Here is a 104,407-nt window from a genome sequence, read left to right on the forward strand (position 1 = left end):
TCTTTTTAAATCCTAAACTGCCTCTATGGATAAGGAAAAAAATTTGCTTTACCAACTCATCATCATCATCATCATCATCATCATCGCTAGGCTTCACGAACGAAGATTTGAAAGGGCTCTACCCACGCTTGCTACAACTATTTGTATATATTTAGATATATTTTGAACTTCTGATGAATGTGGATACATTCTGTAAGTTAAGACTATGGTTCTGAATGGTTGTTCCTCAGCACACTGGGACCAACAATCTTCTTCGTGTGTGTGGAAATGTATTGATTAAGTATAAAAGACTAAGCTTCTTCAAGCTGGGTCTAGTGGGGAGGGGAAAAAAAAAAGGATAAAAAAGAGAAGAAGGCCCTAACCTTATTGGATTGTTTGTGTGTCAGCATTCAGAAGGTGCCTGATGCAGTAGGAGTTCCTGAGAGATTTGTTTAAGTATGTGCATTTAGAAACACATCTAAACATCCAAGATGTTCCTGTGGGCAAGGGTTTCTACTGCAGAATGTTTCTGAGCACTGAATGTGTAAAAATCTACTTCATAATTCAAGCTACAAGTGTATTGTCCACTGTTTTTGCCTTGTTCTTTGTGACTTAAGTAACTTGTGTAATATACACATCAACAATAAATCAGGGCTAAATTGTTGCAGTTTGTGTGGTTTCTTGAGGGTCTCTGCAGGCCACTCTGCGAAGGTTTCCAGAGCTGAGATCACCCCCACCCCCCGCTGCCCATCCCTCGTGGCAGGGACAGGCAGCGGAGGCATCTATGCCAGGAGACAGAGACCACGCAGCACGCAGGGAGTCCAGCAGCGAAGAGAGTTTATTCAAATCTCCCCCCAGCTTATAAGGGCTGGTGGGGAAAAGAGGGGATTGGCCATTTAGCTAGCCAATATAAGGAGACAGTATAATAACTGTGGCAACACAGGAACCAATGATAGACAAGTGAGTTATCAACTTCAAACCCCTGCACTAAATAAGACAGACTAGGAAATGATATTCCTGTTTCTTTTGGAAATATGTTTGTCAGGTTGTTAATAAAAATATTGTTCCTTCATCCTTCACTATTAATGTCAGTAGCAACTTCTGCCTTGAAATAGTGTCAAAATCTCGTTCTAGTCTTTTCTAAGTAATGAGGTATGAATTCAAAGTGAAGAGCTGTTGTGATGGTTTTAGTCTAGGCCTTTTTGTTCCCTTTTGTCCCTTTTTCCCCCCTTTCCCTATCCCTTCGGGGGGTGGATTCTCTTTTACTGTGTATATAGCATCTTAACTGTATATCACTGTGATTTACATAAATATATATATTTTTATATAAGCAGCTTGACTTTGGGTTCTTTAATTTTTATAGGTTTTTTTCTTTCTTTACCCTAAGGGCAGAAGGAAGGGGGGGCTGCTGCTGGAGGTTTGGGCATTTTGGCAAAGAGCCAAGGTCCAAACTATCACAGCTCTTCTTAAGGATTGGGCTTTTTCCGTGGTATGTAGAGTATCTCAGAAGAACAGGCTAGTAGACAACACAGAGTCTTCTTAACGGTTTCTTACTCAACAAGACGGTGAGGGGGGCTAATCTAAAGCTACCTGGCGCTAGATGTGGCAACTGCCTAAAAATATTTTCTTAATTTCAAAGTACAAATGAAGAAAGAATGTCTGTTTCAGCTTGCAGAGTTAAATAAGCATTGTTAGCAGATTTTTTTAAGACTTGAAATTTACATAAGAAGTAAAAAGAGAGTGTAATTAATATCCAAGGAGAAAGTTATATCCTATTACCCTGCTCTTCTTTCCTCAGCCTCACAGTTTACACAGAAAAGAACAATTTGGTTAGAAATTGTTGAATAGCTGTTGAGACATTGTAAGGAAAACACAAGAAATTGCCAAAATCCTTACTTGCCTGACTGAAACACAGAGTAAAAACTTAACCATGCTTATGTTCATGGCATTGTCTTCACTGACCCATCTTTCAAAGAAAAAGCTGCTATGAAAGAACTTGACTGAGACTTCTGTTTTCATACCTTTTCAGATTTCAGTAGTCTCTCATTGATTTCCTCTGCCTTATGTCTTCTCCAGACAACAACATTAATAATTAATAAACTGAGTTGTTATTGCCCAGTCATAGGCATATAAATATAAAAAGGTACATTGTTCACATTCACGTAATGAAATGATTTGCTTTATGGATTTTTATCTTCTGTTCCAAAATCTGTGTTTTGGAGAACTGCTTTTGTGCCTGTAGTACAGAAGAATGAAGTGACTCAGTTGTATCCCACAGGGAGCTGAACTAGAAAATATCAAGACTCAAAGATTCTCAGGTCTGTGCAAACATCTGCCTTACAGTATGATGTACAGAAGTATGTTGTGGCTCTACAGCTTCAAATATTCCTGTCTTGTTTTCACTCTTTTATTTTTTATGTTGGGTAATTGTTTGTTTGTTTGTTTGTTGGTTGGGGGGGGGTTGTTAGTTGGTTGGTTTTTGTTTGGCTTTTTTGTTTGTTTGTTTGTGTTTTTATTTGTTCCTGTTCATAGGATTTGTTCAGTTTTTTTGGTCTACCTGTAAAGACTAAACCCTCCCATTTTTGCTTGGAAAAGCTTTCCATTGTAGTACGTTCCTTTTTCTGCTGATCTCTTCTCAGTCCTCCTGTTAGCTCTGTGGCCTTTCCTCTGCCATACAAGCTGGAAGAACAGCCTCCACCATGCTGTAGTGGGGTTCTGAGCTGCTGCATCATTTCGCTTCTCTGTTCCCAGTTACATACACAGATTAGTCTGTAGATTGTCCCCCTGCATACTCACCTAGACAGCTTCCCTCTCTTTTGTCCAGTGGTCACTGATCTGCCTCACTGCAGGGACTACGATCCAGGGTTTCTAAAATGTAAAAGTGAATAGATAGATTGTAGTTCTTCTAACTGAATGTTCCGTACTAGTCCCTGCTGTAGAAACAAAGCATTGCCCTCACCTCTTCCATCTCAGAGGTCTCCTTGAAGGCTTACCATCTTGCAAAGTAATGGTCTTCTGGCTGAATCCTCTGGCTTTTAAACTGGAGCAAGAAAACAAACTAAGTCTAACCCTCAAAATCAAAGTTTCCTGCTGATTGGCATTGAAATGTATGGGTTGCTTTAAAACTGATGGAATATTATGCTCTAAAGAGACAATGGGCATGTTCCTATAAAGTCCTTAGTCTGTGAGTTGCACAAGACAAAAACTTGATATACAGATCCACTCTTATGAAGCTGAAAGACTTTATTCTTTTAGGACCCTCTCTTAAGGAAGCTGACCTAGTATTGTGTGTTTGCTTATCAATATTGTGGGCTTTTCTCTCATTAACCTTCCAGTGGTGAAAACCCTAACCCTAATGTATTTCATTATAAAAGGTGTCTACCACTGCTACTGCAAAGACTGTTTTGAACACAAAGACAAAGTTAGCTTAGGATAAAGAGTTCTGAGGACTAGATATTAGTTTTTAGCTTCTTGCTTTTCAGTGAAGTACAGTGGAGAATAAAAGTCACAGAGCTATAAAAGCACACAGTGGAAGAAACTAATATAACTGTGCTAGTGTTTCAGTTATCTCCTTCTGTTTAAAGTATTTAAAACTATTTCAAAATACTGTTCTTTAGCCCACTCTAGCATTTTATAGGGAATAAAAAAGAATCACAACTTTTGCCAGCATGTTTTTGAGGCACTAGCTCATATAACAAACCAAGAAACCAAGATGCTAAGGGCCTCAGTAGCTGTATCTCACCCACCATTGTCATGACAATCCACTCCTGCTGGTGTTACTGCAGCTGCTAGTCGAATATTAACAAGTTGTGCATGTGACATGTTAGTTTCACTTTTGTGGGGGAAGCAGAAAAGTGGCAGTTCTAAGTAAAAGCAGCTCCCTTTGCAATCCTTTCAGCTTGCTTCCTCTGCCATTTACTGGATGGTACCCTCTCCACTGATCTGTAAACTATTTATTTCTGTTGCCTGCTTCAGCACAAACTGGTTCCCATTTTCACAATTTCCAGTAAGCCAAAATGTCCCTGGCTGGGTTTGCTGGTAGCTCTAGCTTTCCACGTGTGACTGACTCAGTTGTGTAGAAACAGGGGACACAGAACAGAAGACATTCTAATCCAGGAGGGCTGGACTCCCGTGACTCATCTCCGAGGACTGTGTTTACTCTCTGGTTCTCGCTGTGTTGATGCACAAGGTACTCCTGAGGCTTCTCTAGCCCCGGGAATGCCAGATTCAACAGTGGCCTGCACTGCATAGGGCACTGGGGGAAAACCACAAAATAGCTTTCCTTCATTTCTGTGGGTGAGAACTAACTGTACTCTTTCAAGCAATTAGATAAACACATCTAATTGCTTTGGTCCTTCACATAGAATGTATCTTGGGAATGACGCTCTTGAAAGCTACTCCCTGGGAGGCTCAAACTGAGTTAAGTACCGTTTCTGCCTCATACAACTACCTCAGCAATATCTTTTATAACCCTACAGAAGCTTGATTGCTAGTGATATATATTCTTTGCCCAAGGGAGAGCTTTTGTGCTTTATTTTGCACATGTACGTCAGTGATAGGGAATATTTGCAGGAACTGCTTATCTAAAAGTCTTCCTCCTCCAAGCAAAGGAGTTTGTGGAAGCTATTCCCAGATCCTGAAATGCTCTTCCTGAGACCTCCAAGTGTGGTTTATTTCCTCTACACCACAAAAAGTGAAATGAGAATCAATATTTTTAAAAGTAATAGTTGCTGGGTGAAAAACTTGCCTTTTTTTTTAATAAAGGAAAAGAAAACAGCTGAATTTGATCTACTGTTTTAATGAGAAGTAAAAGATTGGAACTGATCTGACTGGAGCTCAAAAACAAAGGAAAAAAGGGAGTGATTAACATGGGTTTGATGTTGTTTGTACCAATGTAATTACAAAGCAATAGTGAAAATTACTAGTTAATTAAAATTGGGTAGAGTCTGACTCCACAAATAATTCATGAAAGCAGTGTTACTCAAAAGGTAGCCTGTGGGCCAGGCCTCTCCCTTACAAGTGCCTCTTAGCTGGTTTGCCCAGGTCCATAGCAGGGCATCTTTTTGACACACTTCTTTGTGAAACCCCTGTGCTCCTGCTAGTTTTAACTGAAATTGGCAAAAATATTCATCAAAGGCAAAACATCTATGCCAAAGATACTTAATTTTTTTTAACATAAAATGTTTTGATGTTCTAGTTTTTTCAGTGTGCACACTTGATGCCAACACTAAAGTCTAGGTGCTTCCTGAGGTAACTGACCTTTTCAGAAATACTGATAAAGTGAAGCATTTCACATCTACTTTCATTTGTGCAATAATTACTTAGCACATTTGAAAAACGAGCAGAATGCATATTTTTATAATTGTATTTCAAACTGAGAAAGGCTTCTGATTTTAAATTGAACTCCTTTTCTGTGACTGTGATTCAAAACACTGTGTATTATCAACCAGAAGTAAAACTGAGTAGAAAAAAAAAGTGAAACTCAGTGTCCTTGCTTCACTGTCAAATACTAAAATGAGGATACCAAATGGAAAATTAACAACAAATTAAATTTTTCACTCTGAATTTACTGTTTGAGTTTCAGAAACAGTTCATAAAAGTTTCTGGTTCATATAATTGTGTGTATGTATATTAAAGGTTCTTGCTCTTATCATAGAATCATAGAATTATAGAATTAACTGGGTTGGAAGAGACCTCCGAGATCATCAAGTCCAACTGCTGATCCAACCCCACTGTGATTACTTGATCATGGCACTCAGTGCCACATCCAGCCTCATCTTAAAAACCTCCAGGGACGGTGAATCCACCACCTCTCTGGGCAGCCCATTTCAATGTCTGATCACTCTCTCTGTAAAGAACTTCTTTCTAATATCCAACCTAAAACTCCCCTGGCAGAGCTTAAGCCCCTGCCCTCTTGTCCTATTGCTGATTGCCTGGAGAAGAGACCAATCCCCACTTGGCTACAACCCCCTCTCAGGTAGTTGTAGAGAGTGAGCCCTGAGCCTCCTCTTCTCCAGACTAAACAACCCCAGATCCCTCAGCCTCTCCCCCCAGGACTTGTGCTCAAGTCCCTTCACCAGCCTGGATGCTCTTCTCTGGACCTGCTCCAGAGGGCCCAGAACTGGACACAGCACTCCAGGGGTGGCCTCACCAGCACTGAGTACAGGGGAAGGATCACTTCCCTGCTCCTGCTGGCCACACTGTTCCTGATCCAGGCCAGGATGCCATTGGCCTTCTTGGCCACCTGGGCACACTGCTGGCCCATGTTCAGCTTCCTGTCAATCAGCAGCCCCAGATCTCTTTCCACCTGGCTGCTCTCCAGCCACTCTGTGCCCAGCCTGTAGCGCTGCAGGGGGTTGTTGTGGTCAAAGTGCAGGACCCGGCACTTGGCCTTGTTGAACTTCATCCCATTGGAATCAGCCCAACTCTCCAGCCTATCTAGGTCTTACAGAATCACAGAATGTTTTGGGTTGGAAAAGACCTTAAAGATCATCTCGTTCCAATGCCCCCGTCATGGGCAGGGACATCTTTCACTAGACCAGTTTACTCAGGGCCCCCCACCAGGCTGGCCTTGAACACTTCCAGGGATGGGGTGCCCACAATTGCTTTGGACAACCTGTTCCAGCACCTCAGTACTCTCACAGTAAAGAATTTCTTCTTAATATCTAACCTAAAACCACTTCTTCCGATTTAAAGCCATTATGTCCTGTTACTACATGCCCATTTAAAAAGTGCCTCTCCGGTCTTGCTGTAAGCCCCCTTTACAGGAAGGCTGCTAAAACTGAAAGGGTGCTATGTAGTCTCCCTGAAGCCTTCTCTTCTCTTTGAAACCTTCTCTTCTCCAGACTGAACTCAAGAGCCTTCTTCAAGCTCTCTGATGATTGATGTGAGTACGGGTACAGTAGGCAGTTAGGAAAATGTACAAGATACACTTGGCTCAATTTTATGACACTGACTTCCATATTGCATCCAATTATCCTAGTAATTGTATCCTACTCATACAACAAAATGAAAAAAAGATTTAAAAATATCATTAATGTTGAGTCTTCATGTGAGGAAATTCCAAAACTTCAACAGTTAACCTTAATGGGATTTTTGTTACCCTATTCTGGTGTCCCTTGTCATTTTATTTTAGCTATATTACCCTCACATCCTGTCACACTACAGCAGATTAAATTACTCAAACAGATTAGATAATAAGAAACCCCAAGAAACAACAGGATGAAAAATTACTGAGGGAAATGAATTTACATAAACATTAACTTTTGAAGCTTCCTAACTTTCACAGATAGATAAGTGCTGACAAACAAGTTCAGGAAGGTTAACTTTCCATAATAAAACAAAATAAAGGAGGTTGGACAGAGCTGTAATTCATTGCATTTAAAATCAGCTATCAGTAATCAATACATATTTAATTTCTAGAAATTTTAATCTGAAAAATCCATAACAGATGTTCTCTTCTAAATGTCCATATACATCTTGAAACATAAGAAAAAAAATATACGGACATGTGAAAATACCTGTTCAAAGACTTTCCACAAACTGATGCCAGGTCATTAGATAGTCCTGAACAATGTACAGGATGAAGTCACAGAGGAGGTATTTACACAAAGCTGGGCTGGAAACTTTTGAACTAGAGTACTTCTGGTCAACTTCTATGTCCCTTTCAATGTCTGGAAACTCCAAGACTGAATGCAGAAATATTAGTTTGTGTATATGAGTGAAGTGGGCTGTTTCCCATATTTGACTAATGTAAGAAAGGCTGAATGGATTTTGCTTAGGCTTTTCAATAGCAAAAAAACAAATCCTGGTCCTTCCATAATCTGTTACAAGAGGTTTTCAAGCTAATAAGACTTCTCTACTCCCACGAGATTTTCAAGGCAATTTTTTTCTCATAAGCTATTTTCCCAATGATAGGTAGATCTGGGAAGGCACTTTAGTTTGTCTTTATTATGAACATAAATACAATATGAATAACAGCATAACCAAAAACCTTCTGAGTTCTGTGGTGGGTTGACCTGGGCAGGATGCCAGGTACCCACCAAGCCACTCTATCACTCCCCTCCACAACTGGACCAGGGAGAGAAAATTTAATGAAAGGTTCATGAGTTAAGCACAGGGAGATCTCACTCACTGAATACTGTCACAGAAAAAACAGCCTCAACTTCTGGAAATTAATCTAATTTATTACCAAGAAAATTGGAGCAAGATAATGAGAAGTAAAATAAATCTTAAAATCACATTTCCCACCTCTCCGTCCTCCCTGGGCTCTGCCTCCTCCCCCACATCAGCAAAGGGAGACAGGGAATGGTCTGCTGCTCAGGGAGAGCATGCTCCAGCATGGAGTCCCTCCTGTGGGCAACAGTCCTCCATGAACTTCTTTAATGTCAATCCATCCCACAGGCAACAGTCTGTATGAACTGCTCCAGTGAGAGTCACTTTTCCAAGCAGTGCAGTCTTTCAGGCACATCCTGCTCCAATGTGAGACCCGCAGGGTCACAGATCCTACCGGGAAACCTCTTCCAGCATGGGCTCCTCTCTCCATGGGTCTGCATGTCCCTGCCAGGAGCCTGCTCAGCACAGGCTTTCCATGGGCTCACAGTCCTCTCTGGGGCATCAGTCTGCTCTGGGAGGGTCTCCTTCATAGACTGCAGGTGGATGTCTGCCCTCCCACTGACCTCCATGGGCTGCAAGGGCACAGCCGCCTCACCACGGTCTGCAGGGGAACGTCAGCTCCAGCACTTGGAGCACCTCCTCCCCCTCCTACTCCACTGTCCTTGGTGTCTGTAAGCTGTTCCTCTCACATGTTCTCACTCCACTTTTCTCTGGCTGCAATTCCATCTGCCCAATAACTTTTTTCCTTCTTAAATGTTGTCATAGAGGCATTACCACAATTTCTGATTGGCCTAGCCTCGGCCAGTAGCACATCCATCTTGCAGCCAGCTGGCATTGGCTCTGCCAGACGTGGGGGAAGCTTCTGGCAGCTTCTCACAGAAGTGACTCATGTAGCCTCGCCACTACCAAAACCTGGCCACACAACCTCAATATAAATTCACATATCATTGTGTTTATGCACCAATTAAGCACAGAAGATAACCTGCTCTAAAGATGAAATAGTCTTACGGGAAAACAAAACAAAAGAAAACCTATGCAAGCAAAAGTTGATCAGAAAATAAAGTATAACTCAATGGAGACCTAGCATACTGATGGACTCCAGAAGCATTCCTATTGCAATCACTAGTTTTGGCTGCAGAGCCACTGACAAACACTGCAAGCTGAGATCTGCAGTGTCTGTGCCTCAAGGTTCTCCTTCAACTTCAGTTTCCAGTTTTATAAATTTTGTTTTGTTTCATTCTGTTAGGAATTTTTGAGAACCTCAGACTTACTTTTTTCCTTAGTACATAGTATTAGTATACTTAACTGTTTACTGAGACATTAAGCAAAAAGTCATGAAGTGACAGTAAATTTGTGATTCCCTATACTGTCATTTATACCAAGCCATTTCCCACCAGAGGACTGCATTTTAAAGATTTTTTTTTCTGAAGTTCTACAGTTAACCAATTGCTTGCACTTAGTTGCCTGCCTGTTTTTTCCAGCTACATAACTGTTGGCTGCATGCTAGGTTTTATCCTTTAACAGGAGAAAGGCACATGTTCCTTAAAAGGAAATCCCACGCTGCTGCTCAGCTGTGACTCAACTAACTTGGCAAGATCAGATCCACACCAACCTTGCTGAGCCACGTGGGTGAGAGTGTTCAAAGTGTTAATAGAGCCACAAGTAGTATGGAGAACAGTGCAGAACTTGCTGTTCACATGAGGCAATCAGCTTCATTAAAGAGTAAATTAAAAAATCACTTAATCTTTTATTGCAGAAAACCTCCCAGAAACTACTGAAACCCACAAAACTAGGACATTTCAATTTGTAAGGTAGAGGTGAAAATGTTACACACTACATGTGGTTCATCTGTGCATATGCTACCAACACAGAAAGTAGTGCTGTAAGAAATACAGCACTACTACTATGTAATCTTTTTAATCCAAGTTTTATTGCCACTGAACATCTGGCACACACATCCCTCGTACAAACCAAGAACCTGTCAGGCAGAGCGCTATCCCTGATTACTGCAGGCTACAAAGCAGGCTTCTTCTCTGCCTTCTTGTATCACTTGGAGAGAATTCCAGAGGTGCTGGAAAACGGTAGCTTACCCTGCCCCTTGGAAAATGCTATGGAAAGGAAGTAGGGCAGTTATGGACACAGAGGAGATGGGAGCCTTACCTGATTCCATTCCTTTCTAGTTTATAGAAGCCACTGTCCTGCTTTAGTCACTGTACTCTCTGATTGCTTTTCAGTTGCTGAGCAATTGAACTGACGCTTGTTCTTGCAGGGTTTTTTTTCGTGTTTATTTGGGGATTTTTTTCTTTAATTTTTTGTCCCTATGGGATACTTGTATGATGCAGCATTTTGGACCTGATCAAGAACACAGCGGGATGTTAGAGAAAAAACTGAGAAAAAAGTGTGTCTTCCACCAGGAGCAGCAATCAGAGTAGAATTTATTGTCTGGAGAAGTACTTTTTGTGTTCTTAGGTAAATGCTCCAAAAGCAGTCTGTGGAGAAATGCATTGTATTTTTAGGTGCTTTCTACTACCTCTCAGAGGAACAGTAATTAAGTGGGTGTCTAGAAGGTGACAAACTTTTGCTTACTGTTGGGGCCCTCAAAGCCAAGGGATGACTTTTTTTTCCTAGTTTGTTTTCCCGAAGTGGATGAATTAGAAGTGTGTTCTTTCTGGAGATGAATCATACGCAAACCTGTATTTACAGATGCTTGTTCTTCTGTTCTGCTTCAGGAAAGAGGTAATCACTCACACGATTTCAGGAAATAGGTTTCAGAGAATGACTGTAAAAAATGAAAAAGTTTCCTTCGGGAGTGTTCTTTCTGCCATATATTTAAAGGAAAAGCATGGTTGTTAAACCAAAATATGTTTTTCTCCAAGGCTAAGCCTGTACAAAAAAAGGGAGAAAAAACATCACAACACATGTACTTAGCACTAAACAATAAGAATTTTACATCCTTCTCCAAAAGCAGAAGGAAAAGTGAAATACATGCAGCCTGATGTCATAGATTTGACTTAAAGAAGTAATTCCTTAGTGTTTTAGTTCGTCAAGGCTTCACAAATAATCTCCCCTCCTGAACACAGAATATGCTTTCATTTTAGTTTCATCTGAAAATGCAAATCTAAATCACATTATGAGAATTTTTGAAGGGGCTACTACAGAACTATTTCTGTCATTTTTAGCTTTTTGAATATGAAAATGAAACAAAATCTATTTCCTGGTATGCATGCTAATCTCAGAATTTGGAACACAGACGTAAGCAAGAATGTAAAACTAAGCCTTTTTTTTTTTTTTTTTTTTTTGCAGAGATAGCCACTTCTGTAACTTTCTTTGAAAAGCAAACAAAATTTCCTTTAGTTGTTACAAGACCTGTAGAAATCACGTATATAACTGGTGATTTTTTTATTGGTGATTATTTTTGTCTGTTACTTTGGGATGTGTTTACTAAGTTTAGTCTTTAACATCCTTCTTTAATTTTTGATTCTGTGGTTATGCCTGTGTTATTATACCCTACACCTAGTGAAAAAGGATATTTCATACAACAATACTTTCTTGCAATGCTACACTAAAAAGTGTTTAACTATAATAGAAGATAAACAAAAGCAAAAATGTCAGGTATCATTAGATAATCCGTAATGTTTGGAGTCCTAACACAGATTGGACTTTCACAGTCCCATCAAGTGATAGCGTGCTTTATCAGTCCAGAGGCTGGGAAGTTTTGCAGATCCAGCTACACCTGACCCTGACAAACTGCTGAAACTTAACAATATAAGGATTTGCCATCTATTTCAGTAGAATTCTTTGCATTTGCAGGGTTCTGTCCACAGGTATCTTGATGTGCAGAGTCTTAAGATATGCAGGAGCACAACCAATGTAGCACACTACTCTCCTACTCTTTTTGGTTTGGATTCCACTGGCATATTAGGTAATTATATTTGGGAGGCATCAGAGTATTTTTATTTTGCAGTTTATTTCCTTTCTCTGCTTGGAAGAAGTCTGTAGTGTCCCTGAAGCATGTTTGTGTGAACTGCAATCTGGGAAGATACATTAAAAATGAAAAGCAAAGTAGTAGAGGATGCAATACCACAGAAACTTTCTGTGAGATTAACGACTAGATATTACAGAAGAAAACATGCTGTAAATGACTTTATTTCAAAATCACCAGGTATCCTTTGAACTCCATATTCAAGAAAAACAAATATGCAAAGCAATGTACCCACTGAGATAATTTCTAGTTCTGAAATGGCCTATATTTTGATTCCTGTGAGATAATGCTATAGGACATGGGTATACTTCTGCACAGAGTAAAAACCCACACATTAACATTAGAGAAATGAAAGTGACAAGATTGTCCTTAAATAATTATATTTTGAGAGTTACCAAATTGCCGACAGGTAAAAGCTAGCTTTGAAATCACTGTTTGTCATGAACATGAGGCTGTTGGTAGTTTGACTCACCATCTACTGAACTTTTACATGGCTTTTTAGTTCTTGCCTGTTCCAACTTGTATTCTTCTTTTAATAGACAACCCGATTCCTGAGCTTTCAGGTGAGGTATGTTTACTTGCAATGGACAAGAAAACAAGGAACAAACTCAACATATAAGAAGTTACAGAAAAGCGTATATTTCCAAAGTCAGAACTGTGCAATAAATCCCGGCAGGTGGGACAGAACTAGCACACTCACGCACTGCTTAAAGAACCACCCGCGCATTTTTCCTTTGGCCCAATTAACACACGCACTACTGTGCAGCCAGACCGCACTGCTTCTGTTTACCACGGTCGGACAAGGCTAGGTCTGTCCCTCGCGCTCGCTAGTCTGATGCCCTGTGCCTCACTTCAATCCAGCTTTCACCTCACCGCAGCTCCTACAGACGGAGACTTGTCAGACACGAGAAGCCCTTGTCGCCCACACTGACTTTCGGGTGAGAGCGGGGGCAGGAAGAAGCATCCGCCCGCACGGCAGCGGTTCCGCTTCCCGACTGGGAAGGGGTTTGTCAAACCCCTGGTGCCCTCTCTAGTGCCGGCGAAGCTGGACAGAAATGCTTTCGGACAACGCTGTCCGGCACATGGCGTGATTCCCGGGAATATGCTGTGCAGGGCCAGGAGTTGGACTCGATGATCTCTGCGGGTCCCTCTCAACTCAGAATATTCTGTGGTTCCGTGACGAGGGTGCTGCCGCCCCCACGGCAGAGCCGTGCTGCGCTGTGCCTGCCCTCTGGCCGCTGGCACGGCGTCCCTGCGGCTAGTGCCACCGGGCTGTGCGCGGCGCCGCCTCCCCGCCCGGAGCCGAGGGCCCGGCGGGGCCGCGGCGCGGTGACGCGGGCGCGGGAGCACCGCCCAGTCGGGGGAGGGCGGGGGCTGCGGGCAGAGCGCGGGTCGGCGCGGAGCTGCTGCCGCGTCCCCGGCCTGCGCCGCCGTGTATGGCGAGGGAGCGGGCGGACGCTGCCTGCGTGCCGGGCTGCACCGCCAGCGCCGTCGGGTGAGTGGGGCCGGCGCCGCCCGGGGCGAGTGGGGGGTGGTGGCTGCACCCGCCGTGTCCCGCGTCCCGTCCCGCGGGCGGGGGCTCCCCCGGGGAGGGCGGGCACTGGAGGGGCGCGGGTGGCCCTGCGGCCGGGAGGGTGTGCGGAGCACCGCCGCTGCTCCCTCCCCCTCCGTAAACAGCGCTCCCGGGCTCCGGGCCGGGCCGACCCGGCCGGCGGAGCAGCTGGAAGTCCGACTGCCGCGCCTCGTCAGCGTGGAGGTGGTGCGTGTTTGTGTGTTGTGGGAGAACTTCCTCGAGAATTCTTACATGGGCTTAAAAAAAAATTAAAAAATAAAACCTCGTTGCAGGAGGAGGGCAGGCAGGCACAGAAGCACATCTGTGATTTTTTTCTCTGTTATGTCTCTACTGAATTTGCTTCTGCGTGGGGAAATGTTTCCCTAGATGTGGGTTACGAGTTAAATCCATTTTCACAAGATGATGTTTTTTAAGAAAAGTGTTGCAGATAAAACGTCTTCAGAATTTTTTTTTTTTTGGTTGACTGAAGTCTAATTAGAACCTGATTGTGTCCTTGTCACCTCTGCAGTCAGTGACAGGTGAGAAGATGACACCTTCCTTTGGTTATTTGTAAATTGTTTTGTGCTGAGAGACATCGACTGTATTCTTTTTGGTTGTTGGGCAGAAGGAAGCATAGTTGGGAAGATTGTGATGGCTATTTACAGTTTCAAATGTGATTCTACACTTGAGGTTAGTTGCTTAATGGTGAATGTTTCTGACATCTTAGCCCTGTAAAGCTTTCCGATTTTTTATCTACTTCTTAATTTGTTCTATTGCTAATAAAATTCGATGTATATGTACTTTAGGTGAGAGAGAAGTATTTCTTAAGTTTGTATTCTAAGGAAAATCAAAATTAACAGGAGATTTTAGAGAGATTCTGCTCACAGTTAAGGTAGCTTGGAACAGTTTGATTAACTTTTTTTCCTCCCCCCCTTCTCAGTCTTCCTAGTATGTGGTATGGGAGTAATATTGTAGTGCTGTTCCTTGGGCCTGCCCATTTATCTTCCCTTTTTGGGGTCGGTGGCAGTAATTTGAGGATGCAGTAGGAATACAGTAGCCATCACTGTCTTCTGCTTGATGAGAGCACCTCCCATGTGATTTCAGGGGTGTAAATAGAGAATTTTTTATTAAAAAACTACAGTATTGTTGTGTGAAATGATAGAGATTTTAAGCAGTGGTGCACATTCCAGAGGAGCCTTAAATTTGAGCTATTTACAGAGTTTTTAATTTTTGTAAATGCCAGCAACAGCAATATGAGGAAGTAGTACTTACTCATCACAGCTTCCCCTCCCAGCAGCAAAAAGTTCACAGAATGCAGAAAATGGTTCAATGTCGTTATTGACCAAATCAGACTGACTGGAACTGCACAATGGAAAATGAAAGGAGGCTGCTACTGCTTTTCACTTGTAGATGTTCAGAGTGATGATTAGGCTAATAAAAAGGTTGAAATCTCTGTAGGATAACTAATTCTAGTCTATGTGGAGGTAATGTTATGCATGACCACAGACTACTACTACCACCTTGTACTAGCAATGGAATCTTCTTGCTGAATTTTTAAGTAAAGCAGTTGTTGAACAGGGTTGTTGCTTTGCCTTTGGTCTCTTATCTCAGCTCTGGAGCATTTTTACAGTATGACCTTATGTAAACAAATGGCTAAGTGATAAAGTTTGCAGTTACAAGAAACAACCTATCTTCTCACCTGAAAGAACTTTAAAAGGGAAATAAAACTCAGAAATGTAGTAATATTAAACAAAGACATTAATTAAATGGTGGTTGGTTATGAATAAAAGAGAACTACCATCAAATGTTACAAAATTTTCATTAAAAAAATTTTATATAGTTGACCATGCAATAATAAAACAAATACTTGTTTTAGTGGTCTTCAAAAAAAACCCCAATTGATTTGGAAGAGGGCAACCAAAATCTTGTGTCTTTTTTAATAAAAATAACTGGAGCTTAAAGGAGGAGGTTGAACTAGATGACTTCCTGAGCTGCCTTTCAACCCAGATTATCCTGTACCAGTGCTCCTGTTCTATTAGAGGCTAGCATATTTGTTGTAATACATCCCTCCAACTTTTTACTTAAGCTTGCTTGCAAATATAATCACTGTTATTAGGCAGTACACAGTTATATTTTTTCATTTAACTTAATAGAGCTGATGTTTCAAAACCTCTGACCCTAGCTGTGCACTGATTTTGGTGGGTTTCTGATGTATTCATATGTCCACCCACAGGGTTCTCAGCATGAGCCCAGTTAGATGACTAATATGAGTAATACTAATAATATCTGAGTCAACATTTGAGCTCATGCTTACGTTTGTATTTCTCTAACTTTTTTCAGATGTGATTTCTTGATCAGAAGGTAAATGAGGAGCTTTCTTGAATTTCTGGATATGAGATTTTGCAGATTATTGCATTAGGCAGATTTGTCTTTATGGAAACCCTCTAAAACAGTTTTATGTATAACAAAATATGTATATACAATGAGGCTTCTTTACAGTAGTCCTGTTGGAGGAACTGTAATCAGTTTTATTTGCCACATACAAATGGGTGCTGCATGCTGTGTTCATCTAGAGAGTACATTGTATCTGTCACTTAAGTGGGTTATATGCCTCCCAATACAGTGAAGGGCTACAAGGTACCAGTGTAAGGTATGTTGTCGTTGTCAGTTGCAGCCTGTGAGATGCTGGAAGAAAAAGAGTGATGCCTCACTCAAATGTTAAACTCTGTGAGCTACGCAGTACTGCAGAGAGTTCTGGTTTACATGGACAATGATAATCCCCATGTGTTATGTAGAATGACTTACCTGGAAGGCAATTATCTATCTAATTTTATGCAGTCATTGTATCACACAGTCAAATATGAATCTTTAAACTCGATTTGTAGAAAAAAAGTCCAATCTAATGCAGGTAACTATTGATTCAAAATCAATAGAAGCATTGTCTTTTTATGAGGTGAGTTGTCTCTGCATCTGTCTTTGACAATGACTTCCATAGTAGTATTACAGAGTTCCTATTGTTGTTAGTAGATTGCTTTTTAATAACGGTTGCACATTTCCTTTTATTAGGAAAAGAGGCAATAGCTCAGAGTGTTTTGATTTTCTGTCTTCTTGGCTGTCTTCTGGTTTTATGTGGTGTTTATTTGCAGGGGAGGGAGGAGGGAATATGTGTATGTGTGCGTATTTTCCTGGAATCTTTAGTATTTTTTTCATAGCTCATATAAATATGTGATTCTAGTTTTCTGTGTTTCTTGTGATGTCACAAAAGACAGTATTCCAGATGAACTGAGAATGCTTTCAACCTCTTTCCTTTTTTCATTGGAACACTTTGTTTCTTGTCCTGTGTACATCTATTAAGCAGAGATTCTGTTGAGCTGCACATCCTGTGCATGATTGTTTTGTTTATCTGCTTACACTTGGCTTAAAATTCAGTGCCATGTGGGAATAACTGCAAGTTATTCTTTCAGGAGTTTATTATTTTGTGTTTGTTGGCATCTAATGTCTTTTGTGGTTTTTTTTGCTTGGCTAGCTCTCAGTTTTGATCCTGCTCAAGTCTTATGTAAACTGGTTATCACCAAAGTTGTTTCTAGGCTAGGACTTTGAAATGCCTATATGCTTGCACAAATATATATGATGTGATATTTCTTGCTCTGTGTGCATCCCCATGCACCCACTTTTTCTGATATTTACTCCTGTTCTTGATCTACATGTTGTTTGTGACGTAAAGTTTTTTATTGACACTCCAGTGGAGCTATCATCTTAACTGCTATTCCCTTTATCATTCTGCTTATGTACTTAAGCCTTTGCAGTAGATTTCAGACCTTAAGAAAATCTTTTACAAGTGTTGTAAATAAATTAATATATTATACATGTTCAAAGTGTTGTGATTGAAGTTATTTGCATGTATAATTAAAAATCAAAAATGCTTATTTATGTGACTTTATGGGTCTCAAGGATGTCTTTTTTATAGCATTTAATGAGAGTAATTTTCAAATCAATTTAAATCAGTTAGTGAGATTTTTTTTTTTTTTGCTCAGTCTAAATCATAATGTTTACCAGAAACAGTGTATGGGGATGAGAACTGTTTTGGGAGATTTTTGGGAGGAGTGCGTTATATTTTAGAATAGTGTTAACATTTTTAGTCTAAAATTGACACTTTGCATAAATAAGAGATCTTAAAGAACAACTCTAGTGTCCTTGAAATTAATATTTTCTGTCTTTGCTATCCATTAGTCTTGCTTGACTACTAGGATTTCATAGTTACGACCAAAATGTCTTCAGTGTGTCACAACACAGGCTACAGACTGAGTTTCTAGTGCTGTCAGATATTTTTAAAGTAAGAATAACTTTGCCTTCTGAATATCCAATCTTGGTACATAAATGTACAGTTAATTTGGTACCTGTATTTATACAAATATTTAGAGGCCTCAGGTATTCAGGTGCGTTTATATTGGGAGCCCTTTTAACTCCAACGTGAAATAATGGGATTGCTTGCATGGATTCAGTTGTGGGGATAGGGCCATGGGTGGTGTCTGAGTTATACTGAATGTGTTAGGTAGAAAGTGACTATGAGACTAATGCAAGGGCATTTGAGGACAAAGACTATGGGAGAACAAAGATTAATTCCCAGTAAATAGGGTTTTTTTGTGAGTTGAAAAGGTACTTTGGAAACCTATTTGAGCTAATCAAATAGCATAGGAGGCTCTGAGATTATAAAGGCAAAAGCCTCTTAGAAATACAGCTTTTGAATGAAGGTTCACATTGGAGGATCATGTTCAGAAAAAAATACAAGGTCTGTTATATGTGATATAGTTAGTATACTGCATATTATAAGCTGGCAAAAATTTTCCCTTTTGCTGCATTTCCCAGTTGTGGGGAATTCTGACATTGTTTAATGTTTGCTGCTGATTCTGCAAAATGTAGCAATGCTGTATTACATTTGTTCAGAAGTTAACTTTAATACAGTTGCAAGGGACAGCAATCCCTAGCTAGCGTTATAGTCTTTCTGAAACAAAGGAGCAGTGGAGGGGCGAAATAAAGCCACTTACCTATTTGTTGCATCCCATCTAAATGAACAAGTACTCCCAAGGGCTTGGAAATCAGGAGTAGGGGCCAAACAGCAACGGGTTGTATGAGGGGGCACCCCCTCAGAGATAAGCAGAATCAAAAACTTTCTTATTCCAGCCGTATAGTCTACAAAGGTAAAGAAGGCAAGTGTAATCTTCAGAAAATGGAGGGAATAAAAGGAATTGAAGTACGTGAAACCTTTAAAACCACTTTCTTATAGCTGAAGGAATCAAAACTGGACCCAAAACCAAACTATTCTCATTTTATAAGTTGTGCCGAGAGGATTGGTGAACTTGAAAACTTGAATGTTTTTTGCAAGTTTTCAACTTTATCATGAAACTACTGAAGACATTTTCCCTCACTATGAAATGTAACTCATAAAGAAAACTGCTTCTTGTACAAATAATGTTGGAAATTATAACTGGCATTTCAAATCTTATTCCTCACACTATTTTGCCATAATTTGCAGCACTGGCACTGCAGATTCTCTCTTAGGATTAGTTTTTTGAATCCCTGGAAGTTTTATTTTAATATGGGATGTGTAATAATAATATGTTCATAGAAATGTCTTCAATTTTTCTTGTCCTCTAAATCCTCTTTAGATTTCAGATTAGCTGGATGAGATTTGAATGCCCACTTCAGCATATTAAGATCAGTATTAATATGCAGTTTTTAAGCAATGAGTTTTTTGTTATGTTGACAAGTTGTCTGCTGTACATAGTTTTCAGATTTCTGCACTGAGTAAAACAGTGGCACTCTTGTTTTTTGTCTTTGTTTTTGTTTTTTTCGTATTTCGTTATTTTGAGGTTTTGCTCTTTGGAGCAGTTGAAAGCACACTTAGCAATTGATGGCCAAGGGACAGTAGAAGTCCTTATGCTGGGGAAAACAAGTGGGAATCCAATCAGAGAAAGAATTTTGGCCTTTCTGGCAGAAATTGAAAACCATGAAGTCACAGAAATGTAAGAGTAAGGTAGAGGTTGTAGTTTCATGATGTGCATTAACTATTTCTTAAACTACCTCTGGTTTTCAAAACTTTTATCACCCTCTCACAAACACTGTAATATGCTGGTCCATCAGTTGTGTAAACACGACAGCTTTTTGTAGGGCTGTGCTGTAAACTGTAAACAAGTGACCTAAGTTAAAATTAATTTCTTTTTTCTCTTTTGGAATAAGTGGCATGAGGGAAGGAGAATGGACAGGATAACTTCTTAAGCTGGTTTGCAATGTCAGAGAAAATATTGTGTAATTGCATCCTGGATAACCCCAAAGATGGAATCAGCTACAAAAGAAATTTTGGGTTCCCAGTAGAATCTGAGGGCATTGGATTGCACAAGACCAAATCCTCAGCTGTGGGCAGTAAAGCATGTGTCAGTCCAACAGCTGGCTCCCAAAACATTGAGACTTTGGAACTAATCTAACAACTGTGTAAATAGGTTCATGGTTATCTTTTAATTGCTATATACCTGGGTCTTCATAAACCTTTGTAGCTGGGGGCTTTTCTCTTCATCTGGCTTCTTTGGTTAGAGGTCATTTCAAGTTAGCTGGCTAACTTGAGGGCATTCTATTCCAATGGGTCTTTTGGTCCCTAAAATTGGAGCTTAGCACACTAAAATGGTGTTTTGGCTGTTGAAAGAATGATTTACTTGCCCTGAATTCCAATGAGCATTTCCGAAGCATGCTTGCAGAAGCTGAAGAGCAGCACACTAGACTTAAGTTTGTGATAATAAGAATGCAAAACTGTTAGTTAAACATACAGGCCCTGCGCAAGGTGGATGTAAAAATGAACTGAAATCTTCACTTTTCATTGTTGTGCATTGGCAGACCCAAAAGCAGTGTGATGAAATAGACTTGGGTCAAAGTGGAGAATAAGTAAACCAGGAGGTTTTTTTGGTTGAGGTTAACAAGATTACACCAGTATCAGTCCGAACCAAATGAATTTGAAGCTGTGTCTGTAATATAGTTGCATGTGTGATTTTATCAAACACGTATGTACCTGAACAAGCTCATATTTCAGTAGTTGGAAGCCACAGCAGTGCAAACTACACAGGACACTGAAAGTTTCACGCTGCTATTGCTACCCAGGCTGGTTCAGGTGTATTAGCAGTGTTTAGAAGGATATCTTTAGACTGCAGAAGGCTTAAGCTGTGCCATAAGTTTCTTGGGCTTGTATTTTTCCAGGTCTGTTTTCTCAGAGCTGTGCCACTTGCTCAGACTGATAGCTTATCAATATTTTTGCCTGTGAACTAACAAAACAGTTTTAAACTCACTTTGGGATGTTAAAATGTTTTGACTTTGTTTTCTAAAAAAGATTGTAGTATTTGTCAATTTTGTGGTGGTTTGGTGAGTTTTGATACATGGCTTTTTTGAACTCTTGAACCTGAGGTAAAAATTTTTGGATAAGTTGATACTACACAATATCTCTTTTTGTAGTTTAAGTTGTTATGCTGTGGTTATGCGGTTTTTATAACTGTGCAAGGTGATGAAATACTATTTCTTACGGTCAGACTTTTTACAAGGATTTCTGAAGTTTGTCATTACTTGCCATAATGTGCTAGAAGGCATTGTCTGTCTAGTTTCTTATCCCTGCAGTAGCCTTGTGGACTCTTCTACCAACTTGTGTGAAAGGAACAGCTTTACATTTAGATTACTTGAAGACATTTCTGGAAATATGGAAAATCTTTACTTTTAAACAGCATGCAGAGCACTTAGTGCTTTATGGTAATGTGTCAAACTACTTTTCTCCATCTTCCACATCTGTAGTATGTCTTGATTAAGAAACTCACTATTATTTTGACTTGCCACAATGTAGCTGAAGTGTTTTTGACTGAGGACGAAGGAGAAGTGACCTTGAGTGCTCTTTTATCATACATTTAATAGGTTAAAAATGTGTGAAGCCAGGAAAAGTGATGAACCCGTTCATGCTGAGGGGACACACCAAAGGAAAACTAGAGCATATAATTCCTGATCTTCAGTGGACAGACAGGTAATAGAGATGGAGAGAATTTCTTTAAATTACTCTTTGTTTTAAACAGAATAATTTGGAGGTTATTATTACAGTTCTGCTAAAGCCTAGATTTAGTCAAACAATGTAACTTTTGGTTAAACAGAGATGTGGTATTTATAGAATCACAGAATAATTTGGTGAGGAGGGGACCTCAGTTGTTTTCTGCTCCAAAGTTCTGCATGAAGCAGAGTCAGTAATGATGTCATAATGCTGTACCCAGTCAGGTCACAAAACTCTTCAAGGATGGAGACAACAGGTTGACTGCTGGATTTCCTCCGGATGTCATACTTTCCTTATATCCTCTCTGAACATCTTGTGGTTCAGCTTGTGCAAGTGGTCTCTTGTTCTGTAAAGATCTTGGCTCTGTCTTCTGAATAACCTCCTTGTTGGTGGCCAGGGCTGCTGTGCGGTTCCTCCATCTTCTCCAGGTGGAATAGGCCCTATTCCCCAGTCTGTACTTACAGGGTCTGTGCTACAGTCCTCAGCTATGTTAGTTCCTCTACTGTGAGCTTGTTCTTGTTTGTCAGTGTTTTTTCTGTGCTGGAACAATGGGATAGGGCCTGGACATAGGATTTTAAATTCAAGTAGGATCTGAATATTGGCAGACTTCTAAATAAAAGCCAGGACAGTAGGTAGTCAGAGACTTTTCAACAACCAAACTGGGAGCAATTTCTTCCTCCAGGTTATGTGTAAAAATAACCATAAGATGATGAGCTGTGCTTGGTTTAAATCCTTGAAGTATATTGTGACCAGAAGCAGGCTGTTCAGTTCATATAATTGCGGTGCTTCCCCTCTAATTAACTATGCAGTTTGAAAAAATGAATGTGTTTTAATAAATTTAGTTGGTCATGTAGCATTTCTTTATAAGTATTGTATTTGATAATGTCAACTGTAATTTTTTAGTAAGTTTTATATGTTTTTGTTGCATTTCAATTTTTGAAATGCAATATACTAGAAATAAATTAAAAATTACTATATTGAAAACTATAGTTGATGTACTTTTTAGCATAATGTAATGAATTAAAACTCCAAGTCTAGATGGAACTCATTAAGTTCCATCTTTTCTTACATAAAAATACAAAATATCATAATGTGCCTTGTTTAATTAAAAACATGCAAAGAACTATTTCTTCAGTGCTTCAGTGATTAAACATGTGAAACATTTTAAAGAGTAAACGTGCAACATGAGTGGATTATATTAAATGTTCTCTTCAATTTCAAACATAACTTAAAATATTGCAAATAGATTTGGATAAATCAAATTGTCTTGCCATTAGATTGCTGAGTACTTAATTATACTTAATTATAATATTATATGCATGTAATACACATATTTATATTTGGGGGGGTTGTGTTTGTTTGGTGGTGTTTTTTTTGTTGTTGTTGTTTTTTTTTTTTAATTTGCTTTGATTCTGTGAGATTTATGGACTGTTAAACGAACTGGAAATTTTGGAGTGTTATGGCCCTTTGTTTTTGTCAAGTCATTAAACTTCAACCACTTGAGACCAGTGGATTCTGTTTTGCTGGAGTGAATGTTTTCTAGAGCTAGTTATAAGGGCATGCCAATGCAATTTGGTTCTTTCATCAAGCTGAATTCCTGAGTAGAGTTCACAAGTTGAGTTAATTTTAATATTTGCCTTTCTTCATAGTTGCTCTGTAACGTCATTGGTTACTAATAAAGTTAATTCTAGAACATTAGTTTCTTCCCTTGAGGAGCATAAATGTATGATGAATTAGTGTGCCCTTTTTTTGCATCATTTAATGTAAAAATCATTTAATTTATTAAATTAATCATTTAATCTAAATTTGTTTAGTAAGAGCTTGTATAGTGATTTTATTTATGTCTAAAATTCTTCTATTTCATACTAAGATTTGCTCTTGTACTTGAGCTAATTATATAGGTAATGTTAGAACACTTGCCTTCTGTTTCCACTTCTTTTTGTTTATATTGCTTTGTAAATTTTGTATTGCTGCCTCTTCTCAAATTAAGATGACCTAAATTATTATGATTTCTTGATTATTCTTGATAAATTCAAAAGGCAAAATAAGACATTATAAGAAATCCTAGATTCTTAAGCAAAAGCAAAATTGCTTTCCCCTATTAGAGAGAAGTATCTGTTTAGAGGTAGTAAGCATACATGAATTACCACTACGGTGTTATTAGTCAAAACAATCTTTGCTTATTTCTGATTCAAAAGAAAATATAATTTCTCATCTAATAGTTAATTTGTTATAATACATTATGATGATTCTGGAATATTTATCTATTGTTTGGTCCAGTATCTTTCTCATCTAGACATAATTTCCAGTTACTTACTGAGCTGTTAGAGGAAGAAACTAAGGAAACAAGATTGATGGACATCCCCTTGCTGTCAGGGAAATAAGGTGGGAAATCATCCTCGCCAATGACATGTAAAGAAGGAGAATCTGAGGGAAGAAAAAAAACCATTAAAGCCTCCCTGGCAAAAACATACAAGATGCAGCAACAAAGTTAAATGGTATTCCAGCCTCATTTGGTAAGCTTGCAAAGCAGGTGGTAGAAAAAAAAAGTTGAATTGTAAAAATGGACTTTCTAATGTGAATAATGTTACACCACACACAAGATAACTATTTTGAACCTACAAATAAAAAGAAGACAGTCTCAGACAAAGGCAGTGTTGGGAGAGCAGAATATGTCCTTACTGTTTCTAAATGTTTTTGTGTCTAGTATTGTAAGAAAAGGAATTTTCTTCCTTTATCACAACAGTAAAAATACTGCTGCTTTCCCTTCTTGCAGTAGTGAAGCATGAGATGAGTTTAAAGGAACTCAATAGGATTCTGGAAATAAAATGGCTTAAAATAAGGAGAGACCGAGAATGTAAATGGCTTTGTCTCTTAACCCCTCCAGATGCCTGTCTGTTTGTTACCTTCTTACTGTCTCTTTACTCTTCGTTTTCAGAACTTTTCTGTCACGTTTAGCCACATCTTTCCTGTTATGGCTTTGTTGCTTTCTTACATTCCTTCCTTTTGTCTCTTTAATAGAAGAACCATTAGTTGTTCTGTTCTCAGTCAAGTAAGATTTAAGATTGCTTTCTGATCTTGACGGTAGTCAAGGTCTGACCTACTTGGAACCAAACTTCAGGGCCCAAATCCAGCCAAGTACTGTGTCTTTCATTTTACATTGCTGAAACACTCTTTTGTCTTTCTGAATCCATTGTTCTTGGATTTGATCGAGCAAAATCCCCAGTCAAGTTTTGAGTGCCTCTGGATGCTAAAATGGGAAAGAAATAAATAACCAAAAAGCACATTACATAAATATTAAGATCAGAAACTATATGCCAGATATCTTTGTATTTTCAGGGTGGGCTAAGCTATATTAAAATTATATGGGAGGTTGGAAAATTGATTTTCAGTTGGACTGAAACGATTTTGAAGAGGAAATTAGTTTTGATTTGTTAGTGGAAGAAACAAATTGCTTCTGAAAAACAGGATGTACACAGGCTCAGTTCTGGTAGCATTAGTGGGCAAGAGTGTGGTATTGTGATTAGAATTTCTTTTGAAGTGTGAGGAATGAGAGGTATTGATATTTATCTGGAAGGAAAAGAGAGATTGGAGGTCGCTTGGCAGTGGACTGGATGAGAACTGATGTTTGTTTAGTCTGAGTACAATAGTAATGGAAGAAAGTCCAAATATTTTATGAATGAGGGGAGGAAAATGCACGACAGATAAGTAAAAAGGTGGAAGAAACCCTGAAATTGATTCAGTTGGTTAGAGCATGGTGCTAATATAACACCAAGGTTGTGGGTTCAATCCCCATGTAGGCCATTCACCTAAGAGCTGGACTCGATTTTCCTTGTAGGTCCCCTTTCAACTCAGAGTATTCTGTGATTCTTGAGGTTATAAGTGCCCTCATGTCTTTCACTGTGAAGTGTCACAGAAGTGACACTGAGTATTCTGTGAAGGTAATGGTGGATGAATGGTTCTGTACTGGAAATGCAGATAGGTGTGAGGCCTTGTGTGTGCCTTTTTAACCTTAACTGTTACTGTATGTTTAATTACTTTAGCAGTTGAAACTGTTGGAAAGTACTGTGTAATTTCAAATTTCAGTGAGGCTGATGTATTGAGAATGGAGAGCTAGACACTCTGGCTGTATGTGAGCATTAAATATTTCATAATTTAAACTAAAATCATCTCTACAATAAACTAGAATTTATTTCTCCAGCAAATGCTGTATCTAACACACATGCATGCACACATTCCTTACTTATTTTTCACCAATACCTTTTTAGTTTGTTAATGGAGGAAAGAGAAATGCATGTTTCAGATTGTAGTCCTTTCATTATTTAGGCTGTGTGGTGGAATAAAGTAGTAGCCTAATAAACCTTTTTGTTTTATGGTATCTCTGACAGACTCTGGACAGGATTAGTTTTGCAACTATAATTTCTGATCTCTCTTTTCCTGTTTGTTCCTACGTACTTTTTTTAAATTTTATCTGTGTAATGGGCATTATGCCTTTTGAAGGCATAATGAAAATAATGGATCACAGTGCTAATTCACTGAGTAGTGAATTGCTACATAGTATTATAACTTTGTTACTGGAACAATTATATACTCATAAGCACACAGTTGTATATGCAGTATTTACTCTAAAATGGTATACAGTTCTGTTGTTTTTATGACAGGGAATCTCTGGTAGAGTATGATTGCATACATAACTATACATTAATAATTCTGTATTTTAAATTGAGTTTTATGGAACATTGGATTTAATCTAGGAGTTTTATATGCTTTCACAATATGACTAGAACATTTCAAATGTATTATTACTAATGCTACTGTATCTGCTAGTTTCAAAGCATTTGAAAAGTAATCTCAGTGTTCAGCAAGTAGATCATCAAAATGCTGCTGTTGGACACGTTGACACAAAGTCTGGCTTTAGCAAATCTCATTAAATGATTACAACCATACTTAAAGTGTTAAATTGTGTGTACAAGTAATGCAAGAAATGGCAGGTCAGCTGTGGATTACACAGCCTGTATATGGGAACCTCAATTTGTTTGTCTGTCTTTTCATTTTTGCCCTTGTAACCTACAAACCATAGTTGACTTAAGAGCATCATATGTTTGCTGTCAAGACTACTATAATAATTAGACCATTTATTTGAAACAAATGCGTGATATCTAGACTCAGAAGCATATCATTTGACATCTGCAATGCTGTGTTTCTTCCACAAAAAGTAGAGGGTGAGAAAAAAAGCTTTATATGATTTTTAGCTCACTAATCCTCCTGGAACTAATGAAAGTAACACTGTAATGTAAACTTTATCACAGGTAGAAGGGAAGTAACTTGCAATGCAGAAACAAGAAAAAAATGGCATTTTTTTCTTTTTGGCAACACTCTCCTTAGTGATAGCATAAAAATGAGTTTTCTAGAACCTTTATATTTTATATAATATATATTATATATTATATGTATAATTTAATTATATTATTATATAGATATTATTTATTTAATTGTATTATTATTTATATTATATTTTATTTAGATTTATAATATATCTATATATTAATTATTTAATTATTTAGTTTTATTATTATATAAATAATATATTATATTATATAAGATATATTTTCTTATATATTCTAGGGTTTCTAGGTTAACTTGTTTCCCCATTAAAAGCGAGTCTCTCAATGTAGCCTGTTTGCAGATAGTCCTGTCTTGTAAAGTTGAGTAATTGTGTCAATAACTTGATCAATAATTCATACTTTCAATGGATTATTTAAAATTACTAACTTGACAGCCGTTACAAAAGAAGACACTGAAGATTATCAACTCCAAAAGCAACTTGCATGCTCATGAGTGATAAGAAAATGAAATACTAGGGAGAGCTGGCTTTTTTGTCTTGTGCCAAAAGGAAAAAAAGCCTAGACCTCTCGAAGGGCTGGAATGAGTTCCTTTGAGGATTCCAGTGCTAGGAAAGGAAGGAGGAACTGGGAAATGGATAAACAAAGGAAAAGGATTTTCAAGTGGGGAAGTTTTACAACATACAGTATAGAGCAGGGATATAAAGTGAAAAAAAGTGGGTTTCTTTTTCTACCTTCTTTTCCCTCTTCTTTTTTTTCCTTTTGTCTTTTTGAGGGTAGGGAGAGGGTTATGGTATTCAAAAAAGAAGGGAAGACCAAAACCAGAGGAAAGAGCGGCAGGGGATTTAGCTGCCATCATAATTATAGTACTACTGGACTGAAGGCTCAGCTTGAGAAGTATTTTGGGGCTTTGCAGGACAAATAGGCAATATATTTGGTTTTGTGTGGTAAAGAGAAATATTTAACCACTTGTCCAAAGCTGCTGCATCGGAAAAGCTCATGAAATAAAGGCCCAGGAAAGGGGTTCCTCAGTAGCTGAACAAAGGCAGTACAGAATGGACTGATTAGAGATCAATTGCAGCTCTATGAATAGACAGTTAAACTACGTATAAGACTGCTTTGGATTTGTAAAAGGAATAAGATGTAATGACACTCATCTGGTTTTGACCATAGTGGAAAATACACTCGTTTCACTGAACATATTGTCCAGTAACAAGGATGTGGGCTCTAGTGTGTCAAGTCTTTGACTGTCTAGCTGTACCTCCTGTATTAGTGAAGTGACACAAATTTCCCATCCAATATGTCAGTCATAAACACATGAAAGCAGCATAAAAAGCTGTGAACAACAAAGTGTTCACTGTTTTTGTTTGCTAATAGAGTAGAATTGCTAATAAGGTCAGGTAGATGGCATTAGTACAAAATGATTTGGCAAGGCTGGGATGGGAAGGTATGTGGAAGCTTACTGTCACTCCTATAAACACCTTCTACAAACAAGCCTGATAAATGAGATTAATGATATCCTCTAGTAAAAAACTCTGAGAAGAGAGAGGGATAAAAAAAAAAAAGGTTAAAAGTTTCAGTTCTGTCACTTTCTTCCGTGTCAGTAGGGGCCTAGCAGAGATGTTCCTGAAGGGCTCCACAGGATGGGGTTTTCAGTGCTGAGGTCATCCTCTTGGATCAGGACAACTGAGTTAACTGGAGTTGAGTAACATAGGTGAAGAAAGTTAGTAGGCTTTTATTTGTCATTGCTTCATTTCTTGCACTTCTGTAGTGACAAGGGGTGGGCATTAATCTAACAAAATTCATTGCACCTAGTTACGCAGTATTGTTACAGTAGTTGAAGGAATTCAAAGAAATACTGTTTCAGAGACACAACTTATAGGTGACTTTCATCAAAACATCAAGTTTGTTATTTGCATTCAATATAAAATAAGGTCCATAAAATTTTAAGAACTAAAGAACAATCATAACTACCTATATGATTACAGCTCTTGAAGCGGACAAATTTCAAGTGCTTTTAAGGAGGATCTGCAGCTGGATCATGGGTTTTTTTTTTTTTTTTTGTTCCTATATATTTAAAAATAACCAGACACCTGTATGCAAAAGATTCAGTATTATCACTAGAAACCTGGCTTCTGATATATGCCTAAAAGACCTTCTCCTTTGGGATTCATACTGAAATATGCATTAGATTAGTATGCAAAGAGCAAGTCAACAATCAAACATGCTGGACTCCCTAATCTGACTCAGCTGCAGCTTGTATAGTTCGATTTCCAATTTTTTTTTTTTTTTCTTCTATCGGGATTCAAATACTGTTTCACTGCTTGGGCTCTCAGCCAAGCCTTATACAGTCAACAAAATTATTTCAAATTCATTTGAATTAAAACATTTTCATCTTGAGCTATGTGGACATAATAAATATTTGAGTGGTATGTGACTCAGCTAGAAGCTTAATAAATGCAAGCAGGTTTTATGTAGCAAGTGTTTATTTCTTTAATTAGATTGATTTCTGAGTTATTGCTGAGGTAATTAAAAGGCAGTGGGTTTAGATAAAAGATAAGATACAGCATTTTGGAGGCAACCATCAGTACATTTAGCACCCACTGAATTTATTATTTTGACAATATTTCTGTGTATTGAAATGTTTTTTCAATATACAGTTCCTGTATATTATTAAAGTGTTGAAGTTCTTGGTCTGAGCTTAACAAACTTCTCTGTCCCAGATCTTTCTTGCAATGTAATTAAGGTGTTCAGAAGAGATATGGGAAAACTCCCATATCAATTTCCAGTCGAAACTTCTAAAGGTAACAGAGATCTAAGGACAGGAGAGCAGAGAGGGGACAGCAAGAAGCAGGTTGTAGTCCTTGCTTGCATTCATTGGCAGACTGGGTTGCTGAGAGAGAGAAGTACTTGATTGTAGTTGGAAAGGGAAGAAAAACCTTTACTCTCCAAATATTTTGCAATTAGGAACATCTCTTCCTCACTAAAATGGTGGTTCTCTGAAAGTATTTAAATTTTTTGTCAAATTGACAGTACTTACTTGCTGGCTGATGTAATCATCCCTCAATGTGTCCTGGAGAAAAATTCTGTCTTTATGTAGAATCCAAAAACGTACTGTTTATTTTCAGAAATTAGTCTATACCTGTGTGTTAACTTTTTTTCCCCATTTACAGGTTGAGCTTGTGGTCATTGATGTTACTTTGATTAAAATATGAGTTTCTTTCATGTAGTTTAGTGAAGAGTATTGTAGAGTAATATGAAACAGTTTCAAGTTTGAGGCAAGATGTTCTCTCACTTAAAAGATTAGTCCACACTCTTGGCAAAAAAAAAATTAAATTATGTTAGCCCAAAGAAAGTTTAAAACTGAACCAGGCCCTTCATGTTTGTTTTTGTTGCATAGCAGAATTACTACATAAGAGTAGAATTTTGGGTTACTGTTGCTTCTTTCATGTGCAGGTCTTAGAATTGTTTCACAGACTTTTGCAAGTCAGAAGCTGCTCCAGCAAGTTTAGTGATTGTGACAAATATGTACAACTTCAACAGATACAGCAAATGTTTATAATGATAGTTTTATTCTTTGATGTAGTTCAGAAATTTTGCAGTTGTTAAGGATTTTTATTTTTGTAATTTATTTTCTAGATAGTCTTCAAAATAGAATAATCTTAAATAAATGCAGATACTATGGAACTGTACTCCTTTTTTTTTTTTGGTTTTCAGCCATGTCATACATAAGGTCTCCACCCATGATGACTAAGTCCTTTAAAGTATATAAGTAAAATTGAATGTGCATAATGCTATATATGTGTATGCATAAAGATGACATAATCTGATCTATATATATGGATGCTTGTAAGATATGTTTACTGCTCAATTATACTAAAAATTTGTATTTAATTCAGCTCTCACCGTTCCTGTAGTTATTGTAACTACTACTTTTCAGGACACACTCAGTTATTTCCTGAGTGTAGCCTGCATTTTTCTTGCATATCTAACTTTGCATTTGTATTGTTAAAATATATTTCTTTTGAAAGAAAGCTTTGTTTGAAAGGGCAGTCATTTTGTCTGATTGATTTATTCCAATTCAGAGGTTTTTAATACTAGATCAACTTTGGCATGCTAGAATAATTTCAGTGAAGGACCACCAAAGATGAATAGGAGTGCAATACATGATGTACCATGGGCTGAGGGAATTGTGTTTTTTCATTTGAAGGAGTCTGAGTAGACATCTGTTTGTGTCTTAAGCTACCTGATGGGAAACTGTGGAGGCTATGCAGTGGGACTTTTTTTTAAGGCATGTGGTGTTTGGATGAGAGACGATAGACACAATGGACATGAGAGATTTTTGTTAGATATTAAGGAAAATTTTTTTCAGCAGGAGGACAGTCAAACACTGGAACAAGCTGTTCAGAATGGTTGTGAAATACCCATCCGTGAACATGGTAAAAAATCAGCTAAACAGGCTTTGAGCTTGGTATAATTTGACCCTGCTTTGACCAGGGGTAGTGGACCAAATGACCACCATAAGTGCCTTCCAGTGATACTAATCTGTGATTTCTTATTACTAATAGTATTTTATACAAACCTTTGTCACTTTCATATGTAATCGTGTTAACTTTTGGGTTTGTTGCTATATGAAAACATCAAAGAAAATATTTGCCTGAATTGCACCTGTGTGTGAGTAACCATAACTCTAGAGAAAATAACCTTGTTTAGTTTTGATTCCCTTTTTATTTTTACTATGAGATTCTAATTAGTGTATATAACAACCTCCCTAAAGTATGTTTTTCTCTTGTTTCCTGAAGTGGAACGCAATGGAATATTAAGTCTTAATCCCCACAAAAGTCTGCTGAACCTGTACAGATATTTGTGGTTAATTAAAATGTCTTACTGTGTAGAAAGTATGCTCATAACCATTTTTTCTGTATGAAATCTTTTATTTTCAGAAATTCTGTGAGTCTCTTTCTAAGAGAATATAAGTTTCCAGCCATTAACCAGCTCTTTCTTAACTCTGCTGTTTTTTTCTGCAGATTTAGAGAAACTTTGATTTTCAGTCATGCATTCATTGAGGATATAGTTCCAAGGCCTTTTGAGACTAGTAATAAAAATCTAAGCACTACTGAGTTTCCAAATGTAATTGTTTTCCTGGTTACAAAGCATGAAGACCAGGAAAAAAAAGAGCTAACATACTCCTATTGGGAAAATTCTGATTTGCAAAGCAGGTTCACCTTTTTCATCCATTTTTCTGATACAGAAGAATTAGAACATTTGGCAAACCAAACTTCAAATAAAAGTAAACAAATATACAAAACATGCAGAATGAAGTACATGGAATGAGATTGAAGTGATTTTGATATCTGCCTTCATAACCATGATGACATGAATTGTAGCATATTTTAAAAGAGGAAACAAAGCCAAATAAATTAATGAGTTTTCATGTTGTCAGATGATGGAGAAATTAGTTTGTGCTACCTGATCACACCATGACCAATTCCAAAGTTTTTATACAACCACTTCTGTTAATACAAACAAAATTAACATTCTGTTGGGCCCATACTAGCTACTCTGAAGAAAATTAACTGTGCCCCAGTCAAAACCAGTACACAGTTAAAACACTTACCTTGTTACACGTTGCTGGTCTTGATCAGTATCCAAAATGGTTGCTGTATGCTTTTGGCAGCGAAATGGGAGTGATGCTGCTAGGAAAAGGACTAAAGATACAAATAATGTGGTGTTAGAGTAAAATATATGGGAAAAGAATCCTATGTGAAACCCTCAAATAAATGTAGAAAGCGTGATTGTTCTAAAATTGGGAAAGAAGGAAACTAATAGAATGTGTGAATGCAATCCTTTTGAAGGATTAAGGAGCATTCCAACTAAATCACAGGTAAGAGGTTTTCTGAAGATACAGGAGTAGAAGTTAGTCTTGAATGTGATCTTAACAAAGACTACAATGGTTTTAGTGTAAAGATCAACAAACTGCTTATTGTACTGCTTTTCATAGAATCATTAAGGTTGGAAAAGACCTCTAAGATCATCAATCCAACCATTAACACAACATCTCTATGTTCGCCATTAAGCCATATACCCATGTGCTACATCCACATGCCTTTTAAACACTTCCAGGGAAGGTGATTCCACCACTTCCCTGGGCAACCTCTTCCAGTGCCTGACTATCCTTCAGTGAAGAAATTTTTCCCAGTATCCCATCTAAACCTCCCCTGGCACAACTTGTTGCTATTTCCTCTTGTTCTGTTACTTGTTACCTGGAAAAAGAGAGTAGTTAGTAGTTGTAGAGAGGAAAGGTGTTGTTTTCAGGTGATGTTTGTAAAGAACACAAAGATTACTTTTTATTCATCTTGGCTTAAAATGTTTGTGAGTCTTGGATCACTATGAAACTACACTGGGAAAGTACTGTTGTAGGCTTGTCCTCCTATGTTCTTTTCTGGGCACATATTCTTGGCCAGTGTTAGAAGAGCTAGTGCTTTCAGTCTCATCCTCTGTGCCTATTCTGAAGCAAGTGAACTAACAAATGCCTTGGGAAAACATACTGAGAGAGATTTAACTCCAAAATCATGTCACCCTGTCATAGTTTAGGTGCAGAATAAATACAAGTAAAAGCATTGTTCCATAGGCAGTTAAAAAAGAAAATTAGTCTGAAATCACACAATGGGCTAAACATTGACACTTGCTGAGAAACACAGAATCACAAAATGGGTCAGGTTGGAAGGGACCGCAGTGGGGTCACCTAGTCCAATCTCCCTGCTCAAGCAGGGAGAGCACAGGGAGAGCATCCTAGAGCACAGGGCACAGGATTGTGCCCAGACAGTTCTTGAATTTCATCTGCAGTGAGGGAGACTCCACAACCTCTCTGGGAAGTCCGTTCTGGTGCTCAGCCACCTGCTCAGTAAAGAAGTTCATCTTTGCATTAAGCGGAACTTCCCATGCATCAGTTTCTGCCCACTGGCTCTTTTCCTATTGCTTGGCACCACTGAGAAGAGAGTGGCTTCATTCTCTTGGCACCCTCCCTTCAGATACTTATATACATGTATGAGGTCCCCTCTCAGTCATCTCTTCTTGAGGCTAAACAGGCCCAGCTCCCTCAGCCTGCCCTTGTAAGAGAGGTGTTCCAGTCGCCTAATCACACCACTAGTGACTGACCTCCCACAATCCCTGTGCCACTGATTATGATCCTCTAGGATCTGCTGTTCAGACAGTTCTCAATCCACATCGCTGTCTGCTCATCCAGTCCACATTTCCTGAGTTGAAATTGTGAGGGACAGTGGTGAAAGTCCTGCTGAAGTCGAGGTAGACATCATCCACTGCTCTCCCCTCATCCATCCAGGAAGGCGTTTCATTGAAGAAGGCAAGACCTCTGCCTTTGTGACTCTGAAACATATTTTTTCTGCCAGTGAGCAAGAAACAGGTTTAGAGTGGAATGCTTAGGAAAAAAAAAGATGACTATGTACGTGGAGTAAGCTTTGTGTCCCTTAAGTCACAGCCACTTCAAAATGTCTGTAAATGTATGTTCATAAATAAGTAAAAGAACCTTAGTTGCTCTTGCTAAGTTACCGAGAGATATTTCAAAACCAGGGTTGGGTCTACAAGTGTCACAATTTTTTAGATAGCAATTTAAAGAGAAGCAGGAACAAATGCTTTATATAACTGAAAGAAATGGAAGCGGTAGGCTAACAAAGAAGTCTTTCATTACTAGTAAGTGTGAAGAATTAAGCTTTTCTTTCATTGTTCAGTAGTTACCGTGGAGTGTAGGTGTTCCAGAAATAGTTACTGATTCTCCTTCATTGTAGAAGTTAAAGTAGCACCTCAGACTATTAGGGCCAAGAGACATTAAAGACCAAAGAATGGGGCTTATTTGGAAGAAAGCAAGTATTTAGGAGTTAAGCATATGAATCAGGAAAGATGCCTCTTCTGAACCTTCAACAAAAAAGAATGAAAGGAACACAGCTAGGCAATGACTGTAGTGTAAAATGCATGCAGGATATCTCTTTGTCCAAAAAATATGGCCCATGTTTGTTATCTTTATTGCTAAGTTTACATACTTGAAAATTTTATACCATAAACATTAATTTCTGTCATACTGCCTATGCTAATGGAGAATATCAGTCTACAGAAGTTTTGTTGGAAGCTATTGTATTGTCTGGTGTGTCTACAGTGGACACTGAGCTTCAAGCAACCACTGTAAGCAATATCCAGAGGAGTATTAAGTAGTAATAAGTAGGAACTTAGTAGTCATCACTCTTGCCAGTTTCTTTTCCTGTACTGTAGACAGTTGAACCTGGGCAGCAGTTGACAAGAAATTCATGTCACATACTGGTGATGAAAGGGAAGTTAAAATTTTCAAGCTTATCACATTGGTAGTCTAGGGAAATTGTTAATAATCACAAAATCATTTGTGATAAGCTGTTTCTTGCTGTATATAGCTACTGATTGTAAAGCTAATACTTCACTGACTGTAGAACTCTATACTATTAATTAAAAAGGCCCTTGCAATTTAGGCGAGTACTTGAAGTAAAAAGAGAAGTTATCTTTAATTCAAACTCTTCTGAAAGACTGAAAAAAAGAACACCTGAAAGACAGCTACTGTCTCCAATTTCCCGTAAATTCATCATATATGTTCTGATAATTGTGTGTAAAGCAACTGAGAGAAGGAGATGCAATGCAAGTGCGTTTCATTAACTTTGAGAGCTGCTTCAGTGAATATAAATTCAGTGAATATAAACCATGCACTATCCATCGTGGGAAGGTTTGCTGTGTGTGTGTGTGTAATACAACTCTTCTCACACCTAGATGGACAGAATGGCTGAGAAGTCAGGCAGTAGAGAGACCAATATTAACTTAACATTGACAGGTGAGAATCAGCTAATTGTGTTACCCTTGCTTTTAGTGCTTCTGAACATCTAGGTTTGTTTCTCTGCAGTCTGTGCTTTGACCTCTTCAACTTCAGTATGGCTACACAGCCGTCACTCACATTACAAAAGCAAGGTATGCTGGGGTCGAAGCTCTATGACAAGACACGAGGAGATGAAGCTGCTTCAAATGCTGTCAGGGGCTGATTGTCCTTCAAGACCACCAATACTTCTTTATGGCACTGAAAGTCATAGTGGTGATTGTGTGTCCGTTTGGCTAGAGAAGAAATTGGTTGGCATTGGTGTATTTTATACACCTTTTCAAAGATTTAGTAATTAATCACTGGAATAGTTGGCACAGCTTGCTGAAGCCTGTTCATGGTGTTAGGCTGGCTGTTTTAAAACTCTGTGGAAAACTAGGTAGTTTCTTGTGTGCAGGAGGAAGCAAAACTGATTTATTTGAGCAGGTGTTTGCATAGACTGCCCAAGAAAAATCTGAGCAGCTGTGAAATCCACATCTTTGAGCTGATAATCTGTGCAGAACTATTTCTTCAGTTCTATTTTGTATGTACTTGGGATATAAGCCATGCTTATAATTATTTGTAGTTTGACTCATTGTATGTTCCAGGTGGTAAGGAAATAACAGAGCTACTTTGCTATCTCTCCATTCTACTTGTGTGTGGCAGATCACAAAGTACCTGGCTGGAACCAGAGGGATTAGGGCAGCTTTGTTCTTCTGGGGGATTTTGCTGATAGAAGTATTAACTGTTCTGGTTTCTTTCAATGAGGCTAGTTGGCTCTGTAACAGGTAACATTTTTCAGTAGTTGAGACTCGAAACCATCTTTATACTGTTGTTGGGAATATCCATAGCATGTTATAGAATCATAAAGGTTGGAAAAAACCCTTGAAGATCCTCAAGTCCAACCTTCAACTGAACGCTACTGTCCCCGCTAAAACCATAGCGAGAAGTGCTGTATCTACTTGGCTTTTTTAACACTTCCAGGGATAGTGACTCCACCACTTCTTTTGTTCCAATGCTGTCAGTTTCAATGCTTAACCACTCTTTCAGTGAAGAAATTTTTTCATAATATCCAACCTGAACTTGCCTTGGCACAGCCTGGGGCCATTTCCTCTTGTCCTGTCACTCATTACTTGAGAGAAGAGACCTGCCGTTACCTGGCCACAACCTCCTCTCAGGTAGTTGTAGAAAGTAAAAAGGTGCCCCCTCAGCCTCCTTTTCTCCAGCCTAAAGAACCTCAGTTCTGTCACCAGATTTGTTGAACTTCTCTGGACATGCTCCAGCACCTCCATGTCCTTCTTATAGTATGGGCTCAAAATTGGACAGAGAACTCAAGGTGCAGCCTCATCAGTACTGAGGACAAGGGACTATCACTGCCCTAGCCCTGATACAAGCCAGGATACCATTGGCCTGGTATTACTGAATATTTATGAATAACAGTCACTTTTACTGATATTTTTTCTCACAGCACAAGCAATGGGAAGATTCAAGAGGTGATTGAACTTGGTCTTACTCAAGTGCTCTATTGAAAGACTTCTTGAAAAAAAAATTTTTTTTCCTCCCCTAAATCAATGCCTGAAAGAGTCTTAGATTTTTTTTCCCCATAAAGATATTTTCTCGTACTTCCTCTCATTTTCTGTCACTTTAAAATATGTTTTTTGTAGGTTTCATTTATTCTACCTTCATAAGAAAAAAGATCTGAAAATGTCAGCAACAGCAGGGTGGCCCTTGTAATTTTAATGCTCAAAAGCATTAGTGGCACTTGTAATGCTCAAAGACATGAGCTACCTTTGAGGTGTCTCCCAATTACTCCCCATGTTTAAAGAGGAAGTAACAACCTAAATCCTTGATTTAAAAGTCCTAGTCACCAACCCCTGAGACACAGTAATATGATCAAATCCTCCTCCACCAGCTTTTTCCAGCTCACTAAGGGCATAAGTATACGTTGCTTGGAGAGTTAGCGAAGTACCGAAGAAATACTTGAAAAGGATTAAAATAATAATTTCTTCTTGCTTTCAGAAAGGGAAAGGGGTGAACGAGGGATAGGGGAATGGGACCCACCCAACCACCTCTGGTATATTTTTAATAGCAGCTATTCCTGCTTCTTTTTTCTGCTTACATGTAGCTGTGATTTGGACACCATGGGAATGAGTTTGTTACCTTGTATTATGGGATGTGATCCTTTTTATATGCTCTGGGGTGTCTGATTTTTAGCCTGGGAATACCAGGCAGACTCACAGAATCGAAGGGAACTGGGAAAGGAGGGTCTTTGGTGGGGAGTGACATAGAATTGGTTTACTTGGGTGAGTTTGGAACCTGATTAGGAGAGAGCATATTTGACAGAAATAGGAGGAGAATGAAAGAGTCTTATATACTCTTTTGAGCAAGGCAATGTAGAGGGGCAGGAGATAAAGCAGGACACCCTTTTCCTAGTTTTCTTGATTTCTTTCCCTGGTATGACTCAGTATGCTGTCTCCATCCTCTGCCTGTACTGAGGCTCATGCTTTTATTTCAGTTCTTTTCCTGCCATGGAGTATCCCATCCCGCTGGTGTCTCTCATAGCCTCCTTGCAAATAACTCATGAGAAGGTATTTTCTTCTCAGGAGTAGTTAAAACTTCTTCCCAAGTTTTTGTTTATATTCAGTTATATTTCCAGAGATTAATACAGAATGCTTTGGCAGAACTTGATTGTGGCAGGATACCTTCATTTCCTTCCTCTTTTGGATTGTTCTAGGAATCAAATGGCATCCACACTTTTGCTCATGTTCACTAGTTACTATTATGTTCTCCTGTGCCTACCAAGATCAAGCATCTTCCAACCTGCTAGTTTCTTTCATTTGTGTATGCAGAATCATTGGTTTCACCTTGTGTGTATTAAGGTTACGCCTGCCTTTGAATCCACTAATTCTTAATTAGTTTTAAACAACTTAAATTAGTTTTTAATTAGTTTTAAATTAGGTAGACTAAATGCCAAGTTACTGAGGTTGTTTCAGCCAAAATTTGATCCTGGTTCTATACCCAGTTGTGGATGAGAGAGGAGTGGAGAATTTCTCTTTAATAGGAAAGCTTAGCTGGGAGGAGGAATGGGAATGAGGAAAAAGGAAAAGCAGCTGTCGTTAAGATGTTTGGGCTCAGACTTGGCGTATTAATCTGTGCTTTTGACCTAGCAGTACATTCCAAACTTGAGGACTATTCTAGCAAATCCAGGTTTTAGAGTAATGGATTCTCACATTTTTATGAAAGATCTCACATTCTGCTGTAATTGTTAGTTTCTGATACATATAATTCTGTTCTCTTTTCTAGATTCTCTCTCTTTCTTTTATTTTTTTTAATTTATTTTTTTCCTCAGTGATTTGCTTACTTGTTGCCCACTCTTTTTCTTCTTTCTGGTGGAGACTGTGTACAACATATAAAATGGTCTTAAATCTTCAGTGTGACTCAACTGCTGTACTTACATTGCTTAACAGGATGTAGTCTAAGAGGAGGATAATTTGGTTTTAGGGAGTTTTCACATCAGATGGGATGGTATCCTTCATCAGAGGATGCATCCTTCCGTTACACTGCCTTGCTGTCAACAAAAGCCTGTGTCCGGAAAAAAGAAATGCAAAGGAAGACTCTGTGATGCTTTACCACATCTTAGGTTAGTTTGATTTTCGAAGGTGTCTTAACATCCTTTGTCGATTATGATAGTCATCTAACTGCCTTAACTTCTTTTCTCAAAAAGAATCTGCTATATTCCTTCTTGCAATTCTGACTATGTCCCAAGTGACTGGCAGAATCTGTCCCAGCTTACACACTATCCTTAGATGTGGTCATGATGATGTGAGCTGCTTATGTCAGTAGGTTAAATGGTGATATTGTCTATGAACAGTTTTCGGGGGGATGGGAGGGGAAACATCTGCTAAATGAGATAAACTTCACTTATTTTAGAACCTATCAGCCCCAAATGGGGATGGAAGAGTAACAAAAAACTGTGAGTTTGTTTTATTTACTGCTCAGAATAGTGCAGAGGGCATGAAGTCCTACATAGTAATGGCATTTAGACTGTAGCAGTATCACAGAGTCACTAGGAGTCTGGTTTCTGTTGCAGGTGTGAGTGTTATTTTGGTCACCTGTAAGGAACTGAGCAGTACATCCACAGCCTTTGGTAGAGATGTTCACAGGAGTGTCACAAATATTACCTAATTATCTCTTTATTGAACTCTAAAGAGTAGTTGAAAATGGAAGTCTTAAACATTTTGCAGAATCACTGTGTTGTGTTACCTTAAGAGGTGTTAAGTATGTTGATATATGACATCTATGTCTTTTCCTCAATGCTTTTTTTTTTTTCTCGTGGTATGATTTGACTTCTTTCTTATTCACACCTTTGTGTTGAACTCGGTGTGTTCAGTAGAGTTTCTCTCTCTTTACCCTCCCTGAGGTTTTCTCTCTATAATACAAATGAAACATGAAACTGAGACACTGTATGGGGAGTGTTATGGTAAGGGTTGAATTTTAAAATTGGGGGGGTTTTGGCACTGTTTAAGCACTTTGGAGAGTTAAACAGCATTTCACTCATTATTTTACTTAGTTTTTCAAATATTTATGTTCCTTTAAAGGAATTGTGAGATAGATTTTTCTTTACTAGATATTTTGTGAAACAAAGAATTGTGTTGATATGTGTGCTACCAGTGTTTCACAGCATGAACTTAGGGAAATAGTTTAGACCCTTGTACTTACGAAAGGTGACAGTGGTTTGTGTAAAGCACCCTAGTACTGAAGTGCAACAGGAACCAAAAATATTACTATGCATCATTGCAGAGTTGTGCAAGTAGGTAAAGATTGTCTAGAATAGTGGAAATGATCTGATGGCAGTGAGGCTAAGTTTGTCACTGATAGAAGCATACTCTGTCTTTTGCAGCAAAGCTGCACTGTGGAGTTTTGTTTGTAAATAAATTTGATACTAAAGAATGCTGTCAGTAATCTAAAAAATTAAGGCCGTGGTCTGGCTTTTCCTGTTATTTGGTGGTGGTTTTTCACATTTTCTTTTTGTCTGCATGCCAGTCAGAGGGATGTAATTGCTCTATGACCTTATTTGCTTTAATGAAAGGAAACTTAGTTCAGTTATTATTTGATGAATTGCAGACAGGAATCATGATGTTTAGTTTGGGTCAAAGTGTGAGTGGACTGTTTCTTGCATGTACTAGTGGTCAAGGTCTTTACTAAGTACCAATTAAGAAAGAAAATGTATCTAGAAGATTGCTTACTGGTAGGTGAATAGATGTGGCAGATGCTTATAGGCAGGAGAGGGATCTCCATTTATAGATACTGGAATGCTGGAATGCCTGGTAAGAAGTGGTCTGTTCAGACTTTAAATATACTAAGCAGAAATTAATAATTGTATTTTGTTTGCTAATTGTAATATATATCTAACAAATCCAAGAACTATTAGTATTTGCAGTAATTTGTGGTTTGTTTAGGAGCTCAAAACTTGCGTAAAGGGAGGGTAGACTATGCTCAGTTTTAAACTTCAAGTTCATTTTGGTGGGTCTCAGCAATTTTCTAGTACCTAGAAATGTATGCACAAAAACCGATTTCTTAGAGCACCTAGTTCAGATGGTGATGCCTTACTCAGTATGCTTTGCAAGTTACAAAAAAAATTGCCTGTAATACATTGTATTGCACTTGTATTCTAGACTTAGCTCCAGCTTATCTAACTGATTGTATTCAATGAAATAAAAAACGTCAAAGAGTGTAGTATCTTTAACAGATATTTTTGGAGGGGGGGGGGGCTAACTGGGTTTTTCATTGCTATCATCATGATCATAGCTTGTTTTTGTCATCTTTTAATTAGCCACATTCTGGTTTTCCTTGGGAAGTGGTTTACAAGGTCCATGCTTCTTTGCAACAGGTTTTTCCAAACTTGGCAGACAGAGCTGAAATTCTTATTTTGTCAGAGCTGAGGTGAAGTTGCAAATAAGTATGCATAATATGCTGAAAAATTCTGCGGAAAACTGAAGTGGCTGGTAAGTCTGAGATTGATCTAGGAAAAAGCCCTTTTTCTGTTATTTAGAGAATAGTATCCTACATTTTGAACAGGTCACCTTAGGTAGATTCAAATTTCCTATACCACTTCTAGACAAGATTGAAACGTTGTGATTGCTGAGTTGGAGTGGGGTCTTGAAGGGAGAACCGATGTGTCTTGGTTTGCATTACTGAGTGGATACATCTGCAGAACTTTTGGGTGAGTTCCCACTACAAGAAAGACATTGAAAAGTGGGTGAAAGCCCTAGTCTTCAGGGCTCAGAGGCAAAACTTTTGTTGGATTTTATTTATGTACTGAGAAACTTGAGTGTTTTAAGGTTTTTTCCTAGTTTTCTGTCATCAGAGAGACTCTTAAGATCGAAACAATTGTTTAGTGGAAATTTTGTAACATAACTTTTTTATGCCTTTTCATAAAGGAACTGATTATAGCACGATCTGTAACAACATATTTTGAAATCCAGAAGAGAACACTGTATCTTCTTATCTGATCTTCTGTATATCATAAACCAGTTAGTTACATTTTGGCTTTCTTCCTCCACCAAGTTCAGTAACACAGGTTTATCTAAAGCCTATTTTGCAACATGCATCTACTCTTCATGTTTTAAAATCAGGAAATACAGAATCTACTTTGACTGATTCAGAAATGTGATATTCTTGTTTCTGAGACAGAGAGAAAAAAATGTATTTTAAATAAGTATTTATTCTAAAGCTATTGTCTACCCTATTTAAATAATTAATTAAATTTCCTTTTTTTTTTTTTTTTTTTTCCCCTTTAATCTATGTAAGATTGTCTGCTTGAGAATTTTAGTTTATTGGGGCACAATTTTCATACCCTTTCCTTCTGCAGTTTTCTTATGGTGTTTCAGGATATAGTATCAAAAATCATGAAAAATTTTGGTGTCATTCTTGTCTCAGAACTTGGTGTAAAAAGCAATATGAATATAGGGAGCTCTAAGTTTATCCTGCTTTGAAATATTTTCTTTTGCTTTAGAATTAAAGTGTACAATCAAATGCTTAATCATGCTCGAAACAGAGTTCTGGAAATAGTGGACACACATGATGATAATTTGACTTTTTTCCAGTGTGGGAGGTAAGCATAAGTCACTTGGTTTTCTAAAATGTACAAGAGAATACAGACTATTTTAAATGTTACATTGTGAAAATATGTTTATCTTAACTAAAAGTTTCTTTCTCCTTGTCATTTTTATTGGAGTTTTGCAGAATCTCTGCTAGTGGTATATTTTTTGATGAACCTTTGTTTACTTTCAGAGCCCTGAGTTTTCTGGCCTCCATTTTTTTCTGACAGTCTGTGTTTATAGAGATAACATGATCTTGGCAAAGCATGTAGTGCAGTATCTTTGCAAAAGCTGGCTGGTATTTCAGATAGGGAACAAGTGAAGAACTCTCAGGCCATTGATGATTAAGGAAACATTAAGTAAACTATCAAGCAAGTACATTTTCCTGAATTATACAGATAAAACTTCAACATTGCTGTTGTAAATTATTCAACAATATGAAGCATTAACATAGGTTTAGAAAAGGAATGTATTCCTTTTGTAAAAATGCTACAGCCTCTCTACCAAAGAATAATAAGAAACCACAGTATTTATATACATTGTAATTGAACTCTAAATCATTATTTTGTAGGCTTGTGAATGCATTTATATAGTCTTGGTTTTTAGAGTATTACTATTTAATTAAACCTTTTTTTACAGAAATCACTTGATTTCCAATGTTTCTATGGCAATGCCTCACAAGATTGTTGCTTGTATGTCTCAGAGGGTCTTTTCTGTGTTTTGTTGTATTGCGTTACGTGACCGTGCCCTGACTCTATAAGGATTTATAAATGTGATTTAGGTTGTGCACAATGCCTATTCGTAGCCGTTTTGAATCTGTAGAAGATGTAAGCTGTAGAGCAGGGAGGCAGGTGTTGTGCTTTTGTTTTGCTTTTTGGCTTTTTGCTTGGTTGGGTTTTCTTCTTTTTTGGTGGGTGGGGGGGAGGTGGTATTTTTTAAGGTAGTTTTTTTTATTAGCTGGCGTTGAGCTTCAGGCTCTAATCTCACATAGTTTTATAGCTGCTTCTGCAAAAGCTTCTTCTAACTAAGAAAACTTAGATATATATGTAAGACATTTTATAGAGATTACATTGTACAGAATTACATTTTCTACAAACAAGGGTAATTTAAAGTTAAGCACTTGTAAATAATATTAGTGTTCCAGGTTCCTGTAACTGATGTGTTATTGTAAAAGAGCTAGTCTAGCATTGTTTCCTTACAATTTTAAGCACTTTTCCAAAGGCAAGAAGGAAGGAGGGGAATGACACCAAAATCCCCTAGAAAACCCCGCACCTTAAGGAGGGAATTTGTACATGAAGTATGTATCAGATCTGACCTTTTGATTATACAGTTTCTCAACTGAAGCTATCTTGAAAAAGCAGGGTAGTCTGAAGGATGAAGGAAGTATTTCTGGAGAGTCTATTGCATCTATTGCTCTTGGCTGTTCAGAAGAGTTTGCTGATTCACTCTGACTTAAATGTTATCCTGTTTACATGCTAACAGTTATTTCTGCGGAGCTAATTTGTTGAAGCACATGTTTTCAGATTCTCCTCAGATAGTGTAAAAGCTGGGATAGAAGACTTCCTTCATCCAGATGTTTTTCCCATTTTTGATGGCTCTGTCTCAGATTTATTAGACTTGTTCTTCTCCATATTTTTCACAGAAAAAATATTAGAGGAAACAAGATCACGTGTGTTTTATCATGCAGCATATTATGCAATTTTCTTGTCCAAGACCACTTTACCCTTTGCTTCTGTCAGGTGGTGAAAATTGGGAGAGGAAAGAAACTAAAGGACCCACAAAAGTGGGAGCAGTATATTATGCAAATATAATACTGTGAAGAACATAGTAGATCTTTTTTTATTTTCTCCTTTTGTAGGCAGAAGATCTGGTTGGGGTTATATTATCCATGATACTTTACCCTCTGTGGCAGAGTGTAAAAGTCTACTTTTAGTCTCTAAAGGATATTTAGAAGTTTAGCAAAGAGTAGTTTTCAGTCATGGTTGAAACTGGAGGTGCCTTTTCATCTAGAACAATATAATAAAGAGGCATAGTGATACTACTCTGTGCAATTATTTCTCACATAGTGACTGCAAATTTCCTTAATCTATCTTTGAGGTTTGAGTAACAGTTTTTTCTTAAGCTGTTCTAGTACTGCCAGTAATCAGGATCTTTCTATACTTCATTCATTCCCCACTTCTTTTGTTTAAGGTTTTTGTTTGGTGGGTTTTTTTAAATGTTGCTATATTCAATCTGTTTTGGAAGAGAAAAGCCACAAAATGAAAGTCACTTAAACCATGAAGGAGAAAGGAGGTTTTTAAACATTTTTTTGATACTTCTTGTCTTTATACTGTCTCTTTCTCCTTTTGTGTACCTCCTACTTGCCTACAGGAGACTTCCTGAGGTCACTGCCTTTCATTTTGCCCCATAATCTTCTGCTGCTGTTTCACAGTAAAATTCTAGCTCTTCAACCCTCTTGAGTGTCTGCACAGTGTAAACACATTTGACAGTTACTGCTGTAGTTTTACTAAGCTCTGAGGAGAGAAGTTGCCAGACTGAGGAAGTGAGATAAGAGTGCAAGAAAAGAGAGACGATGGAATTCAGGAGGAAAATCCAAAAGAGTTTATATTTTTAAAATCCAGGTCTTAGAAAAAACCTCCTGAACAAATGCAAGCTGGGTGATTTATCCAAATAGTCAGTGGTAACTGGAAAGAGTTATGGCTGGTTTTCCTCACAGAAATGTTTCCTGTCAGAAATCCTTTACCTTCTGTGGAGGAAGAGAACCTTATATTTTCTGCCAGTACATAACTCTGCTTGATGAAACTATGCATTGTAATTTGCCTAGAAGGCATCTTTTTTATAGGCTTAGAACTCCAGAGCACATCTGTAGTTGGAGAGGATAAAAAATTTTGTGAAAGGTCTGACATACTTCAGAAGTACCAGACAACAGCAAGTGGTGGGTCTTGGCTGTTCTCTTTCTTCCACAGGTAAACTGTTGAGAACTGACATTTAACTGAGAAATCCCTGCCTACCACAGGAAAAAGGACAGAAGGCTGAGAGAAAAAGTAACAGTTTTAAAATATTTGTGATACAGCTGGTGTCTGCTGGGCCACGCTGATAAACTGGCATCTGTTTTGCAGCTGATTGATGCTATTCTTTGGCCCTGCAGAACTGTAGCAACAAGTTCATGTTTTGACAAATCGCTCTTCAATTATGACACTGCGAATTGCATTTGGAAAAGAATAACTTGCTTCCTTCAAAAGTGTTTTCCAGCATTACTTCCCCACTGTCTCGGTCTTGCAATGTTTGAGGAAGTCAAGTAATTTGACAGACTACTTCACTGCTGTTGTACTTTTTGGTTTTGTTTGCACTTTCAATATTTGTTACAACTTGTGAGTGGAACTGTAACTGTCTTGAGTATTCTCTAGAGGTCATTAGAGGGTTTTTCCCTAGATGGTAATTTTAGCAAAAATGCTTTTTAATAGAAAAAATACTTTTTTCTGTTTCAGTGATGTCAGAATATTTTTTTTCCGCATTGAAATATTATTTTTTTCTTTAACCTTCTTTATTGTCTCCTGATTTTTTGGTAATGCATTGGTAGTCATTTTTACATAGAAGCAGGTGCTTTAGTTGTTCAATATAGGATAGTGGTTTGCTATTTTTATTAAAAAACAAAAGCCACGGAATGAGGCAGAATGGGATAGAATGAGGCTGTGGCAAGGAATCTTCCTTTTTATTTCAAACTAATTTGCTCCATGCACACGGGAGCACTGGCAATTCCTATTTTATGTCTTTCTGAAAGAAATCAAAAGATCATTAAAGGAAGACCTGTGTGCCACTAATTAACACATATTTCATGGTCTGAGTATTAAACTGAATTCAGTACAGTTAACAAAACAAAATCTAGTATGTTGTGGCATACTTGTGAAAATATCACTTAGTCCTAATTTTGCTGTTGTCATCTTTTATTGCATGACTTTAGAAGAATTTGAGAGCTGCGTAAGGGAATAATGGTAGCTTGGTGACATTTTTTACAGGCTTCATTCAAAAGATCTTTCTGACCCATTAGGGTTACTTTTCCTGTGTCTTCTGTGCATATAAAGCTGTGCAGATAATGGTGGCCCTGAATGGATTGAGGATCCTTTGATGCCACTGTCTTGGGACATAATCTGTGCCAAAATGATGGGGCAAGCTTTTGAATTGCTTGGAAATTTTCTGATGAAATAGTCTTTTGCTGATACTTATCAGTATGGTGAAACTGAAATTTTTTTCAGATGTGGACCAATTTTTGCCAAAGTTCTGATAGAACATAAGCAGAACTGTTGCTTGTGGGCAGGTATTTGATTTGATTACTTTTCTGGTAACTCACCTACTTGGCAGGTTACTGTGGTGCTGAGGCTTCTGCTATGTGTTGCTCATTTGGATTTTCTGACAGCAGCCATAAGTAGTTTTCTTCATGCTACAATAAGCTAGAGCATTGACTTGGTTCTGTTGTGAAGAACTTGGAAATCACAATTTTTAAATTTCTAATGAGAATCGAAAGATTAAAATTGTCATATTAACAGCTTCTATCTACTTAATCCCTGTGTGTCATGCAAGTGGACCAGCCAAGGATCATTACTCTTTCCTCATGCAAAAGTTCATGGACTGTTGCTGAATTGCAGATACAAGTAGTGGTTTGCCAAGAGAAAACTGTAAGCAAATGTTATCTTTGCTTCTCTTCTTTTTTTAGTGTGTTTTGCCATTGATCTTTAGTCTGTCACCTTCTTACTCTATTTGCTTGCTACCATGTGCAGCAAATTTTGATATATTGAAAATTCTTGTGTTATATCAATATGCAGCTGATAATACAGGAAAATTCCTTTGGACTTACTTAACTTTTTGCAGTTGTTTCTTTTGTGAGTTCTTGTTTTCTTGTGTGACTTTACCTCATGGCAGGGAAACAACAGGCAGAGCGTATTAGAAAAAAGGCAATGAAAACTGAAGGCATACTTGTCCATAAAACATATTTGAATATACTCTTGATATATTTTTGTGAAAGTTGTTTTTAAAGTCAGAAAGAATATTACCTGGGAAAAGACAACAGAGTTTTAATGCAGAAGATGTTGCACTTTTATGTGTGAACTTGACACCTGTTATCTAAGCAATGGAAAAAAGTTTTCAAATATTCCAGATTGCTTAGTATTTTTAAAGGTATTATTGAATACTTGGATAAAGCTAGTCAGGAAATTGTTTTCTCATTCATATGTATTGGAAATACGTGAGTCTCTTGCTGTGCATTTTTTGTGACATTCTGTGCCATGTTTTGACTGAACAAACACTTCATAACCTCTTGTTGGTCTGTTAAATAGCATTGGCATTTGTGTACAATCTGAGGTTTTAAAAATATAATACTCTATTGCCTGTCAGAGTAGCCTGTGAATTGGGTTCCTTGAATCTAGTATACTTTTGTTTTTAAAGAGACCCACCAAAACAAACCTGCATATGCAAAGCATAGCGGACTCAGATAAGCAAGGATACCACATGTTGTATGCAGAATATGAATAATACTATTGTTATATTTTTAAAATTTTAAAGTTGTAGAAGCATAACAAGCCATGCTGGGTACATGTTACGGGGGAGTTTAGTTGTGATCCTCTTGTCTGTGTGTTCAAACTGAACTGTGAAGACTATAATTAAATATCAAGTATATATATAAAATATAAAAAAAAATGAACCAGCCCAAACAACTGCAAGTGGGAAAACTACTGACTTTTTTCTTAGTCTAAGTTTGTGTGCGGAGGTAAAAATTTTATTTTAGTGCTCTTGTAGCAAGACACATAATAATCTTTGGAACCTAGTGATGTTCTACCACTACTGACTAATATGAGACGTGTTAGCACTTTTTTGGATACTTTGCTACAACCTTAACCACCTACCCACCATTACTTGGGAAGGCTTTCATGATTGATGTTTGCAATGTTCATTCAAATTCCTTGAAAGAAGGATGTGTGTATAAGCAGATGGAAAGTGTGTACGTGGCTGTCATTTTCAGTTTATTGGCAGTAAACATTATGAGTTGTTGGGAGACAGTCTTCAAGACCTTACTTGTCAGTAGAAAATGCTTTTTAATCTTTCTTATTTCTCTAGTAAATGGAGTAGTTGATGACATAGGCACAAACACTAATTGTATTTATAGCAGTTCTGACAGCTTTCTGAAAAGTGACTGTTTCAGGTTGTAGAATCTCATCTGCATAACAAATTCTGTATTGTGTTCTTTGCAGACAGTGTCAACTTGGAGATGATGGACTAAATTATTTTGATGGGAGTTTCATTAGACTCTTAAGTTAATTTTTAAATTGGCATTTAAATCCTTGCAGCTGCCAGGAATGTATGCTGGTGTAGACTTGAATTAATCAGAGGGAAAGAGGAAATGGGAGACCTAGGCCATTGGCAAGATGGTGCACTGTGAGATTGGTACAGCAGTAATGGCCAGTCTTCGTGAACGAAGAACCGGGGAAGGTCTTTCCACCTTCCAGCCTGCGCATTGGATTTTTTAGGTGAGACACAGTGTGCACGGAACTGAGCCCACCCTTTAATCCTGAGGTTCATCTGCCGGGGCCAAGCACGCTTGGACAGTGGCAGCAAGGTCCTTGGGACGTAGATGGATTGCCTTACAGGGCTAACGAGCTCCATCTGCCCGGGGAGTGGCCCCGACCGGGAATCGAACCCGGGTCTCTGCAGTGACAGTGCAGTGTCTTTTCCCCTAGACTGAAAGGGCAAGTTGTGTCAGATGAGACTTACTCAGCCTGAAAGTATGTAAACTGAATAGTTTTATAAGACCTTAATGCAGATCCTGTGAATGAGTATTTCTGTAAATGTGTGCTGAAGAAAAAGTTGATTTTCTCTTAAAAAAAAAAAAAAAAAGGAGGGGAGAAAGATGTTACTATAACTAGCATGAACCTGTTCTGCTTGGAGATTTTCATCTCTGGGTTTCCATGCTTCTTGGGTAGAGCTATAAGCTGCTCTTTCATAAGCAAGCAATCATTTTTGTTTGTCATATGAAGAACAGACTTGATATCAGACTGCTTTATCAATTTTTTTGCATTTGAAATGCAAGCTGCAGTGTCACTGAGTTTATTCAAAATGTTGCGACCCTTATTCATGAGTGGGCTTGTGGAAAAACTATGTAGTTTTTACACAGGTAAATATTCATGCAGTTTTTCTCAAAGTAAGGAGCCTGAATTATGAATGTAAGGCAGTTTTGAGCATGGAACAGTACTTTTAAAATAGAAAATAACATAGAATACTCACAGTGCCTTTTGATCTGAAACCTTCATGGGCAGGTGGTGGTTCTCTCCTTCCTTTGAAGTTGGTGATTTCAGGTCAGTGTGTGTGGAATGTGTGCTCAGTAGGTCAGTGATAGGTGGTTCTGCCCCAAACAACCCTCCTGCTCTCCCTCTGGCACTTCAGCACAGGTCTGGAAAACTTGCATTGATTGTACAGGACTTTGGATCAGATCCTGGTGTGATCTGAAGCACCTGGAGGTGCATACAAAATACACAGCCATCCAAGAAAGGCAAAACTTCTTATCTCTTAAGTTAGTATTGCAAGGGGAGAAACGCTAATCATTGCCATTCACTCTGACTTCTGTGGGGAAAGAAGCTGAATTTACTGCTTATTGAGATGGGTTGGGTTTTTTGAGGTGACGGGGAGAGCGTGTGGTATTCATGGTAGACTCAGTAGACACAACACATAGTGCTGAGGAAGCTGAATGTCTTCACTCCTGTTCAGGAAAATACCTGTCTGAATAGTCATCAAACACAAAACTTGCAGAGCTCTCCCATTCTGAATTCTGCCTCCTTTGAACTTCCATTGTATTTCCCCCCCTTTATTCAGTTTTAAAAATTAATTTTTGCCTCTCTGTCAGGCCCTTTCCTGTGCAGGAGGTTTACAAAGAGAATTTTTCCTTTCTCACTGCTGCAGGAAGCTGCTGTTGTACTTAAGTGCTTTCAAATGGAGTTTCCTGCAACCACAGAAGTGTTGTGCAAAGAGACCAAGGGTGGGTGTGCCCTTGTCCTTCCGGCAATAAGACAGATGGTCTTAACTTCCACATGAATTGAAATGAGTGCTTGTTGACAGTTTTCGAACAGAATTAATTGTTCTGGATAAAGGGAGTGCTACTACGTGAAGTGAATGTACCATGTCTCTTTTTGTAATTACTTTTCCTTTTTCATTTCTATTTTCTTTGTGTAATGCCATCTACAGTTTTCTTAAACTGATGCTGTATGCACAGAAAAGAAAAAACATGGTGAGAGAAGAAAAAATTGGTAATTGCGTATAAAGTCAGGTTTCTGGTTTACAAAGCGCTTTCTTGCTAGAACTGAGAAGCAGTCTCAGAATCAAAAATGTATTTATAGATTGTTTTTTAACTGTGTATTTAAAAAAGCCTAAATTAAAAAAGTTCTTGTCAGACAGGAATTTGGACAAAGAAAGTAGAAATGGATCATTATCTGTGTCTTAACACAGATTTTAATTCTCCAGTAATGATGCATTTTGTATTGCTTACAGCCATTAACCTATGATATTCTGTTTTTATTGCAGATACATTATGTTCTTCCACTGCTTATGTGCCTACTTTGTCTGACTTTTTGTGGATTCCAGCAGTGAGTGGCTTGTGACATGCTTATTTAAAGGGCTTCATCACTCCCATGTTTAATACAGAGATTTCTCCAGTGATAAAAAGGTAATTAACTGTTGGGAATTTATCTAGAGTTTATATAATTTATATGGAATTTATATAGAGAACACACTCTTCTTTGAACCTTTGAAGGCTAATGGTCCTAGCCCTGAAGGTTTCCCTAAAACACCCCCCTACTGCCTCAAAAAAAATCCCAAACAAACACAAAAACCAAAACAAAAAAAAAACCACCTTAAATTGAAAAAATGTTCTGAATGGGGCAGTGAATGCTGAATATTATTAAACTGTGAGAGTTTTTTATCTCCTCCACAGTTCAGGGAATTTCTTCCATAAGTCATGGTTTTCAGTCTCCTTAATTAATTTCTTGCTGGTTGACTTACAAAGAACCAAATGAATTAGTGCAACCCAGGGTGCCTGGTAGAAATTACTGTTAGGTGCATTGGAGGTACAGACTGCAACAGAGTGTATGTAAACAGCCTGCATTGTAGATGCTGGTGATTGTGGATAGAGCAATATGGGGAAGGATTAATCTTATCGTGTAAAAACTGTGGCTTGAAATATCATCCAGATTAGGAATATTAAAATAATCCTGTTTGTTCATATCATCTGTTCATCAGTGCCAGAATCAGATCTTTTATACTTAGTATCTTTGATCTCCAAAACAAGATCTTTATATCCCTGATTCCGCTACCCATTTTTTTATATGGATAATTGGATAGGCCATTTTTCTTTTTCACTTCTTGATTATGTTAAACATCCACTTTAAGATGTGTGTGGACTTGGCAAACCTTTGTGATGCTCAGTAACTTTTCTACAAAAGACCCATTTTGGATATATTAAATCCTTTTTATTCAGTTGTGAGGATTAATTACATTTACATTTACATTCTTTACACAAACACAGAAATTCTTTTGAATTACAGTATGACAACAAATCTGTATACCCCAGAAAATGATACTCCAAGGTGTTCTGCAAACAGGTACATTAGTGTCTCCCAGAATGTTTAGTCTCAACTTGCTCAACTTTTACAATGGTCAGAAAACTAGGTTATATTTTAAATATTCTGGATTAACCACAGATAATTTTTTGACATGTTTAACGCTTCTGTTGTGCTAATACAGTGATTTCTAGATGGAGCAAAGCAGGGTAAACTGTGTTCAATTGGAGACTTGTCTGCTAAGAAATACATGTGAAAGCAGTTTTCTTTTGTTTTTCACACCACTGGTGAGTGGTGACCATGGTTTCAGTTACTTTGCACATGAGGCCCTGTCCATATTACTGATTCAGTTATAAGACAGAGGCCAAGCAAATGTGTTTTCTATTTTTCAGCAAATAAACTAATGTAGGCATATTTCTTGCTTTCACCTCTTTTGTCTGCACTTGGACATAAAAGACAAATTTGAAACTTGAAAATTATTTAATTTGAAGTGGTGATGCAATTGTATAAATAGTATCTCTTGAGATTTTTTCACGTAGTTACATAGAACCTTTGAAATTAGTGCAACAGAAAGAACTGAGCAGAGTATTCTGTTACAGTATTACTTTGCATTTTTTTACCACATTTTATTGATATTTCTCATTCTTAGGTGTGATTAAGCGAGGTTCCCTTTGTAGTTTATGGAGCTTTTTAACATAGAAACAAAGAGGGAATTATAAGGTTTTTTGGAAAGAAAAGTATGTTTGTAAATACGCAAACTTTTTGAAGAAGAGCTAGGCACAAACATGTCTGTTTAGTTCAGTTCTGAAATCAGCCAGGTTTTTAGTTAGGTGTACAAGCAATATTTCCATTCAGTGTCGGCTAGACATAATACTAAGGGACTAAGATGAAGGGATCTGTCAATTCAGGTGAAGGTTCGTATCAACAGAAGGTTAATATTGGGATATTTGAGGGAAACATCTCTAGTGTTTAAAGGAGAATTCCTCCAGAGATAAAAGCTGTGAATATTTTGTAAAAGCTAGTGGTAGATCACAATCATTACATCTTTCATATTCTTGACAGAAGTAGTGAGGAGTCTTTTAAATATTATGTTTTTGGAGATGTGGTGTTTATTTTCTTCTAAAAACTGAGAATTCTGTGGTGAATCAAGAGAGATACTCTTTTTTTTCCCTTAATTGAACACTTCCTTCTAACCTGTGCTACCTTTGGAGCTAAAAGCACAAATCTTCTCATTTAAGGGTGGCTGACTCTGTAAATGCAGCATAGGGAATCCGTATGTCCCCTAGATCCGGGCCTAAGGAATATTGTGAATCACATTTGCATCTAGACATTATGATTTATGTGTTTATGATACACTCTCACTTTTTGTTGCTTAGTTTGGGAAGTAAAATGCCACTTTTTTCTTTTGGTGAGGGTGTCTTTTTTCCTTTTTTCTTTTCCCCAGAATTACCATCACGGGAAAATAATTTCATCCTCTGTATATGCTCTATCACATAACTCATGAAGTTAATGTTTTTCTTTTTTAAGGTATTTAGCCTTTTTTCCCCTGCTGTTATAACTGTTGATTTCTGTAGCACATGCCATCTTTAGCCCACATGAATGTATAGTCATACACTCATCCTTTCCCATGTAATTGTAGTTAGGAGCAGAAAATAAAAAATGAAAAAAACCTCACCACTATGCTCCAAACAGCTCTTTTATGATAAAGCAACACAATTCAATATAAATAAAAGCTGTTGAAAATTGCATTTTAAGAATGTCACTCCCGTCTGCCTATGCAAAACAATAAATATATTTTTGAGTTAAATAGTAGCATTTCCAAGTTAAATATCTTTGTCAACTGCTCAATGTCTTTGTCAGTGACACAGGCACCCTTAGCAAGTTTGGGAAGGATGCCAAGCTGACTATTACAGCCGATGGGCTTTAGGGAAGATAACATCAAGAGGAACCTTGATAGGGTTGAGAAGAGGACCTGCAGGAACCTCATGAAGTCTAACAAGGCAAAGAGCACCTGGTCCTGCACCTGAGTCAGGGCAATCTCCAGTAACAGTGTAGGCTGGGGAAGGAATGGATTGAGAGCAGCCCTGTGGATAAGGATTTGGGGATCCTGATAGATGAAAAATGAGACATGAGCTGGCAATGTGCACTTGCAGCATAAAAAGAACCGTGGCCATCAGGTCAAGAGATGTGATAGTCCTCTTCTCTGCTCTTGTGAGACTGCACTAGGAGACCTGTTTTCAACTCTGGGGGTCCTAGCATAGGAAAGACATGGACCAGAATACAGTGAGTCCGGAGAAGGGCCACAAAAATGAGAGGGCTTACTCTTCCATGAGGAAAGGCTGAGAGAGTTGAGGTTGTTCAGCCCAAAGAGAAGGCCTCAGGGAGACCTTATTGTGGCCCAAGCCATTTTGTGATTCTAAAAATCTAAGAAATCAAGTTTTTATAATTGATGTCTTGTTTAGACCTAGTCTGTATTTTCAAAATATGAAACACAGAATTCCATATAGTAGTTACTTGGAATCAGTTTTAATAAAAGGAAACCTTATAGATTGTGATCAAAGTTTTTATGAAAAGCATGGATTATACTGATGAAATTGTGATGGAGTCACAGAAAAGCAAAGAGATTCTTCAACTGGCTTTTAGAATATGCTGTCCAATCTTTTTTTAAACTTTTTTTTTTCATTATCAAATATACTTGTGGTTATGTATTACATTATTAGTGTCCTCTTCTCTTTGATTACATTTAATGGAGAGAATTGTCAGCTTGAGTTCCTTAAAAATAGACTTAAATGATTATTCTGAAAGGAGGTGGTCTTGGAAGTCCCCCCATTCATAGGTAAAACTAAGTCTCCTTACTTAGATTCTCATCTCAGCATGTTTTTAGTGTTGGCTTACGAGTAAAACTCAGCTAAAAGATGCTATTCCTACCCTTCTCTTCATCAGTGCCAGCTAGCTGTTATGTCTTTTAAGTTCTTAGTGCAATCGTTGTGCTGGAACTGGGACTATAATGACTTGTACAGATATCATTAAAGGGTTTCTTTTCACTTTCAGGTTTAACTAGATTTTTTAATTGGGCAGATGAGCATACACTGTCTAAAATCCAGTGAGAGGTAATAATTCTCTAGTTGGACTCTGAGTTAATATTTTATTTTCTCCTATTATAATGTCTGTTACTCTTCATCTAGGGCTATATAGTAAATCAAAGAGAAACTTAGCTTTTAGTAATCCACTAATGTTTACTGAATATTTTACTTGTGTCAGAACAGTACTGTCATTAAAAGGAGTATTACAAATAAAACCAAGTACAGTTAGTCAAGAAGTACTTCTTACATTTCTTGTAGGCAAATGCTCTGAACAGAATCAAAACGAACTATGGCTTGTCTTACAATGACAAATATAGAAAGCACAGCAACTGCTGCTGTCCACCGGAATGGTGACATCCATGGGAATACCAGTGCACCCAGGCAGACAGAACCATTGCTTCAAGTGTACCTTTATCATTCTCCTGGGAAGACAGGAGAAGATTGCCTTCAATTTCCAGCTGGAGAATATGTTGCAGAAGAGCTTTGCACTGTTGCCTGTAAAGCCTGTGGTAAGTATATACATAATAGTTTACTTAATGAATTGGTGAAACTCAGCTTCATAGAAGAAGGTTTTTAACAATCCAGAGCTCATCAAAAGGTGGTATTTGAATCAGAAAGATAATTTCTCTGTTCTTTCAGAAGTAATTAGCACCAGGCTGTAAAACTGTTCCCATTAGAATAATTGTGAAACTGAATTATAATTGGGTGACTGCCATCTTTTATCAAATAATTCAAGGGTATACTATCCTTTACCTAGAAGTCTTCTCTCATTGGGCTGAGATATAGTTTGGATAGTTGAATCACTGCAGGAGCCTGGAAATGACTGTCTGATGCAACCCTGCAAAAAAAATTGGTCCTGGAAGTAATGCATATGTTGTATGTTATACATGCTTAATTACTTTGCAGATAGTAACTGTTCTGTTAGATATAACGTGACTTCTTGTGTTTGTAGTTAATGTTTTTTGTAATCATTTAGGAAATAAAGTGTGTAAATCGCAGCGTAGTGTATTTTAGCACCTCTTGTATATGGCATGTCATCATCATCATCATGGCTAGGCTTCGCGAACAAAGATTTGAGCATATGGCATGTATTGGCTAATATAAATATTAGTCTGTCAAAATGTTATTCTGTAATTGCATGCCAGTTTGATGTGTGCATGCAAGAGCTCAGCCTTTCAAAAAACATTTTATTTAAAAATCAATTTTTTAAAAAATGTAATAAATGTGAAACTTCTGTAGTTTTTTTTTCTACAGAAAACTGAACATAAAACTGAATATCATATTTTCCAAGCAGAAACATAAGTATAAATGAATTGTCTTGAAATTAATTTTAAATTGACTAGTCAGTTGTGGTCCAGTTCTTGTATGTTAGCTAGTATGTTAATTGCTATGTAAAAAATTATAAATGTCACATCAAAGCAAATAAAAGTCATTGCTCTCAGCCTGAGGAAAAAGTGGTATTAGAGGTAGAAATGAAATATGAAGGAGAAATTGTTCTAGAGGTTACTGAATCATTGTGTTAGATGTGTCTTCTAAATTCAGAATCAAAGACTTGTTTTCTTAGATCATGATCTTCAATTTTTTTTTTTCTGATCTCTCAAATATTCTTAAATGGAGTTTCTCTTTTCAGCTGTTTTTTCATGTCTTTACAATCAGTTTATAGAAATGTCAGGCAGTCAAGGCCATTTGAACAAAATTAGAAGTAATGATTCAAGAAAACCACCAGAGCTGGTGCAAGAGAGTGATAATGTGAACTTAGTGTGATACTTTACAAAATATCAGAAAAGCTGTAAACTTTGTTCGTAATTTTTCTTTTATTCAAAGTGTAAGTTATAAAAAAACCTAGAAATCTGTGTTTAAAAATTAGCATGTGTAATTGAAAATAACATGGATTGAATTTTGTTGTGTTGTAGGTAAATCAGATACAGGCTACTGGAAACATTTGAAGTTTGAATTTGAATTTTGTATGTATTTTTTTGTATATAGAAAGAAAGTTAGTTGATTTGTATATATCAGTATTTCTACAGTCAGACTTCCCAGTGTCTTTTAAGTGGATTTCAGAGTATTTATCATTAGATAAAGTAAAAAAAAAACCTAAATAGCTTCCAACTGTACACTATAACTTACCAGAATAATATATTATACAGAAGATGAGTATTATATGGAAAAATGATTTTGCTTTAATATTTAAACTAACATTTTGTTTGTTTATTCCATTGGCTGAAAAATATGAGTAAAAAATATGTGCATCACTTGTATGTATAATCCAGATTTTTACTGAATTTGGTTTAACAAAGTCTATATATTTTTATAAGACACTAGATAAGAGAGTCTGTAAATCACAGTTAAAACAGTTACAATTGCAAGCAAAGCATTTCTTTGGTATTAGCCAAATAAATTTATGCCATGTTCTTGAAAATCTTATTAGTAGCAGAGGTAGTCACTTTAAATCCCACGAGAACATTTGAACAGTTCACTGAAAAATGTTTTGAAAAAGTCAACCGAGGAGCATGGTTTTGTTTAGCATCTTGCATTTCTGTCATGGTTGTCCCTGGGTGTATAAGAATCCTAAATTTTTGTAGGATGTGTTTGACTTACTTACTGTTTGTCAGGCTTTTATTCTTGTATCCTCATCCCTCTCTGTTACGATCATTAAACTCTGGAATCTTACCTTTTTAATGGAAGTGGAATCCCAAGACAATGAGTTTTGCACCCATCTGATTTCCAAGTAAATTGGAAATTCCATGGTACTTTCCAAGAAAAATGGTGGTCTCTCTTGGAAAACCATAATATAGCAGAGAATTTAAATTATACCAAAGTAAAAACATTATTTCAAAACTTTAATTTGAGTGCTGACAGCGTTTGCAGTCAATTAAACATTTTCAAGAGAGTGACTGTGCTGCATAATGTGATGATTGTGATGACCTCTTTACTTGTATGCTTCAGAAGAGATACCTTACTACTAATAAGGGAATTTTACCCAGATTTTCCCTAACATGCTGAATTTCCAGAATTCACATGACTCAGAGTTCACATAGCTCAGGGTTATCATTCATTTAAATAATCATTGGGGGGTTGGTTTTTTGGTTGGGGTTTTTTGGTTTGGTTTGGTGTTTTTGTTTTGCTTCGGGGTTTGTCTTTTCCTTTCTTTCCCTTTTATTTAAATTTATTTTTTATTTGTTTATTATTTTTATTTAGTTTGGCTTTTTTTTTTTCCCCCACCTGGTAGTACTTCCCAAATATCCACACAGATTATGCTGCTCCCTGCAGCTCGCCACTGTAGGTGAGGAATGAATTAACCAGAACTTTGGGCAATTCTGTCTTGCTAGGAAAGGAAATGCGTACTTTGATTTACTATTCAGAAAGCGTTTAGTGTGGACAGCATATTAAATGTGACATTAAATGTGATGTCAGAGTTCAGTGAGCCTCTGGTTTGTATGAAAGATGAGAGGAAGATATTATTTTTGTGTAAGAAAAGGCAAGCAAATGTCCATCTGGTATGTGCAGAATTTCCCGAGTTTTAAAGAGTTTACTTCCAGTTGCGTGTGAAAACTGATTAATACTTGTATTAGACTTTGAAAATTTGAGATTTTTTCATCATTTTTAATCATTCAACTAATTGCTTTTATCTGTATATGTCTAATGACTTACATGCTTGAAATGACAGTTTCATAAAACAGTGTATCCCCTGTAGACTCTGCTTGGCTTTTACATTTTATAGTGGTGTCATGGCTTGTTGTGACTTACACTTCATGTTTTTTTATTTTTTCTTTGAAGAGGGCCGTTACTTGGAAAACTTACTGTATGGGAGAGACAGTGCCTAATGCCAGCAAAGGAGGAAGTATAGAAAAACTGTATTTCCTTAGCTGCTTCAGGGTAAATGAAGTAGTGTGACTTGTCTGGATGTGAAACTCTAAAATCATAATGAGGAAAAGATCAAACTACTATGCAAATAATTTTTTTTTGTAGGCTTGAAATAGAAGTTTGAGGAATGAACTTATACTGTTTTGTATAAGTTTTGTAGTCTTTCATGATGATGTGTTTGACAGACTGTAAAGTGTGTCAAGGCTTTAGCCTTACATACTAAAAAAATTGTCAAGAGATAGTTGCATTTTTGTCTTTGCAGTAGTCCAGAAAATTTGATAGCCCTTGCTGGAGAAGCAAAGTGGAAAAAATTCTGCTTAATTATGTCTGAGTCACTGTCTTCTCTCCTAATTTGCCATTGACTGAGTTGATAACATGGTTAGTGCAGTGCAGAAATCCAGGGGATGCTTTTCAGTACCTCTTAGGAATAGCTTTTATGATTTTACTTGGTAGAAAAATACATTTCTCAGAAGTTTTCACTGTTGTTGACATGTCTAGGTTTCAACAGAAGACTTTGATTCCCCGCTCAAGTCTTTTTGTTTTCATTGTTTCAGGAGAGAGCACTTATAAACTGCAGTTATTACTCACTTGAAAACTCCCTGCAATTACGTGGCCTCTTTGCTTTTGTCAGATTCTTGTGAATTATTTTCAAGACTCTAATAAAGGGATTTGCTCTGTTTTTTATAATTGTTGAGCATTAAGTGTAGCAATGAAATTGCATAGTTCTTAAGGGAAAGAGAAAAAAAGGTGTAACTCTTTTTCTTGAAAAACACGTATGATCTGTATACCTTAGAGCACTGGCAGTGTATGGTGCAAGGTACCATTCAGAACTATAAATGCCAAAGTATGAGAGATGGATGAGTGCAGTTTTCTTTTCATACAAAGGAGGACAGCAGGAAGGATTTTTGTTGTTGTTAATATTAACATTTCCTATTGGTAGGGGAGTATGAATATCATGATCCTTGCTTAGTTAATGTTTCAGAATGGATTTTGCTGTGAGTCTTTTTGAGAAGCGGAGTGGTAGTGGGGATGTCTGTAATGTATTTGGTGAGAAGCAGCAGCTTAACATTTGAGTTTAAGAATATGACTTGAAAATTTTTTCTCATATAATGTGCTTACAGGGCTTGTTAGCAGTTTGAGTATGTGTATTAGTTAGACTAGGTAAATACTCAGCATTTCCTTGAATGGTGTGTGGCGTTTGTGTAGAGTCCTGAAACAGGCTAGTAATTCTCACATGCATTGCACTGTAACTGATCTGAAATTATTCGGGATACAGACACCACACAGCCTTAAAACTACTAAGTTAATTGTTACTGCTTTATAGACAACTGATATGTAATGTAATGTAGTTGATCCCACTTCACACATCAAAAGAGAACCATACTAAGTTTTTAGAATAGGTTTCTTTTTAACTCATAACTCAGAATGATCAAATATGTTTTATTACACCTTAAATTTCCAACATTTGGATTTACAGTCAGTCCCTTCAGTTACTAATCCCTTTGAGTTTATTCCTGTGGGGGATTTGTTTAGTTTTGGTTTCTCTTTTGTTGATTTACATAGTGCTTTCCATTTCTGTAGTTTCCTGTAAGTCTATGACTCCTTTCCGTAGAAAATCATGTGTTAAGACCTGCAGTTCTGGTATGTTTTGGTGAGCTTTGGTTTAAGAAAGCATCAGATGATTAGCCTACAGATTTCTTCAGTTTAATCTTCACAACTGCATAATAGAATTCTTGTCTTAGCCTTTTTACTCTACCTTTATAGAGACAAACCTTATTTTGTACTAAATTTAATAAACTAGTTGTTATTTAAGAATTAAATATGTTTTATTCCACAAGGTTATGTGGTTTTATATGTGGAGTTGATTAGTTGTTTCATCTAACTGATTGTCTTACATGTAGTTTAGATGTGATGAAAGAAATCTGGGGTCTGCCCTCTTCAAAAATTACCTAGATGTTGTCCAGAGCAGAAAGAAGTAAAGGATTCCTTTTTTCTCCTGTTTTCTTGTGGGAATTTCAGTTATTTAATTCTAAATCTTCGGGCAGGACTGTGGGTACTTTGCCTTTTCCCATAATTCTTTTGTCTCCTAATGTCATTTTAAGTTACTTTTATTGGCTTTACCTGTCTTTCTTTTATTATTTTTTGCCTTTTCACCCCAAAGTGTATTGCTTTAATGGAAAGTTTTCTTTAGTTATGACCTGCTATGACTTTGACACTGTAATTTTTCATCCTACTCTCTGACCTCTACACTGTCTTCAAAATATGTTTGTCAGTGGTTGCAGTTCATCCTTTTGTGCTGTTAATTCTCTGGCATTTAGCCTGTTTTTCAAATCTAACGCTGGCATCACATGGATGCATAACACTGCAGCATAGTACAATGTTATGGCATCTGTTGTATGTTAGGCTGTGCTTTCAACTGGGAACCTCAGAGCCAAATTAAAATTCTGATACTGCTGAAACGCTAATATAGTACTCAACTGATTTCCATAGTTTGTGATTAAGTACTATTGCGTGCTGTTAAAAAATTCCTAAATTGTTGAGGGAAAAAATATTTTCCAGTTCTGTTTTATTAACAGTATATGTTTGGGTTTGTTTTTAACTGAGTTACTAAAATGTAAATGGCAGGTGGTTTTCCAGTCATGATGACTGTCTTTATATTGCTTTACTACTTGTTTTTCATCTGTCTAAAGTCTTAAAATCAGTCCCCTCCGAAATCAATCCCTCTGATTTTGGAGAAGGTAAGAAAAAGAAGTAATGTGCTGTTTCTAAACTGAGATACTAAGAAGACATTATATTAAATGCCATATAGAAAAAATCTTGTAATCTAACAGTGAAGTACAGGATATCAAGTGAACACAGTCTGCAGTCAGCGAACATAAAGGAAGAATGAGAATTAAACCATAAAAGCAGTCTGCAGGTTATGGGATAATGATTGCAATGCTGTTGGCAATATTGACACCTGTTGCTGACAGCAGTAGACCACTGTGCCAATCTGCTAATTTTAACCCACAATATTTTTCTAATACTTTGTGAAAACACTTTCCTGTAGATATTTGCTTCTCTGTTCTTCCTTTAGGTATCATGCCAGTGTACCATAACATGTTTGCACTCATGAGTGAAACAGACAGAATGTGGTATCCCCCAAATCACATCTTCCATGTAGATGAAGCGACTAGACTCAAGCTAATATACCGGATAAGGTAATCTAAATCAAATGTTATACAACTTTCATGGCCAAAGAAAACTATGTGACAAAACACAACCAATAAGATACTAAGTTGAACCATAGTTTCTCTTAGAAGATATGAACAGGTTGTTGGTGTTATCTGGAAAAGAGATAGATAAAAGAATCAAAATTATTGGAGTGGTTTGAATAATTTATTTTATCAAGTTTCTATATCCCATATATTTACCAATGTCAAATTGAAGAAGCAAACAGTAAAAAATATAGAAGTAAAAATACTATTTTTCTTAATAATGATATATCTCATCTCATCTCCTCTGTGCTTGTCTGTTTGACATTAGCGATGGTTCCAAAATGCAGAGTAATTACTCAGTGTAGTCAGTCATGTGTCTGCAATAGAACCATTTTTCCCAACCTCACATTTGAATGTAGACATCTAAAACAACAGTCCAAGTTTTCCTTCTGTAAAACATTTTGTTCATTTACATTATGTAATGTGACCTGAGTGTTTCTTTAGCAACTGTTTCAGAGGGAACTAGAAGACACTAACAAAACTCTCTGTATTCTGATGAGTGAGCATAACTTTGCCAAGGTCCTCATTCCTATCACTACAATTTATCACCCTGCCTAAATGTTGTAGTATTTTGACACCAAGAACTGGATCTGAAGCCTTCATTGGCTACCTGGGACTTCATAGTGGTCCTCCAAACTAGCCAGCACTAATTACATGTATATGAGAACTGTAATGTCTGAAGTTGGTAAGCAAAAGTATCCGTTCGTTGACATTTGCTAAATCTATTTCCTAACAGGTTTTATTTTCCCCACTGGTATTGCAGTGGCACCAACAGAGCATATCGGTATGGCATTATTCGTGGTGCAGAAAGCCCTGTTCTTGATGATCTCGTCATGTCTTATCTATTTGCACAGGTATGATTTGCTTGCTTATTTTTTAATAGAGATTGGCAAAGGTTATCAGTATTTATTCTCTTTCTGTCTTCTGATGGTAACTGTGTAGGCTCTTGACAGCTTGAAGCCCACTCAAGATGAAAATTAAATTCCATGTCCTATTGTATGTTTGGAGAGATGAAGCTCAAATGGCAATTTTAGGGGAAGCAGTGAGAGTGTGTAGGTTGAACTGACACAATGTAGAATATCCTCCCTATATCAACCTTTTTGAGATTTGAAACAAAAATATTTTGAAAACAGCGTTTGTAAGCGTGATGGCAGATGGTATTGCTTATGAACAAGTGCATCTTTTTGTGGATGAACGAGTTCAGAAGAATGCAGTCTTTAAAAGAAAAAAACAACAAAAATTCTGAACAACCCAAACCTAAACAATCAAACAAAAAAACAACAACAAAAAAACCCCCCAGCAACTGCAGCCCAAGTCCCTTTTATTGATAAGCAGCAGTGCTACAGTTTTAATTTGCTTTCTTGTGTTCTTTCTCAGTGGCGAGCTGATTTTTTGGATGGATGGGTACAGATGCCTGTTACTCACGAAACACAAGAAGAATGCCTTGGAATGGCTGTTCTAGATATGATGAGAGTGGCCAAAGAAAAGGACGAAACCCCACTGGCTATTTACAATTCAGTCAGGTAACTCCATAATTCATAACTCTTTCACACCTATCTGATATCTAAACCCAGTATTTTTGCACATTAATATCTGGGAGGAGATGTTCAGCTGCTGGCAATTGATGTATTCAGATGGGTACATAAATCTATCTATAATGTAAACTAGAAATTAATAGAACACTTGAATCATCATGGCTTTATGTTTTGGGGACATAGATTTGGCTCTCTTAATGAAAAGTAAGACGGAAAAGTACATAAACAATAATTTGAGGTAAAGTCTCACCCTTGTGGAAGTCATGAGATTCAACACCCTGTTCAGGGCCAGCTTCAAAGTTAGATGAAGTTACTCAGGCCCTCATCCAGTAAAGTTCAGAAAATGTCCAGATATTGGAGATTCCACTGTATCTCTGGGCAGCTTTATCCTGTGCATGACCACGCTCACGGAGGAAGATTTTTTTCTGTATCTAGTGAGCTTCCTTTGTGATACTGATAATCCTCTGTTGCCTCTTATCCTTTCACTGTGCATATCTGAGAAGTTTAATTCAGTCTTTTAGTAACTCTCTGTTGATTGAAGACAATTAGTAGAACACCATTCTTGACCTTCTTTTTCCCAGGCTTAGTAACTCAACCTCCCATACACCTCTTCTCTGATGTCATGTGCTCCAGGCTCTTAACTGTTTTGTGCAGATCTCTGCTGAATTTGCTTGAGTTTATCAAATTCACTTTGGTGTATCTACCTAATCAGTTTCTACTCTAGCTGAGTTAATTCTGTCCCTGCTTGGTACTTAATGCTTGATATTTGTGTTTTAATGAAACCTAGCAGGAAGAGATAAAAACAGAATGAGACAATGAAGTGGCCAGCTTGTTGCAGGTGATAACTTTTGCCTCTTGATGTAGACTATGGACTATGATATAGGAATTTCAGTGAGAACCAACCACAGTGTTGTACTCTGCCAAGAAATTTGTCCTTTATCCATATAGTTGCATCTACCTGTGCGGTATCCTCTTTCCAACTTCTACACCAAACCAAACAATGGTGTAACTTCAGCTGCCTTACCTCAAAACTTGAATAACAAAAGAACAGACATCTCTGAATTTATGGAAAATGCATTATGTAATATATGTTGCAACTGGAAAAGGGAAAAATGGAAGAAAACACAAGGCTCTATTTGAAAGAGCATACTATAGATTGAAGGACCCTTGTTATCCTACAGTTTAAAAAATAAGGGTACATTTAGAGGAAAAGATGTCATGTTGAATTCATGTTGACTTGTTTAGCACAGAACTAATGGTCTTTGCTGTATTTAATGGATAAAATTAGCAGTTCTTTTCTGATTATTTATTCACAGCTACAAAACATTTTTACCTAAATGTGTGCGAGCAAAAATCCAAGACTACCACATTTTGACACGAAAAAGAATAAGGTACAGGTTCCGCAAATTTATACAACAGTTTGGCCAATGTAAAGCTACTGCCAGAAACTTGAAACTTAAGTATCTTATAAATCTGGAAACCCTTCAGTCTGCCTTCTATTCAGAGGTTTTTGAAGTAAAAGAACCTGGTGGAGGTCCTTCGGGAGAGGAAAGTTTTGCAACCATTGTCATAACTGGAAATGGTGGAATTCAGTGTTCAAGAGGAAAACTTAAAGACTGTGAGACACTTGCGGAGGAGGTAATTTTTTAAAATTATTTTAATAACTGTGCAGTTTGTCATGTAACAGAGTAATTAGCTTATGTTAGAAGTTCTGATTTACCCCAAGTAAATTTGGTACTTCACAGTAATGATACAATTTCCATATGGCTGAGGATCACAGAAATATATAAACAGTACAGGATTCTAAAATTAGTTTTTTATTGAAATAATAGAAGAAAGTCATGTAATACTTCAGTGCTTGACATACGAGAAATTGTGCTCTACGTTCATTACTGTAGGAAATGTGGACAAGTAATGACCCTGCCTAAGGTATAAGTAAAATGCACAAATTCCTCAAATTCTATTTGAAAGCAGGGATTTAAGGACTCCAAACACCAGATAAATTTACCTGTACCTCTTTCCTGCTACAGTAGACTCCTACCAGTGTCTGAGTTAGCAAATTTGAAGTGACATTTGTGTGACTGCAGAATCCATCTAGTCTTTGTTCAGGAATTAAATGCTAAATGTTTCCTATAAGTGCTAGTAATCATGTACTGCTGCATTTTTATTTAACAATTTTTTAATTTTTTATTACTTCTTTTGTGTGTTATTTCCCATTGTGACTGTTCATTATGTTGAGTTTACCAAAACATGGTACAAACTTATAGCAGTATACACTGAGAGTGCAGGAATTTTCCAAAGGTAAAAGTAAAAGCAAAAGGGAGCACATGTGAGTTTTCCAAAATAACTGCATCTGTTTGTTACTTTTGATCCATGATATATAGCAGTCAAAACCAAACTACAAAAGGTTGTATTTTACCATGTGGTGTAATAATTTGTAAAGATGATATATGCTGGAGGTTTTTTCCAATAATTAACAAAAATAAATCTAACTATATACCCAGATTTTTTAAAATGTGGTGTTCTTAGAAAATTGTAGATGGACATTTGGCACTTGTTTATGTATCATTCCTCTTCCTTTCCTAATTTTCCTCCAGTTGTTTTGGCAGGAGCAATCATGAATGTCAGATTTTTGTAATTTCTGGTTTTAGTTGTACACAATTTATGCATACTATGCTGTTTAGGCCTGGCAACCAAGCCTTTAGTAAGAGTAGTGTTTAAATGGATCATCTTTCCTTTAGAGATTGCCAAATTATCTTTTCATAATTAAAAATATTATCATTCCATTATTGAGAGAGACTGCATATATTTTCACTGCTACAGAAACTACTTGTAAATTTGGTTATGAAAACCCAGTGAACCAGTATGGCTGCATGTAAATGTGATCATAACTCTTGTTTCAGCAAACTTTACTGGTGAACATTTATTAATGTTCATCATTGAAACAGAATTTTTATTTATTTGTATAGAATGACATATGTGGTGTAAATTGGGAAGAAATTTCTTTTGCAAGTTCAGATTTTCAACAACCAGATGAACAGATTAAACATCAGATACTTCAATACGTTTGAGATTATTTATATGTCTAATTGGGATAGTCTGATACGAATAAAATCTCTTTGCTTAGGAAGAATAATTTTGGATACATAAATCTAGCTTTATTTAAAGCTGTTACTTTGCACCTGAAGTTCTACTGAAAATAAAACAAAGTATGATTTTTTGTGACATTCTGAAAGTCTGATGATTGTGGTACAGAATATCATAGTATCAAAAAGTACCCGTAGTTGCTATCAAAAAAAAAGTGTCTTAGATTTTTGTTTAGTTAGGATTGGTTCTTCAAGTTACCTAGTGAGTGATGACCATGGCTATAGGACAACCTTCTCTTCATTCACACTAAATCCGTCTCTTTGCTAGCAGATTTTGTAGCTCTCAAAACAGTAATAAAAATGTTCCATTGTTAATCCTTGCAAAATTCTACAGAGGAAAGAAATGCCTACAACTGTAAAAAGCCAAACCTATATATGGGTATTTCTCTTCAAGGTTCCTGGATCTCTGTGCATTTTCTAAGTTATGTTCCTGGTTATGTTTCCCCATAAACACAAAACTCCTTTATTTATTTGTAATTGCATATTCAAGGTTTTATGATCCTCTTTGTTGCCAGCTTACAAGTTCAGAATTGTTGGAATTCCAGTGCTGCAAATAGATGAGGTTTTTTAATTGCCATTGATGTTATTACTGACGTTATATAACCAATATTTGTTGCAGGATTTACAAACGTACTGTGATTTTCCTGATATCATTGATGTCAGCATTAAACAAGCAAGCCAAGAAGGCTCCAGTGAGAGAAGAATTGTCACCATTCACAAGCAAGACAGCAAGAATCTGGTCTGTTTACTTTGATTGCTGTTCTTTCAAATAGATGTTGCTTTGAGTGGACCTATATGATTGTTGTATATTTAGTATTTTATAGCCAAATACTATGTTAATTAAGCATGAGGTAGAACTAAATGCATTTCAGCAGCATAAGTTGTGTATTGGAGCAGTAAAGGTCTTCTGCACTCAGAGCTCCGTGCATGGAAAGAGCTATTTATATCTGAGGAAAATTGCTGATTGATTCTTTTTTTATTAGAGTCTCAAACCTGTACTGTTGTTTAAATTCTCAAGTGTCCTGTTTCCATGGCATCATGCTAAGCTCTCTGCTAGAGACCAACACATTGAAAAAGGCATCAAATTTCTCTGAAGGAATGATGATAAACAAGTATTGGGACACAACTAAGGTCATTGCTTTTACTGTTTAAGAGTCTTTGAAGAAGATCTTAAGAGAGTATTTTACACATGAATGTAAAAGGGTTTTTGTCTGAATTCCAACGTTGCACTTGAGTCAGGCTTTCCAGCAGGTATAACTGTCACAGAGTTGTGTGGTCAACTGACCCTGGCTGGATGCCAGGTACCCACCAGCTCTAAAAGCTGTTCTAATCACTCCTCAGCTGTATAGGGGAGAGAAAATACAAAGAAAGGCTTATGGGTTGAGATGAGAACAGGGAGAGATCACTTGCTGATTACTGTCATGGGCAAAAAGGACTTGACTTAGGGAAATTAATTAAATTCATTTCCCATCAGTTCAGCTAGGGTAATGAGAATTAAACCCAAATCATATAAACACCTTCCCATCTCCCTTCATCCCAGGCTTAACTTCATTCTGGATTCTCTGCCTCCTCCCCTTCAGTGGCACAGGAAGCTGGGAATGTGAGTTGTGGTCAGTTCATCATGAGTTATCTTTACCACTCCTTCTTCCTCACACGCTTTCCCTGCTCCAGCACTGGATCTCTCCCATGGGGGGATAGTACTCCATGAACTTCTCCAATGTGAATCCTTTCCACAGGCTGCAGTTCTTCATGAACTGCTTCAGCGTGGGTCCCTTCTACGGGGTGCAATCCTCCAGGAACAAGCTGCTCCAACTCCATAGTGGCTCCATAGTGGCAACAAACAAGTTTCAGTGCAGGCATCCGTGGGGTCACTGTCTCCTTGAGGCACATCCACCTGCTCCAGCATGGTGTTCTGCATGGGCTGCAGGTGGATATCTGCTCCACAGTAGACCTCCATGGGCTGTAGAGGCACAGCCTGTCTCACCATTGTCTTCACCAGAGGCTGCAGTTGTTTCCAGGTCCTCTTAATAAGGAGTTTCAGTACTCCAAATTCTTGGCATGCACTCAAAAGCACCAGCTTTTTTTATTGCTGTCTAGCAAGGAACTTGCCAAAGAATTGTGTGCAGTGCTAAATGGGTCCCCATTGTCACAGGGAAACTTGTACAGCACGTACTAAAGCCTGCTCTGTTGGGCTGCACTATTTGCTAAATGAAATCTAGGGTGACTCAGAAAATGGCAGATGCTTCTCTATATTTCTTTATTTGCAGTAATAAATATGTTGTTACAGATGGATTCAATTTTGCCCTGCTCTTACCTGTTCAATATACTGTGAATAGACCTTTTCCACACCTGTTTTTCTTTGAGTGCATTATTTTTCTCCCTGCTTCCATCCAGTGTACCTGTCTTTCTTGTAGTCAGAGGTGAGCTTCTATCTATGATCCAGCTCGGGATGCCAGGCTTTGCTGACTAGTAGTTAGGTTTTCAGGCAGGTACTCTTCTGGGGATTTTTCTTTGCTACTTGAAGCAGTCATATATCTTTGGTAAGTGGAAGGCTTTCCTTTAGGAAGAAGAGTAACACTGTGTTGGCAATACAAGTATGTGTCTACCCAGCTGAGTTGTAGCTACTCAGTTTTTCCCTTTCAAATGTTCTCTCATGTCAGCATTCCTCTGCTGTTTCATATATTAAGAGCAAGGTATTTGGGTTTTTTTAATGGCAGATTTCATAGAATGATGGATGGTTTGAGTTAGAAGGGACTTTAAAGATCATCTAGTTCCAACGCTCCCACTATGGGCAAGGACACTTTTCAGTAGACCAGGTTGCTCAAAGCCCCTTCCAGGGATATGGCATCCACATCTTCTCTGTTTTGTTTGGTTTGTTTTTGATTTTAAACATTGAAGATTACTGTTGAGTTTTGAGTGACAACAAAAAGGTAGAACATACAAACAGCAGTTAAAAACTACTTTAATTCATGTCTTTAATACATGCATATGTGTGTATCTTTTATACTGCTAGCATATGCTAGGAATTTTCCATTGCCTACTAAAAATTTAAATTCTCTCTCTCCTCCCCTTCCACCATTGTTCTCTGGCAATTTAACAGGAGGCTGAATTTCAGTCATTAAGAGAAGCTCTCTCCTTTGTATCATTAATTGATGGATATTACAGATTAACTGCAGATGCCCATCATTATCTCTGTAAAGAAGTAGCACCACCATCAGTCCTGGAAAATATCCAAAGCAACTGTCATGGACCAATTTTGTAAGTAATTTTTTTAACAATTTAACAAGATGATATTTGAAAGATGAGCTTTTCTTGACTGTGAACTGTGGTGGACATCTTAAAATGTGCATTTATTGCATTTATGTAGCGTAAAATGCTTTTCCTCTTATTTTTCACTTTGTAAAATACATAAACAACCACTCTAAATATTGACAAAAAAAGGGCAAAAAGATTTACTTAAAGGAAGCTGTAAAAAATAGCAAGTTTGAATTGTTTTTACATTAGGTATCTGCTAATATTACTCATTAGTCAATCTCTGATATTCCTGTATTTTGAAATTATGCAATATTAAACATTTTCTTCTTACTATAGCATGGACTTTGCTATCAGTAAACTGAAGAAAGCGGGTAATCAGACTGGTTTCTACGTCCTTCGCTGCAGTCCTAAAGATTTTAAGAAATACTTCCTTACCTTTGCTATAGAGGTTTGTATTCTATCTTAAATAGTGCTTCTTTAATCTTTATTGTGGTATAATGATAAACGTGGGATGTTCAGTAAATGATTCTGAATTTTCCCTCCAGAATGTTTTTGTGATGTGTGTATTCTTAGCTACTTCTGTCAGACTGGCCAACTTTTCAGGGTCTTGTGAGCAACATCAAAGTGCTTGTTTGGTAAAGAATCGCTAATGGCACATACCATATGCCTAGGAGACCAAGACAGGAAGAGGGAAGACAGCTTGGGGATAGGATGGTGACGTGGGTCTTGGGACTGTAGTAAATATTTGGGAGGTGGAGCAGTTTGATGGGTTTATTTTATTTTTTTAAAGTTTGGATTTTTTTAGTTGGGTCTTTTTTCTCTAGGATTTCTGCAGATCTTCTCTCCCCTTCCAAATAGGATTTAGTTAGACAGAGCTGGTGATCCAAGAGTATCTCTCCTTCACAAGTTCTTCTGGGTTCAGGTCTTATCCCCATCCACAGTGCTGGACCAGCCATGTTATTTGGCAGCTGTTATGTCAACACAGGTCTTCTGAGGATGTCTGGTGTTAGTTAGAGAGAGAACTACCCTGGAAATGCATGCAGTTCTCACACAGGTGAAGAACCAGATGTACCCCTCCTGTGTGACATTGCAGTTAGTGATAAGACAATACCTTAATATTGCTGTTACATGATTGCGTGATCTTGTTCTGAGGGTGGACTTCTCTTTAATTACATTAACAGAGCTACCTTTGGGGTTTTAAGTAGGCAAGGTAGGACATGAGGTTTCCTGCTGGTGTGCAGCAAGCTAGCACATTTGCTAATACTGGCAGAATATGTACATCTCTGAAAATGAGAAAGTAATATTGATGTGTGAATGAAGAAGTAAACGTGAGTTTCACAGAAATGTTATGTCCAGTCAATGAATTGTTTGATAAGGAATTTTGTAGACCAAGAGATCAGTTCCTGAGCAAGCTTAGAGAGGCAAAGTGTGAGAGTCAAGCTTGTGAGTGAAGCCTACCATTGCCATTAAGTGACTTGGCCCCAATTTTTTTTCCCTTGTTCTAAGTCTTGTGCAAATCATTGGAAGGCTTTTGAGATTCAGAACTTTTTGGAACTTTTGCTGCAGTACTGAGATGAAGAACCAGGAATGCACTACTAAGAGCTCATCTTGTTTAAAAATGTTTAATGGTATCTTTTCAAGACTCATTGTAAAAATAATTCAGTGCATATTGAAAAATGCTAGTAACTGATTTCTTGGAACTGTCCTGTAGATGACAGAAAAACAGAACTATAGCTGAGATATCCAAATGCCTGCCAAAAGAACATGGAGCAGAACCATTTGGGCTATTGCTTCCAACAAAATTTTGTTTTGATATTACCCCATGTCAGAGTGAATAAGCTTTCATTATTAGCTCTGAAGGATTTTTCCTAGGATCCATTATCCGTTTTCTCAGCTCCGTCTTTGCAGCTTTCATTAACATTTGTTTTTCTGTATCATCAACATGCTAGTTCCAGTGATGGGAGCAGAGTAATATTTTCTCAGAATCGATATTACATAGTGAGAACAAAATAACAAATTATGGTCATATTTTGCTGGAGCATTCTTTCTTTAATTAGTAGAGTGATATACATTTAAATAGGCTTTCAAATATTAAATATTAATTTTATTTTTAATGGAAAAAAATCTCTGCAGCGTGACAATACCACAGATTACAAGCATTGCTTAATTACGAAGAATGAGAATGGAGAATATAATCTTAGTGGAACGAAGAGAACTTTTAGTAATCTTAAGGATCTCTTGACCTGTTACCAGACAGAAACTGTCCGTTCAGACAGCATAATTTTCCAGTTCGTCAAATGCTGTCCCCCAAAACCCAAAGGTAAGAGAAATATTATTTCTAAGCAGAAGGCTATCCAACTTCTTGATTAAAGATTTAGAAACAAGTTAAAATGACTCTCAGGTAGATACCTGTGTTTGTATGGGGTTTTTTGAATTTCACTGAGCTATTTATTCATCTTGTTAGTCATAGTGTTCAGTCCCAGTGCCTGCCAAATTTTATTTTGGTATAAGATGGTCTTCCAGAAGTAACCATGGTAGCCAATTTCATGATTAGAAGTAAAGACATTTTCTTAATTGAAGTGGATTGTGTGCAGCAGCATTTCTTCTTCAGTCAAGTGTTTTCGTGTCTTGAGAAGGAAAGAGCTACTTAAATGTATCATTTATCACTGAGGATGATTTCATAAGCCATGGAACCAACAATGTCAGTGAATTTCTGTCATTGTTGACATCTTAACTGAGTTATGCCAAAGCTGTGCTGTGATTTCAGCTTATTTTTAACACTGAGAAATACACAAGGACTAGAGCTCCTGCCTGAGGACTAGATTTTTCTTGAATTTATGTTAAATTTTCTAGACTATCTTTAATATTTCTAATATCTTTCTCCTTTATGAATTATGTTAACATCTGCTAAGTAGTAGTACTAAGTAGTACTGCTTAACAGTTAATATTGGTTAGTTTTAGACTCTGTCAAAATCCCTATTTAAAGAAAAACTTGTGACAAAAGACTATGTGATATCACCTTTGCCTCTCTCAAACTTGATTGAAAATACCTAATGGATTCAAAACCTTTGAAAATATTTAACAAGTAAATATGTATGCACATAATAGAGAGTAATTTTGTAGACTTATTCAATATGAAATAAAAAATGTGTATGCATCTGAATTATACGTTATTGAATAAATATAATCATGTGTGACCATATACTCACAAAGATGTATCTGTCAGCTTTAGTTTTAGTATCAGACCTGCTCTACTTTGTAATATAAAAGAAGGTGACTTACATCCCCTCTTCCATCTCTTGTTTTTATTACAAATACAGGAGTTAAAATGTGAAAGAAGATAGGAGATATTTTCAGAATGTCTGTCAAAAGTAGGAATACTTAAAAAGAATAAAGTGAGTGAACCTAGATGCTTTTGCTGATGGGAAAATATCAGACTTTGAATTAAATTAAATACTGCATGGCTTTTTGAATGAACTGATCACAATGTCATATCTTATTTGAGTTGAACTAGCTACACCTCATTAATCCTTCTCAAACTGTATTGGTTTAGTTTTATACTTTACAAATTTAGTGTGGTTTTCTTTTCCCTCTTTCTTCTCCCAGATAAATCAAATCTTCTAGTCTTCAGAAGCAATAGTGTTTCTGATGTACCTTCGTCACCTACGCTACAGAGACACAACAATGTCAATCAAATGGTCTTTCACAAAATCCGTAATGAGGATTTGATATTTGTAAGTCTGTTAGTTGCTTTTTCCGCTGCAGATATTGGGTTTAATACACACCAAGTTTTAATAACCTCTGTATGTGTTAAAAGAATCTTGTCTGAGCCAGGAGATTTTGCTATAATCTTTCCTTAGAGTTGTGGAAACAAAATATTTATTTTTATTTTCCATTAATGCAAATAATTACTTTTTCAAAATTAAGAAGCTCTTTTTTTGACTGCAATAGCAGTTGTTTGCTTCTAGAGCTATCTAAATGTTTAACATCAATTCCTTCCTCTCTGGTTCTTGCAGCAAGTTATTTTCTGCAATTTTTGAAGAATCAATAAAAAATAATCAAAGATTTAAGATGTTTCTGATATAGTTGCTTCCTTTTCCCATTAGTTTGACTCTACAGCCAGCACACCTCTAAATATTTACATATATGTTAATTAGGGATTTTTTTTAAGAGATCTTTTGCAAAACAGGCAGATATTTCTGGTTTTTTTCCTATCTGTATCCTTCCTTTCTTACAGGAGGAGAGTCTTGGACAGGGCACATTTACTAAGATTTTCAAAGGTGTAAGGAAAGAAGTGGGAGATTATGGCCAGCTCCATCAAACTGAAGTTCTTTTAAAGGTGCTGGATAAAGTGCATAGAAACTACTCTGAGGTTGGTGCGATTGTTTGTCCAGTGCTATTACTGCTATAACATTTTTCCAAAGCATTACTTTTCTTAAAATAAATGAGTATGTGTTATATAGTAGAGTGCTGTATTGTTTAACAAGCTCATTCTTGGACTTGTGACAAAGTGGGAGTATGCATTTGAGATTGACTTTGGGAAGTGCACTATGTATTTTATTTCCCCTCCACGCACCACCCATCAGAGAATTCAGAGCTTCCCACTGAGAATTGAAGAACAGATTATTTATAAGTACCATAGAAGAGCTAATATGGCCCCAGAATTGTCTTAACCAGTAAATTGCATACAGATGAGGGACCAGCATTTATGGTAAATCACTTCCTTTGGATGGACTGTTTTCAGTGTTTTGGAGTCAAACTGATTCTCCAGTGAAATCAACATTTTGGATCAAGTAATAAAAAATCAGAAGCATTTATGTATGAGAAACACTTGCCATGTATAAATTCACCCATAATCACTGAGGCTTTCCACTTTTTGAGTGAAGCTGTTAGCAAACCTGAAACACCTTTGTGCAAAAACTAATACACGGTAATGTAATTGAGCCAAATAGTTATTTTACAGATTTTCACAAGACGTAGTAGTGTTTATTATATTAATGTAACTTCATATGACTGTTTATTGCTTATTTAAATATTTAATTGATTCAAATTCCTAATTAATCTAGCTGTATTTACAGCAAGCCAGGAGAGCCAGTACACTGTTTCCTGAACTTTTCCATTACTTCAGACAAATCTGTATGAAAATGTGAGCAAAGAATGAAACATTTCAGATGGCTAATATTGATAAGCAGTGTAGGCATAACAATAAAGAAACCATAATCTTTTTATAATTTTAATAAGATGGCTAATATATTTACATTTTAAACTTGAGTGGAATCAGTAACTAAAAGCTCAGAGAGCATAGAAATAAAAATATTTCTGAAGGAAAAATGTGCTCATTTTGACCTTGCTTTGTTGGGTGAATAATCAGTACACAGGCAAGCGTAGTTGGAGATACCACTGAATAATAAAAAATTATTAAAGAAATAAAAGCATTTGAAACTTTCCTGACAAAGTTAGATAAGATCTTGCCGTAGCGGATGAATTATATAATGCTTGTTGTGTTTTAAGTTAATAGTATGCTATAAGGAAATAAATTGGAAACTGAATAGTGCATTATGACAGAATAAATTAGAAACTGATTAGTGTGTTGCGAACTTTACAAAGTTAACTGACACTGAAGAAAAGATTCTTTTTAAAATGTTGAGATACATCTGTCTGCAGAAAAAAAAGAGATTGCTAACCCATCTGGAATGTGGATTATAAGTTACTTAGGGAAAAAAAATTTAGGAAAAATGCCCCCAGGACGGAGAGAACTCAAAACAAAACAAAAAAAAACAAAACAAAATTTCCAGAAAACATAACAAACAATATAAAATATGTTACGTAGGGTCTTTGCAATGAGAAAGAAGTTGAAATGTTTTAAAAAATGCATATGGTTTTAATAAATTTATTAGCATTTTGGGTGCTTTGTTTTCACTGTTGTTTGTTTTTTCTCACTCTCTCACCTACCAAAAAGTCCTTCTTTGAGGCAGCAAGTATGATGAGCCAGCTTTCTTACAAACATCTGGTGTTAAATTATGGAGTCTGTGTATGTGGAGAAGAAAGTAAGTAGAAATTAATTGTCTTTTTGTAGTGATTTTATACATCTCTCATTAGAGTTTGAATAAAAAACACGGAAAAAACCAAAATTAAATGATTTAAGACACCAACTGGGCAGCCAATACATGTTTACATTGCAGTAATATTTGTCTTGGTGTCTCAGGACTAGTTAATATGGTGATAACAAAGAAAAGGTAAACATTGTCTTAAGTACAGTCAGTGTGAGTAGTAACCTCTATAAATGACTCAGTCTGAGGATCTCATGTGTGAAAAGTTTTGCTGAACCTCTGAAATGAGTTTTTGAAATTCCAGACAAATTTAACCCCCTATGTTGTATCAAGTGTGGTTAGCAAAAAAAGGGAAGTGCTTGGCTACACAAAAAAATCTTTGTTTACTGTGATCAGAAACTGCCACCCTTGTCCGCACATGTGCTGACTTAGTGAGCACATGTATACCTTTGGGAAGTTTGGTTTAGAGGTCCCATTCTGAAAACACGAGGTCCTGTTACTTCAACAAAAACTCTACAAAAATATTAACAGCAGTAAAATATTTTCTTTGTCTGCAGAAGTTGAATGTTTAGCATACTGCCTTATGACTATGTATTAATAAGGGGTTTGTATGCTATCTCCAAATATGCACTGCTGGGTCTCACTTTGGCAATATTTCCTTTCATGTAGTCTTTGGACAGAAATGTCAGTTTGCCTAAACCCTTCTTTTCCTGTGATTAGAAATTTGTACAGAAGAAAGTATTTTATAATAATTATATAATCATATTATGTAGATGGTTGCCTTCATTGGGGAGAAAGAATTTCCAAAAGAGAGAGTGGATTCTGTATCAGGAGTTACCTCTCTTAGGAGGCTAGAAAAGGTACAGCACTATGTTTGACCAAGTGAACTTGTGAAAGCTTTACAAAAACAACCCAAGGGGTTTTTTTCTATTTCTATAGTCCCTGTACACCGCACAGGGACTATATATAAAATTTCAGGTAGATCAAGTTTACAATTGACAATAATAATAATTATTATATATATATAGTTATTTATTTCACCTTTAGATCACGGTTGTCTTCTATAGATTGTTCTGTTTCTGAAGGCAACAAACTTACTACAATTTGATAAGAGCTAGTTACTAAGAAATAGGAAGAAGCAGCTGTTACTTGATTCTGTGGTTTATATGATGAACAGATGTGATGAAAATTGTTTCACGTAATTGCAAAAAAAAAAAAGAATATATTTACTATCTGTAAAATGAATTTGTTAAAAAATCAGTTTATCTATTACAGTAATTTCCAGTGTGTTTAGAGCCTAAATAAGAAACTAAATAAGAAATGCTCACTATTGCAATGTGAGCATCTTGACGCTGAGGGCAAGATTTCACTCCTGTAATTTGAAATTATTGGGTTGAAAGTGATGAAGACAACAGTACTATGAAATTGATCTTGTTTCTGGTGTTATTTGCTGGATGACTGCATGGAGACATATGTCATATATTTAGTACCAGTACTGGTCTATTTTTAAGAAGGGCATCTTTTGTCAGTAAAGCATTGTATCTATTACTAAGAATATGGATTGTAAGCAACAGAGAAGTGAATTACTTGAATGATATTTGACTCACTGCTGTATACTACTATGCTCTGTCAGTAGTAACATTATTTGTTGTGCCTTTCAAGTGAGGGTGGAATGATGCTCATTGTATTTTACCTAATTTGTAAAAGGGTATTAAGTCTAGTAATTTTGCATTTGAGACAAAATTACGTGAACTTCCACACACTGAAGAAGTATAAAGAACATCGAATATTTGTGGTAATACTCAGATGTCATATAGCTTCAAAGTTATAGTTAGATCACCAGCAAGTTATCAAAAAAGAGTGGTACTAGAGTCAAGAATCTGTCCTGAAATTTCATTAGTTTTTGTTGATTTTTTTAATTGCTACTTTTTTTGCTATTATAAATCAGACATCCTTGTACAAGAATATGTGAAATTTGGATCCTTGGACACATATTTGAAAAAGAACAAAAATATTATCAATATTTTGTGGAAGCTGGAAGTAGCTAAACAGTTGGCATTAGCCATGCATTTTCTGGTAAGTAGTTAAGTTTGTTAATTCAAGTGTTTCAGACTAATGCATGTAGAAAGGCTGAGCTATTAACCTGAATCTTGAAACTCTGAAGGGTATTTGAAATAGGATGGGCATACACTAGGTTTTTAGTGGGATAGGCAAGGGCAGATAAACTGTTTCATGACAGTGTTATTACTTACCCACTGGGAGGGGAAAACACTGTGCTGTTCACGCTGCAAATACATTCTTCTTGGGCATTAGGTCGCAACCTTACAATCTGTTTACTTCAACATAAAGGCCATTTATCCGATACAGGATATGTGACTAGGTGAGTCTTTCCTTTAGGAGAGTTTAAATGTTCTTACATTGATTTTAAATAGACTATACTGATGGATGAATATTCTAAGTTAACATACATCAGGTGGTTTTACACTTGAAACTTTAGGTAGACAATGAAAATTGACTGGAAACCATAACTTAGAGAGGAACTGATGAACTGTTTGAGGTTTGGTAAGACTTAATCTATGATCATTATTTTATTTGCTGATGTTTCCCTCATGCTGTGCAGTATTGGTTTTTAAATACCTCTTCAACCGTAAGACTTTTGTCAGTATGTAAAAGATACATTCCTGTTTATAGGAGGATAAAGGCCTTGTTCATGGGAATGTCTGTGCAAAAAACATCTTGCTTATCAGAGAGGAAGACAGGAAGTCTGGAAACCTTCCATTTATAAAACTAAGTGATCCTGGTATCAGTATTACAGTTTTGCCAAGAGACAGTAAGTCTTTGTGTCAGCTTTCTTGTTCAGTGCTTCTGATTTGAAAAATAAGTTTGGGGTTAGTTGTTTTTTTTCCTGACTGGCATCTAAGGTACTTCTGTTATAATAAGCTTCTTTATCTATCTGTCATTTTATAATAACCTCTGCAGTCCTAGCCAAGCAGTTTTGAGTGTATCTTCATCAGAAATAAACTACAGAAAACAAAGGCTTGTTCTCATTTTCTACTTTTCACTGGTAGTACTATTGGTATGCTACAATTGTAAATGTATCATATAGTCTGTTTCATTTGCACATAGCTGCTGAACTTAGTGTCGTGTAGTCAATCAAGCATTTTATAGTGTGGGGAAACTTTCAGAACCGAAATAAAACACACTTTGAAAGTGCTGAGTGGCAATTAAAAATCATCTTTAGTTCATTTCTTGGTGAATACCTGGAGCCAGTTGATGACTTTAAAAATACTGGGTTGTTATCCATCACTGAGACTGTTTCAACACTTTAGAAACTGCATAATTAATTAAAACCAAAGTGTGTGCAAGATTGTTATCCTAATGGAACTGAAGCAACCTTAGTATTCTTTTTGTGGTCTTTTTACTAATTTTGGAAAAATTAAAACACTTAATACTTAGCAATCTTACACATTCCTAAGGAAATAATGCATCTAAGGGCCTATAAGCAATGTGGTGCCTTCATTTTCCAATAAACTATTTAAATTCTCCCTGTTCTAAAGTGAATTCTACATTAATCTTATGCAGTCTCATTTTAAAGAGCTCTAAATTGACATCCATACAATCCCATACAATGTTTTAAATTGTTACTACAGTCAATATCAATAGTTTCATAATCAGATAGTATGAAATTGCTTTTCGTGGTGCTTTTTGCTGTGCCATAATGTGCCAACCACTAGCAAAGTAACTTTTACTCTTTGACATGTAGGTCCTTTGTGATAGCTACTAAGTCTTGGTAACACTGAGTGAAATACAGATATCAGAGAAAAAGTGTAATGTGGAAATGGCATTAAGGCAGTTTTGTACCATTAGACTTATTTTACAATAAAACTCATGATGCTTCACTCTGATTCTTATTTTTGTCCATACTCCATAACTTATTTTTTTAGGCGGGAACAAAAAATTGGAAAAGTATTAAAAGCATATTACAGAATGAAATACCTATGTATACAGAAGTGATTTTTACCAAATCAAAGATATGATGGAATTTTCTGGTTTTATTATTCATCTTAACATGTTTCTTTGGTGTGATTGCCCAGTTCTTCTTGAGAGAATACCATGGGTTCCTCCTGAATGTATTGAGAATCCCAAACAACTAAGCCTGGCCACAGATAAGTGGAGTTTTGGTACCACTTTGTGGGAAATCTGCAGTGGAGGAGACAAACCCCTGAGTGCACTGGATTCTTCAAGGGTAAGTATTACTTGATCTGTAGTCGTAACAGTTCTTTGACCACTTCTAATTTAAAACATCTGCTGTTGTAACTACATCAGCATATAGAGTGTTGTGGTACATGACCACTATAGGAAAAAGACGTTTTTGCTGCTAGATAATGATTTGAAGTTTAATTTTGTTATTTGTTTTGATTTTATGAGGGAAAAGTACAGTACTGTCAATTTTATCTTGTTCATATTTCTGTTGCTTTGTTGCAGCAGTGCATCACTTTAAAAGTATTCCTAAAAATGTTCATGGATCTTAATTGCCATTCTTCTAGGAACTGAACATCTTAAATACTGTAGGACTTTGTGTGTTGCAGGCAATTCTATTTTAGCTACACTAGAAATATTAACTTTATCTCAAGTAGGGGCAGGGGATGGAGGAGAAACATATTGCACAAAAATATAATTTCATATATATTCACTTCTGTAGTCGGAAGAAAAAAGAATACTTTCCTATGCTACAAAAAGATTTGTAGTATTATTTTTATAAATGGACTGTAACCTTCTCACAAAACCTGGTCTGATTTCTCAGGTATTGTAATCACTTCTTGCAATAAGCTCCGAGGGTTGCCTAGACCATCTAAGTGTTTAAAAAGTTGCCCTCCTTTCCTGTTGTCTACGTTCTTTCATAATACCCATGAAGCTCTTTACAACTGTGAGCTCAGCCAGATTCACAGGTCAATAGAATTCTCTGCTGGACCCATCCAGTTGTGGTTTTATGGAATTACCAATAACAGAGATGCTATTTTTCTCATCTCTCTTATCTTCAGTAACTGCCTGGAAATTTCTGAACTGATTGCTCTAAATTATGCCAACCTTTCTTTTGATGGAAAATGGTCAGATGTACATTCAGTGAGATAACACGTCTAGGTTGAGAGCTGTAATTTTTGGCTGCTCTGGTGGAATGTTAAGGCTTCTGTAACTCTTACTGGTTGTAAAATGTAAAATGACTTATCTATTTAATTCCAGAAACTACAGTTTTATGAAGATAGGCACCAGCTTCCTGCCCCCAACTGGACAGAACTTGCAAACCTTATAAACAACTGTATGGATTATGAGCCAGATTTCAGACCTTCTTTTAGGGCAATTATACGTGATCTGAACAGTTTGTTCACTCCAGGTGAGTCTGTGATACAGCAGGAACACACTAGACAAAAAGAACCCTGGTTCCGATTGGTTCACTTTCAGGTGGTGCCTTCCTTCTTGATACATTTTTGCAATACGTCTGTGTCTTTGACTGCAAATTACTCTACAGAAATTAAGGTGCTTGTTAATATTCTACAGACGTTAGAGGATGCCAAAGAAAGGTAGAACATGACATGATTGTAATAAGGTTCTTCCTTTTTTCGTTCATTACTCTATGGCTTTTGTTCACTTTCTTCTCTTCTGCCTCTCAGATTACGAGCTATTGACAGAAAGTGATATGTTGCCAAATATGAGAATTGGAGCACTTGGATTTTCTGGTGCTTTTGAAGATCGGGACCCAACACAATTTGAAGAAAGACATCTTAAGTTTTTACAGCAACTTGGCAAGGTAGACTGTTTAAAATTCTCTAATAGTCTAGGAAAATATGTTTTTCAGTTGTCTTTTGATGATCCCATATACACTATTTACATTGAAACTTCTGTTATAGAAATTATTAATTTCAGCTATATCTGAGCACCATGTGCAGTTCCTTTTTTGTCTTTTTTCACTTTCAAAATATCCTTATACTGTGAAAGTTACCTGGCCTCTACAATGAATCCAGTCATGTCAAAAGGCCAGCGTATTTTTCTGTAATGAAGAGCTGCCTCTGACATAATCTTTATACATATATATGCACACACACACTTGGTATTCATTTAACAATACTGTGGAGCATTCTTGCACAGCGCTAGTGGGATTGGGTTTTTTGTGCATGCATATTCTGAGAAATATGAATATACAGTCTTTGAATTTAATAATGTATTCAAGATATATGTAGGCCATGAACCTTTTGGACTTTGAGAAAGCAGCATTTGGTTACTACTTTTGGAAGTCATTGCAGTCTGTCTGTGTGAAAATGTGCCTACACAGATGACCAACTGCAGTTGGCAGATCTTCACCAAGAATCATTTTTCCAGAATGGTTTATTGATGGTATAAGATAACTGTGTATTCCTTTGGCTCCAAATACTAGTAGAAGCAAGTCTGAAAGCAAAGTAACAGAACGACTTCTATTTGCAGATGATTGATTGTTGGCTGTAAGTAGTAGCTTAACATGGGGAGGACAACAGAGCGATAAATGTTGACTGCATAAAAGAAGACAAAAACAATATAAACAGAGAAAGGAAAGAATGTAGAATCAGGAAAAGAGGGAAAATTAAGAACTGAGAGGAAGGGATTTATGCAAGAGCAGGAAAAGGAGTGTACCAGCTGACAGCTTGGAAGTGCAAGTAGAAATTTGTGAAGGGGGAGAAAATGGATGGACATCACACCCTCTTCTTGTCCTTATTTCCTGTGCATTCCTTTCCTGTTTGCTTCCTTTCACAGAATATGTTTCTTTTAGAACTGATAGCCCTGATTCCTACCCTGATTTCTTTCAGGGAAGTTTTGTGGCATTTCACTTAAATAATGAATTGTGGTCACTGAATCACAGTGAGCACTGCACAAACACTATAAATACTGTGCACTAAGAAACATCAAGAAAGAGAGAATGATGTGGACTTGTTTTTAATTCCCATGTATTTCCTTTTGTGATCTAGGGAAATTTTGGCAGCGTTGAGATGTGCCGGTATGACCCACTGCAGGACAATACTGGAGAGGTGGTAGCTGTGAAAAAGCTGCAACATAGCACAGAAGAGCACCTTAGGGACTTTGAAAGAGAAATTGAAATACTTAAATCTCTGCAGCATGATAACATCGTTAAATACAAAGGAGTATGCTACAGTGCAGGTATGTGCTTTATTGAGTACACTTTCAAGTGTACACCTAAGTATGCCTACTGAGAAATTCAGAGGGGTAAGTGTTTATGTCAGTCACTGCCTTGTCCTAGATTTAGCAGGACTAACAGAGTACAAAACAAAGTAACTAGTGTCTGTTATGTACTGCATCTCAGTACAAAGTGGACATTTTATTCAGTCAGCTTATTGCATAATTTCATTTATTTAGAGAAAGTACTTTTTTGACTATTTACATAGCTTTATGTAAAAGCATAAAGGACTTCCTAGAAAAGAATATAGGGTTTAAGTGGGAAAAATGTACCATTTTGTAACTATTATCGTTTTTTTCGCTCAGTGTAATATTCCAGAGTGGATATTACCAAGTTCTTGTACAGCCTGTCCAGTAAACTAGTGTATAGGAAAAATTTTCAAAAACAGATCTGTTTGAGTGAATTGGTGATGCCATTGAAGTTCATGAATGAAAGTGTGGGGGTTCTGCCTAGGATCTTACTGTAAAACAAAAATCTTAGGTTCAAAATCAGGCTAAGTTTTTAAAGATGGTAAAATTGGTGACAAGTTGATGTCATTTGCCATTGAGAACTGCATTTTGTCTCATCTTGACAACACACATTTATACATTTACACTTTGCTTTCACAATAGTAGATAAAGTATTGATAAGATGGTCTTGATTAGTGATATACTAGTATATCAAGCATTTCCTCATTGTTGTTAAGTTTAAATAAATGGCATTTCCCGAGCAAATACGGTTAAGTAATACATGAAAAATTGCATAGTGATGTACAAATCAGAATTTAATTTTTCAGTATTAAGACTATTTTCTATTAGTCCTATTGAAATTCTAAAATAATTAGATTTAAAAACTTGCCACTGGAAGATTACAAAAAAATTAAGTGCATTTTTTATTGTTGTTGTAAAAGGTCGTAGGAATCTAAGATTAATTATGGAATATTTACCATATGGAAGTTTACGAGATTATCTTCAGAAACATAAGGAGAGGCTGGACCACAAGAAGCTTTTGCTGTATGCATCTCAGATATGCAAGGTAGGAAATTTCAAATTATTTATGGTTTTCAACAAAGTTTTATCTTTTTGGTCTCATCCCATTTGTCTCAAAGTAACTATAATTGGTTGTTTTGGTGTAACTTCTTCAGTACTGTTGGGCTGCTAGCACCACATGACCTTAAAAAAATAGCAATATGAATTCATGTAGTCAAGAGCTGGAAAAAACTTCTGAGTATCTTAGTACAGGATCTGAGACTGGTCTATCTGCTAACTGAGGCAGAATATACTCCATTTATTTTTCTGTATTTTCTAGTTTACTAAGGTTGTATTTCAATCAGAATAATTAAAACCTCTCTTCTCCCTAATGAGACCTTAAATAAAATTTAGTAGGCATTAATATACTGACTCAGGCAATCTGTTTGGGACGTACTGTAACTGATTTTTCAGAACTTTGAGGTTCAAGTATAAGACCACTACAACAACTTGCATATGTTTTTAAAAAGTACTTTAAACTGTGAATAATATTAGATTATTAAGCACAAAGAGCAAAGATACATGATTTCTTTAAGAAGAACCAGAGGCCATAAAAATACCCAAAACTGTAGTAAATTACTTGTATTGAGCATAATTTGTAAAATTCTGCAAAGGGGGGAAAGCATCTGATATTTATTGTGATATCACATTTCCTTAGAAAGAGGGCTTATGTTTACCGTAGTTTTATTCTGTAATTATGCTTTAAATATAGGAAACTTTGGATTTCATTGAATATTCAGTAGTTTGGGGGAAAAAGGGGGTGAGGGAGAGAGACACAAAAATTAAAAAAAATATAACCACACCCCATAAGGGCATGTACCAGAATTATTTTTAAATTCCTTTTCCCAATACCACATCAAAGACATGGAAAGAGTAGGTTACATAAAACTTGTAAGTATTCTTTAGGATATGTAGCCCATAGATGTCTGGTAATAGTGCCCTGCCACACTCAGAGCAGAAGACTTTCCTTCTGCAATATCCACAGAAGAGGCCTGACAAAAATCAGGAGAGATTCTCTGCCAGAGCCGAGATCTTCTGCAGACACTCAGACTTTCACATGGGGAAAAAAGCTTGCTACTTCCCTGCTTGAAACTGGCTTAACTCATAAACTCTTTATCTGCCAGACCTGGTGCACATACAGAGGGTTGCATGCAATTTAGCAGCTTATCTCACCTATTCATGTGCTTCACTGAAGCACGGTGATGTAGGTAGTCTCCAGCAAAAACTCCCTGATGGGCAAGCCGTATGGAATGAGATGGGAAAACAGAAAATGTTAGCAAGCCTGTGGCAAGTGTCACAGAAAGAAGGATTGAATATGTGACCACCTACTCAGAAGGTTGAAGAGCCCTTTGATCTGTGTGTCCAAAACAAGTAGTCATTCTGCAGTAACAGGCCTAAGAAATTCTCTCAGAATTATTTCTGCAACAAAATAACTGTTACTCTGCTAAGTCACTGAAAACAATCTTTGTTGAAGCAGAACTGGAAGAGTCTTAATACTCAGCACCAACTCCAAGGACAGTGGCTGCATCTTTCATAGAATAAAGATGCAACAGGGACCTGAAGGTGCCTACCATGTGTACTCTCATAAGAAGCTATGGAGCATATGTAAGTCTTCAGGCCTTTATTCAAAGCCAGGAGGAACAATAGTGGCAACATAAGTCAGGACCCTGGTCCCTGAGACAGAGGTATCTGATGGGAAGACTGGAAGGTGGATTTTGGCCTTTGCAGGCTGTGCAAGTATGGCAGAAATCTTTGGGAAAGGAACTGTGTTCAGAAAGTATAAAGGAAAGGGGTAGCGATGTGTGTGTACATACACGTATATAAAAGAATCTTCAAAATATTACAGGTCTTCAGGATGGTGAGAAATCAAAATAGCAGATGAAATGGCTGCTTCCTAACTACCAAACACCACCACCACCCCCCACTACTACTACTACTACTACTACTTCTTCCTCTTTCTCTTCTTCCTCTTCCTCTTCTTTTAGCTCTTTAGCTCTTTTTCCTTCTCTTACAGTGTTTGCTCTTTCAGCATCTCACATCTCTTCTTTATGCTGTCCCTTTCTGTCGCTGTAATTCTTGGAGTTTTTTAACGAAAAACCTTTCCCCCTCTGCCCTGTTGCTCTCCTCTCAAGAGCATTAGAGAAATGAAGGCATGCCCATACCTTAGAGTTAAGATGAATGTGTTTGGTTGCTTACTGTGTTTTGGTTCCTTGCTACAACACTGGGAAAGGATTTTCCCATCTCTTAATGCTTGAAATCTTTCAGGTGTCCTTGCTAAAGAGCACAACTTTAAAGATAGAAACATCTGAAAACATATAATTAAATTCCATTGTTAGACTAGTGCCACAGGATTATGATTTTCACTTAGAATTTGCATGACTTCAATTAAGCACCTGTCTCAGAATCAATGTTTTCCAGGCTGACAGATAAATTACTATCATCAAACTTTAGGGCTGTTTCCTGCATAGTTCATACTAGGAAGAAAAAGCTGTAGCATCTGCATAGACTAGTTGTACCAGGAACATGGGAGTCTCAGTTTGAAGAAGCAAGGTTTGGTGTTTTTTCAGGCGGCAGTGAGTAAGTGGGCAGTGAAGAACGGGACATTTTTGATGGTTTTGTTCTTGGAATGCGCTGTTGAGAGGACGGTAATGCCACCTTGCGGTGCTGAGGGGTTATGGAGTCTGAGAGGAAGGTTACACTTCAGAGCCAAACTCTTTCTGAGGTTCCTCACATAAAAAAAAAAAAAAAAAGAGAGAGAAATAAGCCTTTTGGCATTAATAATATAACGCAGATGTTCAAAACTTTTGAGTTCACCAATGCTACTAGTGTAATTTATTACTTTCCTGTTGTGTTGAAGCAGTGATACGCTTTCTTAAGAAAATCTGAAACTGATACCTTGCGTTGTGATTCCTTTCACGTAGGAGTTGGGTATCTCATGACGTTGTGTGGCATCAATTTCTGCCCATCATTTATCACTGTCTAAGCAAGACCTTCTTGTTTTAGTAATGCCATTACACACTGGCTCCTTTCACATATTGTTGTTAGCAAAAATAATTAGGTGCATTGGTAAGAAGGGATCATCAGCAACAAAAAACAACATGGCTTTGGACCAATGTTCTGTTGCAGCAATCCATAGAAATATAACAATAAGCAGAACTCTGGTGGTGGATAATGGTCCATACAAAAGAGAAACAAGACTCATGGGTGGGAATACAGTCAGAGAATTGTTGTCAAATTCAAGGAATCATAAAGTTTCATGGAAGCAATCAGGAAAGCAGATGTACAAACTGAAGAAAAAAGAGTAAATGAAATGGGTAGGTAGGACAGTCTTCTCATGTGCTCTGGATTATGTAGCTTAGCCCAAGTTTTGTTTTCCTTCTGTATATCACCAGAAAACTGCATTTGGCCACAGAAAGGAGCTGTAACAGCTATCCATCTACAGTAAAAAATACTTGGTTCTGACAGGTGCTCAGTCTATGTCCCTCCAGTTAAGGGAGCCCCTGAGCTTGGAAAAAGTAACTTCTCAGGGAAAACAAATGTTCAAGCACACTCACTTTAATAATGATTGGGTTTTGGTTTTAACTTTGAGGTTAATTCATCCTCTTAGGGAAAGTGCAGCTATGTAATGGTTAAAAGTAACTCTTTTTCTATTGTGTTTGTGACCTCTACACCTAGGGCATGGAGTATCTGGGTACAAAAAGATACGTTCACCGGGATTTAGCAACGAGAAATATCTTGGTGGAGAATGAGAACAGAGTTAAAATCGGAGATTTTGGATTGACAAAAGTCTTGCCACAAGACAAAGAATACTACAAAGTGAAAGAACCTGGTGAAAGTCCTATATTTTGGTAAGTCTTCTTTTGGTATGTGAAATTATGGCATGTTTTTAGGTTTTGCCATTTCAGCCAATTGTTTTGCAAATTGTGGAATTTTTAAATGCAAACTTCACATCAGCATCCCAGCACTGTGAAAGTCGCATGGATGGTGTTTGACTTCACAGAACAGCATCTGGGAATTTTCAACATACTTAAAAAAAAACCAAAAACCATCCAAAACAAACTCCTAAAAAATACCAACATATTTAAAAGAAATAGTATCCAATGGGAAAGACATAAGGGAAATCTAAAAGGGTCCATTCTCCTGACCGCTTTCAAATTTTTGGACCTTTCAGTTCCCTAAACACTGGTCATTCGTCTTTAACTGAGACCTGTTGGATAGACCCTCTAGTGATCCTTAAGTGGAGTTAAGTCCCATAAACTGTAATTAGCAAGAATAAAGTGCTGAGATTTAATATTAAGGTGGATGTCTGTATTTTGGCATTGAGCTTCCAGAGAAGGTCTGAGTTACCCCAAATTACAGCAATGCTCCAACAAACTACACTTGGCTTAAACAGGAAGAGAACACTTTGTGTATCCTGTGGGAGACTGAATAATTATGAAATACAAGTTGGTAAACTGTATTTAGAATGCCAGACATATACTTAATCTCTATTCTGTGAAGACATAGAAATACCTTAGAAAATAAATTGATGGTTAGCTGTGATAAAAACCATTTTATGTTTTGATAACAAAAGCAAATGCCATTCTGTAAATATGATTTTAGTTATTTTTTAGTTCTGCCTTAGGCACTGTTTATCTAAAGGATCAATGATACAAAATGGTATCTTAGTAGATGTTTTGGAGGTGTACAGTGTAATTCCAGAATTACCTGGGACACAGTTCAAGGCTCACTAAAAGTGATAAAAGGCTATAATTGTCTTTCTTTCCAGGTCTTACCACATCAAAATCTTGTTTACTTGTACTACAGATAAGAAAAATATTTACAACTTTGTTGAAAAAAACATCAGACTTGGTTATAATTTTAAGGTGGATTTGGTTTTCAATACCAATTAACTATTATTAAAGGAATAGTTACTGTGTGAAGGTAATGGCAGGAAATGAGAACATGCTAGTATCTATGCTTAAAGAACATTGATTCATGAATAAAAAAGAAAATTTTGTTAAAACAAATGTTTTCAGAACGAACAGAGCAATTTTCCTTTTACCATGTGTTGCAGGTATGCTCCAGAATCTCTGACAGAAAGCAAATTTTCTGTGGCCTCAGATGTGTGGAGTTTTGGGGTGGTCTTATATGAACTCTTCACCTATATTGACAAAAGCAAAAGCCCACCAGCTGTAAGTATATAGTTAATAGTTCTCAGAGATTTTTCTTCATTTATTTAAGTTTCCTTGAATATATGGATTGTTCCTATACCTAAATAGGTTAATATTTACTGATCCTTTTCTGGAGATACTTTAGTGTTTATGAGGCATCCAGTGAGAAGCAATAACATGCTGAAAGGTGTTCATATCAAGCCATAAGTAGGAAAGGAGATCTGAAAATTACTTGACAGTCTGCAGATCTTATCCATCCTGTAACTTCTAGCTCTTTGATAAAGATTTTAAAATCTCTTATTATAGGTAGTTCTTTCCCATCCTTCATGGAGAGTTATCCCAGATGCAATCATTTCATTGCAAGATGACATGTATTTTTAGTGCTATTCCAAATTTAAGGCTGAGCTAAACAAATCCATATACGTTAAATTAATTTAAATAAGGTAACTTAAAGGTATTTTGTTTTGTTACCAGAACCCAAATAAGTAAGTTAGTGAAATTCATGAAGGAAAGGGAGTGGCTTTTTGCAGAGTGTTGACAGGCATTTTAAAGACTTGAAGTGAGTGGAGAAAAATACTACTAACTGTTCTCCAACTGGAAATAAGAGTCATGATCTAATATACACCAGCAGTTCTCTGCAGGCATAACAGAGGAGAGTAGAGCCTTTTATGTTTACTGGAGCTGACCTCACCCTTGGCCAGAATCTCAGTCCATCCTGACAAAAGTGGTTTTGAGAGCTGAATAGTGATGATAGGCAAAAATGCATTTGGAGAATCTCTGCATTGGCTCAGTGGACTTCTTAGTAATTTGATGCAATGAGCTATCAAAGGTACCATGGAAGAGCTCTCAAGACAAGGGCAGCTCTTCCAACATGATAACATAAATGTTGCAGACACCTAGAGTTCTTCTTCAGAAGGATTATGAAAGGAAAAGTGATGAAGTTAGTTATGGGTTCAGGGAGACTATGCTTGGAATGGATCATTTCTGTATGTGCATTCACCACTTCATCAGGTTGGTTATCCCATGGGTATGTATCAAGAAAAAGATAATTTGTTAAAATTAACCAAAGTGGTTTGTTTAACTCTTGGAGTCTTTATGAGAATACATTGTTTTCCTAACTTGGTCATTTGCACATTCAAACAATTGTTTGTTTGAATGTTTCACGCTCTCATGGCAAGGGTCATTAAGGAAATTTATGTCGTATTGGAGGAAAAATAATTCCTTTATATTGTTCTTAGAATTTATTTTCAGTGAATAGTACATCTTCCTTTACTTTAGATCTCTGGCAATCTCAGTGAGATTTTAATCTTCTTTTGGGTTATGTTGATGTTTTGGATAACAAGATTTAGCTAAGCCATTTTTGCAGGCTTTAATTATAGTAATTTTTCTGCCCAGTAGTTACTTATTAGTCCTGCCAACCTTTTTTTTTTTACATCAATATGATAATATCTGTTTTCTGGCATTTTTCAAAGCGTCAGAATCTTGTTCTAGTGTTTCAGGAAGCTCATTAGAATCAACTGTGAGCCTTATTCTTTTAAAACTAGTTAATCATAGAATCACAGAATGTTAAGGAATGGAAGAGACTTTAAAGACCATCTAGTCCCAACCCATCCTGCTGTGCAGGAACACTTCTCACTAGACTAGGCTGATCAAGGCCTTATCCAACCTGGCCTTGAACACTGCCAGGGTTGGGGCATCCACAGCTTCCCTGGGCAACCTGCTCCAGAATCTTAACAACCTCACAGTAAAGAATTTCTTCCTAATAACTAACCTAAACCTACCTTCTTTTAATTGTACCTGTTATTCCTTGTCCTGTCACTACAGTTTCTGATGAGGAGTCCCTCTCCAGCTTCCCTGTAGACCCCGTTCAGACACTGGAAGGTTGCTATGAGGTCTCTGAGAAGCCTTCTCTTCTCCAGGCTGAACAGCCCCAACTTTCTCAACCTGTCATAGGGGAGGTACTCCAGTCCTTTTATTTAACTTCATGGCCTCCTCTGGACTTGCTTTAAGAGTTACATGTCTTTCCTATACTGGGGACACCAGAACTGTACTCAGTACTGCAGGTGGGGTCTCACAAGAGCAGAGGGGCAGAATCACTTTCTTTGACCTCCTGGACATGCTCCTTTGGATGCAACCCATGATTTCGTTGGCTTTCTGGGCTGTGAGTGCACACTACCAACTCATGTTGAGTTTTTCATCAATTGTCACCCCCATGTCCTTCTCTGCAGAGCTGCTCTCAATCAGTTCTCTGTCCAACCTGTAAGTGTTGCCTGGGATTGCCACAACTCACATGTGGCACCTTGCACTTTGCTTTGTTGAGCTTCATGAGGTTCACATAGGCCCGCTTCTCAAGCCTGTGATGGCATCTCTGCCCTCCAGCATGTTGACCGCACCACACAGCTTGGTATCATCACCAATCTGCTGAGAGTGCACTCAGTCCCACTATCCATGTCGCCAACAAAGACACTGAACAGTATCAACCCAGTACCGACCCCTGAGGGACACCACTTGTCACTGGTCTCCACGTGGACAATGAGCCACTGGCCGTAACTCTTTGCCTGCCGTCATCCAGGCAGTTCTTTACCCACCAAGTGGGCCATCCATCAGATCTGCATCTCTCCAGTTCGGAGACAAGAGTGTCATGCGGGACAGTGTCAAACACTTTGCCTGTCCAGGTAGATAATGTCAGTTGCTGTGCTGCTTTGCCTGTCCAGGTAGATAATGTCAGTTGCTGTGCCGCTCTTCACCAATGCTGTAGCCCCGTCACAGAAGGTCACCAAATTTGTCAGGCGAAAATTTGTTGCCCTTGGTTAAGCCATGTTGGCTGTTACCAGCCACCTCCTTGTTTTCCTTGTGCCTTAGCAGTTTCCAGGAAAATCTGCTCCATGGTCTTCCCTGGCACATACATGACACTGACTGGTCTGCGGTTTGCTAGGTCTTCCACTTTCACATTTTTAAAAATTGGGTTTATATTACCCTTTTTCCAGTCATCGGAAACTTCACCTTAGCAATGTTGTCTGCTGGCTCCCTCATCAAGTCCGATGGACTTGCACACATTCAGGTCTTAGATGGTCTTGAACCTGATCATCTCCTCAGTGGGCTTAGAGTCTTCCTTTTCCCAGTCCCTGCATTTGCCTTTCTCAACTTGGATGGCGTGGCTCAAGCACTTACCTGTGAGGACTGAGGCATAGAAGTCATTGAGAACCTCAGCCTTCTCTTTGTCTGGGCTAGCCAGATCATCAGATGATGATCAACATTTTTAAAGTTTTTTCACTTATTCCTTTAAATTGTGTATGTATCATGCTATTTTATTCTATTCTATATTATTATTCTACATTAAAAAATTAAAATCTGTAGTTATTGATATGTTCTCTGGACTTATAATTTATAATTTTATCATTGTTGTATACTATTCTAGTTATTCTTATTATAAAGCAGTTTCCCTTGATAAGAATATTGCAGCATCTTTTTTCCTTTAAAGATTATATTTGACTGTTGACCATTTGTTTTCAGGAATTCATGCGCATGATTGGCAATGATAAACAAGGGCAGATGATTGTATTTCATTTGATAGAGCTTTTGAAGAATAATGGACGACTACCAAGACCAGATGGATGCCCTGATGAGGTGAAGTATTGTGTTAATATGTTACTATAGTCTGAAAGGTGCTCAGTTAGGTTCAGTGCCTGGTAAATGCAAGACTTATATTTCATTCTGCTTGGACTGCTAAAGTATTTATTCACGCAGAATGGCTGTGCTGTTGTTTTATGTGTTGCATGATGAGTATAATCATATTTCTTTTCTCCCTCAGGAGAATGTAGTCTTGCTAAATACATGAAGTGGAACTACTGTGACTGACTGCTGTACTTGGGCACTCAGGCTTCTATTCCAAAAAAGATAAATTTATTAAGGCAACAAGATTGGTGTATAGAACTTGTTCCATGTAAATCCATTATGAAGATTCTCATTCAAAGCTATGAATTATGGATTCTTCTGAAGTCTGTAACATTTAGTAGAAGCATCTTAACTTCCCAATGTTTTCCACATTTAATTCCAAAACTTAAAGAGCTCTTTATCGTAATTATTTCCATTCTTTCTTTTCCCTCCTCAAGCATAGGAATAGCCATGTTTATCGTGTATATTATTCAGTGTCAAGTATTTTCAGCAAAGAGCTGCCTGCAGACTGTAGACACAATTAAGTACACAAAACAGATTTTGTATGTTCAGGGTGTTTAGATTGGTATTTGTGTTCTTTGTAGATAGTGAAGTGAATGTGTAAAGCTGTCCTCAGAGCACACAAATTAATTCAGTGTTCTTTTGGTTTTGCTAATATCCCAGATGTTCTAAAAAATACTTTCATACTACTGCTAAGTCTTGTAGTTCTCTCTTCTTCAGTGCATGGTGCCCAGTCAGCTTCAGTCAAACTGGTAGGGCTGTGAAGGTGAATCAGTAGTGAAAAAAAGGAGGTAAAATAGCTATGTTTTTTAACGTGTAGCTTCTAGCTCAGGTTGATTGCTGCATCCCTTTAAAATCAAGTACTTGACAATAAATAGAGAAGTAATCCATTCAGAATGGTGACAGAGGAGATGTCAGGCTCAAGTGGTCTAACAGAGAGGAGAAAGGATGGTACAAGTGGGGCAGGGAAGCCACATGGGTAGAAGAAGTCCATACAGAGAATGAGAAGTCTCTGAAGTAACCTTTCTTGTATTTTATGTATGAGTACAACAACTGTTGAATTGCAAAGGTTTGGCTTTTTGTAGATAATCTGAATGTCATATGTGTAGGATATAGGCTGTTTCACTGAAATTGTATTTAAACTGACACAGAGGTTTCAATATCTGATGTTTCTCCAGATATCAAAGAAAGGTGGAAATGTCTCTCTGTCAGAAACTGTGCTTGTCCCATTTTGATTCTGAAAGGCCAGCCATCACAGATAATAAATCTTTCAGATATCTGTAGCTTACAGCAGCTTATCTTGTAGCTTACAAGCTTCTGAGACTTGGTGCTGAAGCAGCTTTTCAGTGCAGGTGTTTCAAATTTGCTGAAAAATAAGGAACAGTTTCTGGTTTTTTCTCCTGATGGCTGTACAGATTGTTCTTAAGCAATGTGTGAAAAATTGCTGAAAGTATGAGAAATTGGTAATAATGATCTAGATTGAAATAATGAGAAAAGTACAGGTGAAGAGCTTGACAAGTTGTATGAGACCAGGTATCAGGTACATGTTTGAGCAAAGAGAAAACTGTTGCCAAATAATTATTGTAGTGGAAATAACTTCCAAAAATAGTTTCAGTCTACTTCTACTAGAAGTGGGCTCAGTTTGCACAGTTACTTTTCTGGCTTATTTCTGATTATGCATGAAGGATAAGTAGGAATTTAATGTACAAACGTAGAGAAGTGTATGGTAACTTTGCAGGGAAGCTTAATTTAGAATTACTACCTTAGTTAATCCGATTTCTGATCAGACTTGTGTTTATCATGTTAAACACTTTTGAGCTTTTAAAAAAATAAGAGCAGGGAAGAAGATAAAAACATAGCAAAATAACCTAAGTCTCATAAAAGTTCCAAAAACTAACTGAGTGAATTTTACTAACATAAAAAAAAAAAAAAATCTTTTATAAAACGGCTTTCGCAGAGCCACCTATCCTCACTTCTTGCTGTCAGTGGGATCAAGCAGATAAATTGATTCATAAAGCAGGAGTTTAGGCACAGTCTTTTGCAGCTGTTGCTTGGAAGCATGAAGTTAAGTTGAATATTCTTTGGACCATTTCAGAGTATATATTAACTATGTCCACAGTGTGTTTACCTACTTCCAATTTTCTTTGTTTCTTCTCCAGATTTATGCTATCATGAAAGAATGCTGGAACAATAATGTTGCCCAGCGCCCCACCTTTAGGGATCTTGCTCAGCGAGTGGATCATATAAGGGAAAACATGGGTGGATGAGACAACTGCCCTTCCTTCAGAGGATGTGTTGGAATGCAGAACAAAATGTACTTGATCTGCTGTGTATAATTGACATATGTGCGCATCTTATCCTTGCTGGAAGTAAAATCTGTGTGGCAAATACCGTATTTCAGTCTGCATACTGAGGAATCCTGCTGGGCTTTTTTATCAGGATATACTCGTTACTATGAGAACATGCTGAAATTCTCAACAGGGAGAGAAATTATTTTTATAAGTAAAATAATATATGGTCATTCAACAACACCATTATTTGCCTTACCTGGCAATGCAAAAAAAAGGTGATTTATAGTGCGGTGAAATCAAGAGATGAAAAGACAATGTATTGCTTTGTTGAAATGGAGATGCAGAGAAAAGACTTCTAGAAATCCTTTCACACTGAGTACATAGTGACTTGGCACCCTGTTTTGTGTGTTGCACAAGGACTTTTGTTAATACAGTTTAATTGTTGATGCAGAAATGGCTTCTCTGTATAACAAAATAGAAGTGATTATGTAACCAGGAGCTTCTAATGTGCCTATCTGAATCAGTTATCAACCAGCAGTATGTCCAAAGAGGTATGAGGCTGTGTGCTGTACTGTAAGTATTTTAAGAGAAAGGGAACAAATTTTTCATAATTTGGAGAGCCAAAAAATGTACTCATCCACCTGAAAATTTTAATATAAAAATGAGAAAGAAAACATGTTATCTATTTTTCTTACTCTTCCTTTGTTGAGTAAGTATTAGATTCTCTTTACGGAATTGAAGATACAGTGATAACATGTAGAAATGAAGCCATTTTATACAAGGCAGTGTATTCAGTTTGAATAAGAAAAAGCTAAACCTACTGCTTTTAAATGCTGCTCTTTTATTCTTTCCATCTTTGTAATTTTCATGCAGTCATAGGTGTATCTACAAATTGGGAACTTTTAAAGCAGGATTAGAAATCTAGAAAATGCCCTCCACTTCACAATTCCTCACTTTGCTGTTAAGATGATCACCTTATACCTTCCTTCCAGTACAGAAAAAGAAAACTTATGGCCCAGTGTCTGATACAGCCAGTCACAACCACGTCAAGCCTCTTTTGTAATGAAGTGGCCCAAGTTACCTCCTATTTCTTTCTATTTCAACATAAGACTATTGGGAAGGAGGAATTACAAGTGCAATTGCTCCACAATCAGCGGAAGGCAAGAACATGATTTCAGTTACTGAGAACTGGAAGGAGATCAGAGCTACCTGAATTCTGTATAATTAAGATTTTGAAATAAGTCTAACAAAAATTTATGGACAAGACAGCGCTTCGGTTTTGCCTTCAGGCATGAAACTTGGGGATAATCTCATATCTCAAAGCAGTAAAATTGCAGTATTTTGTGTATTTTTAGTTCAAAAAAATTTGTTTGTTTGTTTTTTACTTAAGCATTATTGTTTGCAAAGTACAAACCTTGTTCTTCTTGGACTTCTGAGAGAAGTTCAGTTAAGGGGATATACAGCTTGGCAAACTGACGGACATCCAGATTTGTATTTAAAGTCAGGTGTTGATTTTTAAAATTTGTGGCAGTGAATCAGTTGTTTTTGAGTTATTTTAACTGGGGGCGTCCTTAAGATTTGTGGTTAGCTACATCCATCTTATCAGAAGTTTAAGAATCTCAACTTTTAAAAAGTTTTTATCCTTGATTAATGTAACATAGTGCCAGTATAGCAGTGTTTTGTACCACTATGATGTTTCTCTCCCACAATCACTCCTACAAAATTACAATTTTATAGTACGAGAGAGTGCTAAATAGGGAGAACATCATCGTCCCTCTTTCTGCTCACTGCATTTAAAAGTCTTTCTGTAGGTTTTCTTGCCACCAAGCACTTGCACAGATGATTTTTCAAACTAATTTCAGTCAGTTTTTAAGCTGCGAAGAACTTTGAAGTGCTTTGTTCAACCTAACGTGTTTTCTCAATTTCTATACGTTGCTTTGAAGATTTGAAATTTTGTGCAAAAAATGTATTTGCATTTGTAGTCTCAGTTGTGTGTTCATGTTTTTTGTAACAAAAGGAGATAAAGCTTTAAAGCATTGAAACAGCATTTTAGCTGGATAATATATGCAGGAAATATGTAAGATTTGCCGTGTACGACACTCAGTAGCTAACTGGTTTCCAATATGTAGTAGACTAAGCATAATTTATGTAAAAATCTCAGGGAAGTTTGTGTAATGCAATGAAGAAATCTTCCAGTCTGCTATTTTTTCAAGTGAATAAAAGGTCTTTTTCTTGTTCTACTACAGTATAACTGATTACATAGTCTATTTGATTGCATAAATGTAGTGTTGAACACCACAATCATTTTCAAGTGTCTTGTGGAATTTTATTTTTTTTTACTTTAATACTATGTCATTTTTAGAGAAAGCCATATCTTTACACTGCAGTATAGTTTTGTGCTGTTGGTCAGGAACGTATAGTCTTTTGTAATAGCCAGAGGCCTGTGCAGAGGGCTTGATCAGTTGTGATGAGTGTTCTTAGCTGGATGAATAGGACCAAGTAGTGCTTAGGATTCTAGGGGGATGTATGGTCATCTGCAGTGTTGATATTGAGGTCCCAGAGCAGACCCAATGGTTTTCTCAAAAAGCTGTTGAGGATGTAAATGCAGTGATTTTGCTGAATTTGCTACTGCCAATGGTGTAACTTTTTTTTTTTTTTGAAAGAACAACCAAACAATAAAGCCAAACAAAAAACACTGAATTTTGAAAGCTCTCAGATCTACAGTAGCATTGCTAATGTCATATTTTATATAGCCTTTGTATTAACAGCGTAAGTTCTTTGTTTTAGAAACTTTACTCAGTTGGCATTGCATTTGTCATACTTTAGTGTAATCATTACACTACCCAAAATGCGAATGGGTGGGCTTTGGGGTTGTTGTTGTTGTCTTGGATTTTATTTGTTTTGGTTTTTTGTTTTTGTAGAAAGTGCTGGTTTATGTATACATGACTGCTACTACAGTGTAGAATTAAAATATTAACTATTGCTTTGCACTTACATTTGAAGTGAAAGAATTTTTTTGTAAGTGCACAATATATCTTATAGAATCTCTGCAATCACGTATTGTATAGTATAATATTCGTTTGTTGTCTATCAGTATAAGTATGTTAAGTTTCAAAATTATTTTAAAAATATATTCCACACAATATTCCACAAACTTGCAACAGTCATGTAGTAAGCCAGAGGAGGAATGAATTTTCAGAAAACCCACATTCTTGTCAAGTCCTGGTATTGGTTAAAAGCTTCCATAGTTGAGATAATTGTTCTTAAATGTACAGGTGAATTTAACTGTAAAAATGTATGTAAAAACTGTGTTTTTTCCCAAAATTAAGTTTTTAATTGTTGCATTTAGTTGAGATGTTGCCTTGAAATGTATGGGGAAAGATGTTACTTTATGAAGTATGAAGAAATGTGACTCTTGCGTAAAGAAAGCAAACTTTTCAGGAATGTAGGATCACAAACACCCAGAGGATAGAGTTCTGAGAGCAAAAGTAGAGGTGTAGAAGATCAAGAAGACTAAAGGAAAATGGCTGAAGTTCAGCACTGAAGAAGTTTTCTGAAATGTGAAATGCACAATGAATTATGAAAAAATGATGTCTATTGAAAATGCTCTACCATGACAAACGTGTGCTAGTGTATTTCTAAACTGCATATTGTCTGCCTTAAGTCTAAAATACTCACAGAGACCTAACTTGACTGAAAAAAATTACAAGAATTACTATACCAAAAGAAACTGCTTAATGTTGTGCCATGCCAGACAACAATTTTGAAAAGATGTTTGGTTAAGAAGTTTTCTTCTGAATTTTTCTTTTTGAATAAGAGGTTTACAGTACTTTATATTAAAGTAGAAAAAGTCCCTTGGTGGTGGGGAAGTGGGGGGAGGGAAGGCACCTGCTACTTATGGTTGAACTGCAAACATCTGAGCACATGGTTTTACTGAAGAGAACATGAAAGGGATATTTTTTAGAAAACTGTGTATCAGTACCTGAAACTTAACTGTGTGTTTCTTTTGAGTTTGGATAGTTAAAATAAACTGAATACAATGAATGGCACAGGCCTGCCAGAATTTTCTTTTATACAATACCTAAAATTTTTTACTGGTGTTTAAGTCCCCTCTGAAGAGAATTGGTCTGTTTAAAGAGGTAGAACACAGCACATACAACTTCGTGACCTTCCTAGAATATCCATATGAAGTGTTTATCTTTATCTTAGTCTTATCTTATAAGAAACTTAAATGTACCAAAGTAAAGATGGTGTATTGCGTGTTCTCTAAACAATAAGACGGAGTGGGGTTAAATTTTTTTTTTTTAAGTTTTCATTAAGCTAATTAATTTGGGATGAAGAAGCACTTCCTTTTGTTCTCAATATTTAGAGAGATGCAGGTGTGTAAGGCAGAGGTGGCTAACAAATTGCCTATTATGAGGCTACAATTCTTAATAGTTTGTTAGAAATTCCAGTGTCTTGCTTTGCATTACTTTGTCATCTTTCTGTATGACTTTCCTGTAACTTTACATGAAAATTACCACCACTTTCCTTGAGCAGAGTTGAATGCTCTTGTTAAATTTTGAGAAATTCAATGGCAAAATGGAAAATATGCACACAAATAAAAGCATGCAGACATCTATACTTAATCTCCTGTACTGTGATGGAAGTAACAATTAAGCTAATTCAGTTACTCCTTCCCACGCATAAAAGGTATCTTGTTCTGAGAGCAAATTGCCTGAAGATTTTATTTTATGCTCCAAGGGGGTTTTGAAAAGAGTTTGCATGCCTTGTAATTCTTGTTCACAGTTATTGCTGTCAAGTCGATGCCATAAGCAGATCCCAAGGCACATACAGTCTGGAGCTCTGGGAGCAAGGCTTACTCACTCTGTCAGACACAGCTGGAGGTATGAGGTCTGGGTCAGGGTGCAGAGGGAGGAATCCCTGCTTCTCTAAGCAGCTATGTCACAACCAAGCATTTGCAAGAGCAATGAGTAGAGGACCTTTCTGTGGGGCCTTTACAAGCCCTGGACTCACCTTTTTGGCGTGCATCCTTTTGCACCATCGCTGTGGTGAAGATTATGGTAATTCATTTTTTGTAATGCTGTCATTAAAAAAAGATTAATTTGTGGAACTAAATTTTAATTGCTGGGGAAGATCAGCAAAAACTACAGAAAGTGTATCTGACCTTCTAACCCAGAACTGCAGGAGCAAGGTTGTATTTAGAACATGAACACACAGTTTGATGACTGGATAGGTGGGATCAAGCTTCCCTACTTTTTGCATCCATACTTTTGACTAGAATTCTTTTCTTTGCAGAAGAATTGAATAATAAATGGAAAGCATAATGGTATCCAATATTAAAAGGTCTTTATGAGATGCAACTTCAAATCTGTGAAGAAGATCTCGGTAAAGAATACTTGCACATCATCAATGCATTGGATATGCTCTTTGTTTCTCAGGTCTAAGCAAGGTTTTATTACTTTGCTGTAAGGTTTATAACTCAAGGGCTATAAAGAAGTTGATATGGGGATATCATAGTCCCTTTACAATAGCTTTTGGGACATCCCATGTTGCAAGGGTCTCGGCGATCATGCTTTTACAGGAACAATATGATACGGATGAACGATCCTGCCCTAGAGGAGCTTTAGCTCCTGCGTTGGGACTGTTGGGCCCCCGGGGACCTATGGCTCTGGAGTCTGTCAGTCAGCAGCTCACAACAGTGCGAAGATTGGGAGCAGCCTAACCAGGACTGTGACTGTGCTGGACAAGGTGAGACAGGAAGGGAGCAGAGCACTAGCACACTGTGCTGTGTTACAGCAGGAAGGCATATGGAAGGGAACGTGGAAGTCCAGCAGTACACAGAGGCAGGATGTGCTGAGGTAGATGTGACTGAGGGGGAGCTGCTCCATATTGGAATTGAGCTGCCACCTAAAAGTAAGGGAGGTGGAAAGAAGGGAGATAGTCCCCAGACTGAACTCTGCTGGCACGTGGGGATGATAACTGTGACTGGTCTGAGGCAATTTTGTATGGGTGTCTGAGATGAGTGAAAAGCCTGTCCCATGCTTACTTTGTTTAATATATGAAACAGCAATATCTAATACACTGATGCCCCACTTAAACAGCAACATACTACTTATTTCAGTGCCTGTTTTCCATTGCCAACCTCACTCACCAGGCTGAGGGCCACTAAGGCAGAGCCACTGGGTGCCAAGTAGGAAAACAAATACTTCTCTGGCATAAAACTGGGCCTTGCCATCTGAAACAGCCACCAAGCCACACACTAATAAAATCTCAGAATCATCAAATCATCAGGGTTGGCAGAGACCTTTAAGATAATCAGGTCCAACCAATGCATTGGGGCATCAACAAAAGCCACAGGAGTGCAGAGGCACCAAAGAAATAGGAATTTCTATGAAACAAAGATGGCTTTAAAATTAAGATTCAACTAAGAACCAGTTTTAAGGATTTTAAGTTTAGAATGAGGACTTTTTAAAGTACCTCTCCCTTAGGCACCTAGGCAAAACTTTTGGATCTCTCCAAAAGACCTTTTTTATCCAAATTTGCTTTCTATTGTCTGTATTTTCAGATCTTTGAATTGCAGGACTGAACAAAGAGGAAGATGTCAAACATACTTTGCTTGCATAATAAATGACAGAATGGAATAGTTGACATTTTCAGTCAATCTTGTGTCTTCAACTAGTGCACTTGTGGAGATAAATCTGATTATACAGACAAGAGATCTCAAATAATTTGTTTCTTTTTAAGAAGACAATAAGAAGAATGTAATTGTGTCAGCTGACTTCAATAAATATACCTGCCACCTTCAAATGACTCTCGGAAGAACTGTAAATGTGGAGAACCAAAAGCTGGATTAAATATCCCATGAGAAAAAAAGGATACTGCTGCAGAGTTATATCAGAACTGCCATAAATCAGACTACTTAAACAAGGATAGCATAAAAATCCTGTTTAAGTTCAAAGTATGTGATTAGGATAAATACTTTAGGTATGTACAATCAGTTTTAGCTGGGTGGTGTGGGATTGAATGGTGCATAATATAAGAAAATTAACATCTTGTTTCATTCCCTCTATAATACAGCTGCAATTGTATTACTGATTTCTTAAAAAAAAGTCCTACAAGTGTAATAGCTATTTATGATTTTGCTCTGCCACTATAATATTCTCTGCTCTTTTACTGAACCAACTCATTTTAACTTTAGTCTTTATGTATATGTAATAATTTTTACATAATTTTTAGAAAACTTCATTACAAAATTTAATATTAAGCAATCAATTCTTTAAATAATTAAATTTATCTGAGTACCTAGCTCAAGGGCATTGCAATTCATTTAAAATTGCAGTAATTTCCCCCCAGCAAGAACTCCAGTTCGCAATCACGAGTGCATTATTGAGTTCAACTAATGTGAATAATGAAACAAAAGCTGAACAATTACATCAGGAGCAGTTGAAAAAACAGATGTTAAATGTCGATGCTGGTCTGAGTTACAGATGTTTGAGCTCTAATCAGATCAATGGACTTTTCTAACTATGTTATTAAAACTCTCAGCCAGGTCTCTATTAGAACTGGCTTCTCAAAAATACTGATCAATTAAAAAGGCAAATCAAACTTAATCTCTAGTCTGCATACAGCAGCTTTTGCATGTGTATCCTTTTATGTTTTAATACTCTTTTATTTTCTAAAACTTATAACTATATGTTGGTCTTTTTTTCTTATGATGTCCACTGTGTTCATGTTCTCTTTTGTAGTGGTTGTAATTAAATAGTACATTACTCTCCATGTGTTTTTTCATGTTATGCAGACTCCTTCAACACCTTTCCAGAACTTTCTGCGTAATCTGTGTCCTTCTGTATCACTTTCTCATCAAAATGGTAATTGATATTTCCTATTAGTATAAAGTTTTTAGGCTTTTGATAAGTCTTTTGATCACCCAGAGAAAGTCTCATCTCCATTAACCGCTTTATTTACAGCCTACCGTAATCCTCTATGTGACGGCAATATTGCTTTTACTGAGAAATACTTAGTCACTCTAGATTCCAAAAGCCCTTCTGGACTAAAGAATAAGAATAAACATCCTTGAAATAGCCTTTTAGTCCTAGATATATTTCCTGAACAGACTGTACTTGCCTGGATGAACTATCCTATCAAATTTCTATCATGCTAACTAGGAAATGATTTTGAACCTGATTTTAAGACATTGAGCCATTCCTCTTTCCTGTCCTCTTGCATTACTCCATAATAAACTAATTAT

At 37.0% G+C, this 104,407-nt stretch overlaps 1 protein-coding gene across 5 annotated transcripts; it reads left to right on the forward strand.

The window, feature by feature from the left end:
* Positions 1 to 13,484: 13,484 nt before the first annotated feature.
* Positions 13,485 to 97,697, forward strand: JAK2 (Janus kinase 2). 5 transcript variants are annotated; one of them, XM_027881030.1, is made up of 28 exons: positions 13,485 to 13,571; positions 14,119 to 14,167; positions 51,585 to 51,726; positions 52,803 to 52,905; positions 55,670 to 55,728; positions 55,960 to 56,210; positions 62,642 to 62,765; positions 63,559 to 63,676; positions 64,200 to 64,345; positions 65,674 to 65,995; positions 68,123 to 68,242; positions 70,604 to 70,761; positions 71,095 to 71,206; positions 72,892 to 73,078; positions 74,365 to 74,492; positions 74,996 to 75,130; positions 76,718 to 76,805; positions 78,757 to 78,884; positions 79,500 to 79,638; positions 80,903 to 81,054; positions 82,050 to 82,200; positions 82,478 to 82,614; positions 83,804 to 83,993; positions 84,920 to 85,044; positions 88,713 to 88,885; positions 90,094 to 90,211; positions 93,704 to 93,817; positions 96,025 to 97,697. In XM_027881030.1, the coding sequence occupies exons 6-28, from the start codon at positions 55,991 to 55,993 to the stop codon at positions 96,130 to 96,132; spliced, it is 3,393 nt and encodes a 1,130-aa protein (XP_027736831.1). In that variant the 5' UTR covers positions 13,485 to 13,571; positions 14,119 to 14,167; positions 51,585 to 51,726; positions 52,803 to 52,905; positions 55,670 to 55,728; positions 55,960 to 55,990; the 3' UTR covers positions 96,133 to 97,697. The 5 variants fall into 5 exon arrangements, with proteins under 5 accessions (XP_027736831.1, XP_027736830.1, XP_027736834.1 ...); XM_027881029.1 differs by lacking the exon at positions 55,670 to 55,728; XM_027881031.1 differs by lacking the exons at positions 13,485 to 13,571; positions 14,119 to 14,167; positions 55,670 to 55,728 and adding exons at positions 39,835 to 39,895; positions 42,276 to 42,281.
* Positions 97,698 to 104,407: the final 6,710 nt, after the last annotated feature.

This window comes from Empidonax traillii, unplaced genomic scaffold, assembly GCF_003031625.1.
Source record: "Empidonax traillii isolate 1590-97213 ecotype Southwest subspecies unplaced genomic scaffold, ASM303162v1 scaffold83:size2986645, whole genome shotgun sequence".
Classification (NCBI taxonomy): Eukaryota; Metazoa; Chordata; class Aves; order Passeriformes; family Tyrannidae; genus Empidonax; species Empidonax traillii.

Bases quoted from the DNA above. Each gene is read 5' to 3' on its own strand.
- JAK2 (XM_027881030.1), top strand. From the start codon at position 55,991: ATGGCTTGTCTTACAATGACAAATATAGAAAGCACAGCAACTGCTGCT. The intron at 63,677-64,199 runs GTATGATTTGCT...GTTCTTTCTCAG, and splicing joins TGTCTTATCTATTTGCACAG to TGGCGAGCTGATTTTTTGGA. The intron at 81,055-82,049 runs GTAAGTATTACT...ATTTAATTCCAG, and splicing joins GTGCACTGGATTCTTCAAGG to AAACTACAGTTTTATGAAGA.